The sequence below is a fragment of the Rutilus rutilus genome (assembly GCF_951802725.1).
Source record: "Rutilus rutilus genome assembly, chromosome: 13".
Lineage (NCBI taxonomy): Eukaryota > Metazoa > Chordata > Actinopteri > Cypriniformes > Leuciscidae > Rutilus > Rutilus rutilus.
The window spans coordinates 34,303,885-34,448,063 of NC_140218.1; the positions used below are offsets into that span (position 1 = coordinate 34,303,885).

The 144,179-nt window shown below is 40.2% G+C and overlaps 7 protein-coding genes across 22 annotated transcripts in view; all 7 read left to right on the plus strand.

Moving 5' to 3' along the window:
* The first annotated feature begins 4,838 nt into the window (after positions 1–4,838).
* LOC311303090 (actin, cytoplasmic 1-like) lies at positions 4,839–9,000 on the plus strand. Of its 3 annotated transcripts, none has more exons than XM_084429363.1 (6): positions 4,839–5,536; positions 6,627–6,751; positions 7,473–7,712; positions 8,006–8,444; positions 8,539–8,720; positions 8,814–9,000. In XM_084429363.1, the coding sequence occupies exons 2-6, from the start codon at positions 6,629–6,631 to the stop codon at positions 8,967–8,969; spliced, it is 1,140 nt and encodes a 379-aa protein (XP_084285489.1). In that variant the 5' UTR covers positions 4,839–5,536; positions 6,627–6,628; the 3' UTR covers positions 8,970–9,000. The 3 variants fall into 3 exon arrangements, with proteins under 3 accessions (XP_084285489.1, XP_084285490.1, XP_084285488.1); XM_084429364.1 differs by having other exon boundaries at positions 4,841–4,928; XM_084429362.1 differs by lacking the exon at positions 4,839–5,536 and having other exon boundaries at positions 6,279–6,751.
* Positions 9,001–24,390: 15,390 nt separating this feature from the next.
* On the plus strand, positions 24,391–33,246 carry tp53inp2b (tumor protein p53 inducible nuclear protein 2b). Of its 4 annotated transcripts, none has more exons than XM_084427337.1 (4): positions 24,391–24,690; positions 26,873–27,215; positions 29,924–30,353; positions 31,306–32,302. In XM_084427337.1, the coding sequence occupies exons 2-4, from the start codon at positions 27,092–27,094 to the stop codon at positions 31,568–31,570; spliced, it is 819 nt and encodes a 272-aa protein (XP_084283463.1). In that variant the 5' UTR covers positions 24,391–24,690; positions 26,873–27,091; the 3' UTR covers positions 31,571–32,302. The 4 variants fall into 4 exon arrangements, with proteins under 4 accessions (XP_084283463.1, XP_084283464.1, XP_084283462.1 ...); XM_084427338.1 differs by having other exon boundaries at positions 30,224–30,353; positions 31,303–32,302; XM_084427336.1 differs by having other exon boundaries at positions 24,396–24,690; positions 31,303–33,246.
* A 2,185-nt stretch (positions 33,247–35,431) lies between these two features.
* ggt7 (gamma-glutamyltransferase 7) lies at positions 35,432–57,360 on the plus strand. 2 transcript variants are annotated; one of them, XM_084427969.1, is made up of 16 exons: positions 35,432–35,545; positions 38,592–38,788; positions 39,425–39,651; positions 40,242–40,393; positions 41,395–41,509; positions 41,670–41,737; positions 43,288–43,361; positions 45,276–45,469; positions 45,643–45,730; positions 47,965–48,092; positions 51,670–51,758; positions 51,866–52,018; positions 52,244–52,361; positions 54,128–54,265; positions 54,344–54,443; positions 56,583–57,360. In XM_084427969.1, exons 2-16 carry the CDS (start codon positions 38,599–38,601, stop codon positions 56,750–56,752), a joined length of 2,004 nt encoding a protein of 667 aa, XP_084284095.1. In that variant the 5' UTR covers positions 35,432–35,545; positions 38,592–38,598; the 3' UTR covers positions 56,753–57,360. The 2 variants fall into 2 exon arrangements, with proteins under 2 accessions (XP_084284095.1, XP_084284096.1); XM_084427970.1 differs by lacking the exon at positions 35,432–35,545 and adding an exon at positions 36,029–36,111 and having other exon boundaries at positions 56,583–56,885.
* Positions 57,361–60,097: 2,737 nt separating this feature from the next.
* Positions 60,098–87,977, plus strand: ncoa6 (nuclear receptor coactivator 6). Of its 5 annotated transcripts, none has more exons than XM_084427960.1 (15): positions 60,098–60,215; positions 66,672–66,926; positions 68,471–68,626; positions 72,410–72,532; positions 72,696–72,824; positions 73,832–74,707; positions 75,306–75,437; positions 75,566–76,940; positions 77,032–77,147; positions 79,225–82,656; positions 82,764–82,811; positions 84,762–84,795; positions 85,139–85,180; positions 85,488–85,633; positions 87,473–87,977. In XM_084427960.1, exons 2-15 carry the CDS (start codon positions 66,719–66,721, stop codon positions 87,523–87,525), a joined length of 6,870 nt encoding a protein of 2,289 aa, XP_084284086.1. In that variant the 5' UTR covers positions 60,098–60,215; positions 66,672–66,718; the 3' UTR covers positions 87,526–87,977. The 5 variants fall into 5 exon arrangements, with proteins under 5 accessions (XP_084284086.1, XP_084284088.1, XP_084284089.1 ...); XM_084427961.1 differs by having other exon boundaries at positions 60,107–60,215; positions 66,675–66,926; XM_084427962.1 differs by lacking the exon at positions 85,139–85,180.
* A 753-nt stretch (positions 87,978–88,730) lies between these two features.
* Positions 88,731–106,618, plus strand: LOC311302352 (protein spire homolog 2). Of its 2 annotated transcripts, XM_084428166.1 has the most exons (16): positions 88,731–89,211; positions 89,825–89,856; positions 89,955–90,134; positions 90,285–90,410; positions 90,552–90,611; positions 91,732–91,893; positions 93,054–93,134; positions 97,367–97,493; positions 97,570–97,646; positions 98,015–98,060; positions 98,811–98,878; positions 99,634–99,753; positions 102,051–102,118; positions 102,193–102,220; positions 102,303–102,427; positions 106,169–106,618. In XM_084428166.1, the coding sequence occupies exons 1-16, from the start codon at positions 88,944–88,946 to the stop codon at positions 106,335–106,337; spliced, it is 1,737 nt and encodes a 578-aa protein (XP_084284292.1). In that variant the 5' UTR covers positions 88,731–88,943; the 3' UTR covers positions 106,338–106,618. The 2 variants fall into 2 exon arrangements, with proteins under 2 accessions (XP_084284292.1, XP_084284293.1); XM_084428167.1 differs by lacking the exon at positions 90,552–90,611.
* Positions 106,619–108,025: 1,407 nt separating this feature from the next.
* top1b (DNA topoisomerase Ib) lies at positions 108,026–139,650 on the plus strand. Of its 4 annotated transcripts, none has more exons than XM_084428103.1 (21): positions 108,026–108,205; positions 108,436–108,478; positions 116,507–116,582; positions 116,779–116,863; positions 116,988–117,037; positions 117,182–117,271; positions 117,347–117,443; positions 117,528–117,622; positions 117,728–117,843; positions 123,837–123,958; positions 124,146–124,268; positions 124,348–124,535; positions 131,290–131,434; positions 132,464–132,607; positions 136,515–136,700; positions 136,809–136,877; positions 137,404–137,518; positions 137,669–137,796; positions 137,901–137,995; positions 138,154–138,303; positions 138,757–139,650. In XM_084428103.1, the coding sequence occupies exons 1-21, from the start codon at positions 108,176–108,178 to the stop codon at positions 138,857–138,859; spliced, it is 2,250 nt and encodes a 749-aa protein (XP_084284229.1). In that variant the 5' UTR covers positions 108,026–108,175; the 3' UTR covers positions 138,860–139,650. The 4 variants fall into 4 exon arrangements, with proteins under 4 accessions (XP_084284229.1, XP_084284230.1, XP_084284231.1 ...); XM_084428104.1 differs by having other exon boundaries at positions 117,350–117,443; XM_084428105.1 differs by having other exon boundaries at positions 108,436–108,460.
* Positions 139,651–143,887: 4,237 nt separating this feature from the next.
* Positions 143,888–144,179, plus strand: part of plcg1 (phospholipase C, gamma 1) — a 62,439-nt gene continuing 62,147 nt past the window's right edge. Inside the window, exon 1 of one of the 2 annotated variants that reach the window (XM_084427223.1) lies at positions 143,888–144,127. The gene's annotated coding sequence lies outside the window, so the exon portion shown is untranslated. The remainder of the gene's footprint in view (positions 144,128–144,179) is intronic. The other variant, XM_084427222.1, reaches the window with a different exon arrangement.

A 144,179-nucleotide genomic window follows, 5' to 3' on the forward strand; every position in this document is an offset into this window, starting at 1 on the left:
AGTCCCCCTGTAGTCAATAATTGTATCCCTTAAAACTCCTCTTTGATCACCAAAATTACATATTTAAATGGTTTTTTTTTTTTTTTTTTTTCTTGAATAAAATGTCTTCATGCCTTAAAATAGCTTGAAAGTAACTCTACAGCATTGCCTCATTTTGTATGCGTGGTTCTATGAATATGCAAATGAGCTCCACTCACTCACTCACTCACTCAGCTCAGAGATCCACTGGTTGACGATCACACGTTGATCTGATTGGTTACAAGGTAGTTTGTGACGTCAGAAACACCAGCGATTTCAACCCGTGTTTTTGAGACTGTCTTTGGTTCACTGCAGTTTTAAGGAGAAAACACTCAGGAATGGTGTCGACTTATGAATTTGCACATGGTTTGTCTAAAAGCACATTAAAAACACCACATAGACACATAAACAACATTAAAAGCTTGATTTTCACCACAGGGCACTTTAAGTAAAAAGTGTTTTTTGTTTTTTACTATGTGAGCTCTTGTAAATCCAGCTACATTTTTGATTGTTCTCGTTTGAATGTGAGAGGTGTTGGCCTATGCAAAGCACTGGTGCGAGGGTTTCGTGGGTTTCCGCTGGGGCATTCAGGGGCCAGGTCACCATCAGGGTTGCCAGGTCTAACAAAAATAGTCCAAAAGTAGCCCAATGACCATATCCCAAATACCAAAACTCAAAATATGGCATTCCCATACCTTAAATACTTATTTTATAGTCACTGTTATTTAAATTGAAAACCACTTTTTTGTAAACCTTTAACCCGTCAGCCCGTGGCAACAGTTTAAAAGAATCCTAATCCCGTGGGAAAACTGTGGACTTGGCAACCTCGGTGACTATGTTAAGACTGAGACTTAAGAACTAATCTGACCAACTATAGCCAAGGGATGAAGTGAGGTCTTACTGTTCAGATTCATATTACTCCAATCCGCCTGTTTAAAACGTAAATGCATGAATGTTTCACCATTCATTATTACGTATTCGGGTCTTTAGTGTCCCGGAATGTGTATCTAACACAAATGGATCTCTAAACTGCCCCAGTGATATAGCTGTACAGTAAAACAATAAAGCGGAAGGGTTTGTTTTTGAATAGGTGCATCATCATCATCATCATCATCATCATCATCATCATCATCATGTCCCTGGTACATTCAGCATCAGGCTCATATTTGGGATCTTAAAGATTATGTTTACTGACAGTTTTGTCATCAGATCCACCATTAAGCGAAGCTAATTTTATTAAGTCCCTTCTCTGCAGTAAGAACCATTTCAAGATTTGCTGATGATACTTGTGTATTATTTAGTTTTATGACTGTAGTAATTATTATGAGTGATGCATGGTTTTTTTTATGAGATATTGCCACCATCAGTATTGTTGCAGTAAAAAAACAATATTATTACAATTAGGCTAATTAATTAACAATTAAAGGCTCAATACTGTTATTTTTAAGGTATATACTGTAATAGTGTGTGTGTGTGTGTGTGTGTGTGTGTGTGTGTGTGTGTGTGTGTGTGTGTGTGTGTGTGTGTGTGTGTGTGTGTGTGTGTGTGTGTGTGTGTGTGAGTGTGAGTGTGTGTGTGTGTGTGTGTGTGTGTGTGTGTGTGTGTGTGTTTTGTAAACATCACAGCCTAATGAACTGAAAGTACTAAACTAAAAATATATATGATATATTGATATATATTGATATATGGTTTATAATTTTTTGGACATAAACACTTTTTCAAAATATCTTCTTTTACTTTCCACAGAAGATCCATACGAGTTTGGAATGACATGAGGGTGAGTAATAATTTTTTTTTTTTTTTATGTTATAAATAACAGCAGAAAGCGGGTGAAGACTTGCCTCTAGATTACTGCAGCATATTATCATATCCCTGCTCTCTGACCCAGAAACACTCCATGTGAACTATAAAGATAAAGAGTGAGAGTCGAGTCAGACAGAGACAGCACGCCTCACCAATGACCTCAGTCTTATCAAGAGAGAGAGAGAGAGAGAGACCCTTTCACGCAGAGATTCCGGAAAATACACATCTTTTCACCAACAAATGGAAGTTTTATCAGAAAACTAATCAGAAAGAAATCACTGGAAACAGCGTGATCGCAAAACAAACATGATCAATTTAAATATTAAATTTAAACATGATACATTTTTGTGGTTTACTTGAATATTTAAAACCCAAGCATCGATGTTTTACCACAGGTTTACAATAAAAATTGATACATTGATCATTATGAATTAAATTATGTCAAAATTGCACATTAGTCACACAGAAATAAATTACCGTTAGGTCTGTTTCACAAAAGAAAGAGGACACACTTACTTCTTCAGTCGAGGCTGTTTCTGTTTATTTGGTAGTTACAGGACATATTTACATCACATTTAGAAAGAATGATAATTTCTACAAATATGCCACCAAAAATACGACCTGAGGAGCTTTAGCACTCTCTCCCAGTAGGCTAGGTATATTTTCAGTCAGAAAAACAGAGGAAGCTCCCGAAAAAAAAGTTGCTTTATTTTATGACTGTGCGGTGTGAAGAGTAGACTACTGACAGATCAAATAAAAACATGATTGTGATAGCCATTATGATTTGTCTGATTTCTTCAAGTGTTACATGTAATTGTTAGCGTGCATAGACTTCTGCATCGCGTATAAATATTTCTACTTTATACGGTGATCAGAATCCACATCGGATCACAAACAGAAGGTTCTGATTTTAGTCTAAGGATTGCAGTTACCTGTTTGTAACTAAAATCCTTTGGTGCAAATCAACTGAACTTCTGTGACAGTGAAATTTGTAGCTGTAGAGAATAGCCACACATGTGCATCAGTTAATTTGAAGTCACAGAGAGAAATGTTTTAAGAATTGCAAACTTGTAGACTTTTTTTCTCTTCCACAAACACAACACAACAGTTACCATCTCAAATTCTTCACTGCAGGTGGTCAAATCCTATTATACAAATCACAAATTAACCCTTGTATGGTGTTCGGGTCTGTAGGACCCGTTTTCATTTTTTATCAAAAGAAAAATGATACGATTAATTATTTTTTCAACCTCAGACTCATTTTCTGTGAAGAACATATATCAGAACACATTTTCAATGACCACACACTGTACACCCCAAATATGTGGGGGATATGTGTGTGTCCTGATAATGTCAAATGTCTGTTACCAGTAAAAAGTGGCCTACATTATTTAAAATATATCTAGTCAGTGAAAGAGTGCAAGCATATTCATCTAAAATAATTCTGCATTTTCAGCTTCAGAATCATGAATATGTCAAATCTATATCAAATATATCAAATCATGACATGAGGGGTATCGTTACGCTCTATTAGTTACTAATTAAAAATGGCAAAAAAAAAAAAAAATGAATAAAATCATGTTTTAGCACCATTGGGATTTTTTTTTTATTGTGACATTTTTGTGTAAGAAAAAAAAATCCCATTATTTGAATCCTGTCCAGACAGACAGTATTATTATTATTATTATTATTATTTTAGAAGTTAAAATCAGCATAAACAACAAATACTACTGTGTATTATACTATTTTTACAAATGAAAAAAAAAAAAAAAACTTTTTTTTTTAAAAAAAAAAATGTGACCGTGGAAATTTCTTCTTTCCTTAAGACAGTTTCTTCGTTTGGTGTGTTGATGGATACTAGGCCTGATTTGTGTTGTTCCCTCTATACTATACCAGGCTAAAAACAAGGCCACTTTTGTGTTTGTGAAGCATTGGTAAAGTGCTATGACTTGTTTTAAAGTGTGAGTTTTGGACCATCCCCGGCATTTGCCACTGTAATAGCCATAAGCGCAGCGTCTGCTGGAAGGCCCTCTGGGATAAGAGCCTGATGATGGGATATCCGCATGAGCTGAACTTCACCTTTAAGCCGCTGAATATGGATTCAGACCTACGATGTGCAGGTATGTTCTCTCACGCGATTTAAACTGCAGATTTATTGTCTCGATCGGCCCAAAGCCGGCATCCGACCAGCGCGGAAGGTCTTTACGTGTTACTGTCTTTTCTCGTAGCAAAGTATTTTTGATTAAATGCAATACATTTTCTCATATGTATTTTCTTGTTATTTCATTCTTTTTACCTCTTTAATGAAAATAATGTCAAAGTCAGTTAGAATAATCAAATGTAACAATTTATTAGGTCAGGTAAATGCATCATGCCAATTTCATAATCAATTCAAAGATAATCGATACAAAACATCAAATGCTCTGGAATAAAGAGAAGAGATGCGAACCCTACATTAGGAAATACATGAAGCTGAGAGTCTCACTCTCAGCCTCGCGGGCTAATCTGAAATACAGAAAAGGCCCCGAATCCCCTGCTGCATTCCATTATATAGACAGAACTTCTTCCACATGGAAACATGTGCTAACAATGGGAATTTGCATTCAGCGTTTACACCTTTTGGGGGTATGAGGCCATTTGTCTTCCTTTGTGTGCCAGCTAAACTCTTAAAAACCTTATTCCCTTTGTTTTACTTATTTGGGAAATGAGACACTTGTACCAGTCGCACTGAGACATTTCAAATGATACCAAACATGTGTAATACTGTATGATAATTGTTCACATTAAACCATATGAATTTTTGGTTGAATTTCATGTGATCTCAGCTTGAGAGACGGGGAGTGGGGGAAGAGGGGGAGAGATGTTCTGAGGTGAGACGTTGCGTCTCAAATGGTGATGCTAACTCCACTTAGTGAGTTCAATGTTAATTTCGTTTCTCTCAGAGAGTAGCTCTCTCTTCCAGTTCTTCCAGTTTTTCCAGTCTTACAGACCTGTGCCAGCCTAAATCTTACAAATGTGTGTGTGCTTGTGGTAGAGTATTATTAGTTTTCAGTGCGCGCTGAGAAGAGCTTCATACCCCTTGTTCACAATAACCTACTAATACACAGGTGAGAATGCATTTATAACAGTATTTTGTGGTATTTGGTATCATAATAGTGTTAGTAATGTCGTGTCGCTGGTTGGAGGTCAATTTTTTTAATTGCTTAAGTTACGCATATTCAGTTCATATTGGTATGTGATTTGAGTTTTAATTGTGAATGCAGTTTGAGTAAACCGTGTAATTTTAAAAGCACACTATGCAAGATTTGTATCTTAATATAACAGCTTTGAAATCATTTCGATGGTAAACAAACCCGTAGTAGGGTGAATCATCCCGATAGAAAAGCAGGGGGGGGCACCGCTGGCAAAACCAGCAATGCAGGTTTGAGAGGTGGCGCCTGCCAAATCATGTGAGAATCACGACTTGCTTTACGGCACGACGTCACATACATCAACAACATATGAAACAGCCTCTATGAAAGACACTAGCACACATTTCAGACGTGAATCATGGCAGAGTCGACGAAGAAAACACGATCGGAAGAGTCAAGGAAAAGAAAACGAGAAAGTGAGACACAAGAGGCCCACTCGGTCAGGCTTTCACTCGTTCGTGAGGGCTAAAAAGCAGCAAAGGATGCAACAGCGATGCTGACCTGGCGTTCTTGTTGATGGACTAGTAAGTAAATCTCTTATCTGTAAACTTGCTTGCGTTCTATGTTGTATGTTGTTGCGCTTGCTTGTTGTATGTCATTTTTTACGAAGTTGTTCATTCATCCATTGTTGATAATAAGACCAGTCCACTAATTTCCACATATGTCTAGCTAGCTATCGATTAGCAGAGCTGTCAGCAGACAAACACTCGTTTCTCTTAAGTTACATATTTTTGCGTTATTTTTTTGCCTATTTCTTGCCTAACGAGCAAGTTTACCAGCTGAACTCAGGTGTTGTGATGTGTATTTATCACGTAGTCCTTTGTCTGGTTCAGGTTTCGTATGGCATGCGTACTGTGCTTATGCAAACTTTAGCTGACATATTTGTATGAAATCGTGAAACATTACCTCGTCAGTAGACATCTTCAGAGTCTATCTGTGCCTGTTCGATGTCCGACGCTTCCATCCTACTGAACAGGTACCGGTATACAGGGAGGAGGGGATCAGGTCGTGAGTGCAGAGACTGCTCTGCGTGAGTGGTATTTACGACAGTAACGTTAAATACAAGTACTCCACAGCAACTCTAGGGGTCGCTGTTTGACAAAAAACGGAAAACTGCATAGTGTGCCTTTAATGTGGATTTTTATAGCTCTACTCTTAAGGTTACAAATATTGTGTGCTTCTCTAAATCTTTCAGTAGTATCAACCAGTCGCAATTCTAGCTTTTTTAGCTGGAAGGACTTAACCGTAAATCTTCCTTTTGTAACTAGAGGGGCTTTAAATCCAAGCTTTAGGTGTGAAATGCCTTTTAATTGATCCATATAATGCAGTTAAATGTGGATTTGGTGGCGTAGTTTCCTCCGTGGTAAAGGTAAAGCACTTATCTTGGCATTTGAAAATGGGAGTGGTCGTGTCCGTTGGTCTGAATCGGCGGCATTGAGCTGCTCGAACTTCCTGCCTGACCACTTCCTTTGTCTCAAATCGCTTCGTTTCAACCCTGCCCCTTTGCGCCATCTACTGGACAGTCATCACTGTTACTCAAGCATCATCGCCACCTATAAGAGAAACTAAAGGATTGCAGTATTTTAATGATTTCACTTTTCTTTTTTTGTACAGCTATGGATGAGGAAATCACTGCCCTGGTCATTGATAACGGCTCTGGTATATGCAAAGCCGGTTTTACTGGAGCTGATTACCCTCAAGCTGTTTTCCCTTCCATTGTTGGCCGACCCTGGCATCAGGTATATATAGTCATTTTATTTTCATTGGGGCATTAGTCTCTTATTAAAACGTTAGAAATTGTATGTGAACTGTCATATGCATAAATGTAGAATTAAAAACAAAAGCAGCATTATAATGGTAAACATTTCAAGTTAAATTTATATTGTATGGATTTTTTTTTAAAGCAGCTTCACTGTAATGACAGGAGTTTTGCATAATTCGATTATAATTTTACTTCAATTTCAGCTGTAAAGCAGCTCAACAGATGGTAGTGTCATTAAGCTCAAATTAACTCAGTGGCGTTAATATTGCAAAGTCCTTAAGTTATGACGCCTTAAAAAGCAGCTCTACTAATGATTTCTGGCGTATTTGGTCCCCTCTTTGGAACTTTCTTGAGAATGAATGTTGAATGTCTTTATTTCTTCACTCTTGTTTTTTATTTTTTTTGCTATTACGCTTCACCCGATACTTTAACTAACAGTTGATGGATGATTGTTTGTGCTGCCATGAGACACCTGTACCACGGTTTTGATATTGTAAAACTACAAAAACAATTATTTAATAAAAAAAAATACAAAAAAAGCAGCTCTACAGAGTACAAGTGTCATTATCTAACTATAACAAAGTCTTTAACAGTCTTTTGAACGCGTATGGGTCCCCCCCCCCCCCCCCCCCCTACTTAAACTACTTGATTGTCTTTGCACTTGTTGTTGCTTAATCTTAAATTTTCCTTTTCTCTAGGGAGTGAGGTTTGGCATGGGACAGAAGGACTCCTATGTGGGAGATGAGGCTCAGAGCAAGAGAAGTATCCTGAATCTTAAGTATCCTATTGAGCGCGGTATCGTGACCAACTGGGATGATATGGAGAAGATCTGGCACCACACTTTCTACAATGAGCTGCGTGTTGCCCCTGAGGAGCACCCTGTCCTGCTTACAGAGGCTCCCCTGAATCCCGAAGCCAAGAGGGAGAAGATGACACAGGTGTGTTTTTGTGACTTACTCATATGACCCCTACTGTTTGGCTTCTCCCATGAACTCTGTTACGAGGTTCAAAAGGTTCATCCATCTTTGCTTCCCCCTCCTTTTCTTTCTTGCGTGGTAGCTTTTCTAACACTTCTTACTAGCATTGTCCTCCTGAGTGTGAACCGTATCAGCATGGTGTGCCAGGGAGGTTTTCTGCCCAGAATTGCTTCCTTAACCATGTATTGGTTTGGATTTGGAAGTGTATAAAGGGGATTATTTTTATTAAACTCTAACATTGCTCTTTCCTACAGATCATGTTTGAGACCTTCAACACCCCTGCCATGTATGTGGCCATCCAGGCTGAGCTCTCCCTGTATGCTTCTGGTCGTACTACTGGTGTCATGATGGAATCTGGTGATGGTGTTACCCACATCGTGCCCATCTATGAGGGTTATGCTCTTCCCCATGCCATCCTGCGTCTGGATCTGGCTGGTCGTGACCTGACAGACTACCTGAAGGACATCCTAATTGAGCGTCGCTACAGGTTTACCTCCACGGCCGAGAGAGAAATTGTCCGGGACATCAAGGAGAAGCTGTGCTATGTGGCCCTGGACTTCGAGCAGGAGATGGGAACCGCTGCCTCATCTTCCTCCCTGGAGAAGAGCTACGAGCTGCCTGACGGGCAGGTCATCACCATTGGCAATGAGCGTTTCCGTTGCCCTGAGGCTCTCTTCCAGCCATCCTTTCTGGGTGAGTCTCACACTGTGCATTAAAATGGGTTGTGCGTTAACAATCCCTGTTTCAACTGGTTTACTATGATGACTAACTTGTTTTCTTTATGCAGATATAGAATCTTGCGGTATCCACAAGACTATCTTCAACTCCATCATGAAGTGTGACGTAGACATCCATAAGGACCTGTATGCCAACATAGTGCTGTCTGGAGGTTCCACCATGTACCCTGGCATTGCTGACCGTATGCAGAAGGAGATCACCTCCCTTGCTCCTTCCACCATTAAGATCAAGGTGATGCACCTTAAATGCATGCAAAGATGAGACTTAAAAGTTAAGTTTGCTTGCAATGGTTAAGGATGAGATAACATCTCTTTTCTCTTGTAGATCATTGCTCCCCCTGAGCGCAAATACGCCGTCTGGATCGGTGGCGCCATCTTGGCCTCCCTGACCACCTTCCAGAAGATGTGGATCAGCAAGCAGGAGTACGATGAGTTCGGCCCATCCATCATCCACAGGAGTTCTCTTTACACTGACAAGTAAACCCAAATAAAACGTGCACATGTAAAACCACACAGTGTCTACTGTCTTCAGTACTGTCTACTGCTCTGATTTAAAACCGACTGAAATGACTGGAGTTTTTTGGGGTCTGACTTCAACCTGTACAATAGCCATTGGATTTGCAGTTAAATTTCACATTTATTGATTTTAAGGTCATGATTTAGGTCATGACAAGTAACCATATCAGATTATTCTTTAAATTCAAGTCGCTTTACAGTTTTAGACTGGTTTGCAGTCTTAACCTTAACCCCTGGTTTCAGACAAGATTTATCCTAAAGGCCTAGTTCTGGACTAAAATGAATGTTTGAGCAGTTTTAACAAAGCAACTTGCACTGACATCTTAACAAGTCACTGCCATTGTTTTGTCTCAGTGCAGACCAGTAATGTCTAAGGCACATTTATAAAAAGTATTTGAATGCTCTAAATGTACTAAGGCCAAATTCTAGCTAAATCTAAGCTCTACCTGTGAAACCAGGCAAGGCCTAAATGTTTACAAAGGATTTATTCAGTTTACTGACTCTACCCAACTCAGATTGTGTGTAAATGTATACATTTGAGAAAAAAAAGGCCTTTCATACATTTCTTTTCAACCCCATAAGTGAGTTTATATTCTGCGGTCTTCAACCCTGCTCCTGGGGAGCTACTGTCCTGCGGAGTTTAGCTCCAACCCTAATAAAACACACCTTAAGCAGCTAATCAAGCTCTTCAGGATCACTTGAAAATACAAAAGCAGAATGGGAAGGGGAAAAAAACAGTGGCTTCCTTGGAGCAGAGTCGAAGACCTCTGATTTACATTATCCTCATAATTAGGGGTTTCTTTCTTTATTCGTTTATTTCAGGCAATGGCACAGAAAAGTACAAGGTAGACAAAATATAGTTAAGTCATATAGTGCACAAACAAAATATACAGTATTTAAATATGACGATCGAATTCTGCCTGAAAGGGAGTGGGAAGAAGACAACTTATTTAATCCCACCCCAGTTCCCCATTTAGTGATTAATACATTGAGCTTCATTGTTACTTTGCTCACGGATTATTTACAAATGTTATATCATGGTGGCGTTACCACAAGTAACAAGTAATTACTATAACAAGTGCTCGTATGCCTTCTGCACTGACGATGTGTCCTAGAAACCTAACTTGAGGCACTGCAAATTGACATTTTTCGTTCAGTGTCAACCCTTTCTGTTCCAGGCGGTTCAGGACCTTGATAAGTCTTGCATTATGTTCTTTGCGTGTCGCACCGAACACCAGGATGTCATCTGCATGGCTCAGTGTGCCCTCCAGGCCCTCGAGCAGTTGTGTCAAACGTTTCTGGAAGTGTTCAGGTGCTGAGGAAATGCGAAATGGAAGGCGGTTAAAACAGTATCTTCCATAAGGCGTAATGAAGATAGTGAGCGGGACCCAATCTTTATGCAAAGGAATCTGCCAGAATCCAGCAGAAGCATCCAACTTAGAGAACACTGTTGCGCCTGACAGTTTAGCCAGTGTTTCATCAACTGCAGGAAGAATATGTCTCTCTGTGCAGACATTGTTATTTAGATGTGTTAAATCAACGCAGATTCGAATCTTGCAATTTGGTTTCGGCACCATCACCATACCTGAACACCACTCAGTTGCTTCTTCAATGGGCGCGATAACTCCTATTTCTTCCATTCTTTCCAGCTCCTCGGTGACTCTGTTCATCATGGGCAAGGGCACTCAACGAGGGGCAGCCAGAGCAAATTGAGTGGTTAACTCTTTGAGTTTGATTTTGTATTCTCCTTCCAATTTTCCAAGTCCTGTGAAGACTTTTGGGAACAGCTCTTTGTAGTTCAGGTCTGATGTTTGAATTGCATCCACTGTGTGAAGTAAGTCCAGCTCTTTTATGGCAGGTAGTCCAAGGAGAGGGGACACAAGTCTTGGTATCACAAACACTGGGTGTTTTATCACTCTTCCCTGATGTCAAAGTGATGCTTTAAACTGCCCTCTCACCTGTATTGACATGTTGCTTGGTCCACACAGCTTTTTGTTCGGCGGGCTGAGAACACCGTGGCTCGTCTTTGAGTAAACGCTCTCTGGGATGGCTGTCACTGCTGCTCCTGTGTCCAGTTTGAAAATAATTTGCTCACCGTTCACTGCAATGGACTTTTGCCAGACATCAGTTGAATTCTCAGACTTTACAACTCCCAGGAACACAGTCTCTATGCTCTGTCTCATCACAATGATATATTTCCTCCAGTCTTTTCTTTGTTTTGCAGACTGCAGCGAAGTGGCCTTTTTTGTTGCACTTCCTGCACTCAGCCTCCCTCGCTGGACAGCTGTTCAGTGAGAGTGCTTGTGGCTTTCCACACCTGCCACATCCCTTGCTGGCTTCATTGTGTTTTGTACTGTCTGGTCGTCTTTGCGGTCCTTTTTGTGCAAACCTTGGTTTCACTTTGTATTTGAACATGTCCATGTTTACCTCATTTGACTCACCGCTTGCTTGTCTTAAGATCGTCTGCTGCTTTTTTATTTCTTCACTTTGTCTTATCTTTGTGATGGCTTTAAGGAGTGTGAGCTTGGGGTCAAGCTGTAATCTCTCTGACAATCTGTGATCTTGTATGCCAACTATCAGTCTGTCTCATATCATTTTCTCTTGAAGGACTCTATACTGGCAATTTTCTGCTAGTTTATGAACTGCAGTGATGAACATTTCAGCTGATTCGCCCGGTTCTTGGCACCTCTTGTTGAATTTAGCCCTCTTGTAGATCACGTTGTGTTTACATACAAAGTGTTTCTCGGACGCTTCTTTAAATTTGTCATATTTCTTTCTGTCTTCTTCAGAAAGAGCCAGCGTGCACATTATATCATCAGCTTTATCTCCCATTGTGTAGATAAGCGAATTAACTTGATATTCTTGGCTTCTTTCACTAATTCCCGCTGCTATGCGAAATCTCTCATATCGTCTAATCCAATTTGGCTAGCTGCCAAAATCATTGAAGTCGAAATGTTCAGGCGGGCTTATTGAGAACAAAGTATCCATCTTATATGTTTACCTTGGTGCTGTTTTATATTGAATTTTCTCGTTTTTTTCCTCTTCTCTTTATATCGTCTCGGAGCTCACTCACACTGTGTCCGTATCGCAGCAGCAGCGGTGCCGATCGCGTGATCTTGTTGGTTTCATCGAAACTTCACTTACAAACTCTTGTTCTCGCCACGCTGGTGCGGATGTTAGCCAAAGTTCTGAGAACGTTCCCTGCCAGATGGGAGGGTGCTACATCCACCGACTGCAGTGCCCTTGATTTCCACCATAGGGCACCTCTCGACTCGTTTACTATATCATCACAAACTTCATTTCCTGTAACCCATTGCCTAGGGTACTTCTCAATATCCCTCCTCGTCTCCTCGCTCCTCTGTCCTCCATCCTATGACCCGGAAACCGATCGAGCTCAGCCATCTTGAAGGACATCTCAATTCTCTAATTGCACCGCGAGGAGTCGAGGATAGAGGAGTGAGGAGCAGTGGCGGTTCTACATTGAATTACACCCTGGGCGAGACCCCTTTCGAGCACCCCCCAGAATATAATTTTTCTTACCCCATTGGGGGTAATACATTTTTATTTATTTCCCCAGAAAACAAGACTTAATATCTTATGTCATTTTACTACTATAGTAAAATAACGTTATGCATCTTTATTTAAGAAATGTTTGATATTTGGACAGGAAACAAGACAAAAATACTAAGTAAGAAAAGAATTGTTGCAAAGAACAATATTATGGTGAAATTAGATCTTGTGTTTGAGTTAAAACCGAATTATTGTTAAGCATAGCAAGAATCATAGCAAAAAGGCTAACAAATAAGAGTTATACCCACCAATTAATATTGCCCCTTCATTCATGACATGGATACCGTAATCATATAGAGAAAACATAGTTGCATACCTTTATCTTCCGCTCCTTTCTAAATTGGGCACCTGATGGCTTTGACCTTTCTTGTCCATCTCTTATTTGGCACTCGACATCGACAATCAACAGATCCCCTGATCCCCTCCATAATTCTCACTCACGAGCATAGCTCACGAGTCACGACCAGAAGTCAAGACTAAACCAATTCACCTTGGTGGTGGTGACCAAGTAATCGTTTTGTATTACCTATTTTTATTAGCCATTCAGACAATTCAGAAAAACAAAAATGTGCAGGAAATATAGAGGCCTGTATTTATAATATTATGAATGAAAAGTGCGTTATTTGGAAGAAAGTCGAGGTGTGACTGACTTCGATAACTATATGGATCCCCCCCTTGTCCGTTCCATTTGGGAGAGACCCAGAGGTGAACCGTCATCCGCGCCCGCGCCTCCGCGCCTCCGCGCCCCCTCCCCTTTCCCCTTCTCAAACAAACAGCTTCTGTGCACGGCCTCTTCTCAGCAAGCAGGGGCGCAAATTTGCCAATTCCCCACACAGTGAAATGATAGATAATAGAAAATGTATTATCCGCTTTGCGGCGCAGATTATTTTTTTTAATTTTTTTTCTGCTCGTGCCGGCGGTGCCGCCCCACCAAAAATGCCGCCCCGGGCGATTGCCCGGTTCGCCCGTGCCTAAAACCGCTACTGGTGAGGAGGCTTCCTGAGGAGTCATGAACGAGGATACGCGGGTGTATCCTATGCGGACGTGTACTTTTGCAGTACTTTTACCTTTGCAGTTTAAATAGACCAGACATTTCACATATTTCAACAGGGTATCTAGCTTTATTATTATTTATTATGAATTTCTTAACCAAACTTCAACAACAAGGGCAGATCCTTTGAGCGCTGCTGATGACGCTGTGAAGTGACGCTCAAGTGACCAAGTATTCCAATGTATAAAAAAGCCTTCCTTCGATTCCTCCGTCCTCCTTTTCTTCTTGCAGCCTTCCCTTGCATCCTACAGGGGTGGAGCTGAGACGCGAGGAAAGGAAATCTGTGTCTTATTATCGGTACTCATTATCCTTGTTAACTTTGCCTATATTAGCCCGATGTTTTCACTAGTGATGTAAAGTCTGATTAATTTCCTCGAACTGGTTATATCAGACAGTTCGTTTCAATGAACCGGTAAAAAAACCCCAAAAAAACGCTTAATCGGTTCCTTATGTAATCAAGTCCAGTCAAGTCACATTTATTTATATAGCGCTTTTTACAATGCAGATTGTTCCAAAGCAGCTTTAAAGAGATAACAGGAAAATGCAACAAAGTTTGTTTCTAGAAGAAAATAGCGTCACAGTCCAGCTTAAGTATGTTCAGTGATGTTTCACTTTGTTGTAAAAAAGTTATTAATTTAGTTAATTTATATACATAGCGATCTGGAGAAAACCGTGATGTCAGTGTCCAGCTCAATTCAGCTCTCATAATGGTGGCAATGCAGGCAGATCAATAGTATTGTTGAATATTAAATTAAATGTTACATTTAATGTCCCAAGTAAGCAAGCCAAAGGTATGGTGAAAAAAGGCGACAGTGGCAAAGAACCAAAACTCCATCAGGTGACAGAATGGATTAAAAAAAAAACTTGGGAGGACCCAGGCTCAGTCGGGGGGGCAGTTCTCCTCTGGCCAACGAACGAACAGTGTATGATTATGATTCAGGCAGCATTATATGTTTGAAGGAAATTGGATTGGAACAATCAGAATATTATCCAGTTCCATCTGGTTTAAGATCGAGTCATCATGGACATGAGTTGGTTGAGGATCAGTGCCGATGGCTGTCATGTAGATGAGGCCTTCGCAGGGGAGAGTCTAATTGACACAATCTCTGCTGACACAGGGATGCGTTGTGGTCGTGTCTAGGAGCAGGTCCACCATCTGATCTGGATCCGGCCCGGATCCGGCTGACTACATCATGCGTTGTGGTCGTGTCTAGGAGCAGGTCCACCATCTGATCTGGACACGGCCCGAATCCGGCTGACTACATCATGCGTTGTGGTCGTGTCTAGGAGCAGGTCCACCATCTGATCTGGACACGGCCCGAATCCGGCTGACTACATCATGCGTTGTGATAGTGTCTAGGAGCAGGTCCACCATCTGATCTGGATCCGGCCCGGATCCGGCTGACTACATCATGCGTTGTGGTCGTGTCTAGGAGCAGGTCCACCATCTGATCTGGACACGGCCCGAATCCGGCTGACTACATCATGCGTTGTGGTCGTGTCTAGGAGCAGGTCCACCATCTGATCTGGACACGGCCCGAATCCGGCTGACTACATCATGCGTTGTGGTCGTGTCTAGGAGCAGGTCCACCATCTGATCTGGATACGGCCCGGATCCGGCTGACTACATCATGCGTTGTGGTCGTGTCTAGGAGCAGGTCCACCATCTGATCTGGATACGGCCCGGATCCGGCTGACTACATCATGCGTTGTGGTCGTGTCTAGGAGCAGGTCCACCATCTGATCTGGATACGGCCCGGATCCGGCTGACTGCATCATGCGTTGTGGTCGTGTCTAGGAGCAGGTCCACCATCTGATCTGGATACGGCCCGGATCCGGCTGACTGCATCATGCGTTGTGGTCGTGTCTAGGAGCAGGTCCACCATCTGATCTGGATACGGCCCGGATCCGGCTGACTGCATCATGCGTTGTGGTCGTGTCTAGGAGCAGGTCCACCATCTGATCTGGATACGGCCCGGATCCGGCTGACTGCATCATGCGTTGTGGTCGTGTCTAGGAGCAGGTCCACCATCTGATCTGGATACGGCCCGGATCCGGCTGACTACATCATGCGTTGTGGTCGTGTCTAGGAGCAGGTCCACCATCTGATCTGGATCCGGCCCGGATCCGGCTGACTGCATCATGCGTTGTGGTCGTGTCTAGGAGCAGGTCCACCATCTGATCTGGATCCGCCCCGGATCCGGCTGACTGCATCATGCGTTGTGGTCGTGTCTAGGAGCAGGTCCACCATCTGATCTGGATACGGCCCGGATCCGGCTGACTGCATCATGCGTTGTGGTCGTGTCTAGGAGCAGGTCCACCATCTGATCTGGATACGGCCCGGATCCGGCTGACTACATCATGCGTTGTGGTCGTGTCTAGGAGCAGGTCCACCATCTGATCTGGATACGGCCCGGATCCAGCTGATTACAGTAAATCTTGTGTAACCCAGTGAGGGTTATTAGTTAGCACATTAACAGCTATTTACTGATTAAATGGGTATCTATAAGGTTTTATGATTCAGATAGTAGCCTATATTAACGGTGACTGTGTGTTCATTTGATATACATGTACTGCCCCTTTAAGAGTTACGCTAAACTATAAAGTTTGTTTGTGATGTACTTGCTCAAAACGTGTCTTTGCCCAGCATGTTTGTTCATTTATTGGTGATTGGTTATTTTTACTTATTCTCGCCTCTGTAAATATAGGGGAACTTCTGATTGGAGAGATTCTGAAGCTTCCTGCTGCGCTGGGAAGCAGGCTCAGAGGAAAATTGACCAAAAAAAAACTGGCGTTTGACTGCAAATAGTCATCTGAGTTTAGTTCATTTTGAGGACAAGACTGATTTCTGTGACTGAGTTAAAGCTCCAGGGTCCGGATCAGGCTGCACTCTTATCCCCGCTGATATAGTGGAGAGATCCGAGCCCACTGTTGGGGAGACTACCGGACGATCAGCCGCATCCATGGAGGAAAATCGTGGAGTTATCTGCCTGAAAACAGGGGTTCAGGTGATCTGTTGATTTATTTTGGCTCATTCGAGTGAAGCGAGGTCATGAAGTTCAGTTTGTTATGGATGTTCTCTGCAAACATATCTGCTCTTTAGATTTGAAGGTTATATTATTATATTATATTTCAGTAGAGATGCAGCACAATGAGATACAGATTGGCCTTTTTCCAAAACTTTAGTCAGCTGCCTACCTAGACAGCATAATTATGCATCATATCATATGGTAAAGACTGCCGAAAATTGTGTTGCCTTCTAAGACGCCTCGTTTTGGCCAAATTCACAAAGGCAATCCCAGAAGCAGTGCAACAAGCTCTGTGAACAGGCTCACAGTTTGAAAACCCCTGCCTTACACTCTCAGAACTCTTACAAATAAAGCTTCCAAATGTGGGTTTTCACAGTAGAAGAAACCATTTTGGTTCCACAAAAACCTTTCGTCGCTATTATGTTCTGTCCTGTCTGCACCTGTTCTCGTTAGTCCCCGATTAGTTCATCTTCCTCCACCTGTGCCTGGTTAGTTCCCTCATTTCACTCTCCCTGTGTCTCAGATAAAGATTTAAAGCTACAATATGTCATTTTTTTCACGCTAGGGGTCGCTAACCTCTTACAATAACAAAGGCGTAGGTTGATGACGCATAAGCATTAAGCTTCTTTATGAATGTGAATTATGGATCTTGTCATCAAGCTGATGGATCTAATAATGTTTATGGATGAGTGAATATCCACAAGTGCTTTATTAGTCACACAGGTCAGTTTATTAGACGAATTAAACTTATGAGATAACGCAGCGCTGTTTCACTTGATTAAACAGTTACACTATCACACTAAACTGCAGTGTGCTGAATATTATTCTATGTGTTAGTTTGTTGGCTGTATGAGACTAGCAGTAATCAACATTAGAATAACATACAGATCATATTCTAACATTTCATCATGTTGAACTATATAACATTGATTAGTTTTATGTACATTTGCTCACCTGGCACGTCTCTGTCAAGTCGAAGTTAGTCGCGGACGTGGAGCTCTCGGCATCTCGAAAACGCCACGCTGATATTGATCCTCGTTTTAGTTCTACTTTTGTCCCAAAGTCTGCTTGCCATGGTCCATAATGTTTGAATAAAACAACAACAGCATGAGCGTGCCGCTAGGCGTAACCTAGTTGTCCACATGTTTCACCATGGTTACTATGGCAGTACGAGCGGAAACCGAGGGTAACGCGGATATGACGCCATTGACTGGCGACTCCCTCACACCTGCTCACACATCCTGGTTCCTTGGTTAAAATCACAATTTTCTAACGATTTACAAATAGTTGGAAACTTTTGGGATATTGTAAGTAGTCAACTAAACAAAATATATAACACTGGCCTAGTGGTTTTTGGATATTTTACTGTAAAAATCTTACATAGTTCACCTTTAAGTGACTAATCTCAAAGTTTAACCTGATAAAAAATAAAATAATAATGCATCATTACGCATTAACATGAGGAGAGTCTCTGCATGAAATGCTGTTCTTCATGTGAGTCACCAGTAAACTCTATTTTTGTCGTATTCCTGTTTCCTTATCTTCCTTCGTTGGCTAAACGTTACCCCTCTCAATGATCAGTTCTTGAAAGAATTATGTTTTTCTTATAGTGTGAAGAACATTTTAAGAATCTAAAGAACCTTTCATGGAATGGAAAGGTTCCATGGATGTGAAAAGTTCTTCATGGAACCATCGATTCCAACAAAGAACCTTTATTTTAAGAGGGAGGAAGACGGCTAAATTGGGTTTGGAATTGAGCTATTTTAGAATCCCTTGACAGGAATCATTAAGCGTAAACAAAGCATTCAGTGCACCAATAAGATTGTGCAGATCCCAAAACATATGTGTCATTATCTGGATTCCTAACATAGTTAAATTAATAAGATCCTCCCCTGAATGTGCCTCAGGTGTGTTACTGTGACGGAATAAAATGAGAAAGGATTGACCTCTCCCTTACATACACTCACTGGCATTTGAGTTTGTGTTTGTTTCCATTGAGTCTGTCCTCCACCTTGTTTACTTAAGAGTTTGTACACTTTCATCAGGCTCATCCTCACTTCATCATCACACCGTTCACTTCCACAGTGTCTGTTTATAGCGAGGACGCTGGAAAGGTTAAGAGGGCCATGAAGGGAACGTCAAACCAGGCTGGAGAGCTCCAATAAAATCAGCTTGCTCTCAAAACAGCCGTCTATCTCTCTGTTATCAGACATCTGGTGTACATGCAGATTTCCAGCAGGGAAAGTCTTTCACAGTCACTTTAGGACCCCATTTGCCACTCGCTAAGCTAGTTACAGTGTATTTACTACACAGATTTAAACTAAACACTACAATTTCCACTGTTTTTTATGCCGTTTGGGCTTCTGTGATGCTCATGAAAAGAGAATAGTGTTACTCAGGGTCATGCACAGGCTGCTAAAGTACAACACAGCCGCACGGTGTACTTTCACACACTTATTCACCTTTAAGTTAAGGTGAATGCCTGCAGAAAGACGCCTGCCAAACAAGCTGACAAAACTGCGCTTTAAGAGAGGATGTGGCTGCAAAACAAGTAGGCTACATGAAGTATGCAAGGGTGGAAACACCGAGACAGAGATATTTCAAGAATCTGATGTTTCAAGGAATGTGCTTTAGCTGTGGTGTGTAACGTCAGCAGCAATAGACCTCAGGCCCTGTTTACACCTGGTGTTAAGAGTGTTTTGGTCGATCTGATCACACAGACGAGGGAGACACATTCCCGTTTACCCCTGGTGTTTCAATCGTCTCTTTTGTCCACTTTCATCCACTTCTGTCCTGATTTCTTCGAGCAGAGGGTCTATGGCGGGTAAATGTTTGTGCTTTTTCAGATCTTTTGATGGATAAAATAAGCTCATGTAATTTACATATGAACACGGCCGGAGACGACGGGAAACACACGGAGAGAATCAGCTTTAGTTTCTGTTCTGACAGACACAAGACCAGCCGAACGCTGTGAGTGTGTTAGAAATCAGGAATGGTGAGAGAACATTGTGCTTGATATGTTTTTCATCTTCAAACCAAACTTGAGTCTCCAGCCGACAGTTTAAACCCCGTCTGTCTAGAGCTCTTCTCATAATGTCACGCATTAGTTCAGTAGACGGAGAGAAGACGGTCTTTTGTGTCTGTTTGAACACATTCGACCACATGAGCGTTTACACTACTAACGCAATCCGGTCGAATGTGTTTTCAACCTCTGGAAGTGGCTGAAAGTGGACAAACTAAACATTTTACACCCCGTTTACATCTGTGTTTAGAGTCGTCCACTTGTGATCCGATCGACCGAAACGCATCTTAATACCAGCTGTAAACAGAGCCTCATTCAGGCTGTGAGGGACAGAACACAGTGCGTTTAATGGATTGTTCTGTTGTTTAACAACATAACTCTTGAACTGATGAAAGACTGATGAAGCATCTTTCAGTGGACAAAAACTCCATGAATCAGTTTTAAAACGTGAGTTGTGAAAATAACATGATCTAGGATCTTCATAGCAGTGCGGGAACATCTATCCCTCACAGCAGGGGTCACCAAACTCGGTCCTGGAGGGCCGCTGTCCTGCAGAGTTTAGCTCCAACCAGGTCCAACACACCTGCCTGAAAGTTTCTAGTATGCCTATTGAGACCTTGATTAGCTGGTTCAGGTGTGTTTAATTGGGGTTGGAGCTAAACTCTGCAGGACAGCGGCCCTCCAGGACCGAGATTGGTGACCTCTGCCTCACAGCCTCGTTTTCATCCGAGTAATTCAATATGATAATAATAATAATTCGATATGGTGTCTAACCTGAACAAGGTCTATGGCACCAGAATTGCAAAGATTGTTTCCAAACAGGTTTTCCAACCATATCCTCCACCCCACCCCACACCACCCCACAGTCACGCTATTGGTTGAGTCAGAAGCTGATGTTGCTTAAAGAAACATTGTGGGCAAAATTCTCCTTTTTAGTTCATGAGTGCAATTTGCCCTCCACCAGACACTGAATGTTTGATTTTGGGCAACATTAAAGCATTCTTGGAGAAAGTGCTCTTCTAAGTTAAAGGAAATAAAAAATAAAGATCCGGTTAAGTCTGCCATCACGCATCACTGTTTCCTGGTCCATCGCTCAGATCGATCCCAAAAGCAAACGGTGCTAATATACACATATAATTTGGTATATATAACAGGTGGCAAATGATTGATACTTCGATTTATTAATCATTATGTGTCAAGATTCAGATGGGGAGACCCAGACACAGAATGAGCGAGGTAGTGATATTTATTAACAGAAGACAGTCCAAGATAGGGTGAGGCAGGAACGGTCCAAACCGAAGGGTCAACGGGAAACTGTGACAGGACAGCTGTGGGGGACTGATGGATCCAACGCCAGAGGACAACAGGTCGAAGAACTGCAAGGACGTGACCAGGTGAAGACAGGGCAAGAACCATGAGGCAGAGATCTGATACCTGCTGCACACAGACCCTGAACCAGTCCGAGGTAGAAGGACCCGCAGCACGCGAGACAACACGAGACAACACGAGACAACACGAGACAAGAGCAAAATAAAAAGTGGCAAAACTAGAACACCAGAAAACAAAATAAGAAAAGAAAACTGGAGCTAGCAAAGGGAAAATAAATGATATTGAATAACTGGAATTAGAAAACAAAGAAATAAAACAAGGCTGCAACCTTGAAGGGAAGCTAAAAAGAAACTAAATAAAAGATTAGTTAACAAAAGCAAAAACAAGAGATCAGGAACAAAGAAAACAAATCTAATGAAACTAAATACAAAGCTAGTACTGACTGACTCTCTCTGTGTGTTTTATTGTGTGTGTGAGAGAGAGAGAGAGAGAGAGAGAGAGAGAGAGAGAGAGGGAGAGAGAGAGAGAGAGTGTGTGTGGTGTGTGTGTGAGAGAGAGAGAGAGAGAGAGAGAGAGAGAGAGAGAGAGAGAGAGAGAGAGAGTGTGTGTGTGGTGTGTGTGTGGGTGAGAGTGTGAGTCTCTGTGTGTTTTATTGTGTGTGTGTGTGAGCGAGAGAGAGAGAGAGAGAGAGTGTGTGTGTGTGTGTGTGTGTGTGTGTGTGTGTGTGTGTGTGTGTGTGTGTGTGTGTGTGTGAGAGAGAGAGAGAGAGAGAGAGAGAGTGTGTGTGTGGTGTGTGTGTGGGTGAGAGTGTGAGTCTCTGTGTGTTTTATTGTGTGTGTGTGTGAGCGAGAGAGAGAGAGAGAGAGAGAGAGAGAGAGTGTGTGTGTGTGTGTGTGTGTGTGTGTGTGTGTGTGTGTGTGTGTGTGAGAGAGAGAGAGAGAGAGAGAGAGAGAGAGAGAGGGGGGCATTCACGATTGTGAAACATCAGTTATTGACAGGACACGTAGTTTAATATGTATCATGTCCCGAACCGAACACTGGGGCATGTTGTGTCCTGCCCGTGAGCTTTCACAGATTAAAGAACCTCTGTGTTTATTATTTTTACAAAACTGTTTCAGCAGTTTTATCAAGGATCATGTCCATGTTTATTGTTATTATTTTATTAGTAATGACAACCTCGCCCAGGGTGTGTGAGTGCAGTCAGCAGGTGAACGGGGGGGAGTTCACACACACACTATAGGATCATCTCTATGACTGTGGAAATGACTACATATGGTTAATATGTGGCTGTGTGCACTTGCTTTTACTAAATGAAGAATCACTGGAACGACTGGCAACAACAACCGATGTCTGGTCTCATTAATATGAGCACATCTACAAATAGTAATTGATGTTGCAACATCTATCTCTATAACATCATTTGTAACCTTTATAGGCTATAAACGGCTACTATTGCAATTTAAATTCTACTGCTAGGATTTTTGAGCAAAATCAAAAACAGCAATCCTACAATACATATAGCTCTCTTATTTCTTATATGTACAATCAAAAATGTTGTTATTGCTAAAATCGCCTGTTTACCAGGCTGTGTAAACACCATGCAAAATTATCATATATCTGCTATAAGAGCAAATATGCAGATGAAAACAATCCGAATTACAGGGAACTACATTTGAGTTATTATCTGAAGATCCTGAAGCTTGAAAACGCCAGTCAACCATCAAGCTCTTTATATCCGTAGTCCTCCACAGGCTGCCGACGTCATGTCAGTGTTCAGACCGAGTGTTGTGATTGGTTACTGGTGACACGTGGCAGTCTAAGCCCCGCCCCCCACTGTGAGTTGGAATGGAGGAATGTGGGCAGGCAATATTTACAAACACAGTTTAAAGAGACAGAGCTCACAAAACACGACCTCTGAGTATATACCAGAGTATATGCAGCTCATCCAAACAAAGCCCAGGGACAGCATGTTTCAAACTGGTGCCAGTGGAAACCAGAAGGAACTGTGAAATCATCGCTTTATATCTTTAACCACAGATTGCTTGGCCTTTATTTCCAAATCTTCCACAGTCATGAAATTCTAACTCTTGATCATTTAATTTTCACCTTTTCTAAATAAACGACACGTATTAGCAGTGTAAACACACCTGTGAACCGTTATTCTTGTTATACATTCTTGTTATTCAAACCATTCAAATGCTGTCATCTTAACGCTGATTGTATGCGATTTCAAAAGGGTCAAGGAATGAGAGGATGTTCACTGCAGAGCCAAATGACATCCAGCTCCCCCTCTCTGGAGGTCATGGGTGGAGCATGAAGGTCCAACCACCCCCCTAACCCGACCCATAGCTTGATCCCTCCCCCCGTTAGATCCACTGAGGGGGAGCTGGACAGCATTTGGATCTGCAGTGAGCACCGCTTGCAAAGAATAGATGATAAGACCATAGAAATGTATACGTAGATGCCACATTCGAACGTTCCTGAGTGACACACTAGCGCGTCAGCCATCTTGGAACAGTCAGCGTGTCATCATTCACCATAACAATCAATGACGCCACAGCAACACTACAACACAACAACACAACAGCTTCTGGTTGTAAAACCGAAGAGATTTAAATTCCCAAAGAAATGGTTTAAACTTTCACATTTTAGAATGTGTTGGCTTGTGTTTTTATTAACATTACCTCCATATTACAGGATTTTACAATAGTACTTTATAATGTTTTTACTTTTAGAATGGTAACTTTTTAATGCCTTCATGTTGTGTTAGTTTAGCTAAATCAATTGCTGAAGATGATATTCCTGCGTCTAACTACAGTTGCAGACGCTCAGTCAACTTGCTCTCGAACGTTCACGGACCGGATTTGACCGTTCCAATATGGCGGACGGCTTGCATACAGCGGCCCATAGAAACAGACGCTGATGACCTTATTCTATTTTTAACTGGAATAAAAGTGATGCTGTGAGACATACATCTCTTCAGTGGGTTGTACTGTTATATAATGTGTTTTTGGATTGATCTGCTGACAAAACACTGCAAAAATATCTTTCTGAAAAAATTCCAGTAGACAAAAAAAAAAAAAGGACAGTATGAGCTATGGAAATGTATAAGTGATCGAGGAGCTTTATTTACAGCAAATGCCATTGAAAACACGGTAAGTCTGTCCCTCACAGCCTCGCTGTCATGGCACTGACTGAATGAGGTCTATGAGGCATCTATATATATATATTTCTATGGATAAGACTATCAGCCCAACCCCCACCGCTCGCTTACAGCTCTAGATCTGGTGTAAATCTGTGATTGGTCCAGCGCCCGGGGTGGGCGGGGTCCGGGCCGTTGCTACGAGCGCCGTGACGTCACCATCAGCTGTTTTGTACGCTCTGTATTCTGATCTGCGGATCAGCTGGGCGAAGCAATAACATCCCAAACCATATCTGCCGAAACACACACACAGCTCGCAGATACTGCGGCTCAAACGTCGTGTAAAACAGAACTTACACGTCGATTTCTTCTAAGAAGAAAGACTTATTTTCATAATTTTTTTTTCTTTTCTTTTCTTTTTTGTGTGAATTTACTACCTCATATAAAAAGAATACCTAAAGCTATGCTTTAAGATTTTTTTGTTGTTTTTTTTATTGTGTGGTCGTCGCGTTTACAACTTGAATAATTTTGCAGGTAACACAGGTAAGACGCTAAATACATACACATCTCCTTCTGTCTTTTTAAAGCGAGATCTGTTTTGCAGCAGGATTGAGTCGGTCTGTTGAAACTGCTCTAGATCTGACCTGCTTTGAACGCCAGCGATAACAACAGCTGTGCATAAACCATAGATTGCCCATAAACGGATCTGTCTGATTCTGAACAGTATTTTATTCTGTTTTCCGTTATTACGCGCGCGCTCTCGTTCCTATCATACATCATCACTGTTTTGCTCTCGTCATAGATCGCAGTCGTTGACCAAAGCCAGTTTTCTCGACGGTTTTCTGATTTCTCTTCTCACAGAATCCGTCTTAAAAAAATAACATTCATGCCAAAATTGTGTTTTCAAGTCGACGTTGAATGCCAATGGATGTAACTTTTGGCATTTTGCGTAAGGGACAAACCTGGGACAAACATTGCCCGTTTATCGACCCTCGGTTTTTGATTAAACCAGCTGTAACGTTATAACTGAATAGGATGTGATTTTTCGGTTTGATATATACAGTCTGTGGTTATTTGAGCGATTTGAGAGTGCTGGTAATACCCTTGATCCGAGCTGTCATTGCTTTGACCCTTTGCGCTCAGTCTCTCTCTCTCTCTCTCTCTGTCTCTCTTTCAAGCTGCATCTGTCAGACGTACGCTAAACCCTTTTTTATTATTAATCAACGCATTATGTTTGATGTACGCATTTCATTTGGCCTAAAAGGATTAAAAAAAACCTATTTTTATACCTTGTTGTATTCATAAACAGGTTTTTATTTTCGTGTTTCTATCAAAACGAACCTGTCCTGCTTCTCTTCTGTTGTTGCGGCCTCTGTCCGCTAGTCTGAAGAGGGCGGGGTCTGTTCCGTCTATGGCGTTTGCGTCATCAGTCATCTGAAGCCCCGCCCACTGACAGAAAGATTCACACTGCCTGCCTGTAGGGGAGCCAATGGGACTGAAATTACAGGGTGTTCAGTTCAGTTCAGTGAATTAAAAATAAGATTAGTGTTATGACATTAGAATAAACTGTTTATCTATTTTAATTATTTAACACAAGAAAATTATAAGAATGGATATAAACTCATCATCACCTCAAAGATAATTTATAATGCGCATAAATTAACTGTATGAATAGTTGATGTTATTTTAAATGTCTCTAATGGTTTTAAATTCGATTCATTTTAATTTAACTGATTAATGAGTCATATGGTATGCAAATAGATGTTGGTGAACAGACAGGCAGAGAATTGTGCAAATAATATTATGATAATATTCTGGCCTGGGTGAATCTTAAGCAAACTGTCAAGAACAGGTACTGGTCATATTTCATATTCATATTCCGGTCATAGTTAACAAGTTCTGATCATAAATTTTAATCCAAAATTGGAGAAAAAAGATCCCATGTCAATTATTTATAGATTATTTATAGATGACATTAAAAAATCTAATAAGTGCCTTAAGTCTTAATTCGCTCTTACACAAATGAAGGCCTTAAAGGTCATAAATCAGAGACCATCTTAAATTCATAAAGTCATGGCATTAAAGGTTGCATACATTGCAACAATGTCTTCCTTAGTAATGTTGTCCTGTTTTCCAATACAAATATCTAAACATCTTTAAATCTCAAAATACATTTACTTGAGATGCAAATTAACTCTTGAACAAATATATGAATCTATCAATGAATTATGTAAACTTCCCTTTGAATTAAGTTTTTTTTTTTTTTTTTATCCCATTGGCAGATAATTGTTATTCGTTTAATCATAAACTCACTAAATTTTGATCAATTTCACAGACTTTTCACTGAAAATTCACAGACTTCATATTTTATGGATCTTGATTTAAGAATCTTTAGACATTTGCACTGGAGGACAAGACAAATATACAGAGGAAGAACATCACTTTTGTGCAGTGTGTTTAGAAGATACAGTAAAATATATTTCCATATTCTAGTGGTTGGGAGCAGAGCAATTCAAGCTACTTCTTTGTAAAATGAATTAAAAAGTAATGGATATCTGAAAGTTGTATTTTCAAAATCTTGACTCTATTGATGTATTGTGTTCCCTTCAATTATTCCTTAAGTTACTTAAAAAGGTCTTTACCTTCATAAACCCTGAAAAATATTTCATGAAATGGTTTTCTTGACCATCCCTCCTGTTCTTTTTTCTGTCTTTGTCAAATGTAGATCTTTGCACCACAACAACCAAGTGAGACCTTATATTGTACTGCGCCTTCTCTGAGACTACAACAAAAAAGGCCAATACGTCTGTGATCAACCAGCCATCCGTCACATCACTGAAAAAAAAAACATTAGTCACTATAGTTAATAAAACAAAACAAAAATTTCTAAGGCAGCTATCCCTCAGGAAACAAAAAACTGTGACCTTTGACCTCCGAGGCAGCCATGTTCCAGCGGCTCAGCAGTCTGTTATTTGGGAGTGAGGAAGAAGGTACTCCAGAACTAAAGGGACCAAAGCCCTGTGTGACTGAGGCTGATGAAGAGGGATGGCTTCTGGTCAATCTGCCCGGTGAGTGTCCTACACAAACAACGAAAAACACTGTCTTTAATGGGACCTAAATTTATTAAGGTAGCTTTAGAGTATGTTGGAGTAACAAGGCAAAACTGTAGGGGATCAATCTATATGAATTCAGAAAACGTTGGCTTGGTTCCAAAACCTAGTGAACTGCCTCACTATTTACTGTCTATATAGGCAATTATCTTCTAAGACATCATTATCATAACCACCATGGAACACTTTTTCACAAAAAACGCTTAAGAATTGTCAAATGCTAACATTGTTGATTCCAATAGCGTTTGACATTAGCATGTTGCTAAGCTAAAGACGTGAACATACTTTACTTGAGTGTGTTAACATAAAAATGTCTAGCTACATGAGCTCAATTTTGTGTGTCGAGTTCTAGATTGTGCTAGACACCCCCCTCCCCACCACGGAAATCGCTTTTTATCCCCGGAATGTGATTTTTACTGGGGAGCCCCTCACCCCAAGGTACTCACTTTTTACCCCCCCAACGTGATTTTTACTGGGGAGCCCCTCACCCCAAGGAACTCACTTTTTACCCCCCGGAACGTGATTTTTACTGGGGACCCCTCACCCCAAGGAACTCACTTTTTACCCCCCGGAACGTAATTTTTAGTGGGGAGCCCCTCACCCCAAGGAACTCACTTTTTACCCCCCGGAACGTAATTTTTAGTGGGGAACCCCTCACCCCAAGGAACTCACTTTTTACCCCCCCGGAACATAATTTTTACTGGAGATCCCCTCCCCCCCTCACCCCAAGGACCTCACTTTTTACCCCCCGGAACGTGATTTTTACTGGGGATCCCCTCCCCGCCTCACTCCAAGGAACTCACTTTTTACCCCCCGGACCGTGATTTTTACTGGGGAGCCCCTCACCCTAAGGAACTCACTTTTTACCCCCCGGAACGTGATTTTTACTGGGGATCCCCTCACCCCCTCACCCCAAGGACCTCACTTTTTACCCCCCGGAACGTAATTTTTGATGGAGAGCCCCTCCCCGCCTCACCCCAAGGAACTCACTTTTTACCCCCCGGAACGTGATTTTTATTGAGGATCCCCTCACCCCAAGGAACTCACTTTTTACCCCCGGAACGTGATTTTCACTGGGGAGCCCCTCCCCGCCTCACCCCAAGGAACTCACTTTTTAGCCCATGGAATGTGATTTTTACTGGGGAGCCCCTCCCCGCCTCACCCCAAGGAACTCACTTTTTACCCCCGGAACGTGATTTTTACTGGGGAGCCCCTCCCCGCCTCACCCCAAGGAACTCACTTTTTAGCCCATGGAACGTGATTTTTACTGGGGAGCCCCTCCCCGCCTCACCCCAAGGAACTCACTTTTTACTCCCCCAACGTGATTTTTACTGGGGAGCCCCTCACCCCAAGGAACTCACTTTTTAGCCCCTGGAACGTGATTTTTACTGGGGAGCCCCTCCCCGCCTCACCCCAAGGAACTCACTTTTTACCCCCCGGAACGTGATTTTTACTGGGGATCCCCTCCCCGCCTCACCCCAAGGAACTCACTTTTTAGCCCCTGGAACGTGATTTTTACTGGGGAGGCCCTCCCCGCCTCACCCCAAGGAACTCACTTTTTCCCCTCCGGAACGTGATTTTTACTGGGGATCCCCTCCCCGCCTCACCCCAAGGAACTCACTTTTTAGCCCCTGGAACGTGATTTTTACTGGGGAGCCCCTCCCCACCTCACCCCAAGGAACTCACTTTTTCCCCTCCGGAACGTGATTTTTACTGGGGATCCCCTCCCCGCCTCACCCCAAGGAACCTCGCTTTTTAGCCCCCATAACACAATGGAGCTATTTTTGGCCGTGATGGGGCGGGTTTTGAATAGCAGTTGGGCTGAGTTTTTTACGCAAACCTGGCAACCCTGTTTGTGTTGTTTAATTGCCATTCACAAATCCTCTCCTGCTTCACAGGATAGTAAAGTGCTTATAGAATGTGCACTCTGAAATCTCGCCGAAAGAAGTAGGTGTCGCTAGAGGCGAGAAAGGTGGTGACGATTCTTCCCCCACCCCATGGAATGCAATTTCCATCGAGGGGAACACCACCCCCAAACCTGCCCCCTCCCCAGAACGTGGGGTTTTAACCGAGGGGAACAATATATGTACATAAATGCGAATAATATCACATATCTCAATGTTGAGCTACTCAAAATCACCATAAGGGAAATTCTTTCACCGCGACAGCCCTACATGTTTATAACTACCTGAATAATAATCTGGTTTAATAAACAGTCATTCAAAGATAACTTTATCACCCCCTTGAGCTCTGAGGTTTGTCACGCCCACAGAACAGAAGTAAGGTGAAGTGTGAAATTTCTTTGCCAATCTCCCCCATTAGCCATTATTCCCAATAGTCCAACAAAAGCCAAAAGTTGAGGCAGTGTTGCTACATATCACTAGGTTTTAGAACAAAGTCATTGAGACTTTACAAAGTAGTACATGGTGATTAGAGAATAGCAATATTTTAAAAGGGTTACAAGAAACTAATGACAGTATTCCTATTCTCTATGTTTTTCTGTTGTTTCTGTATCCCTTCTCATTTCTCCATATTTGAATGAATTCCTTTTACTGGTATGTGTGCTCATGGTACTGGCATCCCCCATTCGCATGGCTTCAACCAAACCTTTCACATTCTGGAAATACACCCTGTTCTGTCTTCTATCTCTTCCTACTTCACTTAAGGCAAAGATGTGCCAGAGGCAGCATCAGTAGCACGCCCCTGTCCCCGCAGTGAATGTCATGCATCTCTGATATGTGGCCCCTCTCCTCATTCCTGCAAAAACCGCAGGACTAGAGCAGGCAGGAGAGAGGCAGCACATCCTTCCTCCCCTTCCATCTGCTCTCCTCCTGATCCCGCCTCCTTCTCTCACCTTGAGTCAGTAGAAGTGAATGTGTTGTTAAGCGAGCGGGGCTCGTGCTCCTGTAGTGACTGCAGCATGGATGAGAGCTGGTTTGTCACCCCTCCCCCCTGTTTTACTGCAGAGGGAGCCACGGCGGAGGCTAGTCCCATGGAGGACCTCCTCATCGAGCACCCCAGCATGTCCGTGTACGTCTCGGCTGGCCCTCTCCCTCCGATGGAAGACAGCACCACCAGCCTGGCCGGCAGTGTTAGGTAAAAAAAAGTTTTACACATGTAACTCTGAATTACATGAAAAAACATGGAAGGACTAACACATCGTTATTTATCGCTTGATGACATTAACATTGTGTTGCACCTAATTCAGGGGTTCTCTGGTCGAGGTCCACTATTCTGCAGAGTTGAGTTCCAACCCTGATAAAAACTTGCCTGCCTTCTAGCCTTCTAATAATCCTGAAGACCTTGATCATCTGGTTCAGATGTGCTTGATTAGGGGTGGAGCTGAACTCTGCAGGGCTCCAGGATTGAAGTTTCCCATCCTTGGTTTAGCCCCACCCCTAATCAGACCTGAACCAGATAATCAAGGTCTTCAGGATTACAAAAAAAAGCTAATGACAGGTTAATTTGATCGGAGCTAAACTCTGCAGGACATACAGCCTTGCCTTGGAATTGCACAGCCTTGGCCTACTTATTCTATAAGAAATTTGCGTATTATAATTCCACCTGGTGGATGATTTTTTTTACAGATTTGGTACACCGCCTCTTAAAAATGCCCTACACTAATATTCTCACTATCATAAAGATCAGATATTTGTAATTGGAAATATTGGCTCCTGAAATATGATTGGCTGTTGATAGCCATTTTTGCTCATCTGCAAGCTAATGCATTTAACATCTGTATACGATTAATATTGTAGGATATGTTAGTCCTGGTCTCTGTCCTGCAGACTTTAGCTCCAATCCTAATTAAACACACCTGAACCAGCTAATCAAGATCTTCAGGATCACTAGAAACTTACAGGCAGGTGTGTTGGGGCGAGTTGGAGCTACAGGAGCAGGACTGGACACCCCTGACTTACATCAAATAAAAATCATGCTGAATATCAAAAACTGTCTTTAATTCTGACTTCCATCTTACTACTTTTCACATTCCAGTTTCACACCATTATTTCCATTCTCACTCAAATGTTTCCCATTCTTCCAGCAGGATGTCTGAATCAGCCGTGCCCGCTGTGACCAGGAGCAGCATGACCACACGGGTGACCCGAGGAGCGGCCGCACAGGCAGGTGCCCTAGCTAAAGTCACCCAGGTCTCCAGGGTCCAGAGGGCCAAAGCCCGCACTGAGCGTCGGCACCTGGCACGCAATCGCATACAGCGCCAAAACCGTGTGCGTGAACAGGTCCAACGGCGCACAACCCACACCCGCAACTCCTTCCTGCACCAACCGTGCCAGCGCAACGTCTGCCACTGAGGCATCAAAGTTTACATTGAGGGCATTATTACACATAGACAACCCAAGAAACCCATACCTACCAATGAATCCCCCTCCTTCTCAAATGTCCTCCTATTGCTTTCACTCGTTTTACGTCCATAATGTTATTCAGTTTCATATTAATCAGGTTTGTCCTTGAGCACAAGCTAGTTTATCTTTATCCTCTTCTCACTCTTATCTGGCAGGCAGGCCACCACAAAGCACAATTACTCTGTCTAAGATGATCCGTATATTTGCTTAAATGCCATGTACAAAACAAAACGTTTTCCAATCTGGGAATATAGCAGAAAAGGAGACACATGTAAACTCTGTATCTTTACATACAACATCCCTCTAAATGTATAACACTGACACTTCAGGTACATTAGCGCTGTTTGTTGAAATACAATGAGGTTAATTTTTCAAAAACAATTTAGTTAGCAGACAAAAAGAGCCAAACACTAAACGCATTTACCCTAAAGCCCTGGGTATACTTCACTTTCGGTGTTACCCTCTGAGCCTTTCAAAGTATACTCTTTGGTTGAGCATGGAAAGGTGCGTTCGGCGCCTGCGCACTATCTAGTGGACTTTTGTATTCAAGCGCTTAAATGACTCACACACGTGCCGTTGTACGTGCATCGTCCACCATCAGGGATCGCGTACAGCCAAAGTATACTTTGGGCTTAAGATTTCCAGAAGAGAATTGTACCTAGTAATGTAATGTAGTAAAGTCCTACAGCAACGAAAGAGTCAACTTGAAAACAACAAAAATGAAAAGTACGTAGATAAAAGTATGAACAAGAATTAAACAGATAAAAGCAGTTGAGAGTTTATAGAGCCAGACAACTATAGTGGAATATGTTTGCAAAAAGGTTATGTCAAAGTAGATGTTGCTGCCTGATTTTCAACATTATGGTGCTAACTTTCGAAAGTAATTCAACTCCCAAACAATATTATATTATAATATTATGCTATTATGACAATAGGGAACAAATTTCATAGGTGTGCTCCTGCAAAGGCAGAACCCTTCCTAGAGAAGTTAGTTCCAGGGGAAAAAAAATGGTGAAATGGTGGAGAAAGCGGGCAGCGTCAATTCTATACATACTCTGCATGGTAATGAATACCCCAGTCTATTTAAAAATAGATATTTTCACCCAATATGTATGTGTACCATGAATTTGTGTTTATTAGAGTGTTGCCTTGCATTAGCTTAGCAACCCGCTAACATCTAACTTTACTGAAATGGAGTCTCTTGAGGCAGCTTCTAAAGTAATCGAGCTCCCTAGATTTTGTAACAGAGCCTGTATAGGTTAAACTGAGGGAGGGCCCATCATGGACGGGACTGATACTATGCCAACAACACTAGATTAATTATTATTTTTCAGTGATCTTTTAGGGATATAGCTGTTTAGCGTTTCCCTAAAATGTGACGTGAAGCTGAAGTATAGCTCCCTGTCAACACCTGATCTAATAGGAAAATATCGCGGGAGTGTCGGGGCAGTGTGCAATGTCTTTACAGGCCACATGTTAAAGAATGAGTATAGATTATGACTGTTTATTTGCTTTGTGGAGGATAATTGATGGGTGACTCTTACAAAAAATGTCAAGAATCTTAAAATGACCTCAAAATGAAAAGGAAAACATTATACTTTGCTTACAAAAATACCCCCCCCCCCCCCCCCGCCCCCCATAAAAAGGCTCGAAAGTTACCCTGTCCCGCACGTGTAATACTTGTGTGAGAAATCACTGTGACCACAGAGACTTCTTAATGACCATTTCTCAATTCATCCGTTTTCAGACAATGTCATTATTTCATCACGCCTCTTAAATTGATTATATGATTGTGATTTACATCTTCAATGCACTCTGATGTTTGCCTGTCAGAGGTTGTTGGGTCAGCGTCTCTCTTGTGACGGACTCGGTGCACATGCACTCACACTAGCTATCCTAAAATGTGCTCTTCCTCGATAGTCAGCAAACACCCTCAACACATTTGGGAAATGCGTCCACCACATTGTGATCTATCTTATATGTGTATTCAGTAATGAATAGACTAACAATGGTGCTGAAAGTATATAATTATATGACTGTTTGTACATTTTTTGAGAAGTTTGCACTGTCATATGTTTTATGGAGAATCATGGTATTTAGCAGTATGTTTTCGTTTGCATTGGTGAATGAGATGCCATTCCAACATGCATGAGTTGGGGAGAAAAGCTACCTTAAGAGGTAAACAATTAGTTGCATTCAAATGTATATAATTGCAATCTATTTACAGTTCAGTGTTTGCGTTTTGAAACATCACCTCTCTGTTTTCATGGTATCGTTTAACCGTATGTTGCTTCAAAAACTTGAGTACACTTCCGTCTGCTGGGTATTTTACGAAACGAACCAACATTTGCCATGTTGTCGATACCACTGTTGTTACATTATTTGATTTTACATGCAATTTTCTTTATTTCTTCTGTCATTTAATGTTTAATCATTTTAAGAATTCGTCTTGCAGTCTTTCCTATCACCTGCCAAAATCTGTAAATCTATTATTGTAGTTAGCTATCTCTTAACAAAATAATGTAAGTATAATGTAAATCTAAATATGCTTTTATTTCTTTGTTTTCATTTGAAATGGACTGATTTTTCATCATATTGACTCTACAGAGAGAGCAGTACGAATCTCAGTGGTGCATCTAGAAAAATCCAATGCCCTGTAGCCTTACAAGGGTCCTTAACATCGTCCACTCGAAGGTCGTCTTCTCTTTGCATTGTTTCTATGTATTAGATGAAGTGGACAAGGCAATATCGCGTAATGAACATAAAATCAGTGATCTCTGCCCTCTGAAGAGATCCACCTCTGTGTTCACCGTCACAGCTGGGCACTGTATACTCTGTTATTTTTCTGTGTGTGTGTGCGTGTGTGTGTGTGTGTTCAATATGATTTATTTAATCAGTGGGACTATAGAATGATGTCCATTAGGCCTCATGAGAGGCTGGTGGAAGCGAGTATAGTTATTGTGATTTAAGGGAGGGTTGACTGAAAACATGAAATGAGACAAAAAACGACAAAAATAAACATGCTTGTATTTTTCCTCATATTGTTATTTAGAAGAGATGTTCATCTTAGTAACAAAGTAAAAAAAAAAAAATAGAGTATTATAAAGATTGGTGTCTATGATATCTATGGTGATTGTGCCTTTCACTATTCTGCATGGTTTTCATGATGTGCCGACTGTTTCATCCATACGACACCGGCATCAGAGACCTATGCAAAATACTATGATGGGTTTCCAGCATCCATTCAGAAATGCAGGTACCAGACAATAACAATAAATACTCAGGATGTAACTGCAATCTGGACTCATTATTTACATGTGTGCTTATTTCTTCATCCACTTGACTTGAAAATATAGCTATCAACAACGAATATGTTAAAAATAAATCTAACTGAAACAATAAAACAAAACAAAAAGCCTCTCTCTCTCTCTCTTTATATCTATCTATATCTATATATATATATATATATATATATATATACATATAAATCAACAAATAAGATAAAACCTCACAAAAAGTTTCTTATAGAGACATTTCAAAGAGTACTACCATGGTGTAGTACATGTAGCTAGTATTTATGTTTGTGTTGCCTGCTACCCTACATACAAATAAGGGTTAGCTACAGTGTAAACTTAATTATTACACTCACATTGTCCATTATTCTGAGAAACCTCAGTGTGTTTGACATACGTATTTAGTTACAAACACACACACACACACACACACACACACACACACACACACACACACACACACACACACACACACCTTCTCCTGAGGGTTGATTGATGGACCTGTTTTGCAGGATCAGCGTCTCCTCATGAGATGTGACGCATGCGCAGTGTTTGATTCATTTAAAGAAATGAATGCACTTGTTCACCAGGACTAATATGTGCCAAAGGAGCTGAATCGCACGTCTCACCCGTAAGTATGATAGAAAGGCTGCATTTAAGACATTATTGCTATTGTTTAATTGCTAATGTACGTCAGATGGGCGTGTTTGGCCGTTTTAAACATGCCAAGACCTTTGTGTTTTGTTTTATTTCGTTGCTCGTATTGGTATTTTGAACGCGCACACCTGCGTCTTTAACATTGCGGTGAAGATGTCAGCTGATCTTTCAGGTTTTCTGCTCCGCATCCGTGTGAAAACAGCGAGTGTGTGAATGAATCAGATTTATGTTTACAAGACACAGCTCTGACCTCCGAGTCACGAATGGAAACACAGATGGATGGAAATTAGTCGATGTCGCGTTGAACGCGCGCGCTCCGGTTTGTTTTAGTGTTGTTGTTGTGTGTGTGTGTGTGTGTGTGTGTGTGTGTTTGTGTGTGTGTGTGAGTGACGGATGACCCCGCACGCAGATGTATTTCACTCGACACTGGTTATTATGTGATCTATTCGGATGTGATCTGTAACACAACAGTGATATTGTGACGGCGAACTGATTCATCCAGAAAGCGCCGGCTCTTCATACGCGCCTCTCCTGTATCTGGTATGATGGGGTGTTTTATTAAAGCATAGCGAGTAATTTCCATGACAAATTGTTGTTTTTTCTGGATATCGCAGATAGGCAGGCGATGCTGTCGATATTAGCTAAACGAGCATCATCATCATCATCCAGGCCTTCATTACTCTCAGTGAATGGAGGCCTGTGATATCATGTCATTCTAGAAGTGTTGCATTGTAATTTTAGATCAGTTTTTCAAGATAATGCTTGGTTTTGAACACTTTGTTTAATACATTTGCATGGTAAAGTGGGGAAAATTTTAGCTATTAGAGAATGTACATTTTACAATAAGGGTGCATTCAAGACAATTATTAATTGAGATGAGAACAGGCCATGTGTGAAGAATTTGGTCAGAATTATTAAAGATTAATATCCTGAGCTGGACCGATATATTTTTTCTTGTAGTGTAAACAAGATAAAATTATTAAATTGTGGAAATTGTAACTTTTTTTTTTAATAGGAAGAAACCAAGTTGAAATGGCACCAAATAGTAAGAATGACCCATTAGAGGTTTGTGTTAAATCACTGTGAATGCAATGGCCATTATAGTTATAATAAAATGGACGGTTTACAAAATGCATTTAAAAACTTGTTTGTTTGTTTTAATCAACATCGATATAGTGAAAATTGTTAACTGGTCTTTTTTTTTTCTTCTTTTTTTAATTAGCTCTTAGTTTATTTGAAATGTTCCTGTGGTGTGACATTTAAAAAAAAAAAGTAGTCTATCTGTAAATATTGTCATATAAAATGCATATCTGATATTTATAAAAGGAGAAGCAATGTTGTAAAATAGGTTTAGGTGAAGAGTTGCGTGTCAGATACCCATAATTATGGATAAACATGCAGTCAAAGGCAAATAAAAGTAGCTAATAACTCGACACGAGGCAGAACAAATGCTGTTTATCCTGGATGATTCTCTAGAGCTTTTATTATTCTCTCCAGAGCTTTTTTTCTTTTCTTTTTTTTACATTTATTTGTGTAGTTCTAATAAACAGGAAAGTAATGCTAAAGTTTTTTTACTTCACCCAAAAATGAAAATTATCCCATAATTTATTCACCCTCAAGCCATCCTGTATATGACTTTCTTCTTTCAGCCAAACACAACCTGAGTTATAATACAAAAACGCATGGCTTCGCCTCAGAAGGCCTTTATTAACCCCCTGGAGTCGTATGGATTACTTTTATGATGGATGGATGCACTTTTTTGGGCTTCAAAACTCAGGCTCTATTCACTCCCATTATAAAGCTTGGAAGAGCCTGGGTATTTTTTATTTTTATATAAGGGGTGGTTGATTATGATTTCACTTTTCTACCTTTAGTTAGTGTGTAATGTTGCTGTTTGAGCATAAACAACATCTGCAAAGTTATGAAGCTCAAAGTTCAAAGCAAAGGGAGATATTTTCTTTTAAAGAAATCATTTTTTAAGGACTACAACAAACGGCTGGTAGAGACTACACCACATTCCTCCCGGGTTAGTGACATCACCAACCCTAGAATTTACATAAACCCCACCCCCTGAACACAATTTATAGATTAACAGGACAGAATATGTTAATCAATGATTAGAAGATAACTACACATCAGCTACATAAATTCATCAACTAACCATTCAGAAATGTCCCGTTGCATCATCTGACACCGGTTTGAACATAAAAGGCTAAAAGTTGTAGAAATTTTCAGTGCATGTGTGTGTGAGGTAAAAGGACACAAGCTGTTGAAGCTCCGCCCTCTGTGCCGGGAGCAGCAGCTCATTTGCATTTAAAGGGACAGACACAAAACGGTGTGTTTTTGCTCACCCTAAAAAAGTGTCTACTTTAACATGCTATATACAAATATCTGTGGGGTATTTTGAGCTAAAACTTCACATACACACTCTGGGGACATCAGAGACTTATTTTACATCTTGTGAATAGTGCATTATACCACCCCTTTAATATTTCTCCGATCGTGTTTGGCTGAAAGAACAATGTCATACACCTAGCATGGCTTTTTTGAAGGTGAGTAAATAATGTTATAATTTTCATTTTTGGGTGAACTAACACTTTATTGTTTCAAAATTATTTCAAACTTCTTCCATTTCAACTGTAAAGCAGCTCTAGAAAAGAGGAAACAATAATGTCATTATTTACTTCAGTTTAATAACAGGGTTAATGTTCATCAATTATGAAACAAATTCAATTCAGCTATGAAGCAGCTCTACAGAAAGCAAAAGCTTTAATAAATTACAAGTTGGTATTATTGATGTATTTGATGTTGTAGAATGAAATGTGAACGTATCTTGAGCTTGTGTTCACCACGGACCTTATTTCAGACATTAAACCCCCAAAAAAACTGTTCAAAATAATTCAATGACTTCAGGACGATGGAATCGTAAGTGCTGCCATGCTAAATCGTGTCTGGGTTATGGCCTACAAAAGTGAGTTTCCATGAATGACCATGAAGGCAGAACCGGTCTGTGATTTCAGGTGAATCATGTACGCTCCGGCAGCCGACACGGGAGTGACCGTGGTTGAGAAGGATGCGGCTCTGACCAGTGCGTATTCCCCTGTGGACTACATGAGCATCACCAGCTTCCCCAGACTCCCGGAAGATGATGCTTCCGCAGACAACGCCTTCAAATCACGCAAAGACGACGATAACTTCCTCAGTGAGCAGGACACAGGTGAATGAATGCTTCTGATCATAGTCTGATGCGGTCCGTGTCAAGCAGTCTCTCCCCTGTGAAGGCCTCCTTCCCTTTACCTCTGTACAGATCTTTTTTTAAAAATTAATTTTACAATTATAAACTGTATTATACATTTTTAAGGCCAGACATGTAGTTTGTTGAGGTCAATTTGTAGAGAAAGACTACACAGCTGCACACACATATATTCAAACGTGCATACCTATAGACTAAACGCGTAATACGCATGTGCACGCCGTCAGCATTTTCATAGATTCGCGTTTTTGTAGTTTACGCAAAGATGATAAAGTTTTAAAAAATGTCAACGCTTGCACCTTGAACCTATTTCATGGTTTGCGTTCTCGAGCCGCCAGGCACTGCTGGATGAGCGGGCCGGATCGCATTAAGGGTTTTCTGTTAGAGCGGTGTCGTGTTAGCGGCCCCTAAGTTAATAACTAATGATCTTTGCAAAAGTAACTTTATCTGGACAATAACTTTATTCTAGAGCTGCTGTAAAGCCAAAACAATCTCTGTTACTTTAATTTCCTATAATCACTGTAAAGCTGCTTTGAAACAATCTATATTGTTAAAAGCGGCTATATAAATGAAGATGACTCCTGTCCTGTCTCTCCACAGAGCCGGATCTGTTCCTGAACTCGGCCCGACTGCAGCGGCTGCCTTCCTCCGCCTCGGACCTGGCCCGGCATGACATCTCTCCCCTGAGAGAGACCACCAGAGACCCGCTGGCGCAGGAGTGCGCGTGCACACGGGACGGCCTGACCGTCATCATCACCGCCTGCCTGACCTTCGCCACCGGGGTCACCGTGGCCCTCATCATGCAGATCTACTTCGGGGACCCACAGGTGCGCTCAAACACACAGCAACAGAGAGCCTTTCTGTAAAGGGATGCCAACTCTGGAACAGGTTGCCAATCGAGATATAAAGCCTTTTACAATGAGGGTGAAGCACTGGTTTAAAACAAAGCGTATTTAAATTGTAATAAATGATTGTTTTAATCAGTTTTATCTGTATGCTGCAAGGGTTGGATGTATCCTTAAAGTAGGGGTTTAGTAAGGGTTTAGTAGGGTTGGTTTTTATGTTAATGAAGGCAAGCAGGGTTGGTAGTTTTTTTTAGCGCATTAATCAAAAGGTAAACGTTGGAGTTGGTGGGGTTTTTTAGTTTTAACCAAAGGTCTGTAGTTTTTCATAGTGTTAGCCAAAGGAAAACAGGGTTGGTAGTTTTTTCTTAGTGTTAGCCAAAGGTAAACAGGGTTAGTAGTTGGTGGGCTTGGTAGTGTTCAGTGAATGATGCCTCTTAATTGATTTGCTTGTTGGGAAAAGGTGTGCTATTACTGTTTTGTCCAATCAAACGTATAATTGTTTGGCTGGTGGAGAATAAATTCCAACTTCTATTCTAATAAAACCTTCGCTTCTGTGTAACCTCTTCCCTCAGGTGTACAGTCAAGCCGCGGTGGTGACGGATGTGGCCCGCTGCACGTCTCTGGGCTTTGACGTTCTGGGCAAACACGGGTCCAGCGTTGATGCCGCCATCGCCGCTTCCCTCTGCCTGGGCATCATCCATCCTCACGCCTCGGGCATCGGCGGGTACGAGCTCCAGCTCTGTGCTTAATACAGGCTTTCTTTATCTTGTAAGGGAGACTTTAAAGGGTTGGTTTACCCCAAAATGATCATTGGTAAACAGAAGCTCAAAACATCTAGCATGTAAAGCAATCGTGTCTCTTCAGAAGTCTTGGATTACACTGCTCCATTCATATGGATTAGTTTTACAATGCCTTTATGAACTTTTTCAAGTGTAACATTTTGGTGTAATGGACTTTCAATGGAGGCGCAGAAATCTCTCAGGTTCGTGTTTGAAGATGAACAAAAGTCTAATGGGTTTGGAACGACATGAGAGTGAGTAAATAATGACAGAATTTACATTGTTTGGGTGAACTAACCCTTTAAAGATTACGAGCTTAAGAAAAGTAGAAACCGGGTTCCCACTAAAATACATATCAGGGTATTGTGTTTTGCACCGGAAAAGTAATAGAAATGAGCAAAATCTTATTTTTTTTTGTTAACAACTGTTTGAGTTTTCTTTTTTATAGTCAAGAAACACAAAAATATTACAAAATAATATACTAATAATACAAAGCAAAAAGCAACTATACAAGTTAGGTAGACTTCAAGAAAATACAAACATAAAATGTAGACACAAAATGATAATAGAAATGAGCAAAATCTGAAGAAGTTTCTTCTGATTAATTAAGTTTTTTTGCTCTGTTGTAAAATATTTAAAATATCTGTTTATGAGTGTTTGTCTAAAGTAGATCTTGCTGAGAAATCAATGAGAAACTGAGTACTATGTCTCCTTAATTATAATTGTTTAAATATTATTTAAAAAAGTCTAGCCAGAAATCTCTGTTAAAGGATTTTTTTTTAAAGAAATCCTTCTGCAGTAAATCAGAAATAACTGTAAAGTTCATGGAAATTCCAGGAAGCCTGAAGAAAGCGTGACGAGAAGGCATGTGTGCAGGGATGGAGAAACTGATTTTGTGGGGGATTCATCAAAAACAGTGAGTGACTCTATCTGGCTTTCTTCTCAGAGGTGGCGTGATGCTCATCCATGACATCCGAAATAATGAGAGCCGGGTCATTGACTTCCGTGAGATGGCACCCTCTGGTATTCACGAGGACATGATGATAAATGTTAATCAAAGGGTAAAGCTTTATTTTGATCTGCTTTCATCTTGGCTTAATGTGCGTCATATGATGGTGTTAAACATCCGAGGCAAATCAACAAGTGCAAGTGTTTCCACAAACACAGTGTCTGCTCTGTGCTCGTTCTGCAGTCGCTGATGTGTCTGTCTCTGTCTGTTAGTCAGGTCTGTCCGTGGCTGTCCCAGGCATGATCAGTGGACTGCATCAAGCTCATCAGCTGTATGGAAGGTATAGCAATACCTCTCTTCACCTTCTGCCTGAAAGGCTCTGTAGTTCCTGTCTCTTTAAAGCCCATTCTTCCAAAAAGCCCAGTCTACTCTGCTCTGATTGGTCAGATGGCTCAGTCTGTTGTGATTGGTCTACTCTGCTCTGATTGGTCAGATGGCTCAGCCTGTTGTGATTGGTCTACTCTGCTCTGATTGGTCAGATGGCTCAGTCTGTTGTGATTAGTCTACTCTGCTCTGATTGGTCAGATGGCTCAGTCTGTTGTGATTAGTCTACTCTGCTCTAATTGGTCAGATGGCCCAGTCTGTTGTGATTGGTCTACTCTGCTCTGATTGGTCAGATGGCTCAGCCTGTTGTGATTGGTCTACTCTGCTCTGATTGGTCAGATGGCTCAGCCTGTTGTGATTGGTCTACTCTGCTCTGATTGGTCAGATGGGCCAGTCTGTTGTGATTGGTCTACTCTGCTCTGATTGGTCAGATGGCCCAGTCTGTTGTGATTGGTCTACTCTGCTCTGATTGGTCAGATTACCCAGATTGTCACGCACATTCTGTCATGTCTTCTTAAAATGAAATATGTATGTGCATTACACAGCAATATGTCTGATCATGGATGAGATAACAGGATGGATTATTTATGTAAACAGAACTTTGTTGTCATGGGTTTACAGTAAAAAAAAAAAAATTCAAAGTCCAAATTTTTTTCACCCTCTTACATTTTTAATATCCATTTGTCTGAATAATGAGTGTGTTGTAGGTCTGTGTTTTATTGGTTGTTTTCGGTTCTTTTTTGCCATGTCTGTGTAAAATCATTTGAGGCAGCAGACTGAAACTACACCGTTATCCTTCTCATTATTACAACATAGTCATTAGGCTGCTGTTTTAATGGTCATACTTTTTGATAATGAACCATAAGTCCAAAGGGGCCTGAAGGGCGGGCATTATGGAGATGTGTTACATGGTGATGAACATCACAGAAATAATGGCCGGGCATTTCAGGCTGGTGTTTTCTGTTCAAAATCCAGTCCAATGTGGATTTAGGAAATCACATGATCGGGAATGTCACGTGAGGCTGAAAGATTTCTGCACGCATATCTAGCAACAAGTTCATGTTGCTCACACAGATTCGCTGCGTTGACCAACAGAAAGCTGCTTTGTGTGCAAGTGACTTCTGTGTGAGCTGTGCCTCCTACATCGCTACACTATTGACTGTAGACAATGGACCTTTTTTGCCCATGACTGCACGTTTTAAAGTAACATAATTAAAAAAGTTATAACTATTCTTAAAGAAATAAATTAGATTGCTAACTTGTATGACTTGTCTAGGCATTTTATGCAACCGGCCACTGGAAATGAGACTTCTACTTGTAGTTTTGTGATATAATGGTCAGTTTTAAGGTTATATAGATCCTACTGTGCACCCACTTGAAGTTGCGCACAATCAAATAGTAGACATCTTACTGAGTAATAGAGATACATTTTTCATATTTTTATCGATTCTCACTTTAAATGATGGAAAAAGAGCTTGACAGTGGTGCATGTTCGCCCTCCTCTAGAATGTCGTGGAAAGACGTCATCACTACGGCTGCAGACGTGGCGAGGGACGGGTTCAACGTTACGCATGAGCTGGGTGAGCACGCGACACACACACACACACACACACACACACTGTACAAGAATTACAGTAGTCGGTACCAATACCAGTAAAAATCTGTGTGCAGATTTCGGTACCAGAGTGAAAACTGTTGAATAAAGTACTTTTTATTTTTAATTAATTTATTTGTATTCCCATTTTATCCAATCCATTGGTTATCACTGTCATTCATCGCAGTTTCTGACTCAGTCACACATTTAAATGCGGCTGCCGATCCAGAAACGTTGCAGTGTACTAAGCAGCATGAAAAACTAAAGTTGTATTCAGATTGTGAATATATATAATAACCAGCAAGCAAGAGAAGACTAAGGCTGTCAACCTCTAAAACACAAGCTCACTGAATTCTGCACTCCTGCAAAAACTCACGTTATAATAAAATAAAGCTGTCTTGATTGTAAAACGAATCTCTTATTTACATCGTGTTTACACTGTTGGTTGGCTTATAATGAAAGGATTTGCGAGCGTGCGGCGCGCGTTGAACAAAACAACAGCTTGTGCGTTTTCAGCGTTAAGTGGATTCTGACTAACTTGCTGACTATCACCTTCGATTGGCAATTGCGTTCATGAGCTCAACAGATATGATTGTGATTGTGTTTTTACAAGCGTTGAGCATTGTAGCCACTGTAAATAGAAACTTTTGTGGCTTAGAAAGCACTCAAACACGCGTTTAAAGGAACACTCCACCGTTTTTTTAAATAGGGCTTATTTCACCGTCTTTCCTACATTTAGGAAGGTGGGCAAACGCATTTTTGTCTCAGTGCATGCATCGTTTTAGTTTGGCATCGCCGCCGATAGCTTAGCTTAGCATAATGAATGGAATCCTTTGTTGCCAGCTAGCATGTCATGAGTAAAAGTGATAAAAAAAAAACAAAAAAAAAAACAATTACTTCTTGTGGCCTGCGTATTCACAACGAGTACAAATAGTGATGCAGATTAAGACTAGGCGATTTCCTAGGCAGATATTGACATGGGACTATATTAGGGGGAAGCACAGGCGAAGCACTGCTACTTGGGCGCAGAGATATCACGCAACACCTGAAATCACACGACTTCCCTCAACATACCAGCGTGAATAGTAGCCGGCTATTTTTCCTACAGTAGACATAGTGAATGGCGATGAACATGGCAGATTTTGTGAGAGACGAAGAGGGTGACTTCTCAGACAGTCGAGAGCCAGAACCATACCTCTATGAACCAGAGTTTTAAGAAGATGAGCTGCGTGCTTTGGAAATAGAACGACAGGAGGAGGAGGTTGCGATCGCTCAATAGCCTGAGGACGTGAGGATGAGAGCCAACACGAACTGGTGGTGAGTGTGATATCTCTGCGCCCAAGTAGCAGTGCTTCGCCTGTGCTTCACTCTAATATAGTCCCATGTCAGTATCTGCCTAGGAAATTGCCTAGTCTTAATCTGCATCGCTATTTGTACTCGTTGTGAATACGCAGGCCTCAAGAAGTAATTCGTTTTTTTTTTTTTTTATCACTTTTACTCATGACATGCTAGCTGGCAACAAAGGATTCCATTCATTATGCTAAGCTAAGCTAGCGGTGGCGCTTCCAAACTAAAACAATGCATGCACTGAGACAAATGCGTTTGCCCACCTGTCTAAATGTAGGAAAGACGGTGAATAAGCCCTATTATAAAAAACGGTGGAGTGTTCCTTTAAGGTATCGTCAACTGTTTTTATTCATTTTTTTTTTTTTTTGCTTGGCACTGGTAGTAGCAGTACATTTGACAACCCTAGTATGCAGGCTTTGAAAAGAAAGTGGCTTAGAGATGTCAGCCGAAAAGCAATTCGGAAGAATGTGCAGCAAGAAAAGCAAATGTGTCAGTTTAGTTTTTATGTTGAATTTGAGAGCAGTTTGGTGTGACTTCCTTCATCTTTCCACAGCTGATGCGTTGTCTAAAGTGAAGGAGGAGAATGTGTCGGAGGCGTTCAGAGATCTGTTCCTGCCTAACGGTCAGGCTCCACTCGCGGGACTTCTGGCTAAACGTCTGGATCTGGCTGCCATTCTGGACAAGATTGCAGCCAATGGAATCTCAGAGTTCTACAGTGGGAATCTGACTCAGGAAATGACATCAGTGGTACGTCTCCAGTGTTATTTTTATCATCATTATATACTATTACAGTATTTATTAATATTTTTTTCAAACACTTGCCATTTTGCAGATATTTTCTTTGTGCTTCCAGTCACTTATAGCTTAACAACAAAACATATTGTTATAATAGTAGGATTATTATGTGTGTTTGTGACCAGGTTCAAGCTAAAGGAGGTGTGCTGACAGAGGAGGATTTCAAAAACTACTCCACTATCATACAGAAGCCACTGCAAACGCTTTACCAGGGTAAATACCCATCGCTTTACACCAAGCGGCTCTAAAAGACCCTATGAGTCTTTGAAATGTCTGTCTGTTGCTGTTTATTACTTGATTTACTGCGGTAGTTTAGGTCTCGTTGACCTTCACAGCTGCGAAGCAGAAACTGCAAACAGTAGAGCAATAAAACACCCTTCTGCTTTAGCCTGTATAAATTTCATAAGTAGTGCACAATTATTGTTGTAACTTGAGTTCTCAGAACTGGGTGGATGAGAAATGCAAGTGGAAGTTCAGCAGTATTTTATAAAGTACACAATAGTCGTTCTAAGGTAAATATACAGTACTGTGCAAAAGTCTTAGGCATGTTAATATCCCCCAACCCCAAAAATTTTTTTAAGTCCGTTATTTCTATCTTTTGCTGTAGTGTGTCAGTAGGAAATATCAGTTTACATTTCCAAACATTCTTTTTGCCATTTAATTGTAATAATCCAGTGAGATTTGTGTATGCACAAGGAGTCTTACAACAGCCGGTATCTGATCTCACCATCATCGAGTCCGTCTGTGATTACATGAAGAAACTGAGACAGACTAAATCCAGAAGAACTGCGGGAACGTCTCCGAGATGCATGAAGAAACCTTTAACATGCCTAAGACTTTTGCACAGTACTGTATCTGTATGGAAATTAGCTAAGTTAAAAGTTAAGGTAGTCCATGGAAAAAATACTAATGTATTAAAGTAACTGATATTAGTTAATGTACAATGGAATCCATAAATAATGGCTCAGCTCTTTATGGCAGTGTAATGGTGTAGTTAAAGCGTAACTGCCCAGCTTGACCTGTTAGGTTTCATTGATTCATTGAAAACACTCAGCCTTTTGTTCGCACATCATCACGATCCCTGAGCCATCCGCGTGTTGTTTTCTGTGGTCTGCAATCGGGAAAAGAAACAATCGAAAAAGAAAGGTCTAGAAAGATTGTTTTTCAAAATGTAGCAAAGTCAACACAAGCATTTACTTCTGTACAGTCAGTGTTTCTGCTTCAGTTCAGTCATTTTAAGCCAAAATGGGGGTCAACCTTCAACAAATTGCAACAGAGGCAAACTCAACTGATTTTGTATCCTCAATATGTCCTGAAAAAGGTTGAAAGTCTTGGAAAAAAAAAGCCCAGAAGAATCCCATTAGGGGAAAATTTCGAAAAAGACCCAAATATTCATACGCCTATTCGTTCTTTTTCTCACGTGAATAGGGTAAAAAATTTAACCTTTAGATATCACCATGAAAATTAGTGAGTTGATTACTTACGTTAAGACAAACAAAAAATGTATTACAAGTTTTTTGAAATGGTTTGTTAACATGGACAAACGGTGCATAATCTAATTACGTATGTGCTAATTTGCATAAATACCACAACAGATCTAAACATTGGGTCTAGCCGGGTGAACATGTCTGTTGAATCTTATTGACACATAACAGTAAAATACTTAATGTTAAGGTCTGAATGGAACCCATTTAGGCTACCCATGAGCATTAATACATAGAGGCAGGAAGAAGTACTTTAGAAACCAGCCTTTATTAATTTTTAAGAGATGGGGTTTGGGGCTGGGTCCGTGGGACTGTTTCTGGGGGACGAGTCTGAGGGACGAACAGGAGACAATGCTACGGAAATGCAGAAGACAAAAGGTAGGCAAAATAAAAAGTGAAACCCCACTTTTTTTTTCCTTACTCAGGACATATTGAGGATACAAAATCAGTTGAGTTTGCTTCTGTTGCAATTTGTTCAACCTTTTTTCATAAAACGACTGGACTACTTTGTTCCTCTACGTCTCTGATATTCAGACGCATGAATTATGGTGGAGGTCTATTGTTTCCCTTTTGAAGTCTACATGTGAGAACAACGTAGATGTTAACACTATAAAATGCCAATAGTAAAATGAGCATTTCTGACTTCTGATTGGGTGATCTGTATTTTAAGGCTGTTTTCTCGTGGCTCGTTGCTTTATGAAGAACAATATAACTGCACACTCAATTAAAAGTTTCTTTTTAGCACCGGTGCGGCAACAATTTAGTTTAGGGTCCAATTCTCACTATTAACTAGTTGCTTATTAGCATGCATATTACTCATCATCATTAGTTAAAAATCTGCATGTGTTAACGATGTTATACTTCTCCTGTAGCCTGTGTTTTCCTCAAGCCTTTGATGGCTCAGTTCTCCAGTACCGCAGTGTTTTAATGAAAGGTTGACCGTGTTGTGCGTTGCTCTGACAGGCCAGCGGGTGTTTGTTCCTCCTCCGCCCCACGCCGGAGCCGCCCTCCTCTCCGCCCTCAACATCCTGGAGGGATTCAACATCACACGCCAGGAGTCCAGGGGACAGATCTACCACTGGATCGCTGAGGTACTCGCCTCTCGTTTCACGGGATTCATTGCTTTTAATAGTGATGTGTTTGTACTTGGTAATCAGATTATTGCCTGCTTGCTCTTTCCATCATGCGTTTCACACTGACTAAAGAGTTTCCTGTTCTGTTTCATGCAGGCTTTGCACAAAAATGCTTTTCTTACTCAGTATTTTTGTCTTATTTACAGTCCAAATATCTAAAAACACTTAAATCAAGATGCTTTTAAAGTAGTAAAATGCAATAAGATATTATGTCTCGTTTTCTGATGGAAAAAATCAATCAGTTTTTGCTTAAAACAAGTAAAATGATCTGGCAATGGGGTAAGAAAAATAATCTTGTTTCCGTTTGAATTAAGATTATTATTTTTTTACCCCATTGGCAGATCATTTTACTTGGTTTAAGCAAAAACTCACTTCATTTTGATTTTTTCCCCCCAGAAAACAAGACATAATATCCTATGGCATTTTACTCATCTAGTAAGTGCATCTTGATGTAAGAGTTTTTAGATATTTGGACTGGAAATAAGACAAACATACTGAGTAAGAAAAGCATTTTTTGCAGTGTATATAACTTTACAGTAGGCTTTACTCTAGGTCTGGGTTGACATCTTTTTTTTTTTAAACCCAGTTGAGCTGTAATTTCTAGAGCGCTTTATACAATACAGATTGTTTCAAAGCAGCTTTACAGTGATAAACATTACAATAATGATTCAGTGATGCAAACAGAATTGAGTTTTGCTGTAAAGCAGCTCTAAAAGACAAAGCTGAAGTCAGTTCAGTGTTTATTCAGTTTGGTTCAGTCGTCAATTATGGAATGAGTTTAGTTAATCTATAACGCAGTTCTGGATCCATTCATCATCCATCTCAGTTCAGTTCTCTTCCAGTAGTGTCAGTGCGGGCAAATCAATAATAGTGCTGAGTATTAATGGGAAAGTTCACCCAAAAATTCATATTCTGTCATTTAATTAATCGCCTTCATGTCTTTCCAAACCCGTCAGACTTTCATTCATCTTTGGATTAATATATATATTTCTGCAATGGACAGCAGATGATTTTGCTAAACTAACACAACATTAAAAGTTACCATAGTAAAAACCTGTAATATTGAGTTAATACTTATAAAAACACAAAGCAACCCCTGAAAGGTTATCCCATTTCTTTGGGTTTTTAAATCTCGGCAGTTTCACTACCAGAAGCTGCGCAGTGTTGTTGTGGCGTCATTGATTCTCACTGTGAGTGACGAGGACGTGTCTGGAGCGGTCGAATGTGGCATCCACGTATACATATCTATGGTGCCGCACAGTCCTGAAAAGTGAAGTCAGAGCATTGATCGCCCCCTGCAGTATAGGCCATAAACCCGCCCTCCTCTCCATGTAATCGAATGGGACGCGAACCAAACTAAAAAACATCCAACTACACTTCAAATTATTTTTAAAAGTTTAACTTTGGAAATTAACAAAATTCGCATGATCTTGCGTTTCTTGCATGATTCTCATGCGAATGAATGGAAGTCAATGTAATGAAAAGTGTCATGTGATCACCTGGTTCACCCTTGTAAATCAATTAAAAAAAGTTACACATAGATACATAGTGGACAAAAATGTCCGTACCAAAAAACTGTCATAAAAAAATTGAAGCTTAGGAGCACAGACTTAAGTTTGGTCTCATTTTAAAGAAGACCCTTTGCAGATTATTGCTGAAGTAAAAAAAAATTTTAAAGTAAAAATGTTTATGAAAATGATTTATGAACATTATTTTATATAAAATGTATATTTTATAAAAACATGTTGAACTCTAAAACGGCTAGAAAATGAAAGCCATAAATCTAAACAAGTTGTGTTCAAAATTTGAGGTTGATATATCAAAAAATGTGCTTTGTTTGGGCACAGGGGTTTGATTTGTTATTTGCAGTTTTTCTCTCTCAAATATATACAAACACATGCACACATACACATATTTTTTTTATTACACACATAAACCACACGCTTACATCCATACCAACACACCCACACAATTATCGTTGCATAATTTACCCAATTGGCTCTATAATATGGCGAAGCAGAAAACAGGAATAAAGCGAGTATTTGCTTTATAGGCCAAACCTGAAAAAATGGCACCATCTGATAAAAAAAATAGTACAAATAACATTTTTGAAGCCTTGCCAACAGAATGAAAGCCTCATAACAAAGATTGCATCATTTTATAGTTAAATGGCCCTGGGATTAAAAATGGCAGTTTAAATGGGTTTCAATGCAGATATTTTTGTCCAAAAGGCGCTGAGAGGAACTGTGTACCCAGTGCAAAACATATTTTTTAAAAGAAATGGGGGTGAAATAGTAAAATTCCAATAAAAATACACACCTAAGCCAAATTTTATGCAGTTAGCATAAACACAGGCAAAGTGATAAAAAATAAAAATAAAACATAAACTGAAAAAGACAAAAATGTCCATTAGGATGCACAAGGGTTAAAGGGGTGGTATAATGCACTTTTCACAAGATGTAAAATAAGTCTCTGATGTCCCCAGAGTGTGTGTGTGTGAAGTTTTAGCTCAAAATACCCCACAGATATTTGTATATAGCATGTTAAAGTCGACACTTTTTGAGGGTGAGCAAAAACGCACCATTTTGTGTGTGTCTCTTTAAATGCAAATGAGCTGCTGCTTCCGGCACAGGGGGGCGGAGCTTCAACAGCTCTTCTCCTTTTACCTCACACACACATGCACTGAAAATTTCTACAACTTTTAGCCTTTTATGTTCAAACCGAAGTCAGAAAGACGGAGAGACTCAAGAAGAAGTGACAACATGTAGACAACATTTCTGAATGGTTAGTTGATGAATTTATGCAGCTTATGTGTAGTTATCTTCTAGTCATTGATTAGCATATTCTGTTCATCTATAAATTGTGTTCAGGGGGCGGGGTTTATGTAAATTCTAGAGTTAGTGATGTCACCAACCCGGGAGGAATGTGGTGTAGTCTCTACCAGCCGTTTGTTGTAGTCCTTAAAAAGCAATTTCTTTAAAAGAAAATATCTCCCTTTGCTTTGAACTTTGAGCTTCATAACTTTGCAGATGTTGTTTATGATCAAACAGCAACATTACACACTGACTAAAGGTAGAAAAGTGAAATCATAATCAACCACCCCTTTAAGCTTTAGGGATCGCTCACCCAAAAATGAAACGGTGTTAATTTTGTATCAATTAGTGTTATTTAATATAAACTATTAGAATTTTTATTATTATTTTAAATTGGTTATTTTTTGTACTTTCTGGTTTAAATTGTAAAGTTCTAGAAAATTTCTGTTTTTGTCACTTTTATTAATTATTATTATTATTTATTTTTTTTAAATGTCCATATAGTTTTTATTCATTTCTGTTTTAGGACATCAAGTTTAAATGAAAAATATTGCTTTGGCAACTAGCTAAAATAAAATACGTTTTTTAAATTTTATTTTAGTTGACATTAAATTTGTTTCAATTGACTGAATGTTTATGTTTAATGGTTGTATGAATAACGCTGGCGCTCAGGCTCATGTAATGTTGAATATTCCTGTCCGTTTCGTTTGCTCCACGTGTAGTCGCTGAAGATCGCTCTGTCTCAAGCCAGCGGACTGGGAGACTCCATGTTTGACGACTCGGTTTCTGAGTTGGTGGCGCAGATGCTCAGGTGACACACAAAATCCTTTTTTTCAAGGCAGTGATCAGTTTATTCATAGCATTTCTCTATATTTTTCATTTCGATGTCATTGGCTTAACGTTTACTGGCTTTGACAGTAAAACCCAGGCTGCTGTTTTCCGGCAAATGATCAACGATTCGCTCGCGGCGGCCGCCGAACACTACGTCCCATCGTACGAGCTGCAGGAGGGTGCTGTGGCCAGCCAGCTCATGATCATGGGCACCGATGACCTGATCGTGTCTGTTATGAGGTGGGTTACTGTAAGAGAGTGTTTGTGTAGATGTCCAGTCCGATAAAACACACCTGAGCCAGTTCATCGAGCTCCTCAGGATCACTTCAAGCTTCAGGGCGGCGAGTGTTTTGAAGATGCAGAGGTTGGCCCTCCAGAAGCAGGACTGGACACCCCTGACCGACGCTAAACTAATGGCTGATTCACAGTCATGAATGATGTGATTTGTGCTTACTCTGCTCTTAGCTCACTCAACCGGCCGTTTGGGAGTCGTATTGTGACGCCCTCTGGGATCCTCCTCAACAGTCAGATTCTGGACTTCTCCTGGCCCAATAAAACCCACGGCTCTGCAGCGTTCAATCAGGTACGCTTGGATGGCAAAAACGTTTTTTTTTTTTTACTGGTCAATTTTTGGATATTTGTCTTCAATAACATGTCTTCTTTCAGACTTGTGGTGAAAAAAAGTCCAAAATACACATTTAGGTCTTTATTTTACACACTTTGTCTGTTTGCGTCTGTAGATTTCTCATAAATTCAGCAAAAGTTGGCGTTCTTAATCAACACGCTGCTCCGCGATCTCTGCCGGCTCCCTGTCATCACATGCACCGTTAGAAAGCTCTCTCTCTCCTGTACAATGCTGTCAGATCCAAATATGGTCATTTCCTTTTTATCAGCAACCAATCGTGAAAGTAAAAGGGCTGAATGCGCAATCTCATTGGCTGATGATAAATCTTTAAAGACTTTTCTCTCATTCTCCAAGTCCGAAGTCTCCACTTCAGTAGCACATATATACACCAAACTTTCCAGTCTTGTACCTAGTTATATTATGAAGACATTTACAGAGGGATTTGTAAATATATTATTCCTAGCCTGATTTATATAACATTTTATTCCAAAAAACATGGCGAAAATCTTTTTTTTTAAGGCTATTGACAGTATATTCTGATTTACAGGATAACAGAAGTAGATATCCATAAATCCCTCTGTAATGTTTTCCCATCTAATATGTGAACACAATGAAAAACATATTTTTAACCTGGCTTTATCCAATACCCAGATTTAATTTTTGAAAATATATGCAAATTAGCGCATAATTATTTAGATATTGCCTAATTTGCATATTTAAACATTAAATTACAGAAAACTTGTAATACATTTTTTTCTCATCTTAATGTAGGTAATCAACTGGGAAAGTTTCATGGTGATATCTGCTTTTTTACCCTCTTCACCTGTAGTGTCTCGCCTTAAAGGGTTTTTATTTTCTGCATCCATTGATTTTTCCTAATTAAAAAGTCATCCTGTAGTGCCATTTGGTTTAAAAGGTGCTTTAAATCATTTAGTTTGCTTCCGCCAGAAGACGTTCCCTTTCTGCAAAACTGCTCCCTAGAAAGTCATGTCAGCAAACCCCAACATGGCATCTGAGAGAGATTCTGATTGGCTGATTTTCTGATCGGCTGAAAAGCCAATTTTTAGAGCGTATTATTGTGTGATTTATCAAGACACACGTGTTTCAACACTGTAAAATGTTTCTGTACAAATCAATGGTTGCCACAGTTTTACTCCAAAAAAAGTATGGTATCAACATTTGAAGTTTTACCAAATTAAATTAAATTAACAATTTAAGTAATGTTAATACACCAAATTACTAAAATATGTTTATTACTTTTTATAATAAACTAACAACCGCCTTAAAAACAGAGAAATTCTCAGTAGCTTTTCCATAAACTGAGGTAAATACTATTATACATGAAGGTGCCGCTGTGTCACACACACACACAAATACATACGTTATCATAAAACACCATCATGGTTACGCTTACATAATGCAATAAACATTCACTTAACAACATAATATTTAACATAAAACCCTAATGTACATAAATGATAAGATGAATTGGTTATTTAAATTGAAAACCATCAAATGTGAAGCGTTACACACAGAATTCTGGGAATGTCTGTATGGTTACTACCAAAACTTGCACATTTATTAGTGTTTCACCATATAGAGTAAGTGATGATCTCTGTCAACCGATTAACAGTTTTTTTTACCGTAGTATTTTTACGGTTAAGACTCCAGTGACGTGTTCAGTAAGTGTCAGGCTTGTGACGTGCCTCTCGTGTGGTCCTCAGCGGAACAGCGTTGAGCCGGGCAAGCGTCCGGCCTCCTTCCTGATGCCGGTGGTGGTGAGGCCGTCGCTGGGGGTGTGCGGGACCTACATCGCCCTGGGCTCCTCCAACGCGGACCGCGCCGCCAGTGGCATCGCTCAGGTCAGGCCCGTCACATTAAAGCACTCGCCGCACTCAACACACACACACACACGCTCACTCTGCTGTGTGTTTCTGCAGGTTCTGATTAATGTCTTGTCATCACGCAAAAACATGAGTGACAGCGTGTCCTACGGGAGACTCCATCCTCTCATCCAGAACAACACCCTCCTGGTGGACTGTGAGTTAGGAAAATACTCTTATATATTATAGTACTGCCATTCAGACGCTAAGAGTTTTGATCATCTGCTCACCAAGGCTGCATTTATTTAATCAAAAATGCAGTGAAATATTATTACAATTTAAATCAGCTGTTTTCTATGTGAATATATGTTAAAGTGTAATTTATTCCTGTGATCATAGCTGAATTTTCAGCATCATTACTCCAGTCTTCAGTGTCACATGATCCTTCAGAAATTATTCTGATATGAGGGTTTGATGATCAAGAAACATTTCTGATTATAATCAATGTTGAAAACAGTCGTTCATGCGTTCGTGGAAACCGTGGAAAGTTCAAAAGAACAGCATTTATTTATTTGTAACATTATAAATATCTTTACTATCTGTTTAATACATTGAATGTGTCCTTGCTGAGTAAAAGTACCAATTTCTTTAGAAAATTTTACTAACACGAAACTTTCATAAAAAAAAATGTTTTTTAGTGTTAACAATTGAAACACTGAGACACAGGAAGTACATCATTTATACTGGAAAGACATAAAACAATTAAACAATAATGAGATGATTTATTAAGTACACAAGTTGTAATGTCATCAATCATTATAATTTATATTATATATAAATCTATATATTTTTTATATATATAACATATTTTTCTTAAATATATACAAATGAATTATACACAGTACACACACTTAAATGATGTAAACACAAACTTTTATTTTAGATGCGATTAATTGCTATTAATAATTGCCCAGGACTAATTTTAATATTATGTAATTAAATCAATAACTGTAAACCAACATTTGGCTTTTTAATATGATGAATTTTGTAGATTCAATTTTGATGCTTGAAAATAACAAACTTGAAACTGGTTTTATATATTAGTGTTGTCACGATACCAAAATTATTGTTTCGATACCGATACCAAGTTAAGAATTGCGATTTCGATACTTTTTCGATACTTTTCCCGAAAAGGGAGAAACACTCTCAAATATCATCGCTGTGCTTTATTTTAAAACCGGGACAACGTTCTAATCATAAAACACACTAATAAATGAACATATGAACCGCAGATATATTAAACATTTGAACAAAATATGAAATATCAAAATATAAAAAATAAATTAGAGCAATGACATTCAAGGTAAAAAAATGATAAATTTAGCAGCATTATCTCAGTTATCATAAGAAACATAAGAGTTACCGGTAATAACTTTATCTTGATTATGAACTTTCAATAAAAATATGAACAGCGATTATATTAAACAATGTTTAATATTGGTAACATATAATAAGCCTCATTGGTGATATATTTGACATATGGGGAGAGAGTTGTGGAAGGCCTATACTTCATGTTAAACATAAATATATAGCAGCAAAGACAACGTCGGCAGTGTTGACGGCAAAATAGGCTACAGAATATTTCGTTCTGTATTGAGAGGTGCAGTATTTGAAAATCGATAATATTTTTTTTTATTACATTTATATCTGCATTTATGTCAAAACCTAGACTTTCAAACATCAAAATGTCATTTATTAATATGCATTCGTGTCAAAATGACATAAACATCTTTTCCTATTCTATTTTGCCTGGAAATGATTCCAACACGCTTGCGTGTCGTGTGAAAAATAGGCGTCGGTTCTATTCTAGCATGAACGCGTTTTCCGCGCGGCTCAGGCGCGTGTGTCACGCAGGCAGTGTGCTAGCTCTTAACATGGGAGCTGAAATAAAAACTGACACGCCACGCAGCCAGTGTGTCGCTAGCCTTACAAATCTGGAACGCGGTCATTCTTAGAAGTATCGATACTAATAAATTTAGGTATCGTGACGTTTTTAATTTCCAAGAATCGCGATACTTTTGAAGTATCGGTGCACCGTGCAACACAATTATACATGCTGTATTTTGGTCACATTATGAAGACTGTAAACCTCATGTGAACAGAGAATATAAAATGCTAAGGCAAATCTGACGACTGAGGTCAACCATCAGTTCTTCAAAGGTTGAGCACAATCTGAAATGTAAGAGCCCTGTTTTGGACCCTTTATGTGGAAAGCACCATTTTGTGATGCGACGATGATATGAGTGTGTGATGTCCGGGGTCGGGTTGCGCTGTAACGCGTCTCTGGTGTGTGCAGCTAACTTTCTGCCGGCGGATGTGGCGTCTCTGACCCAGAAGGGCCACGCGGTGCAGAAGGTGGACATCATCTCGCTGGTGGAGGGAACCCGCAGGACCAACGACCTGATCATCGGCGTCAAGGACCCGCGCAGCAGTGACGCCTCCGCGCTGTCCATGTCCATGCCCTAGACTCACACACACTCACTCACACACACACACACACACACACGGGAGCTTGTAGATAGACACGGGATTGTACTGTCATACTGTTTGTGCATTAAATGAGGACAGTGAGTTAACACTCCTGTTGATGATGGAAATGAGCCACAAACACAGAGAAACACAGCTTGCATGCGCACACGAGCATGATAACGATGACAGCTTGTGAAAGGCAGAGAGAGATTTGCAGTGTTTATCCTCATTTACCTAAAGATTTCAAGAACTACTCTTCGTGACACTGGTGTGTCGTTCTCACTCATGACTAGATGAGTCCGCTTCAGCTCCGACACATACAGTGCCTGTCAAAACTTCTGGACATAACTGCTCATTATTTATTGATATTTTCTTCATTGTGGAGTTATAGTAAAGTCATCAAAACTGTAAAATAACACAAAAGGAGGCATGAGAATTATGACCGAGAAAATAGAGCTGCACGATTCTGGCTAAATAATTATAATTTTTTGTTTAAAACCGAGATCACGATTCTGATTAGACAACTAAACAAAATAACGTCATTTACTAGAGGTTCTGACAAAATGTTAATTGTTATTTATTTAATACAATTGAATTATTTTTTTAATGGGTTTGAATGAGCGATTCATTAGGTGTGCTGGACTTAAAGTGGCGCTGAGCAGATTGATCGGGAGACGGCTCTGTATGCTTTCCACTCGCTCTCGCGGGACTTTAATCTCATTCACCGATCGATCTGCACAGCACCACTTCATGTCCAACACACCTAATGACTCGCTCACAAAGACTTCACTTGTTTCGTTATTGGATGAATCAGCATTTTTGAAAGAATCTCTCTTGAATGATTCAATGACTCACTCATAAAGACTTAATTTGTTTCATTACTGGATGAATCAGTGTTTCTGAAAGAATCTCTTGAATTAATGATTCAATGACTCACTCATAAAGACTTAATTTGTTTCATTACTGGATGAATCAGCGTTTTTGAAAGAATCTCTTGAATGAATGATTAAATGACTCATAAAGACTTCACTTGTTTCGTTACTGGATGAATCAGCATTTTTTTGAACAAATCTCTTGAATGAATGATTCAATGACTCATAAAGACTTAATTTGTTTCATTACTGGATGAATCAGCGTTTTTGAAGAATCTCTTGAATTAATGATTCAGTGACTCACTCATAAAGACTTCACTTGTTTAGTTTTTGGATGAATCAGCGTTTTTGAGCAAATCTCTTACATTACTCTCTTACATCTCTTACAAACAAATACATTTTTAACAGTCTCTTGTCGCCATCTACTGGTGTAATGATGTAATCAATCACTACCGTAGACATCAGTGTTTATATGCAAACTATAAACTTTAATCCCAGTACTTCTGTGATCATTTGAATGATTTTAACACAGAAATAATGAGATTGTGGTTGAAAAGTTATATATATAACATGATAACTGCTCTCTCTGGATCAGCGGCAGCGCCAACTCAGATCTCAGTCGTACTTGTCAAAGGTTTAATAGTCACTGATGAATCGTTGTCATGTAGGAAAGAAATCGTGTGGGTGTTTGAATCGAGATCGCAAACTTTTAACAATTAATCGTGCAGCTCTACCTAAAAAAAGAAAGAAATTTAAATATTTAAGCGTATTTCTTTATCTAGAGTTTCACCTTAAAAAAAAGAGAAAACCTTCATGAAGTAGGCTACATCTTGGGATGCTTACAAAACAGTAAATAACCCGTGTTGAAGATGTTCCAGGCATGGCTGCTTTTCCTTCACTCTCAGCTGAAATCCATCCATCCTGGAAAACTCATTTCATAAGACTTTACATCAAAATGATTTTAATCTCACGAAACATTTTCGTTGAAGTGTGTCCAAACTTTTAACTTGTACTGTATATTTCACTGTCTTTTTATTACTATAATTACTAGCTCTTTGAGGATTGTGTGGGATTATGCCTTATTATATGCGAATGACTCCAGGGTTAGGGAAAGGAAAATGGAGGGATTTTTTTTCCCCCAAATCTGCAAGGTCTATGAAGTCTTCGTGAAGAAGTAGCTTCACAGATGTGTGTAAATGTTACATGAAAGTGAATCTGACATTCTTGCAATGACAGAGAGGGTAAATGCTGCTGTTTACAAATGAATGATGTTGTATATTATATATTGATTATATTAGAGGGTTTGGTGTAAATTTATAGTCTTATTTTATTAGCCAAGGAAATTAAACTGAATGAAGCTAAATTGTAATACGAGGCAAATAAGATGGATTTTCCTACAGTTATGTGTGTCATAACCTTTCACGTGCAATTTAATATATACCATAATTGCTTCAACAGTTTTTATTTTTAAATTGTGGTTGTCAGTTTGCTGATGTAACTTTAATGAGTCTCTTTTATGTGGAAACAGTGAAATTAATGCCTTGAATGTTTGCTGCACATATTTTCTGAGAGACAATCTGTTGACCAGCATTTATGTGTGTTGTTCTCCCAAATGAACATAATTGCACTGTAACAGCATCACTGTTGTGTTTAGTAGCTTTACAATGAGAGCGGCCAAGATGAAGAATAAATATTTATGTGTAGTTTAGTTGCATTATTTCCAAACTCATTGTTTTGTGCCTCCTATGCTATAATCAATGCTTCGAATATGCTAGCATTGCTTATTTAGGCTATCAACCACTGGAAGGACTAGTCAAGTATAGAAAAATGTGACTAAAATTCAATTGTTCTTTAATAAAAAATAAAATAAAAAGGCTCAGACACTCAAGCTGACAGTCTCACTGAACATCGTTTAAATAAACTAATGAAAGTGAATGAATTTTAGAAAACTAAAAGCAAAACAATAAAAAGATATACAATTATCATAAAATAACGTAAAAACGATTAACATTAGATTAAAACTATCGATAACCGTCGAGAAAATTCATCAAGATATTTATTTCGTGTATAATGAATTTACATGAAGCTGAAATGCAAAATTTTATTTTAACAGCAAAATGAAGATATTATATTCAGCAAAGTGGTCACTACTCCGAAAAAGAAAAAAAGGTTATAATTTAAAAGGTGCAGGGTAATGCATCAAGATATTTGTTTATTTCGTGTATAATGTGTTTACATGAAGCTGAAATGCAAAATGAAGATGTTATCATATTCAGCAAAGCGGACAATACTCAAAAAAAAGAAAAAAAAAAAGATCGTATCTTTTAATGAGTTCGTGGAGCGGAACCTGCGTCTTTCAGGCGTGCGTTCACTTCCGGTCACCCGCTCACCCGCCCCTCCGGTCACCCGTGTTTTGGGCCGGTGGTTTTTCTGTGTGTATATGTCTGTGATCGGAGCCGCTCCTGCGTTACTGAGAGCACAGCACAGCGCTCAACTTACGTGCACAGCCGCCTCGAGAGCGCGCCGCTAGCGTCTGTTAGCATTTACCTGTTTACTGCAGTAAAACCACTCCTGATGGACTGACAACGGTGAGATTTTACCTCCTCATTGCCTCATAGAAACATTAGCATGAAATTAGCACGTAAGTGTGTGCAGTGCACGGGGAAAACAGCCTTATATTAGTGTGATAGCGACTCTGTGTTTGTGTAGCTAATGCATTAGCCTGAGTGAGGTAAACTCATTATAATAATGCAGGTGTTCGCTACGGTGCTATTGTTAGGATTGCACGCACCAGATATGAGCTTTAAAGTCGTTATGATGTTGTGTTGTTTGTCTTGGGCTTAAGTGAAAGATGTGGTTTGTCTTTGTTTTGAAATTGCTAATGCTAATGCTAGAGAAATAAACCCAAATGAAGGTCTTCGAGTGAAGCCATCACTAATTGCAAGGATAATAATGTTCTTGGTGGTGTGTAATGGATGTTTAAAAGTTACAGTGTGGTCAGTTTGCAGTGAAACTCCTCTCTGTGTTTCTATAGGCACCTCAGAGCAATATTTGACATCTCATCAGAAGTGTCAGGAGTTATCATAAAGTATCAGTGCTGTTTCACTGTGCGCTCTTTGATATGTTATTATGTAGCCTAATATATGTTATTATTCGGTAAAGAAACGTTGTGTGTGTATCGAAGTATCATAGTATTACAATTTGATAATGCCTTTCCTATACCATGGTATCTCCTCAGTAGTTTTATAAGGCTGGTTATTGTTGTAGTACACATTAAACAGGGTCTCCTCATAGGCTAATATAACTAATGTTCAGTCACTGTTTCCTGTTGTCTTGCTTTATCGCGTATTATGATGAAATAGCCTACTGTATGAAGTTCTTTTAGCATTTACTGTTTAGGAGCAAATGCCGTCAACGTATCGGACGATATGTTAATTTTTTATGTTATCGTTATCGATAAGAAAATTTTGGCCGATATATTAAAGCCGATAAATAATGTATCAGATGCGCATTTTTCGACATGATGGGTTTGAATTGCTTGAAATATGATTGGAATCACTTCAAAAAGGAAAATACAGCAAGTCTGTCATATCGGCTACATAAAATAATAATGAGAACATTATTAATTTTTGGATAATTATTATTAATGGATAATAAAATTATTATTTTATAATTGTGTGTTTGGGATGTGGATTTTAATGGTGAGAGAGACTTTTGTTTTTGTTATCAGGCTCTCAAAAATTATATAAAAATTTGGATTTAGATTTATCGGCCCATATATCGGTTATCGGCATTAAAATATAAAGAGTTATCGGCCAAATCGGTGCATCCCTAATTGCCATCCATGCATACAAAATATTAAATTTTTCCACGATTGGCATGATTTCTTTATTTCACAAAACTGTTTGTGTGATACAGCTGTCCTGATATCATAATGAAGAAAAAGCCTAAAATGTAGAATCAAACGTAGTCATGCATAATCATTTATTAATCTTATTTCTTAGAAACTTAACAAAACTCCTTCATTGCTTATTAATTTTTGAAAAATATTTTTCCACCAAATAAAGGTTACTCGGCCCAGCAAATATGCGTGACGTCTTTTTATCACACTTTTGCGCATGCGGGTCAGTATTGGACCACGATCTGTTCACACTGGAATCTGACATTGGCCACATTGTCCCCCTGTGGTGAAAATACAGTTTTTAATGTTGTTTATGTGTCTATGTGGTGTTTTTAATATGCTTTAAGACAAACCATGTGTAAATTCATGAGTCGACACCATTGCTGAATATTTTCTCCTTAAAACTGCAGTGAACCAAAGACAGTCTCAAAAACACGCTTTGAAATCGCTGGTGTTTCTGACGTCACAAACGACCTTGTAACCAATCAGATCAACGTGTGATCGTCAACCAGTGGATCTCTGAGCTGAGTGAGTGAGTGGAGGCGGGGCTCATTTGCATATTCATAGAACCGCGTATACTAAATGAGGCAAGGGTGTCGAGTTACATTCAAGATATTTTAAGGCATTAAGATTTTATTTTCAAGAAAAAAAAAAAAACGTTTAAATGTGTCATTTTAGTGATCAAAGATTAAGGGATAAAATTGACTACAGGGGGACTTTAAAACAACAATGTGTCCTCTGACTTCACTACTGCTGGTTGTAATTTGCACCTCATTTGCATAAAGTAGGGGTGTGCGATCCCAGTCGACTCCCGAACTCCCACCGTAGGAGTTGATGGAATCAGCCGAATTTACTGTTGACATTACCTTGTAATGATGAACTCAACATTGTTACCTGTTGCGCTGCCTACATTTACCGAGGTAAAAGACATGAGAAACAGCCGTGGTTAAATATGTCAGAATTAAATAAATGAGAGAGACAGTATTCTTTAATTAATCTCGTTATAATGGTCGTATGATGGCGCTAAACACACACGAACAAAAAAAAAAAGCTGCTTGGACAGGAGAGTTTAAGATACTAAAAATTTAAAATACATACAATATGGTTTTACTTGATGTTTTTGTTCTTGGAGTTTTTAATGATTTATTGTTAGTGTAATAATTTTGATCAAACATTTGCCTATGTTTACATGGAAATCCTTATTTATTGCATTAATATAAAATACAAAGCTGACGTGGAGGTTTGTATAATTACAAACTTTAGTCATTATTACTATTATTTATATATTGGGGTGGTGGTGGCGCAATGGATAAGACACATGCCTTTGGTGTGAGAGACCCGGGTTGGAATCCACTGTGAGACACCAATGTGTCCCTGAGCAAGACACTTAACCCCTAGTTGCTCCAGAGGCGTGCGACCTCTGACATATATAGCAATTGTAAGTCGCTTTGGATAAAAGCGTCAGCTAAATGAATAAATGTAAATGTAAAATGTAAATGTATTTATTGTAAAGTATTGTAAAGTAAAGTATGTGGCCGTTGTTTCTGCGACACTTCCTTCTCTCTGATGCACAGTGTAATACGTCTGTGGCCGAAATTAGAGAATCAGTGTTGTGCTGCTTTATTTCTGTGTGTGTGTGTGTGTGTGTGTGGAAACGAAATTATTTCAGAAATGTTTGATGAATAGAAAGTTTAAAACAACATTTATATGGAAGATAATCTTTTGTAGCATTTATAATTGTCAATTTAATGTGTCCTTGCTAAAAAAAAAATTTATTTCAAGCGTGGCGTGCAAATGAGCGAATCCGGCCACAGCAAAGTAGTCATCAACGAGGGTCGATTCCTCGCTGGAAGTGTGAACGGGACTTTATGCTCACCAAGACTGCATTTATTTTATCCAAAATACAGTAAAAACAGTAATATTGTTAAGTATTGTTACGTAAGGGAGTGGGATAATGCACACCCAGCCGGTTGTTATCTCAGAATAAGTGATTACTTATCACATAAGTAAATAATTAGACATGAAATATTGATCGCGGAGAGAGCAGTTGCTAGCGCGGCAAGCTCAAACTAGACGGACATTATACGGTGTACCGTCACACACACCACTTGTTACACGGCATTTCGCCACATAAATAATTAAGGAGATAAGAGAGATTGATTTGAGATTAAACTGTTTTAAAATCGTACCTGTTTGTTGTCCAACAGTGTACAAAACAAAAGAGCGTGTTCACAATGCTGAATGGCATAATTAAATAACTGTACACAAAATAATTTTTAAAAAAACAATTTTTTTTATTTTATTAGCTCACCAAATGCAAAACTTCCACAAAGAAAAACCGTTCCTAGCGAGCGTATAGCGCTCCTGACTTCAGTGACCCGGATGAGCCTGTGTTTCTGTTTTCAGCCGTTGTTATCTGGGAAAAACACAGCGCTGGATGCCGCGATTGACCAATCAGAATCAAGTATTCCACAGAGCCGTGTAATAAGAACAATTTAAAATAACTTCTATTTGAATATTGTAAAATGTAATTTTGCCTGTGATCAAAGCTGAATTTCCAGCATCATTACTCCAGTCTTCAGTGTCACATGATCCTTCAGAAATCATTCTAATATGATGATTCTCAAACGACTCGATGGATGAATCCGTCTCTCTAAATCCCTCCTTTCCGAGAGCCTGCCCTGCTCTGATTGGTCAGACGGCCCAGTCTGTTTTGATTGGTCACACTAGGCTTTGCTACGATAGTCGGTGTTGACGGTGTTCTGTTCAGAAGCTACACCGGTTACATCACTTTTTATTGATTTATTTTTAAATAAAATAATTTAGTTCAGTTAGAGAACAGACACTACAATTCTAAAACTGAACGTGTCTGCTTAATAAATCGTGAGCTGAGCGAGAGTCGCGTCAGATTTCATGACAAAATGATGCCGGAATATTTGGTGTCAAAGCGAAATGTAAAAGCGCCTATTTAAGCGAGTTTGTCATTGTACTGTTTTGTTGTTGTGCTTTTCAATAAGAATAATAGGCTCATGAACTCACCATTCAAGCAATCCGCCCCCGAATTGGCGCTAATTTGAAAGCGAAAGTAAAATGCGCAAAAAATATACATCATTAATAAATCATACTTACAGGATGTGATTCTGAGGATCAAGTTGGTCTAAATAAACTGGGTACTGACCCATGGAGCAAGCGTTGGGCGAACTCAGAGATTTGAGCAGCAGTCGTCAGTGAAATGTTGTGTTGAGCTCTGGGGCCAGTTTCACAAAGATAGACTTTGACTATGGCTTAGATATAGTAGATAGTCAGACTTCAGATAGACATCTAAATCAGACCGTTGCACAAAGCACTTAAGACTCTGACTATCTTAAGTAGGACTACACTGCAATGCATTCTGGGTAAAATAAGACACAAAACAAAAAACATGGCGGATCGAGTAAGCGCATTCAATCGCTCAGTGCAGTTTACCCCAGCGGGAAATATGTGTTTGTTGGAGGAGTATAACAGTTACAAGGACATTTTACTTGGGAAATTTAGCGGAGAATGTAGTAACAAGAAGAAATGTTTAGATTATGAGCCATTTTCCCTTTTCTTTTGGCAGTTTGTAATGTAACTGATTGTTACTGCTGGTTGCCAAGGTAACAGAGTCTTAGCCCTAAGTTAACCTGGGGCAGAGCCATATAGAGAGAGAGTTGCGACAACGGAAGTTCAAAATGCTTAGTTGTCACGTGATTCGCGTAGACCTCAGATAGTTCCAGGAAGTGCTTCGGAATCAACTAGCATGCTTTAAAACACAAGTTTATTTGATTCAGATAATCTGATAATATACAATCTTATTCTTTAAACGTCTTATCTTTTAAAACTGCATCACAAACGGTCTGTTCTACCGCGCTGCTGTTACTTCCGGGAACTATTGAAAGGCTCTACGAGCCGCCATTGCTGTAAAAAAAGCGTTCCATTGTAGTCAATGGAGTTGTCGCAACTCTCTCTCTATATGGCTCTGGCCTGGGGGTAAGAGGTGTCTAATGTTTTTGGTCTAAATTAAGTCAGTCTTTATTTTTGTGAAACAGTCTAACTTGCATTAGACTAGTCTATGAGCAAATTTTAGACTTGTCTAACACTATAGACCGGACTAGAATAGCTTGGTGAAACCGGCCCCTGGTCAAGTTGTTCGCGGGCGAATCTAGTGACGTGGAACCGTAACGCAGTGGGATTCGAATTCCGGATGACTTCAGCTCGGTTCTTTCTTTTGGGAGACAATAACTTTATTTATCATGCACTTTTGACTTTACAACTTTGCAGAACGTTTACGTTCACAGACAGCTATATTACACACTGCATCAAAGGGAATATTCGAAAAACCATAATAGGGGCACTTTAAATATTTTCATATATTTTTTGTAGCCTGGAAATCCAGACCTAAATCTAAAAGATTAATGGTCTGGCGTCGACTAATGAAACTCGGCCAGCTCGAGGGGCGGCACCAAGCGTGCATTTGAAAATCTCACTGCACGCAATTGGATAACACTACGACCAATCACAACAATAAACCCCATATGCTTAGCTACCAGCGGAGCTAACTGGTAGATTACTCTTGCCGTATCCGGTCGGCAAAACAGCAAAAATGTCCTTCTTGCAAAGGAAGGATTCGAGCGGCGTCTTCTGTTCCTGTTTTAGATAAAAAGCCAAGTCTAACTCGATCATTGTAGCGGCCAAAGCCATTTCAAACAACTGGTGTTCATCCACAGCCATCTTGCAATGTTTACTAATGACTTCGACATCACAGCGCTGTCGTCATCTCGCCTCTGGCCCGCCTATATCAGATAACCCGATGTGATTGGTGCAGCTCAGATCGAGGGGCATATTTAATGAGCATCATTACTAGACACCAGAGTAACTTGCTGAGCAAATTCAACTTGTGCTCTCGCAAGAACTCTGGGTTACCAGGGTATCCTATATTTTTTGTGGGAACAGTGATAATTCTTTTTTGGTTGTTTTGATGAACAGGAAGATCAAAACAACAGCATTTACACATGATAGATAACCTTAGAACTGTAGAGTATTCAAGCTCTAAGGAAAGTATATTATTTCTCTTATTTGATGGTTTCCTCATGGATGGTGACAAACCTTGTTGTTTCTCTCTCAGCAGTGTCTCAGTCTCCAGAGGCCACACAGCTCTTTTGGTGAAGGGCTATGGCGCATCAGCACGGCTCGTCTGAGCTCTCCCGAGGCGTCTCGCTCGCGGATCACGACTCCGGAGTGGAAGATGGAGACGACGGCTCCCGCAGCCCCACCACAAACTCCACTATCTATGTTGCTTTCACAGGGAACATGAATGATGAGGACTTTCAGCAGAAGCTGGACACCATCTTAAACGGGATGCCTGATATGCTCTTACTAGGTCAAGATTTGGCTTGAAACTTTGATTAATATTCATGTTCATGAGAACGATGCATTTCTACAGGAAAATTGGTAACACTTTACAATAAGGTTCATTAGTTAACATTAGTCAACTACCTTAGTTAACATGAACTAAGAATGAACTGCACTTCTACAGCATTTATTCATCTTAGTTAATGTTAATTTCAAACATTTACTAACACAATATTTAAATCAAAGGTTGTATTTGTTAACATTAGTTAATGCACTGTGAACTAACATGAAAAAACAATGAACAGTTGGATTTTTTATTAACGAACATTAACAAAGATTAATAAATACTGTAACAAATGTATTGCTCATTGTTAGGTCATGTTAGTTAATACATTTACTAATGTTAAAGGATTAGTTCACTTTCAAAAATTTTTTTGCTGATAATTTACTCACCCCGATGTCATCCAAGATATCCATGTCTTTCTTTCTTCAGTCGAAAAGAAATTAAGATTTTTGAGGAAAACGTTCCAGGATTTTTCTACACAGAATGGACTTCAATGGCAATAAACTATACCACTGTTCAAAGAAGGTTCAAAAGTCCGCCTTAATGCAGCTTCAAAGTCTCGACACGATCCCAGTTGAGAAATAAGAGTCTTATCTAGCGAAACGATCAGTCATTTAAAAAAATATATATATATACTTTTTAACCACAAATGCCTGTATTGTACCATCTCTGAGATGCGCCAGCATTGCGTCATCGCGTTGGAAAGGTCACGCGTCACGTCATCTATCTAAGTTATTTGTCTGTGTTCTCCGGTTCAAAAAGCTAGGGAAGGGCGAAAAATGTCATCTCATTTTCTCCTCCAACTTCAAAATTGTCCGACATCTTTGTTTTAATTTATTATTTAAAAAAAAATCGTGACCTTTCCAACGTGATGACGTAATACGTGGTAATACTTGTACGATGGTACAAGACGGACATTTGTGGTTAAAAAGTATATATATACATATCTTTTTTTTTTTTTTTTTTTTTTTTGAAAATGACCGATCGTTTCGCTAGATAAGACCCTTATTTCTCGACTGGGATCGTGTCGAGACTTTGAAGCTGCATTGAGACGGACATTTGAACCTTCTTTGAACATTGGAATCGTTGGTTGCCATTGAAGTCCATTCTGTGTAGAAAAATCGAAAAAGAAAGACATGGATATCTTGGATGACATCGGGGTTGAGTAAATTATCAGCAAAAATTCCATTGAAAGTGAACTAATCCTTTAACTAATGAACCTTATTGTAAAGTGTTACCAGAAAATTATATTTTTTAGAGTTTATACATGTGATTTAAATGCTGTTTGTTTAAAAAATATAAAGTTTCATGCTGTCTTTGCTCAGTGTTTAGTGTGTGCAGTTTAGGACTCTTTTGGTTCCTTTTCATGAAATGACTTGACAAGTGCAGTTTTATTTCTTGTATTGTTGTATTACAAAGCTAACAGACATAGACATGGGGTCTTTAAGCTTTTTTCCCATCTCCATTGGCTTATATTTCTCCTGTCCTCCACTCTGTGTCTCATGAAGGTACGAAGAAGCTGGAGCCCGAGCGCGTGGAGCCGTGGAACAGTGTGCGTGTCACGTTCAACATCCCCAGAGAGGCGGCCGAGCGACTGCGACTCCTGGCTCAAAACAACCAGCAGCAGCTGCGCGACCTGGGCATCCTCTCTGTGCAGATTGAAGGTACATTTGGCTCATCCAAACCACTTGCAATACATCTTTGGCTTTATTAGTGCTTTGTATTTTTGTAATAGAGGGTATGCACTGGCGTCACTTTCCCGGCGGATCACGCCCCCCTCAGGCGGACTGAGTGGCAAAAGAGCTGTTGCGTGACTGGATTTAATAGGGGAGAACGCGAGTAAAACAAACGATTATCGGTTTAAACTAAAGCTTGGACTTCGATATAGTGCTCCTTACAACTTACCACAGATACAGTGATCCATGGATATTGACATGTGGCCAGGAATCGTGTTTCCTGACATTTATATGTGCCTGATTTCGACGCCGGGGAAATGCATAAAGCAAATTTTCCTGTGAACGCTTTATATAAATACACTATAGGAAGGTCTAAATCCATGTGACCACTCATATCAATGTTATATACAGGGTTCGTACGGTCATGAAAAACCTGGAAAAGTCATGGAATTTTAAAATGGCAATTTCCAGGCCTGGAAAAGTTTTGGAAAATGAATAAACTCAGAAAGTTTTGGAAAAGTCATGGAAATTTGTTTTTCAAAACATCCGTGTTCTTGAATTTGTTTAATTAATATTATTGGTGAAACAAATTGCAATACTTTTTTCTTTAGGGTGATCAGTCGAATCACGTGACTCACTTGCGGCGGATTTTGATTGTAGGTGGGCCTCCAGAAAACTAGATGGGCCAAAAGAAATGGGTTCCCCTTCATGTCCGTTTCAGCGCTTTTCTGCGGCACTGAGGACAGCGACTAAGTAGCCATACCTGTGTGGCTCTTGTGTCGCTGTCCTCAGCTCAGTGCTTCAAATGAAGATAAGCTGCTTTGCGTTTTCATATTAGCTTTAGCTACCGTCTGTATGCGCCTTTCCATAACAGATTTGAGCAAAACTTTTTTTTCCTTCTAAATATCGATAAATAACTATTGCAAAATGACGGCGTTTACATTAACCGATGTTAAGCGACTAAAACTTTATTTTTTCCTCTCGCGATCAGTCATTCCAAAAAGCATGGCAACGGAGGACTTTAGTAGGTTTATATCTCAGCCACCGGCCTACAAATTATTATTATTAATGGAAGGAGACGTGTCTTATCCAAGCATTAATGTCAGGGAAAGACCCTTTTATGCGAACGGCACATATAGTATATAGTAGCCTATATATATAGTTTATTTTATGAATTTAATAAAGAACCCTGGCTGTCATGTATTCTTTCTGTCCAAAAGGTCCGTGTTCTTTTGTGTCCACTCGTTTTTCCTTTAACCCCCAAATGAAAAACGAAAAATGAAAAGTTGTTGTAAGTAGGCTATTTTTAAAACGCAAAGTTGAACACCAACATTTGAATTTGAACTATAGGCTACACCAAATACTGCGCGAAAAAAAATATATATATATCGACGAATTTTCAGATTTTTGTTTATGACTTTTTGCCTCTTTGTTAAACATTTTTAATACATACAAATTAATATGGATGATTTTTTTTCTTTAAAAAAAATGTCTTTTGTCTTTTATTTTCCGTGTTCACATTTATGAGGAAAAAACAATGTTACATGACCGTTCTCCATTACGGTAATGAGTGCTCTGAAAGCGGCACTAAAAGACTTTAAAACTTACACAGAGACCTCAAACAGAAAGCACAAAGCCTTTCTAAAGAATTTCGTTTTGTATTAATTGTATCTTGATTTTAAAATATGTTTCATTAACCAATTGCTTAATAAATAAAAAGTAAATTGCAGAAAATAGATAGGCTAATCACGACACAGAGGCGCCGGAGTGAACTGGAGCTTAAGCTATCTATCATCCATGAACCGAAACTCAGCGTAAAAGGTAGACTACTCGCCTCACAGACCTAAACAAAACTGAAATATGCCTATATCTATTATCTACAGAAATCTTTACTTTTAAACAGAACCATTCAAAACAAAATAAAACGATGCAGCCTAATCCGTATGAAATGTGCATTTCTCTCTGGCGTGTTCACTACTAAGAAGATCGCTAGTCAGTCAACTTCGTCTTTGCAGTCGACATAGAAAACACTTGTTTATTAATAAACAATTAAAATTGAGAGAGAGAGAGAGAATATAAGATTAGTTTGACTCATTTTGAGGACTGTTAAGATAGCGAACGTTCACCGAATTCTGATTAGTCGAGAGGATTTATCCGTTTAGGCTAAAAGGTTCGGCGCTTCGCGGTTTGGAAAGAAACTGCATCTTGCAGTGGCCTACATTTTAAACAAGGAAATATAGCGATTTGGCATGAAACGTTGATGGAGCAGTGAATAGGGAAAATCTCTTTTTTTTTTTTTTTTTTTTTTAATGGCGTTTATCGCGTTTTGGAAAAGAGCTCTTCAAGCACATTTTTCATCCGCTACTAACGTTACCCGCCCGCAAGGAGTTCATTATCCACCCGCATCCCCGCCCGTGAATTTTAGGAATGTCACAATCCAAATTTGTATTCTTATTTTACATGTATACACAGACGTTTTATGGAACATTATGTCATGAATATTTACCTTTAAGTCATGGAAAAGTCATGGAAATTTAATGGTAAAAATGTGTACGAACCCTGTATATAGTCCAGCCCTAAAACTTGTATAGTTTTTTTTTGTCAGTGTTTATTTAAAAACATCCAATTATGCGGAATATACGATGGTAAATATTTAATTGATGAGTTGTCAATACAATATATAACAATACAATATATAGGGTGTGATTTTTACCCCTAAATCCAGCTGTTTCTATGAATTGCTGCAATTTATTTGCTTCTCTGTTCTGTAGCTTTTGGCAGTCTGTAAAAATATACCTCAGATTTCTTGTCAGATCTAGTTGTATAGTCAAACTCAAAGCTCTTTCCCGTTTTAGATGTGTTTTAGATGTGTTTTGTGTGTTTTTCGCGGCATTCGCGCTTAAAGGATAATTCCGGTATTTAGCACTTTGAGTCTCTTTTCTGGTTTGTTTTGGATGAACTAGAGTGGTGGACACAGAAGTTTTGACGATGGGTCCTGTCTCGACCTTTTGACTCGTTTAGAGTCGCCTTTGACCGCTTCAGAGTGGCTGGCTACGGGCATGCACGAACATGTCCTTAAAACAGCCCTTAACGTTCGTTTTCAAAACAGTGCAACTCACCGAGTGGTTAGTGGGATTCGTTGATGATTAAAAACAAATATATCGGCGCAATGTGTGATTTCAATCCGTGTTATTTGCTATAGTGGAACTATTTTTTCAGATACCTCACAACCGCGTATAAACTTCCGCTCGATATTTGAGTCTGAAGCGCAGTAATATCAACCAGCAATGAGTCCTCCAACAGAAATCAATGGGATTTTACAAAATGCCAAATAAAACACGGCAGAAACGTTCGCTATGCTACTTGTTTTGGAACATCAACGAACACCACTAACCACTCGGTGAGTTGCACAGTTTTGAAAACGAACGTTAAGGGTTGTTTTAAGGACGTTCGTGCATGCCCGTAGACAGCCACTCTGAAGCGGTCAAAGGCGATACTAAACGAGTCAAAAAGTCGAGACAGGACCCATCGTCAAAACTTCTGTGTCCACCACTCTAGTTCATCCAAAACAAACCAGAAAAGAGACTCAAAGTGCTAAATACCGGAATTATCCTTTAAAACAAATGTCTTTTTGCCACTTACCGCAGTCACTCCGGCTGACAGTGACGTCACACGCGTTATTACGTTATGATGACGTATAGATATAAGTGTGATTTCAGCCTTTGTTCTACAATCAGCAAATGTGTTGATTCGTCTGACGGGTTCGTACAGGTGAAGGTGCTATCAACGTTGCGGTTGGGCAGATCCGAAATCAAGAAGTAAGGGTTAACGGACCCCTCGGTGCACCTGGTCAGATGAGAATGGATGTTGGCTTCCCCATGCAGCAGGGCCAGGGTAATTATGCACAAGTGCTTATCTTAAAACAGTGTATTTCAGTCCTGCTCCCAGAGTTTAGCTCAAGCCCTAATCAAACACGCCTGAACAAACTAATCAAGGTCTTCAGGATGACTTAAATTTCATTAGGCACATGTATGCTGAAGAAATGCTTGTTTTTCAGCTGGAATGCGAATGAATAACCCTTCGGTGTCCATGATGCCCCCTGGGGCTAATATGGCACCACAGGGAATGGTACCCAATAGTGGTGGACAGATGCAACCAAGAGCACCAAGACCACCTTTACAGACAGGTAATGCTTTAAACGTCCACAAGACATTTGTTAATTCAGTGATATGACTCCTGTTTTTAAGCTCCACACGGGACTGACCTGATCAGGCCTGGTTCTGCTAAAGTGTGCACCCTCAACTAAAACTAGTAATAGCATATTATTAGTGGGTCACAAACAACCCAGTGCATATATGGGTTTGTTTTTTGGAGAGCGTCAACGGTTTCTATTTACAACGAGTTTTGCAGTGTTGAGCAATGTAGCCAATCACAGACATATCTGTTGTTTCTTGAGACACAATGGCCAATCCCAAGGTGTTTTAGGTAGTCAGAATACAGCAAAATTAGCATAAATGGCACCAAAATTCGAGATATGGGCGCAAAAAAAAAGCGCCTTTACTAGTTATTGTTTTGAATATTTATAATGCATGATATAGTTAAGCAATATCACACGAGCAAGACGGCTGATTTTGCTAAATATCAGCACGATGTTGATTTTACAAACAATTGTTTCAAACTAAGTCAGAGCTGTGGCTCAGAGTCAATGTTTTAATGACCCATTCAAATATCGCACTGTAATGGGAAGGGTAGTTCCTGAATTTGCTCCTAACAAGAAATGCAAGCATATTTGTAATTTAATTTGTAATGTAATTTTTCAAGCTGAATTTAAGTTTTAGTACATGCACCAAATTAACTTTGGAGGTTTGTGCTTCACATGATCTTCGTCACTCACTTTATATTGAAATCAGGCAAATGGAAGAAATTGAAGCAACTGTGAAGTTTTATTTTTATGTCTCCTAATTTAATGATGATGATAATTTAAACCACACTTCAACTGTTGGTTTACAGGAGAGTAGGCACTCCTCCTCTGTTGCCAGATCACCTAAGACCGATATTAATCAAATTTAAAAGTAAAAGTTGAGGTGATTTGTGGGTTAAAGATTGCTATGCAAAGCAACAAAAGAAAAAGGGTTATTAACAGGGATGTAGTTCTCATTTTACCCTTCAAAATCTGTCACCTTTCTTTTCCAGACACAATGGATCCCATGCTGTCAGGGCTGGCCTTACAGCAACAGCAACAACAACTCCAGCATCCTCAAGTGGGACATGTTCCACTCGGCAACTTAGGCCCACAGGGACATCACATACAAGCCATGCAAGCAAATCGACAGTTAAATCCAGCAGCCCTACAGCAACTTCAACAACAACAACAACAACAACAACAACAGCAGCAGCAGCACCAACAGCAGCAGGTTCAGCTGGCTCAACTAAGTGGTGCACGTGGTCCTTTCAACCCCTCTAACCAGATGCCTGTACCTCCTGGCTGGAACCAGTTGCCCTCTGGTGTTCTCCAACCACCACCTGTCCAGGGTCCCATGGGGCCAGGTTGGAGGAAAGCCCCCCCACAGCCACAAATGGGGCAGCGTCCACCCTCTTTGGCATCAGTTCAGACGCCCAATCATCCACCACCACCATATCCATTTGGAAGCCAGCAGGCTGGACAGGTTTTCAATTCAATGACACCACTTCAGCTGCAGCAACAGCAGCAGCAGCAGCAGACAGGGGTAAACCAGTTTGCCACCCCTCAGCCCAAAGGCCCTCAGGGAGCACCAGGTGTAGTCGTCTCAAGAGCACCTCCTCCTCTGCCTCCTTCCTCTGCCGCGCAAGGCAATCTTGCAGCTAAGTCCCCTGGGTCGTCGTCATCTCCTTTCCAACAGGGCTCACCTGGAACTCCTCCAATGATGGGACAGGGACAGGGGCAACTTGGTCCACGTCCCACAACCCCCCAGGGGTTCCCACAAGGTGTTGGGTCTCCAGGGAGAGCTGTGATGGGACAGCCAGGAAACATTCAGCCAGGCTTTATGGGCATTCCTCAACATGGACAGGTTTCTCAAGGTGGTATGGGAGGTATGTCTTTAGCTGTTTCATGCAAAAGTGATATTATATTCAGGGTTTGTACGAGGTGGTTTGAATTTGACTTTTTGAAATGTGAAGTCCTGAAAACAGCCATATTTACGAAGAGGTACTTAAAGTGCTTGACTTATTTAAATACAATATATATATTTAAATACTATGCAATGTCATTTTTTTTTTTTTTCGAAAAAACAAAAATGCAATCTTTTCACCCAAAATGAACACTGCAGCCCGTCTGTTAAACCCCCATCAGACCTTTCCTCGATACGAAGTACGCCAACATTATAATATAAAATATTCTTTATTGAACAATAATAGCCATTATAAACTTTGTATTTAATATATATTATTAAATGCGTTGTAAGTTGTATTTTGGATACCTTTTATATCTGTAATTTCACTTTAAAAAATCCTTAAAACATACTAAAGATATTGTTTGATAAGTGCGATCTCTGATTGTAGTCCTTGAAAACCGAAAAAGTAGTGCTTGAAAAGTCCTTGAAAGTCCCGCAGTTTCATTTTACAGTATCTTTATGAACCCTGTAAATTATGTATTTGGCTGCTTGTAATCGATTTTATATAACTTTTGCAGGTATGCCCAAACGAATGCCAATGGGGTTCCCAAATGCTCCTGTTAATCATAACTTTGCACAAGGACAGGTTACTACCACTGGAGCAGGTAGTACACCCCAATTACAAAATAATCAGAGCGTGGCAAACACTGGTAAGATGTGCACATGTAAAGTGTATTGTTTTAATTTAGCTTTTGTTCTATTGAAGTTTGAAGTTATGCCCCCTTTCTATCTATACAACTTTAATTAGTTTTCAACACCTCTGAAAATCTTTCCATAGGTGTCCAGTCTTCAGCCTCAGGGCCAAACCACATGCAGTCAAATCCCCTTCAAGGTGCGGTAATGACCCACCACACTGGCATGCCAGCACAACCCCCAGGCACCCCCTCAGGAGGAAGTATGGGGCAACCTCAGCAAGGGCTTCAGACTCAAATGATGGGTGTACCGCAGACCCAACATCAAACACAGGCAGTGGTTTCCTCACAAAGTCAACTTGTACAAAGCCAAACAGGGGGCCAGACTGTCCTGTCCAGGCCAGTGAATACCGGGCAACGAGGAATGACTCCTCCCAAGCAAATGATGCCACCACAGGGTCAAGGGATCATGCAAAACCAAAACCAACACAGTGGAGGACCGGGACACCAGGCATTAATGCTTCAGCAGCAGCAGCAGCAACAACAACAACAGCAGCAACAACAGCAGCAGCAAAATGCTATGATGGAGCACATTGTAGCTAGTCAGATACAGAGGCCTAAAGGTCAGCCTGGGGTAATGCCAGGCCAGATGATGAGAGGTCCTTCACCCAATATTCAAGGTAATCTGCCACAGTTTCAATCTCAGATGGGTCAGCAACAGATGACTCCGCAACAGCATCAGCAACAACAACAACAACTGGCTCATTTGCAACAACAGCAGCAACAATTACAGCAACAGCAGCTACAGCAACAACAGTTACAACAGCAGCAACTACAACTGCAACATCAACAGCCACAACAGTCACAAATGCAACAACAACAGCAGCTACAGCAACAACAACAACAGCTACAGCAGCAACCCCATCAGCAAATGGTACAACAACAGTCTCAACAAATTCCAATTAATGGCAACCCCAACCAAGCATTAGGAATTCATGGGCCTCAAATGCGACTTCCAGGAAATCACCATTTAGTACAGCAACAGCTTCAGCAAAAGCAACAGCAACAGCAGGTGATGCTGCAGCAGCAACAGGCTGGTCAGCAACATCAACATCAGCTTGGAGATACTAGTGGAAATCCTGATATCGGCCAACAGATGGTTCCAGACCTGCAGAATCAGCAACAACAGCAGGGCATGTTGGGTTCTCAACATTTACAGGTTGGCAATGGCCATTTTCCTGGTCATGGCATGCCCTTCAATCCTCAGTTTGCTGGTCAGCTGCAAATTGGAGGCCCGTGTGGGCAAGCAGGTGGATTTCCAGTAAACAAGGATGTGACATTAACCAGTCCCTTGTTAGTAAATCTTCTCCAAAGTGATATTTCTGCCAGCCAGTTTGGTCCTGGTGGGAAGCAAGGAGCAGGTGGGGTTGCTGCTAACCAGGCTAAGCCTAAGAAGAAAAAACCTCCTCGTAAGAAAAAACCAAAAGTAGGAGAAGGACAACAGTCTGCTGATGGTCTGTGGTAAGGGCTTTTTATTCTTTGATTTTTACACGGGAGAAGAGTAAATGACACTGTTGCAAATAACTACAAAGTTTATCTATCTCTGTCTTAGTGGTCTGGATTCAGTGCCTCATGGAATGGAGGAAGTAGAGATGCAAGGGCTGGGTAGTGATCAAGGGGCCGGCCTTGACTCTAACTCCAAACTCTCTGAATTCGCAAATCGGCCAGGTAAATAATCAGATCTCTCTTGTTCGATGATTGATTGTTTTTAATCAATTGTTGTGCAACTAGGGATGCACCGATATCAGTATTGGTATCGGGCCCGATACTGTGCTCTCGTACTCGATACTGTGCTCTCGTACTCAAAAAAGCAAAAAAGAATTCCGATACCAGGCAGCGTGTGCACAGTGTTTATGTCCAGACAAAGAAACACTGACAACAGAGAGTATAATGGGGATAAAATAAAAGGATGTCTGTGGAGTAAATGTATCTAATTAGTGGAATATTAAACAAAATATCGGTGCACTAGCTGATAAGCGAAAAACGTGCTGTGGATTGAGTGTGCAACGACACAGTTGGCAAACTTGAGCATGCCAAGCGCATCCCTTTTTCACAGACATCAGTGGAAAGTTTGCAGTTCAGTCGGATGTCAATGGCAAAGAAAGTAAAATGAGGCATGTAGCTTATTATTTACGAGAGAGAGAGAGAGAGAGAAACTTCTTTGAATGCTCTTGATTGCCGACCGTTCACCCAGCACACGTGTCATTTGGATTAAAAATAGGGCTGCACGATTAATCGCAATTTCCATGTAATCGCACTTAAATCGAGATCGCTTATCGCGATTTTAAAATCGCAAAGGCTGCGATTATTTTTTATGCGCAGTTTGTCATTGATGTACGGCTCTGTAAACGCTGCTCCATCTGAAAGCACTGTGAGTTTGAGTCACTTATAACGTGCATTTGAAAAAAACAACACGAGTCAAATATCTTTCCAAACACGAGAATCATTTATGAACCTCGTTTTAATAACATGCAACATTTAATAACATGCATTTACTCCAAACTCACTTCATAAGGACAGTTGAGCTCATCCTTCTGTGAGATGATGAGCTTCTGACACAGAATAAGGCAGTTGTGCATTTATAAGTCATGTTTAATCAAAGCGTTTCAATCTTCTGACTATTCAGCTACAGCGACAGGGATTTCCTGGAATGATGCGCAGTTATTGTACTTCTGCGGCGGGGCATATTTAGCGTGTTTGCGTGTGAGCGCCCTCTGGTGTTCAAATGGGGCAGTGTTTACTACCGATCAGCCGCACTCCACTGACAAGCTGCGCTTAAAATAATCGCAGCCTTTGCCAAATCGCGTGCGGTTTTATTGCGATTAATCGTGCAGCCCTAATTAAAAATAATCATATATGCAAGTAAAGCATGAACCTCTTTGAGATTTATGTATAACCAGTGGTTCCCTATGTCATTACAGGACATTTGCAAGTCAAGAAGTTTCATGAACTCAAACATCCGAAGTACATACCAAGAAACCCCGCGTCTTAGTGTTTGCTGCTGTTACAGACAACGCGTGAATACTGAATTGAATTCTCTTTCACGTCTTGCACTTGTACGGACAAATTCACACAAAATTATGTAAAAACACCAGTCTTGGCGAGTATCCCAGTAAACATAGTCGGTTATATCTCAAGTGAACGTAGACAGTATATTCACGTGAAGGGAGAGCAGCCTAATAAACCTGCTGCTGTGTTTTAATGTTAATCCAACAAAGGACAAAGAAATCACTTGGGCTGTAATCAACCAAAGAAAATCTTGGTCTACTGAAGTCCTAAAATTATCGACTAAAAATTATGTAAAAAAAAAAAAACGTTAAATGAATTAGCTGCGCACTGTGTGCAGTACTTGGTAGCCTTGTTGTCCGCCTAAATGAATTATAAATAAACATAAAAAACTAGTAGGCTATTTGCAGTATATTAAATCGTTTTTGACCTAATTATTTTGCATTGAAATGAGTCTGACACACGAGTCTGTCGGCTCTGACAGCGTTGCATCACGTCCACCTGCGCAATATCATAGCCTATAATTTCCGAAAATAGTACTGTTGTCAACTAGTGATATCATCACAAGAACTTTTGAGGAAAATGCAACATAATTTAGACAACTGTTTTTGTCATATGTATTATAACAACTGACAGACACTATCATTTCAGCCGCTCTGTGCAGCTGCTCTGTGGAGCTCAAATTCGCGGCTGTATCCCTATACATAACACTTTTTATTTACTTGCATTTTATTTTTAGGTCAGCCTGGTCAGTCTGGAGATCAAAGGGTATTACAGCAAATGCCAATGCAGTTCATGCCCCCACAACAGCAGCAACAGATGCAGCAAATGCAACAGCAGCAGCAAATGCAACAGCAGCAGCAGTTACAACAGCAGCAGCAACAAATGCAGCAGCAACAGATGCAACAGCAACAGATGCAACAACAGCATCAACAAATTCAACAGCAGCAAATGCAACAGCAGCAAATGCAAATGCAGAGTATGCAGGGTCCTCAAGGCCAAGCTGGAACATCACAAGGACCCCATCATGTCCAGACCCAGATTCATTCTTCACAACAGTCAATGCAGATGCAACAACAACAACAACAACAACAGCCGCCTCAACATCTCCAACAACAACTGCAGTCACAGCCACAACAACAACAACAGACACAGCAACAACATCAGCAGCAGCAGCAACAACAAATGATGCTGCTGCTTAAAATGCAACAAGAAGCTAAGAATCGAATGCCACTACAGCAAGGTGGACACATGCCAAAGGGTTTAGTCAATCCCAATGATCCATCTCAGAGAATGCCGGTATCGCAGCCGGGCAGCATTCCTGTAATGATTGATCTTCAAGGGCATGGAGGCGTTCCACCTTCTCCTGATAAAGCCAGAGGCATGCCACTCATGGTGAATCCATCTCTCACTGGAGCAGCGAGAAGGACACCCCTTTCAGAGGTTGGACAACCAACACCACCAGAGGAAACTCCTGGAAACCATAGCTTGCAGGACCGGGGACCTCTTGAAATTGGTCAACAGTCAGGAAATGGAAATCAACCAATGATTCCCAGCCAAGGCCCTAATACTCATTTAATGAAATCTGTGCCTTTATCAGTGCCCCACCAGCCAGGAGCAAGTCCCCAACAGCAGTCTCAGCAAGTGGCAGCAATGGCTAGCTCACATAATATTCACTTTCCTAATGCTCCTCCAACTTCCCAAAGTTCCCGCCCTAAAACCCCTAACCGAGCCAGTCCCCGACCATATCACCACCCTTTAACTCCAACCAACCGTCCACCTAGTACTGAACCCTCTGAAATAAATCTGTCCCCCGAGAGACTGAATGCCTCTATTGCTGGTCTTTTCCCTCCAAAAATTAACATTCCTCTGCCACCGCGGCAGCCAAACCTTAATCGAGGCTTTGATCAGCAAGGTCTTAACCCAACCACCCTTAAAGCAATTGGTCAGGCTCCACCAAGCTTAGCAACTATTCCTGTCAACAATAATACCAGTGGCAACAACAATGGCCCACAGTCTTATCCGTCAGGTGGTGGCATAGTAAGCTCTGGAGGAAAACAAGACAAACAGACTGGTGTGGGGCAAGCTAAAAGGGCTAGTCCCAGTAATAGTCGACGATCCAGCCCTGCTTCAAATAAAAAAGCTGCCACTCCAAGCCCAGGAAGACAGAAGGGTGCCAAAACTTCCCTGACAGCACCTCCACATCAGCAGCAAATCATGGTTAGTCCACAGAACATGATGGTTAGTCCCAACTCAGTGCTCCCAACTACCTCTGCCTCTTTACCATCAGCAGGACCTGGAGAATCAACACAGAGTTTAAATTCTGTGCAAACCCAACCTGGCAGTGCTGATTCAGTCAGAGATGGCCATCCAGAGCAGCATCAGCCAGTTCAGCTAAGAGAGCAGTCTGCACCTAAAATGGCAAGCCCTCGGGTGCCGTCTCAGGAACCCAGACGGCAAGAGCCTAACAATTTGGTTGAACAGCGTGCTGAAGATAAACAACCACCTCGGGCTACACCACAACATGACCCCTCTGCTGTATCACCAGCATTTAGAGATGCTCCAACGTCTCTAAATCAACTATTGGACAATGCAGGTTCCCAATCTTTGTCAATGAAATCTCAAAATATTCCTCAAGTGGGTGGAGACCCCGTGCAGAAATTGAGCCCTCATGCTCCCCTAGCTCAGGAGAACCAAACCAATCCTGTTGTTTCACAGAGCACAAATATTGGCACAAGTGAAACGGATCAAAAACCTAAATCTGCTGCAGTATCAAGTCCAAATTTTGTTCCCAGTAGCAGTGCAAACCTGCAGTCTGTCAGTGCTGTATCAAGCGTTAGTTCAAACCAAGCTGTGCTGTTAAGCCTCACTTCAATTCCCAACCCTTCAGTAAGTTCGAGTCACAATCTTATACCCATCTCAAATCCATCTCAAACAGTCTTGCAAAGGCCCATCTCATCAGCACCAACTCAACAAAACCAGATCACAGTCTATGTAACCTCCAATCCCATTAGCTCTGCTACCAACACTGCTTCTGTAGTTCCTTCAGCTATTGTTTCCAAGGTACTGGCAGTTCCCAATAAAAACATAAGACCTCCAGATATTCGTCATCAAAATCCTGCACAAACGCGTCCACAGTTCATCACAACAGGACCTGTGTATTCCATATTTCAAGCTACGTCTGTACCGTCAAGCACTAACGTCATGTCTCAGCCTGTCACAATGGTTGGTCCCATAGTTTCTGCCAATATCCATCTTACTCCTACCTCTGTGTCAACTACATCCCCCTCTGCACCAGCATCAACACCTATGCAGACAAGCTCACCCGCCGTCAGCATAGCTGCTACTCAGCAGGGCCGCACTGTCATTGGGCAGCTTCAAGTTCAAGTACCTTTAAGCCAGGCTTCCTCTGTTAGTGTCGTACCACCAACTCAACAGCCAAGTCCCGGTGTCTCTGATGCCAGTGGCTCGAAACCTAGTCCTGTTGGGCAGTCATCCTTACATTCTGGCATGTCCTCACCCTTTCAACAGCGTTTAGCCTCTCCACCTGCTTGCTCTAGCCCAGGGGCTACAGCTGTTTCCCGCAGAAGTCCCCTCTCACCAACAACAGTCTTAGCCAAAAGCAGTTCAGTCCAGACTGTTGTAAGCAAAAATACTGCTCTCACCGTCTCTTCAAGCAGTGAAAATGATAAAAAAGTGCGAACCCCTGCCACTCAGTTAGGAAAACCTGTGGATGTTGCCACAACACATGCGTCTTGTGCGGTTACATCTGAAACGGTTTCTGCACTCCAGCCTTCTGCTCCAGTGGCTGTTCCAGCTGCTCAAATATCTCAGCAATCTGCACTTCCTCCAAAAGTGTCTTCTCCTGAACCGGTGCCCTCTCCTTCTCCAGTCCTTACTTCGACACCAACGTCTAATATGCCACCGCCAGCCTCTACCTCTGGAGTGCTTCACCTGTCCAGTCCTGTTGCTAATTCTTCGCCACCCTCTAGTTTGCCTACAGTTTCAGTTGCTGCATCTGCTCCAGGACCTTCCACTACATCTTCTGGCTCCTCCACAGCAACATCCCCTCAACTCTCTGTGGAACAGCAGCCTTCTTCACTGGTGGAGACTAGTGTACCCGACTCCGCTGAAACCAAAGAAGCAATTGTTGATGCTTCTAACGTCTCAGGTAACTGCTTGACGATAATACAGGTAATTTCATTAGTTGTCTAGTCAAACATGAATGATTTTTTAATTCTTAGTTATTCTTTATTTTATTTAACGTAAACTATACAGCTCACCCTGAGGCTGCACAAGAAGACCAAGCTTCATGTGACCAAGCTGGTAAAGACTTTATTTTTTATATAAAATAAATTTTTACCCATGCAAATGAAAGTCAGGCAAATGGCAACTACCTTGAGCCCAAAGTATACTTCGGGTTTTAAGCATACGATTAGCGTATGCATACGGCTGAACGCATAGCCTTTCAAAGTACACTCCATCTGATAGTGTGTGCGAACACCATAACACTGTAAAAAAAAAAGATGGACGACGCACCTTCACTGTCTTCCATTGTAGAAAAGTGAAGCCGCCAATGTCCCAATATGGCGCTGACATCTTGTGCTGATTTGGGACCTGATTCTGCACAGTAGTGAGCGGGAAGTAAAGCCGTGATATCAAGGTCCCGCCCACAATCCCGCAGAAACGGTTTGGACAGTTTACTGCAGAGCAACTCATTAAGTAGGTGTGAAATAAACAGTTTTGGAAGTTGAAGCTACAATCTCCTCCCGAAAATTCCCCAAAAAGTAATTTGGTGCTTCAGTGACTACTTTGCTCAGATAAGCTGTCAGTCACACAGCTGTCAATCATGACGTCACATTCCCGTTTTAATAACATCAAATAACTAACTAAAACCAAACTTATTTAAAAAAAAAAACGAACACCTAAACTTACATCAGCGTGATAAAACGACAGAAAATGACAAAACATTTTTGGGAAAATATTATTTGAAGTGTAATTTGATTGTTTAGTTTGCCTCAGGTCCCATTAGACTATGGAGCGGGTGGGGTTTATGACCTATACTGGAACCAACCACCTGGGGGCAATCGAGACATTTTGTGCGGTACGCTTGTTGATCACATGCACACTAGGGGTTGAACAGAGTACCGGTAGTCGACTTTAATGCTCTTTCATACATGCTTTAAGCTTGATGACTAATTGCTGATCATGGCCTATAGAGGACAAAGCAGTATAAGAAATCTTTTGAAGTTAAATCGGTTTAAAATGACAAATAAATGCATACGCTGAGAGCTTTACATAATAATATATGTTTGATTATTCCATCTTGATGCTCAAAATTGAGTGTGTGAATGCACGTATTACACAGCCTATTGTACAGGTAAGTTAACCGTCGTTCTAAACTGCTGTCGCATAACGCACACACACAGACAGTAGTGCGCATATCTCAGTCAGATCGCGCGCACACAGAATCATTCAGTAGCGCAGAAATGTATTGTAAACTCTGTTCTTTGATTTATCAGTAAAATACTTAGAAACTGAAAGGTTCTAGCATATATTTCTTAGTAACCAAAACCCACAGCTTCACTATTAGTAGAGAGACACTGCCGGGTAGAATTAATTCACACGCAGTCGCTCTCTCACTAATGCATAGATATAAATGTAATGTTTACTGAGCTGCTTTATCTATTTAGAACGAGCAGAAAACTGTGAGAAATATATCAACCCAAAGACAAAAGAACTGATACAATAAGCTGTTATGTAGGAGCTGTGCACAAGGCAACCTGCGTTCAAGTCTCAGCTCGAGGTTCAGGCTAATTTGGTCATCAGTGATGCATCAGCGACTAGTCGACTCGACTTTCATCATATAAATGTCGACTTTAAAAAATCTGAAGTTGTTCAACCCCTAATGCCCACTAGACAGTTTCTCCTTTGTCCAGTGTCTGCGCTATTTCTCTCCGGAAGTGCATGTGTGAGTACTGATGAGGAAATTTCCATCATGTGCACTGTATACATGCTCTAGTTAGCTCATACAAAAACTGAAGTATACTTTAGGCTTTAGCGTATGCTAATCTAATTAAAGATTATGTAATCAAGACTGGATCCAGTCCTCGACCAAAATCATTTCTTGTATTCCGAACTCATGCTTTTTGCTCCACTTTCTAACAGCTTGACTCAGACAAACTCCCAGGGATGTAGCCTGAAGTTGACATGTAGAAAATACAATTCACAATCAGTGTTTAACACAAAACTAATTTCAGTTCTCTCTATTTACAGGTCAAGGGGTTACTACCACTGCAGCAGAACAAGGGTAAGGCAATGTGTAATTCTCGTTCGTCATCAATACGCTATAAACTTGTTCAGCATCATGTGTGAAGTCTGTCTTGCAATGTCTTTTTTCACCTTTATTTTCATTATTCTTTACCTGAATTTTAACATGAATATGTTTTTATACTTTTGTTGATTCAGTGTTTCAATCAAAGAGTAATTTTATTGGTTAATCTGAATAAGCTCACCTCATGACACTAATAATCATGGAATGATTCATGAAATCATTCTTTTATTTGATCTGTACTCAAAATATGGGCAAGGAGAAAAAAAAATGTTGTTCAGCATCAAAGCAGTTTACCGCTGTTTTTCCACTTCTATAACAGATGGGCAAAGAAAAGAAAGACGCCCGTCAACTTAGCCCCAAGGTATGTATATACCAGACCTGTAGATTCAGATTCCCTGCACGGGGCAGCGTGGCCATTTCAGTAAATATGGTCATGAACAGGACGGACGTTATCTGTGGTAGATGAGGAAAAACAGCAAGTATGAATTCCTCAGTTGTACAGGGGACAGATGTGGTAACTTTCTTCATTGAGAAACAGTTGATTTCCAAACGCAAAGAAAATTAGAGTGCATATTAGCATACAAGTTGACTGTACGACTGCAAACTGACCGTGCTCTGTGAACGTTTCGGTTGATTTCTTAACCCCACTGCCCTCCTTCCTTCTCCAGGGATACAAGAGCCACCACTGAGAAAGCAAAAGGTCCTAGTCGACGAAGCTCACGAACAGACAAGGAACCTGAGGAGGAAGCATCCGACAACGGACAGAGGAAAAGAGCTGCTAGGCCGGGGTCAGCCTCATCTAACATAGGAAAAGGTACAGGTTAGCACTCTAGTCAACTAAATGGAAAAATCAGCCATAAATTAGGGGTTGCCACGACTACTGATTTCTCCTAGTCGGTTACTTGAGTGCTCATGGTTTGTATATAGCATACAAGTTGCATACAATATATAAACTTTTTATTTTTTTTTTTATTAAAAAGTTCGTCGAGACAAACTTTAAGTTGGCTTGAGAAAGCCGGAGCCATAGAAGTTTCTTATGAATTTACACATGGTTTGTCTTAAAGCACATTAAAAACACCACATAGACACATAAACTACATTAAAAGCTTGATTTTCAACTTTAAACGGTTTTATTGCACACCTTCCAGCCAATTAGAATCGATTATTCAGACGGACTATGGTATAAGCAGCATTAGCCTCTTTGTACAACATTTCAACAGTGTAAACAATAACAGATCTGTACTCACACCACTTAGATCTTTAATCAACCCCTTCAGAATAGTTTATTATAGTATGAGACACAATTCATGTGGTGTGTTCACGGTCACATACTCTCTTTGGTCGCGGTCATGGCTCATGTTAAGATAAACAGGCGTGTTGTGAAGAATGCATGCGCTCCAGTACTCGATGGCTTCCTACAGCGCCGACTAGTGGTGAAGTAGTGCATGATTCTTTTATATAAAAGAGTTGCAAAATATACAGTACAGGTCAAAAGTTTGGAAACATTACGGGTTTTTTTTTATGTTTTTTAAAGAAGTCTCTAATGCTTATCAAGGCTGCGTTTATCTGATCAAAAATACAGAAAAAAAAACAGTAATATTGTGAAATTTTATTACAACTTAAAATAATAGTTTTCTATTTGAATATACTTTAAAAAATAATTTATTCCTGTGATGCAAAGCTGAATTTTCAGCATCATTACTCCAGTCTTCAGTGTCACATGTGACATCCAGTCTATCACATGATCCTTTAGAAATCATTCTAATATTCTGATTTATTATGAGTGTTGGAAACAGTTCTGCTGCCTAATATATTTAATGAATAAAAGGTTAAAAAGAGCTGCATTTATTCAAAATCAAAAAATATTTTCTAATAATCTAAATCTTCTTTACTATCACTTCTTATCAATTTAACACATCCTTGCTGAATAAAAGTATTGATTTATTTCCAAAAAAGTAAGAAAAATAATTACTGACCCCAAATTACTGACCAGTAGTGTATATTGTTGTTACAAAAGATTTCTATTTTTTTTTATTTGCTTTTTTTTTTTTTTATTCATGAAAGTATCCTAAAAAAGTATCACAGGTTATGAAAAAATATTAAGCAGCAGAACTGTTTCCAGCACTCATAATGAATCATCATATTAGAATGATTTCTAAAGGATCATGTGATAGACTGGATGTCACATGTGACACTGAAGACTGGAGTAATGATCCTGAAAATTCAGCTTTGCATCACAGAAATAAATGATAATTTAAAGTATAATAAAATGAAAACCAATTATTTTAAATTGTAATAATATATCACAATATAAAAAAAAAAATCTGTTTTTTTGATCAAATAAATGCAGGCTTGATGAGCAGAAGAAACTTCTTTCAAAAAACATAAAAAATAGTAATGTTTCCAAACTTTTGACCTGTACTGTAAATGTATATAGAAACTGTATGTGTAAAAAATAATAATTTGATAATACTAGAATAAATTGCTCCCGTAACGGATGTTCCTCTCTGTAATGTTTTGACGGTATGTCCAGCATAAGATGTTTCGGCTAGGAGAAAGCATCCGCTGTGCATCACATGACCTGTTAGCACCAATGCTGGATTGCCTGACTGAGATGTGTCTAATCTACCTTTTCTTTCCACCCTCTTTCAAGAATCAAACACTGGAGCCAGTCCCACCCAGGCAAAACGAAGGAAGTCAAAGTAATCATGAATAAACCTGTGAATTGTACATTATTTTTTTGTTCTCTGAACTTGTTTTATCTGCTGTTTTTCCCTTTTGGTCTTGAGCAAGATAACCATGTACAGAAGTTTTCTCTTTCTTTCATTTTTTTTTTAATCATGATACTGTATTTTGTCCCTGGCTACTAGATGAGATGATGTTTAGAATTTGTGTATGATGTGTTTGTATGTCTTTGTTTTGGTGTGACTTTTTTATTATTATTATTATTATTATTAATATTGATAAATTCTAGATTAATCGTGTGATGCAGACTAAGAATAGAATAATGTCTGTAGAATCACAATATAATAATGTGACAGAATCAGAATTTGTACTTCCCCCACCATGACTTATATGATGAATTAACTGTATTTCAATACCAATGTTCACCCATTTAGCCCCTGGATCACATGCATTAAACTATTTTTACAAGTGTACATCTGACTTGTTTTTGTCTCTAGATGAGCATGCTGCTAATAGAAGCTCCCTCTCAAATTGTGATGTTTTTAATACAAAAGTACCATAAGTTTCATTTAATTTATTAGAAATGTCAGCAAACTTAAATTAGAACAGGTTTAGAGATAAGACAGGGAAAGTTCAAAATTGAATGCTAGCATGCGTACTGATTAATTGTGTCACATACCCTCATTATGTGCTTCAGTCTGTGACTACCAAAAAGCAGCTAATTTATGTGATTTATATGCTGAAGTCTAATCAAATAATAGTCAGAAATAGATTGTGGATAATGGTTCTGATTCGTTCGTCACACAGGAAAAGGAAGTTAATATGCAATGAATTTCTTGAATGTATTTCACCACAAAAATGAAACCTCAAGGCTTGGCTGGGTAGCAGCCTCATTTAGTGGATGTCAAAACCACAAAACACTTCTGCAAACACTTCTGTTTCTGTATTAAGTAACAATATGTATGGTGTCAGAAATTCACTAAAATATAGGGTAATGTCCACTTCAGAGGACAAAAGTCTATTCCTGGGTCCCAGGAGTATATGAAAAATTATGTCAAATTACAGACCTCTGATATACACATAAGTACACTAGTATATATACAATAATAACACCAGAGAGATTTCAAGTGGACACAGACTATCACAGTATTTTGATGTTGTGATTCATCTCTGTGGAAACAATTCTGCAACTGCATCTGAACGAACCGATTCACTCCAGATGAATCGCAGTTCTCAACACTAGACAGCGAGATCAAAGTGACTCGGTTCTCAGGTGCAGTTAATTACGGTCATTACCATTATATAGGAGAATAGTGAAGCACGCGTACACGAAGGAAAGAATAATAGCCTTTATCATTGTGGAAGTATAATATTTTTATTCAAGCAGCGTTTTAAACACTTGTTGAAGTTGACATTAGCAGGTTTTGTAAGAGGTGGAGATGATGGAGTTGTCTTTATATGACACGAGCACGGGTCAGATGTGTTCATATGATCAGATGTCTCTGGGTGAGATGCTCCAGATCCAGGATCATGCAGTGAGTGAAGAGCAGGCCTGGGCCCTGTGCTTCCAGCTGAGCTCCGTCCTCTCTCAGGAGCCCCGGCAGCAGGGCTCGATGAGGCGGACTCTGGTGCCAGCCGAGGCCGCAGGAGGAGTGCTGTTCTCCCGCGACGGCAGCGTCTGTCTGCGGCCCAGCGCTGGTGGTGCTGGTGAGAATACCCTTACTGTATAGTAACTGTCAGTTAGATTTAACATTTCAGTAACTTGTGTTTTGACATTTATAGGCCTATTTATAGAAATGTAATTTCTACTAAAAGTAATCAGAATACAATATCTAAAATGAGTAAGAGATAGATTTAGTAAGTAATGTAATTTGTAATCCATAACAGACTACGTTAGAGTCTGCCTAATCTGCCCAGCATTGATATCTTTGTAAAAGCAATTACATTAATTGTTTCATGGATGGGTCTTTCTTTATATTCTTTACAGTGATCTAATTCAAAAGTTACAAGATATACATGGAATTACAAGAAATTGAAATTAAAATAATTTGGGGATTTATGGGTGGTTTTCATTTTCGAAATCAATTAATAATCCCATCTTGAAACACTTTGTCTTGTCTTTAAAGCACTGTTTAAATAATGTTCATTCCGGTGCAGTTTCTTGCCCCATAGAATTTCAGTTTATGAGTTAAAAAGATTTTAATAGCATATTTGTAAATGCTTAATTCTTTTTTTTTTAGAAATAAACTGCACTGTTGTAAGTGAAGCAGGCAAAACTGTCAATGCAGTAAAACACCCTTTTTAACATCTCTGTCTGTAGGTAATTCATTTGTGATCGAGACAGAGGAACAGGTAGGCGAAGAGTTTATCTTCAGCTTGGTGCATAATAATAAATAAATAAAGTCATTAATTCAAGCATGTGCCATTAAGATTTGTCACTGTCTTTATAGGCCGTTGAGTTTGTGGGCCGTCTTGTGTACTTGAGTCTGGACTGGGGTCTGGAGACACAGGTGGAGCGGGAATTGAGTGAGACCTTGGAGATCCTGTTGTGTCAGATGACCAAAGTGAACCTCAGCATCAGCGCCGATCGCTCCTGCCGACCCGTCCGCACCATCTCTGATGTCATCCAGGTGCTGACGTCCTCAGAATCTTCCGTCTACTGCGCTCACTGGATGGGGACCAGTCACAGAAGCCGAATATGCTGTTGGTCTGAATGTGTGAAAGCGTGAGGATGTGGCCTGATCTTCCTGGCTTCTGTGTGCCGGTTGTGTTTCTGACAGGTTTGTAAGGAGCGCCTGTACGATCCCAGCCAGGCCGTCAAGCATTACAAGAGCGTGTGTTCCAGTCTGTTCTCGCACACCGTTGAGCTGTGCCAGTATCTGCAGATCGTCCAACAGTCCCGCGAGGTGAGAGTGTGATCAATATAGTTAGCCTACAGCTCTCTGTGCAGTGTTATGGTAGTAAAATGGATCATGAACTCTGGAGGGTTTTTGCGTTTTTAGAAGTGACTCATTTCTTGACCCAATTTTATATGGAAAAACACTCAGAGTCTGCAGAAACTGTTTGAATCGGAGACCCAGCTGGTTGCACGAGTGACCACTCACTGGGTAAGTAATGGGCTTTCAGAAAAAAAAAAAAAATCAACTTCACATTTACTATATTTTACTTGTATTCCTGGGTGAGCCCAGGACATGAACCATTTGTTCCCAAGAATTAAGTATTTGTTCCCTCGTTTTAGTAAATCGTCGTGAATTTATCAAGTCATTTGTGAAAATGAAGCTTTTCTTTTATTGTTTATATGTCTATGTGGTGTTTGTAAATTCATAAGTCAACAGCATTGCTGAGTATTTTCTCTTTAAAGGAACACGCCGACTTTTTTGGGCTTTTAGCTTATTCACTGGGCGAGTTACTGCACGCACGGAGATGAAAAGGGTATGTGTGGACTTGTCTAACTGGGGGATACGGTGAATAAACTAAAGTCCCAAAAGTCAGCGTGTTCCTTTAAAACTGCAGTGAACCAAAGACAGTCTCAAAAACACGGTTTGAAATCGCTGGTGTTTCTGACGTCACAAACTGCCTTGTAACCAATCAGATCAACGTGTGATCGTCAACGAGTGGATCTCTGAGCTGAGTGAGTGAGTGGAGGTGGGGCTCATTTGCATATTCATAGAACCGCATATACTAAATGAGGCAAGGGTGTCGAGTTACATTCAAGATATTTTAAGGCATGAAGAAAAAGTAATTTTGGTGATCAAAGGTGAGTTTTAAGGGATAAAATTTACTACAGGGGGACTTTAAAACAAAGGAATGAAAAGAGACTTATGACAACAGGGCCGTGATTTAATGAAACAAGGGACAGAATTTTAGTGAAACGAGGGAACAAAGTAGTAAAATCTGCGGATGGATCAGTAATTCATGGCCACGATATACATATCCCCCCTCCCCCCCATGTCATCTGATGCATGTATTGTTCTTGTTCATGTATTAATGTATTGCTCTAACTTTATCCTGTCCAAATACAAGTAGTTTTTATTAAAATCAGCATGAATTACTGCAACAAACACTCACAACTGTGCTGTCTTTATTTTTATTTATTGCAATGCAAAAAAATCTTAATTGCCTTTTTCTACACAGACATATACGTGTGTGTGTGTGTATGTACTAAGTTTCTTGTCAGCTTTCATGTTCTAAGTCTCAGTTTCAGTGTTTCTTGTTTCCACACTGCAGATGTGCACATGGAAGGATCTAGTGGATGAGTTGAGCAGAGGTGTAGTGTTGCGGCCGTTAGCGGAGACTTTAACTAAATGCCCACAGCCTGCTGAGACCCCTCCATTCAACCAGCTTCTGCGGGACATCCAGTGCAGACGATACACACTACGGAAAGTTCAGGTTTGTGTTCAGTCTGTCTTTGTTCATTTTCGAATGTTTCTTTTGTGCACTTTTGTCAATATTCTGCTTTAATGACTTGAAATAATAACCTAGTTCTGGCATGAAACTCTAGATGGTGCAGGCTGATTAGTCTTTGACTCATTTGGTAGCGATCACATCATCATCTACATGGCACAGCTGATTGGTTGCTGTTGCATCGGCGTCCAATGAGCTGCGGCTCAACATTCAAATAAATACCGGGGTGTTGCTGGTAGCAGCATGTCTTAAGCCCTATTCGAACGGGACTAGTTTAACATGGAGAGGTTGGGTAAAGTAATAATTACCAGAGCTTCTCTGTGGTTTTAGTCCCGTCCGAATGTGTATCTCAGTGATCATCACGGACAATGTCAGTAAAGATTACGGCGACTTTTACCTTCAGTAAAAAGGTCTGGAAAGATTACCTCCGGTAATACTAATCCCGTGCGAATAGACCCGCTGTAAATATGTACGTAAATATTTCCTGTTTAAAAGTAGTTTTCTGCGTTTTTTCAAGTATGGAGGCGCTTGAAAAAGCATGCGTTCTAGACGCTGGGACGAGTCTGTGGCAAAACTCAAGTGTTTCACACACACCATTCAGATCAGAAAGAAGATTGAAAGCTCTTGTTAGAGGCACGGAACATCTTTTAGTGTTAGTGTAAGTGCCTATTACCAGCACAATCCAATCTGAAGTTAAAACATCGTTCGACTGGACATAACTGTTTTATATATATATAAATATAGATTGTGTTTGAGCACGTGATAATCAGGAAGCAACGTAATACGCACGATGACAGGAGGGTTACGATGATGCGCAAATCGAGTTACTCTCCCACTTCTGCTAGTTTTACTGAGATATCTTATCCCGTGCGAATTGGCCATTAATATTACAGACGTCCTGTGGTAAAATTACATTACTACTTTACATGCTCACAGCAATGTCTGTGAATGTATTGGCAGTAGCAAGTCTCGGTTCTTGCTCTGCAGCCGTAGTAGATCTATTCCGCCAAGACCAAATACATTAAGATTGCCACATCCATTACCATTACCATGCCAATCTCTATTACCATACCAATCTCCCGAGAGTTGTCATGACAGAACTTTTGTTGGATGTCTTGCCTAAATGTGCATCCTTGCATTCATAGGATGTGGGAGAAGGCCAGAGAAAGCCAGACACTCACCAGACTCTTCTAGAATTCATCCGCTTGCGGCCAAAATTACGACCGGTGAGAAGAATTAATTTCATAACCGATGTTCATTGCATATGCAGATTTAGATCTAAAAGTTTATTTTTCTTCTCTGTAACATTTAGATATTAAAATCGAATAAAGCAGCCACAATAAAAGGAACCAGCTAGGTTAGCTGATTACCTTAAGTCTATGTCACTCTCAGATCGTACAGCCGTTAACACTTTCTGTGATGAGACATGTTTTCCTGTTTGTTCATGCAACATTTGGCATGAAGCCTATTAGCATCAAGCCAAGTTCTAACAAAACTTAAAGGGGACCGATTATGCCCCTTTTTCACAAGATGTAACATCTGTCTCTGGTGTCCCCAGAATGTGTTTGTGAAGTTACAGCTCAAAATACCCCACAGATAATTTCTAGTAGCTTGTCAAATTTGCCACTATTTGGGTATGAGCAAAATCACGCCGTTATCGTTTGTGTCCCTTTAAATGCAAGTGAGCTAATGCTAAGATAATGCTGGACCCTGCGCCTCCGACGCAATCTTGATCCGCCCGGAAGGAAGAGGGCAGGTTTAAGTCTCACTGCGGCTGGACCACCCTTCATAAAGTGTTGAGTGTTCCTCAGGGTGTTCCCCTGTTCAGTTCCGGCTGTTGGCCTAAATGTTTCAATTGCAAACTATGGGCCCATTCAAGTTCACGCACCCATGCATTTGGTGAAATGGTGAAAAAAATAAAACACAAATTCTTGCAAAAAGAAGACCTTTTCCTCCTCCAAACTCTATGGGCGTCAGCTCCCTGCCCAGATGCAGCGAACTGTCTCCTGAAATGATTCAGCCCCTAGCCACCCGTGCTGAGGCGTGGAAAGCCATCACCGGTGTGTCAAAATGAGTACTGGACTACTCACTCCAATTCGCTCACAGACTGCCCTGCTTCGCGGGCATAGTCAATTATTCTGTAAGGAGCAATGTGGCTTACGTCCTCCGCGCCAAAGTAATGAGCTTACTAGCAAGGGAGCTGTGGAAACAGTTCCCCCGCCCCACAGCGAGTCAGGCTTCTTCAGCCGCTACTTCCTTGTTCCCAAGAAGGATGGTGGCCTCAGGCCCATCCTAGACCTCAGACATCTGAACCGTGCCCTCACGAGATGGCCGGTCAAGATGCTAACTTTGAAACAAATCCTCTCAAGTACACCCAGGGGATTGGATTTTCTCAGTGCATCTGAAAGATGCACATTTTAATATCCAGATACCCGCCCCCCCATCACAGACCATTCTTGAGGTTCGCGTTTGAAGGGGTGGCCTACCAGTATACGGTCCTTCCGTTCGGACTATCCCTGGCTCCACGCACTTTTACGAAATGCATGGATGCAGCACTTTCCCCCCTGAGACAAAAGGGATGCGCATCCTGAATTACCTTGACGACTCGGCCAAGATGAGCCAGTCGGGGGAAGAATTAATTTCTCACAGATCTGTGCTCCTCAGCCATTTGAACTGCCTAGGACTCAGACTCAATTAATCCAAGAGCTCACAGTCTCCCAGCCAGAAAATCTCTTTCCTGGGAGCGGTTCTAGACGTCTAATCCCACGAGCGCACTCATACGGCTCATTGGCTCGCCATTTCATTCAGAGCAGGGGCCCTTTCCCCTCTCAGAACTTTAGCGAGGAAGGACCCCTGGCCCCTTGGAAGGACCCCAATCGTTATCAGACTGGAGTAAGCATTGGGTTGGTCTCGAAGGAAGGTGGTCACCATGGATGCTTCCAACATAGGTTGGGGAGCTCTGTGCGAGGATAGAATGACTTTTGGCTCCTGGTCGAGCACAGAAAAGGGGCTGCAAAAATTGTCAGTTCTGGCCCTCAAAACCTTCCTACCAGACCTAATAGGACACCACGTCTTAGTCCGGTCGTACAACATAGCGGTAGTGTCCTATATAAACCACCAAGGTGGACTCAGGTCGCAGCCTCTGTACAGACTAGCCTGACGCCTTCTATTATGGGCACAACACAGCCTCTGAGAGCGCTGCATGTGCCAGGCAGACTGAACCAGGGAGCAGACTTGCTGTCCTGGGACAATGTGTTCAAACAATCTGGAGCATCTTCGGCAAGGCAGAGGTCGACCTCTTCGCCTCCAAAGGCAACTCTCACTGCCCAATATTCTTTACAAAGAACATGGATGTGCTGGCCCACGAATGGCCCAGCCTCCCCCTTTATGCCTTTCCCCCAGTCACGCTGCTCTCTCAGGTCATCAAATGAATCGGGGAAGACAGGCATGCCACCCTTCTGGTGGTCCCTCTCTGGCAGCAGCCCCATGGCCAATTCCCCTGAGGAAAGACCTCCTTTCCCAGGCGAACGGGACAATCTGGCATCCCCGACCCAAGATGTGGGCACTCCACGTGTGGGCCCTCAACGGGAACTTAAGGACCTCCCAGTGAGAGTCCTGAATACTATCTCAGAGGCTAGAGCTTTGTCCACGAGATGTCTCTATGCTCTTAAGTGGTCTGTTTTCTCTGAATGGTTCAGTCCGGAACCAGGACCCTTTTTCATGCGAAATACCTCTGGTACTTTTCTTCTTACAAGAGCTAATGGTCGTGGGTCGGACCCCCTCCACTCTCAAAGTCTATGTGGCGGCCATAGCAGCACAGCACTTTCCCGTGGCCGGCTAATCTCTGGGTAGAAGTGAACTGGTCGTCCGCTTCCTAAAAGGGGCAAGGAGGCTCAACCCGCCTCGTCCTCTTACATACCCTCTTGGGATCTATCTACGGCCCTTAGGGCCTCAAAGGCCCCACATTCGAGCCGCTACAGTCAGCCGAGCTCCGGCCACTTTCACTTAAGACCTCTCAATGGCTAGCATTAGCATTGGTCAAGTGAGTGGGTGACCTGCAAGCGCTCCCCGTCAGTGCTTCCTGCCTCGAGTTTCGGGCCTAACTGCCCCAAAGTTGTTCTCAAGCCAAGTTATCACTATGTGCCCAAAGTGCTATCTAGTCCGTTCAGAGCACAAGTTATTATGCTGTCCACTCTTCCTGATTCGGAAGACGGGTGTCAACTTCACTTACTCTGCCCTGTCCGGGCCTTGAAAGTATATATACAGCAATTTGTCCATTTCAGACAGTCAGAGCTCTTTGTATGCTTCGTTGGCTACACCAAAGGGCTTCCGGTCACGAAGCAGAAACGATCCCGCTGGATAGTGGACGTTATCGCGTTGGCTTATGCTTCGGTGGGCCTTCAATGCCCCATCGGCATCAGAGCACACTCCACGAGAGGTGTGGCCTCTTCCTGGGCGTGGTCCAGTGGTGTCTATTGGCGACATCCTCGCTGTCCACCTTCACCAGATATTACAACTTAGAGGTCCCTGCGCTGCAGGCACAAATATTCTGTATAGTTGGAGTTGACCTCAGAGGGAGCTCAACCCACTATTACTTCTCCGGAGGCTCCGACCACAGTCCAAGCCCCTCTTTTGTTGGGCATAACTTGCCCTTCCCTAGCCCTACCACCTAGGGACCCTTACTCAAGCATCCCAGGCTAGGACCACATAACATGTTGTTCTGCTTGCATAGCACGGCGTGATTGGATTGGTACCCCTTAGCTTATAGCAAAGACACAATGAGTAAACGTTTCGAAAGGGAACGTCTCGGTTATTTGCGTAACCTCTGTTCCCTGAGATAACGGGAATGAGTATTTCTTAGACGGCCGTGCTATGTCACTACACAACTGCCGTTCGTCTTTTCAATCGAATTAAATTTGATTCCTATGGCAAATATGAGCTGCTTTTATAGGCAGATACCCAGCCCCTTTCGGCAGGCTCTTTGCTCTCTCGGCAGGATGCACTGCGATTGGCTTGCGCAGACACGCTGCTTCGGCATAGGTTCATGCAGTTCCCACTGACCAGCCAATGGGCAAGCTCAGATCACTGTACTGTTATGGCGGTGCAGTGGCACTGCTTTTTTTATTTTTTTTATTAAAGGCTTCAAAATTCTGAGAAAATTAGTTTCCCCATAGTGTCTAGCAAAGATGCAATACTTGTTCCCGTTATCTCAGTTAACCGAGGATGCGCAAGTTAAAGTCCTAAAGTTTCATCAACCTATAAAAATTTGCATCTCCAAAACAGTTTTGGCCGTTTTAATCCCTTCCCATCCAACCATCTGTCATACAAATAGACTTTTCACCTATCTAATCCATTCCTTGTTAATTGCAGTTTGAATTTATGATTGGAAGTTTACTTTTGCAACATCAGATTTCTCAGCTGACAGGTTTTGCTTTCCTATTGATTTCTTCTTCCTCAGGCCTCAGAGCGTAAGATGGGGCTGAAGCCCAAAGAGCAGAGCAGTCTACATGAGCTACTTATGGAGGAGATTCGCTCTATGAACCACTGGAAACGCCTGGCACACAACAGGGAGACAACCTACCAATGTACACAACTCTGGGCTTTCAGTTTTTTGTAACTCCTGAATTTGTGAACCACTGACAGTTTTGATTCCTTAAGCAGCAGATTGCTCAACCATTAATAAAGAGCCTGAAGATGCCTCTTTTCTGAAGTCAACTTCACACGGGATACCTTTGTATGTAAGTTTTTGCACGTTCTGAGTCCTCGCATGGAATTTTGTAACTATTACGTTTTGATGACTTGGTTAATTTGTATAATTTTGTACAATCTCATTTGAACTTTCATACGATCTGCTCATGCACCAGTGATGGGTATGGTTAGGGGTGGGGTTAGAGGAGGATCTTTGTGTTTTTTTTTGTTTTTGTTTTTGTTTTACGATTCAAATTGTATGAATTCATAGGAAATTGCCACCTCGTAATGTATTTGTTTTCCTGTGAGATCAGGTTGGTCCTCTTCATATTTCAAGCAGCACTTACACAAATGCAAACTTGCAACAGATATCTTTGCAGTTTTATAGTTTTGTAAAATGTATTCCCTAACTGTGCAGGAAACTCTTGGTTCAGGAAATCTTGTGCAAGACAGCAGTGTTACAGGTGAGATCTTGATTTTTGCAGCAATAGGTGAAACCAGAGATTTTATTTGATCAAATAAATGTAAATGACTTATGGCGCTTTTCCACTACACAGTACCAGCTCGGCTCGGCTCGACTCGACTCGGCTCTGTTTGGTTTTCCACTGTGTAAAAGTTGTACCTGTACCTGCTTCCAGGTACTTTTTTTCGTACCACCTCCGGCGAGGTTCTAAGCGGGCTGAGGCGAGCTGAGGCGATACTAAAATGTGACGTGAAATCATGGCAGACTGCTGATTGGTCAGAGAGAATCGTCACTATTCACCGCGTCATCATTGCACACGCCAGACACAGTATCCTGAATAAAAAACAGCAAAAACAAAAACAAAAACATCCAAAAACAGCATGCACTCGATTTCCTCCATTGTCCTGTGTGTGTAGGTAGCGGGTGTTTCTCGCGCGTCTCGCGTAAAAGATTAAGTCACGGCAGTTTCCTGCGGCGTCGCTATGACGACCAAGTACTATTGTGGAGGTACTATCTGCAATGGAAAACGGAGCGAAAAGCGAGCCGAGCCGAGCTGAGTCGAGGCGAGCCGAGTCGAGTCGAGCTGGTACTGGTAATGGAAAAGCGCCATTTTATATATATATATATTGTTTTTTTTGTTGTTGTTTTTTTAGATGAAATATGATCTGGACATAAATGTTTTCATAAGATTTACCAAAATTAAAATTTGATTTTTCTTAAATGTGGTTAACATGTCATCCAATCCCCCTAGACATCGGAATCTGCACAGGAAAACGCCGGACCAGATCTTTTGCTTGCAACAGGGATCTCTTCAAAGGGGTGCGTCACCTTATGATCAAGGAAACAACACTTGAAACATTTACTCTGTGGACATTAAGTTACATGAAATGAAGACTGCAGGTCTTGTCTGTCTTTTTGCACTTTTTATATCAACAAAATCTCTCTAAGTATAACTTTTTTCCAGGTTCTCATTGTAATTCTTATACTGTTGCTGGGGTGTAAAGTACTGAGAAATTGTACTTTAGTTTAAGTACAGATAATATGGCAAAACTTTTATGAAATTAAAAGCACCTACCCAAAAAGTACTTGAAAGTAAAAAAGTATCCACGTTTAATTTTACTAAGGTATTTGCAAGTTCAAAAATGAACTTTTCTAAGGTTTCTTAAATTTACTTTAAAAACAAGAGGCATTAGCAATTTTCATTTTAGTGTTTTTGATGCAAAAGGCTTTTTCTCATTGTTCTGACAGTGTAAAACTTTAAGACACAGATTCTAAGTTCTACTTTTATTGTTCTGTGTCTGAAAGGGATTGTTAAACCAAAAATGAAAATTGTCACAAGATAAAAAATAAAATAAAAATATTGTATTTCTTTTAAATAATCGAGGGATTTAATTCAAATGACATATGTACTTTGTACTTCTAAGTTTACATGAAATTGTAATGAGTAAAAAAAACATTTACACCTTTTTTTTTTTTAATGTTGATGAGTACAAGTATTTGTTTTTAACAGAACTCGGGTACAGATTCCCCCCCAAAATACTGAGTACTTTACTTTCTATACATTTCCCCCCAAGGTTAAGAGCAGTAACAAGGGGTCTGTTCTCACAACGATCGTTGATGTCATGAAAATGCATAGTTCTGAAGAAAAAGGAGATCTGGATGATATGTTGTGTGAGAGATACCGGGACTGGCGGGTGAGAATTCCTGATTCAGGATCTAAAAATGTTGTTCAGACTGCAGGCAAATCAGAATTTTTTTATTTTTTTTTCTCAAATCAGATCTTTTCAGGCAGACTGTCTGCACTATTCAAATGATATTTGTGCGTCCACTGTCCAGACATAACCACAGGTTGGGTTGGTTTGGTAACGGCGTAGACGTGACCATGTTTGTGACGACGAGGCTTTCAAAACGGATGTGGGAAAAATGGAGGTGCATCATCTTGCTCTCCAAATTAGCGCCCTGTCGAGTCGTGACGCAGAACTCTTCCATCACACAGGAAAACTCAGTGAAGGAGACTGGTATACAGTTGCAATCGAAATTATTCAACCCCCAATGCAAATTAGGTTTATTGGCAAAATTTACAGACTTTCAGCTGTTTGCAATGAACAAATCAAACAAAAGTTATTGAAATAGCTCAACACAACAAATGTGTCAAGTGGTTTCCCCAAATTCAACAGAAAATGCAACTTTTAATGACTTCTGCAGTCTCAAAATTATTCAACCCCTTCATGGCAAGCATCTTTAGTACTTATGACACCCTTTTGCTGTTCAGACCTGCTGAAAACGAGATGTATAACCAGACACCAGCTTCTGGCAGCGTTTCTGAGGTATCTTAGCCCATTCCTCATGAGCAATGGCCTCCAGTTAAGCTATATTCTTGGGTTTGTATGCTGCAACCGCTGCCTTGAACCCCATATAAAATCTCTGGTGGGATTTGAAGTCAGGGGACTGTGATGGCCACTGTAGACTCTTCCAGGACGACTTCTGCAACCAAACCTTGGTGGAATTTGAGGTATGCTTGGGATCATTGTCCTGTTGGAAGGTCCAAGCTTCAGATTCCTCACTGACGGCATGACGTTTTCTCCTAGGATTCCCTGATACATCAATAAAACCACCTTGCCTTACACACACTGCAGGTTTCCAGTGCCAGAGGATGTAAAGCAGCCGCAGAGCATCACTGAGCCCCACCATGCCTAACTGTAGACAGTGTTCTTACCAGCACATGCTTCAAATCTTCTTCCTCCGGACATACCGCTGATCCACAGGGCCGAAAAGTTAAAGTTTTGTTTCATCGCTCCACAGAACAGAATCCCAAAACTTCTGTGTCTTATTTATATGATTTTGAGCAAATTGGAGCTGACTTTTCTTGTGCTTTTGGGTCAGTAGTGGTGTTTGTCTTGGAGAACGTGCCTTACTGTGCAGCTGAAACCTCAGAGCCTGTTGCCACCAAGTCTTGCTGCAGGTCTTTTGCAGTCACTCGAGGGTTTTTCTGAACCTGCCTTCTCAGAAATCTGGTTGTAGCCGTTGATGGCTTCCTTTTTCTGCCCCATCGAGGTAGTGTAACCACTGTTCCTTTACCTTGAACTTGCAAACTATGCTTCCAACGGTGTCTCTAGGAACATTTAGTGCCTTCGCTATCTTTTTGTGTCCTGTTCCTTGTTTGTGAAGGGCGATGATATATTCTCTTAACTTTCTGGACCATTCTTTTGACTCAGCCATATTTCTAGCTGGCAGTCAAACATTACATGACAAACCTAGCCAGTTCAGATATTTCATGTGTTCTAGCTCAAGCACACCTGGTGCAACTAATGAAGCCCTTGATTAGTTGCATCAGGTGTGCTTGAGACAACACCTTTTTTTGTGAGGGATTCTATTCAGGGGGTTGAATACTTTTGAAACAGCAGAAGTCATTTGGACCCGAGCACCAGTGGTGTGAGGACCCAATTGGAATTGTTCCGTTTATTAAAAGTTGCATTTTCAGTTAAATTTGGGGAAACCACTTGAAACCTTTTGTTGTTGAGCTATTTCAATTACTTTTGTTTGATTTGTTCATTGCAAACAGCTGAACGTCTGTAAATTTTGCCAATAAACCTGATTTGCAATGGAGGTTGAATAATTTCGATTACAACTGTATATTGTGATGTTCTGTGCTGTTAGTCACGGCCGAAATCTTCTGACATACCGTTGAATACAGTATGAATACTTCCGGCATTTCCGTCACCGGTTTTGACGTTATTGTTGCGCGTCGCATTAAGAGTCATGATTTAAGCAGCCAGACTGAGGTGCATCTGTAAAAATCGGATTGGAATCAGACCTCCAAATGTGGTTTGAATCAATTTAGAAAAAAATGTATTTAAAAAATTGTTGTGTTTTGCTGCCCAGACTTTCAAAAACCCACCTGGATAAAATCTGGATATGTGAAAAATATATATTTTGTCAATCAAGATTTTTGCTGGCAGTCTGAACATGGCCTAAAATCTGTTTTTCTTAGGTTTGCTCATGCTGTGCAATGAGAAGTCTTTATTTCACGTGGCATAATATTTGTTCTCTGTGTCAGAGGTAAGATCATTAATTTCTCTGAATCTGCTCACGATGAAACTGGCTGTCTTGTGACTTCTGCTGTGTGTTCACAGGGTTGTGTGTCCTGGGTGTTGTATTGAGGTAAGCTGGGCTCTGATGTTTTGAATATTTGGATGCCATTAATGATGTCTGGCTGTTCATTTGCATGTGTTCTCTGTAACAGATGCGTCTGCCCTCCAAGCACTGTGTGAACCTTCCGCTGAGCTTCTTCAAGCAAATCGTAATGAAAGATGGTGAGCAAAGCCAGAGAAATTTCTGGAATGAGCGCTGGTCCTGGAATTCAGCCTGGTAAGTAGACAATATCTGTTGCACTAAGTACACAAAGTTTTTGCAAGATATCGTGAAAAAATTTGGTGTAGAAACAATTTACACTCAGAAATTGCTAGTAAATTTCACAAATGATTACAAAGAAACGGCAAGTGACCCATTCAATTAAACATTAGATTTTGAAGTAGAATGTTTTTTTGTTTGTTTTGGTCAAACTTACTCCAATAATCTTTTTGTTTAATTTTGTAGGGCTGTAAAGTCCGACATATATAATGCACATGCTACAAAAAATCTGTGATGAATAAATTACCACATTAGCACGCGTCTGACAGTTTTGTGCACGTGTGTGTGTGTGTGTGAGACAGCCATTTTGTATTGCAGTGCTCTGCTTCCACTACCTGCAGACAAAAAAAGTCCCACTTCTATTCAGTCTATAAAACCACACAAAGGTATGTGGCGGAGCCCAACTTGCCGGTGCATAGATATCCTTTACAGAACCTCCCTAAGTAGGCTGTAGCCATGCCCCTAGTGGAGTGAGCCCTTAAGCCCTCAGGTGGTCGAGAACCTCTGCATTTATATGCTAGAGAAATGGCATCTACAATCCAGTGGGACAGCCGCTGTCGTGAACAACAGCTTCCCTTTGTGAGGAGTAGCCCAAGACACAAACATCTGGTCATTCTTTCTGAAATCTGCTGTCTTCTCCACATGTACAGTACACACACCAAGCGCCCATACTCGACATAACACATTTAATCCCTGATCCCCCGGAGAAGAGAACTGAGGAGGGCGTAAAGCTGTAAGTTCTATAGTTGGACATCTATAAGCCGAGTCTACCACTTTAGGTACGAAAGCATGGTTGGGGTGAAAAGAAAGAAGACTGGCTGACAAACAGGGCTTTTAATTCACTCACACGCTTCGCTGTCACCAGAGCTACAAGTAGTGCCATCTAAAGAGAGAAACTTCAACCTTATGCCTTCCAACGGCTCATAAGGGTGTTGAGAAAGGGCCTCTAAAACCATAGACGTATCCCAAAAAGGGATATTTGCATATTTGTGGCTCCAAAAGAGACCTTTGAGCGCATTTCAGGCCCATGCACATTGGCCGAGGGTCCCTGTCCAAAATGGTTGCTCCACATGACGATGGATACGGGCTGGATGCAACCTACCTACACTTTGACTCATTCCCTTTGGTGGGGGTAATGACTCGACATAATGTGTGAATTGTAGCCTCAGTTTCCTGTTCTTATCTGACAGGAGTGGCACCGGTGTATCTTCTGCAGCTGTAGCCCGTCTGCCTCAAGGTTGGATGTGTTGAGCGTTTAGAGATGCTCTTCTGCTTCAAGGTTGGACGTGTTGAGCGTTCAGAAATGCTCTTCTGCCTCAAGGTTGGACATGTTGTTGGTTCAGAGATGCTCTTCTGCTTCAAGGTTGATCCTGTTGAGCGTTCAGAGATGCTCTTCTGCTTCAAGGTTGGGTGTGTTGAGCGTTCAGAGATGCTCTTCTGCTTCAAGGTTGGAAGTGTTGTGGGTTCAGAGATGCTCTTCTGCTTCAAGGTTGGAAGTGTTGTGGGTTCAGAGATGCTCTTCTGCTTCAAGGTTGGAAGTGTTGTGGGTTCAGAGATGCTCTTCTGCTTCAAGGTTGGGTGTGTTTAGCGTTCAGAGATGCTCTTCTGCTTCAAGGTTGGAAGTGTTGTGAGTTCAGAGATGCTCTTCTGCTTCAAGGTTGGGTGTGTTTAGCGTTCAGAGATGCTCTTCTGCTTCAAGGTTGGAAGTGTTGAACGTTCAGCAGAAATTCTGAAATGCTCAGACCAGCCCATCTGGCACCAACCATGCCCCGTTCAAAGTAATTTAAATCACCTTTCTTCATTCTGATGCTCAGTTTAAACTTCAGCAGATTGTCTTGACCATGTCTGTAGCATGCCTAAATGCATTGAGTTGCTGTGATTGGCTGAGTAGATATTTGCGTTAATGAGTAATTGAACAGGTGTAGCTGAAGTGGCCAGGTGAGTGTGTAAAAAAAAAAATTGTTCACACCGCCCACGCCTAAACATATTTAGCATAGGCTACAAACGTATGCATGTTGAACTCATAGACTGTAAAAAAAAAATAATAAAAAAAGGACTTTGTGACATCACCAGTAGGTTTCTGAAGAGCATTTAAGCCAAAAGTGGGCGGAGCCGGCCTTTGCCATCTTGGCAGTGCGTCACCGCACGTCATTCCTGTTTTTGCCCTTCGAAATATTATAATAGTTAAAAGACATAGCTAAAAGTGAGACTGTATCGTGATGCTGTATTCTGCTAGTTTAATTTATGCAGTAACTTATATATATATATGATTTTGGCCACCTCTCAAATGGGTCATTTGTGTATGCCTCTATATCTATAGACGTATCTATAGACATACCTGTATTTACATCCTGTTTTCGGTCGAAGTCCACAGTAGTCGATTGTCGAGTTCACGCGCATAGGTTTAGTACGTACGATCATGCGCCCGAACTCAACAATCGACTACTGTGGACTTCGACCGAAAACAGGAAGAAAATATAGATATGTGCGCTGGCTGAAATAACATCATTTTTATTCATATCTTTCACATCTACTGCAGTCAGTCAACACGCGGTGAATCTGAAGGAATCACTCACATGACCTGTGCACTTGTAATGACACATCAAGGATGTTAAGAGGCTAAAAGCAGTTTTGTCGTTGTTCTCTGTACTGACAGCACTCCAAATGTACAAAAAAATTTGCTCAATGTTAAAATTGACCGGAGTTCTCCTTTAATTATGCAGAAATTTAACGCTTAATATAATTTAAACGGATCAGTTATAAAAATATTCACCCCCTCAGTTTTCATGAAGGGCAAAATTAGCTATATAGACCAAAACCAATTTTTGTACCAGGCTGTAAACGTATTTTGTTCTGCTGTAAAGTTGGGCATTTTAACATGAGGGATATATGGAATTGACTCCCTTTTGCAGCCTCTCTCTAGAGGCCAGTCGCTGAATTGCAGTTTAAGTCACTTCCGTATTAGCTTCAAGAGAGAGACTGGAAGGTTTCTGCTTGGTTGAACTGCACTATTTATGGTTATTTTCAGAAATAACGTGTTTTTTTTTTTTTTTTTTTAAACTGGCCTGTGGAAAATACTGAATAAGATATGCATGTTCCTAAGATGTAAAACATATGAAAACAGTCTGATTCAAACGTTTATGAGCAGGTTTACACCCACCCCTTCCAATCCCCTTGAAATTTCATTCGGATCGATTGAGGTGTTTACATGAAGGCTTTTCAGTCTGATTGTTACATGTAAACATGGCTATTTTGGTCTTGTTCACAGCCAGAGGGGAAAAATCCTTTTCATCATTTGAGACTTGACATCTTATTTAAATGAAGATTTATTTCACATCAAGATACATTTCTTTTTTCCCCCTCAAAAACTTTTTTTATTTTTTTATTGAAGAACATAGATTTTAAGTCTTGAATAGAAAAATGAATGGTTAATTTGATATCAATGTTCTCAGTTTCTGTTAATAACGTTTAAAAACAAGAAGCTTTGTTATGATTCCAGTTTCGTTCTTTATTAATATGGCCATCGATATAGAAAGACTGGACATTTGACTACAATCTCTCAAATATATCCGATTTCATCACTTGCTTGATTATGCACAGATTGGTCCGACCTGGGTGTTTTCATTAATGCGTTTATCAGTTGTATGTGATCGATACTCTACTGTACTCTGTGTAATGTTTGTCTGCTCTCTGCCACAGGATTCCTCTGGTTCTCGTGTCGTGCGGGAAGGACTCGACATCTGTTCACGCTCGGGCTATGCGCGACTGGTACAGTCAGGACATCTGCGTGAGCTGCCAGAAGGATTTATCGAAGGCCTGTGACTCTGTTCTGTCCAGCTGTCCCATCAAAGACTCTCAGGAGATATGACCAACCCTCCCTTTTCATCACTTTAATCTGTTCCTTTATTTGTATATCAGCGGTGTTTGTTTTTTTGTTGTTGTTGGGTTGTTCATAGTGCGGCACCATGTTGGTTCGAAACGTTTTTTTTTGCACCATTTTGCTTTTTTTTTTTTTTGGTTTTACATTGTGAACAAAATTAAATAAATGTGCTGAATATTTTTACTAAAAAGTTTGTATGCATGTGGAGCGCAGTAGTGGTATAAAAGAAATTCAAACTAAATTAAATTTCATACTTTTTATTCCAGTGACCTTTTCTTTGTGTATAGTGTCTATAAGTTTGTCAAATTTTCCTCTAAGAAACACACTGATCAGCCACAACATTAAAACCACTGACAGGTGAAATGAATAACATTGACTATATCATTACGATGGCACCTGACAAGTGAACAGTCAGTTGTTGAATTTCAAGTGTTGGAAGCAGGTGAAAAGATGCCTTAACGAGAGCGACTTAAGGGCCGAATAGGGATGGGAGCTCGGGGAGCGAAGGCTAGCCGGTCTGGTCTGATCACACAGAAGAGCTGCTGTAGCTCAGATTTCTGAAAACCGTAATGATGCCCATGATAGGTGTCAGAACACAGAGTGCATCCCAGTTTGCGGTGTAGATGCAGACCAGTCAGGGTGCCCATGGTGACCTCTGCCCACCACCAAAAGAGTCTCCAATGGTCATGTGAGCATCAGAACTGGACCACGGTGCAATGGAAGAAGGTCGCCTGGTCTGATGGATCACGTTTTCTTTTTGATCATATGGATGCTTACCTGGGGAAGTGATGGCAGCAGGTGCACTATGGGAAGAAGGCAGGCTGGTGGAGGGAGTGTGAAACTCTGGTCAATGTTCTGCTGGGAATCCCTGGGTCCGGCCACTCATGTGGATGTAAATGCACTTACCTAGTGGCCTCTTTCAGCAGGATAATGCTAGGTAGCCTACAGATGCCTATATTACTAAAGGATAAACTAAATGACCATTTCCTGATTAATTAATGTCTGTTATTGTACTCATACAGCCATAAACTCCTAATTCAGCAATATATTATTCATAAATCTTAAAATGTCATTGACTACCTGTCTTTTATAAACGAAAAATGTGTTGTTTACATGAGGAAGTAGGCTAAGTATCATTAGTAATTAGCCTATAACCAGCATTTTTTTTTATATTTTTTTTATACAAAAACAGTTATATGAGTTATTTTAGTGGTCATTAACTTTATGATAATGGTTTTTGGAATCACACAAGAGCACAAAAACAAAGAAATATTGTAAATAAGCTCCAGCAACTTAAAGCATTGTTTTGTTTGCCTGCATAGAAAATACTGAGGCAGCATGAAATTAAAATTAATCTTTTCCTCCACCTTCAATGCTTGGACCCGTATAATAGTGCATTTTTAGTAAGGGGGTTTTGAGATAGCTGTTTGGAAAAAAAAAAGAAAGAAAAAAAATCACTTCTGGAGAAAACAAGATTTTGTGTAATTGGACTTTTGACTCAGTCTAGCACCATTCTACCCTAAATGCATATTTCGGTTTCATAAGACTTAAATTCGACGTAATACACGATAAACGACCTTGTTAAACCTGGCTTTAGATCTTAACTTGAGATGTAAGTTTGCATAATGTTGTGGTCTCGTCTAGTAGTTGAAGAGTCTTTAGGATCCTGTGAACTCGACGCATGCAGCGCATGCGCAGTAGCGGTACAGTCAGACTTAACTCGACGACAGTCGTCATTTTTTTGTCAAAGCTATTAAAATACCGGCATCTTTGTCATTTCTAGATAATACCTACATCATCTTATTATTCATCTTCAGAGTCTCAACATGAGTGGAGATGCATATAAACGCTATCAGGTACCAAATTTCGAACATGTTATCTATATTAAACTATTCGCGCAGGTCATATTTATTTGCAGTGAAATTGTACGTAAACTTTACAAACGAAAAGTTAAGATTGTGCATACATGGAAAATATTTTAATAGCACAGCGCCAACTTTATGCGCAAATATCTTCTAATTGCATGTGTTTTTGTTATTGAAATGCGACATGGTATGTTTAAATGCTGTATACATGTGTGTTTCAGATGGAGTGCGGGTCTGTGGACTACAGTAAGTGTGTGTTTACAGGTGATGAAGCAGCGCTCGTGACAGTCACAGTGAGATGGAGCAGAAATGGCGTCAGAGACTAAGTCCCGTCAGCCGCTCTCTCTGCTGTCTATTGTTCAGAAAAAGCGCTGCAAAACAACACTTGACACCTGAAATGCTTCACACTGAGATCCCATTCACATAGAGTAGTAGATCGACTGTCGGGAAATGACTGTCATCGTGTGGATTTTGAAGGATAACGGGCTGAATTTGGCTGCTGAAAGTGGGGAAAGGGTGCGTGAGGACTTAGTCTCTGCGCCATTTTCTCTTCTCTGACTGAATATGAGCAGCAATAACTCATGTGACAGGCAACTCGCTCACCATTACAACCACAAAAATGCCACAGTTGTCACTGTAGAATCATAATAGGAAAGGTTTTGCTATCTTTTTTTGCCTTGAAATTTATTTTTACGTGACGGTGATAACATTATTTTATTGTAGCATTAACTATGGTATTTGGCTTAAACTATGTTTAGTAGTAACATTAACAAAAAAGTACTGACATTTTAGCACCTTGGGAGTACCATATTGTCTTGGAATGTTGCATGGCAATACTGGCATGGGTTCTCAAACTTTTTGTGGCCAGGGACCCCCAGCCTATAGGGTAACATTTGTTTTCCAAGGACTCCTCATAATTATAACCGTGATTAAAGTTAATGTGGATGGGAGTAATAAATGAACACACTTGTTTTATTGGCTCAAATGGCCCCCATCTGTTGGCCTATATGGACTTCTTAATAATACAACAGCACGTTCAAAGTTGTTGACAAAAAGAAAAAGAAATTTGGTGTGTCAGTCGCATTGTATTATTATATTTAAAATTAATGTAAAATACTAGATAAAACGAAATATTTACAAAAACATAATGAACATGTATTTAGTTGCCCTTATTTTTATTTAATAGTAGCCTATCAAACCAATTTATTTAAAGCGAAACAGAAAATATCTTTGGCCTCCTCTCTCATTTGGCACGTATCTAAATGGTTCCATAGTCACATGTATTTGGATGCTAAACTATTATTTATTTTGTACACAAGACTTCACTTGTGTCCCAAATATCCACATAAAACATCATAAATTCATATCTGTTTTGAATAGAAAGTGAATTGCTTTCTGGAGTGATGTCACAAAAATGTACAGAAACTTGCCTCACAGACATGAGAACTACGTGTATAAAACCTTTAAGTGCGCTTTTAAGTTTCTACGTTTTGCTTATTTGACATTAAATGCATTATATAAGTCACTTTGGAATGTAAGTCACAGCACGTTTCAGATGATAAAATAACGCAACTTATAGTCCGTAAAATATGGTTTAACTAATAACTTCACGACCCCCCTGGCTATTGGTCAAGGACCCCCAAGGGACCCCACTTTGAGAACCCCATATGTATATATGGAAAGAGAGAGAGAGAATGACAGTAGATAAAAAATGCAATAGTAAATAATTGCTTGTAGTTCTGAAGCAGTAGAGAATGTTGAATTCCAGCATTAGTGAAGGTTTGCTCTGACTGCAGTCGTTGTGGCTTCTTCTTATCTCACTTTACAGTTGTTGTTGAACCTCATGTACACTGATATTACTCCCTAAACACCCCTTCAAACTGCCTAGACCTTACAGACACATAATTGTGAAGGTACAGTGATGCCATCAGATCAGTTTGAGGGCACTCATAAGCTTACATACTCTGCCTATTTTCAACTTTGAAGCAATAAAAAGCACCAATTTTCTTTGATCTGTTTGTCTCTTTGAGTTCCAGTTTACTCCAGTTAGATAAAATGAAGTGAGGACTCCTTTAAACACGGAGTCCCCAGTGACATCATAACTTGTGTGTAGGGTAGAGCTGTTGAAAAACAGAGTTACGACACTCCCATAAACTTTCATGGGAATTAAGGAACGTTTGTTGTGGAGCAACCAATAGTTCCAAACAACCAATAGTTCAATACAACCAATAGTTCCAAACAACCAATAGTTCCAAACAACCAATAGTTCCAAGCAACCAATAGTTCCAAACAACCAATAGTTCCAATACAACCAATAGTTCCAAACAACCAATAGTTCCAAACAACCAATAGTTCAATACAACTAATAGTTCAAAACAACCAATAGTTCAATACAACCAATAGTTCAAAACAACCAATAGTTCAATACAACCAATAGTTCAATACAACCAATAGTTCAATACAACCAATAGTTCAATACAACTAATAGTTCAAAACAACCAATAGTTCAATACAACCAATAGTTCAAAACAACCAATAGTTCAATACAACCAATAGTTCCAAACAACCAATAGTTCCAATACAACCAATAGTTCCAATACAACCAATAGTTCCAAACAACCAATAGTTCCAAACAACCAATAGTTCAATACAACCAATAGTTCAAAACAACCAATAGTTCCAAACAACCAATAGTTCCAAACAACCAATAGTTCAATACAATCAATAGTTCAATACAACCAATAGTTTCAAACAACCAATAGTTCCAAACAACCAATAGTTCAAAACAACCAATAGTTCAATACAACCAATAGTTCAAAACAACCAATAGTTCAATACAACCAAAAGTTCCAAACAACCAATAGTTCCAAACAACCAATAGTTCCAAACAACCAATTGTTCAAAGCAACCAACTGTTCCAATACAACCAATAGTTCCAAACAACCAATAGTTCCAAACAACCAATAGTTCCAATACAACCAATAGTTCCAATACAACCAATAGTTCCAAACAACCAATAGTTCCAAACAACCAATAGTTCAATACAACCAATAGTTCAAAACAACCAATAGTTCCAAACAACCAATAGTTCCAAACAACCAATAGTTCAATACAATCAATAGTTCAATACAACCAATAGTTTCAAACAACCAATAGTTCCAAACAACCAATAGTTCAAAACAACCAATAGTTCAATACAACCAATAGTTCAAAACAACCAATAGTTCAATACAACCAAAAGTTCCAAACAACCAATAGTTCCAAACAACCAATAGTTCCAAGCAACCAATTGTTCAAAACAACCAATAGTTAAATACAACTAATAGTTCAATACAACCAATAGTTCAAAACAACCAATAGTTCCAAACAACCAATAGTTCCAAACAACCAATTGTTCAAAACAACCAATAGTTAAATACAACTAATAGTTCAATACAACCAATAGTTCAAAACAACCAATAGTTCAAAACAACCAATAGTTCCAAACAATCAATAGTTCAATACAACCAATAGTTCCAAGCAACCAATTGTTCAAAACAACCAATAGTTAAATACAACCAATAGTTCCAAACAACCAATAGTTCAAAACAACTAAGTTCAAAACAACCAATAGTTCAAAACAACCAATAGTTCCAAGCAACCAATAGTTAAATACAACTAATAGTTCAATACAACCAATAGTTCAATACAACCAATAGTTCCAAACAACCAATAGTTCCAAACAACCAATAGTTCCAAGCAACCAATAGTTAAATACAACCAATAGTTCAATACAACCAATAGTTCAATACAACCAATAGTTCCAAACAACCAATAGTTCAAAACAACCAATAGTTCCAAGCAACCAATAGTTAAATACAACTAATAGTTCAATACAACCAATAGTTCAATACAACCAATAGTTCCAAACAACCAATAGTTCAAAACAACCAATAGTTCCAAGCAACCAATAGTTAAATACAACTAATAGTTCAATACAACCAATAGTTCAATACAACCAATAGTTCCAAACAATCAATAGTTCCAAACAACCAATTGTTCAAAACAACCAATAGTTAAATACAGCCAATAGTTCAATACAATCAATAGTTCAATACAACCAATAGTTCAAAACAACCAATAGTTCCAAACAACCAATAGTTCCAAGCAACCAATAGTTCAATACAGCCAATAGTTCAATACAATCAATAGTTCAATACAACCAATAGTTCAAAACAACCAATAGTTAAATACAGCCAATAGTTCAAAACAACCAATAGTTCAAAACAACCAATAGTTCCAAACAATCAATAGTTCCAAACAACCAATTGTTCAAAACAACCAATAGTTAAATACAGCCAATAGTTCAATACAACCAATAGTTAAATACAGCCAATAGTTCAATACAACCAATAGTTCAAAACAACCAATAGTTCCAAACAATCAATAGTTCCAAACAACCAATTGTTCAAAACAACCAATAGTTAAATACAGCCAATAGTTCAATACAATCAATAGTTCAATACAACCAATAGTTTCAAACAACCAATAGTTCCAAGCAACCAATAGTTCAATACAGCCAATAGTTCCAATACAACCAATAGTTCCAATACAACCAATAGTTCCAAACAACCAATAGTTCCAAACAACCAATAGTTCAATACAACCAATAGTTCAAAACAACCAATAGTTCCAAACAACCAATAGTTCCAAACAACCAATAGTTCAATACAATCAATAGTTCAATACAACCAATAGTTTCAAACAACCAATAGTTCCAAACAACCAATAGTTCAAAACAACCAATAGTTCAATACAACCAATAGTTCAAAACAACCAATAGTTCAATACAACCAAAAGTTCCAAACAACCAATAGTTTCAAACAACCAATAGTTCCAAACAACCAATAGTTCAATACAACCAATAGTTCAAAACAACCAATAGTTCAATACAACCAAAAGTTCCAAACAACCAATAGTTCCAAACAACCAATAGTTCCAAACAACCAATTGTTCAAAGCAACCAATTGTTCCAATACAACCAATAGTTCCAAACAACCAATAGTTCCAAACAACCAATAGTTCCAATACAACCAATAGTTCCAAACAACCAATAGTTCCAAACAACCAATAGTTCAATACAACCAATAGTTCAAAACAACCAATAGTTCCAAACAACCAATAGTTCCAAACAACCAATAGTTCAATACAATCAATAGTTCAATACAACCAATAGTTTCAAACAACCAATAGTTCCAAACAACCAATAGTTCAAAACAACCAATAGTTCAATACAACCAATAGTTCAAAACAACCAATAGTTCAATACAACCAAAAGTTCCAAACAACCAATAGTTCCAAACAACCAATAGTTCCAAACAACCAATTGTTCAAAGCAACCAATTGTTCCAATACAACCAATAGTTCCAAACAACCAATAGTTCCAAACAACCAATAGTTCCAAGCAACCAATTGTTCAAAACAACCAATAGTTAAATACAACTAATAGTTCAATACAACCAATAGTTCAAAACAACCAATAGTTCAAAACAACCAATAGTTCCAAACAACCAATTGTTCAAAACAACCAATAGTTAAATACAACTAATAGTTCAATACAACCAATAGTTCAAAACAACCAATAGTTCAAAACAACCAATAGTTCCAAACAATCAATAGTTCAATACAACCAATAGTTCCAAGCAACCAATTGTTCAAAACAACCAATAGTTAAATACAACCAATAGTTCCAAACAACCAATAGTTCAAAACAACTAATAGTTCAAAACAACCAATAGTTCAAAACAACCAATAGTTCCAAGCAACCAATAGTTAAATACAACTAATAGTTCAATACAACCAATAGTTCAATACAACCAATAGTTCCAAACAATCAATAGTTCCAAACAACCAATTGTTCAAAACAACCAATAGTTAAATACAGCCAATAGTTCAATACAACCAATAGTTCAAAACAACCAATAGTTCCAAACAACCAATAGTTCCAAGCAACCAATAGTTCAATACAATACAATCAATAGTTCAATACAACCAATTGTTCAAAGCAACTAATAGTTCCAATACAACAAATAGTTCAAAACAACCAATAGTTCCAAATAACCCATAAGTCAAGCATTAAACCCCATTAATTTCAGTGTTTCTCAAGCACACTCACTAAGTTGATGAAATTACTGCATATTTTTGACATGTTAACGCATTAGTTGACCTCTCAGGAATTTAGCCAGTAGTGGTATTTTATGAAGCGCATTGTAGTTAATATCTATCGTTAGATAATAAATAGTTGCAGGTAATTGCAGTTAGAGAATGTGAGCAACATTTCCAAATGCTAGTTGTCATATTTGTAACCGTTTTTAGTCTTTCTGCAATCTTTCTCTCCCTGTAGGAGGTCGAATGAGTTTCTATGAAGACTGCCCATTCAAGGAATAACTTATCTAGCACCTCACTGGATATATTATATAATAAAGAGTTTCGTTGAATGCAATTGGTTGCCTTGTTTTGTTTTTTGGGTAACACTATTTTTAACTTCTTTCTTGGGTTAAATTCAGTATTTGCTTGCATTCATTAATATTCACTTCTTGAGTATCATACAATAACATTAGGTTGTGAGAAATTAACCTTTTTTAAATGTAACATAAAAAAAAATCTAAACCTACAAAAATCTAGTGTTTGAAAATATATAAAATATATATTTAAATGCAAAACCGGAAAAAAATAAGTAAGCATTTTGACCGGCAATACTCTTGAGAAACTAGACTAAGGGGCCGTTTACACGACAGTTTTCAACTAAGAACTTTTTATGTGTTTTGGCCGGTCATTAACATAACAACAGGGTTTTTTGGGGCCTAAAAAACGCAAACTTTTGAAAACAGGATTCAAAGTGCAAGTATTTCAAAACAATACTGTTATCGTCGACGTGTAAACTACAAAAATGCAAATTTGAGAATACGTAGATGTCATGCGTTATATATGAATATTATTTTTCCGGCCACCAGAAACCTCTAATTTCCCTCTTTGCACTGAAATTGAATTAAAAAAAAAAAAAATTCTCTGTTTTAACCCCGCATTTTAACCTACACTAATTGTAATCTATATATATATATAATAAACATATTTGCAAAAAAATATTTAGACTAATAAATTTGACTTAAGGTGTTCAGTCAAGGAGTATGAGTGTGACCCAAGTAAAGAACACCTAAACTCAAGAAATCATATTAAAGTTGTCTCTTTATCTCTCTCCAGAATAAAATGCTACTGTAAAGCGTAGTCAGCATAGTAATCGAGGCACATTATGCCTTAATATTTACCAGAAATTGCTGCAAATATTTTGAAACAGTTGTCCATCCAGAGTTGTTTGGCGCTATTGAGAGCTCCATAAACCACATGACCTGGAGATCAAAGCATGTCGCAACTGTTTTTCAATGGCTCTGGTGTAGGAGAGCTTCGGAAAAACCCACACTTTCATTTTGCTCATATTTGTCAATTATTTATTTGGGAAGTATGCTAATTTTAAAGTAAATTTAAGAGATTAATATGTTGATCTATGCTTATGAGCTGGTAAACAAACCCTCTTCACAGTCATTGGATTGGCTTCATAATGTAGTGTACTGCCGAGGCATCATGTTTTACTTATTTAATAAAAGAAAGCTGGTTAGATGGTCTTTAATGGTTCAGTAGCACAAAAGCAGGCTGCACAGGAGTCGTCGAATGAGAACAGCACAATGCTTTTATACACGACAAGTACATTTATGTGACATTTTGCTCCTATAAGTGTATTTGAACTCTGTGAGTAATGTGTTTTATGCCAATCACTGTTGTATGTTTTTAAAGGTTTAAAACAGGCACATACAATTTAAAAATGAAATTCTAAAGTGTATAATAGCTTAATAAGCATAATGCGGACATATGTATAATATTTATAATTATTATTTGATTTTATTTCCTAAATACAGTATACCGACATAATCTATGATTACCATATTCATATGCTATGGTTTTTACATGGTACAACAAGGTACGGTGTGGTTTTCTTCTGTTACTTTATTGTTAGTAAAATAGCATAATAACACAATATGCTGGTTATTGTTATGATATAGTATCATGCAGTGTGATATTTTATTTATGCCATTTACATGATATTACATCAAGTAATTGTATATCACATACCTCTGAGGAGTCTTAGAATGTATCACAGTCCTTATTTTAATTTAATTTTAAATGAATTTTTATTTCATTCAGATGTATGACACCTCTAAATCTGGGAAGTCTTATAAAAAACTATTATTTTTGACTCAGATTCACACAAACACAAGGACAAACATAAAGACAGAGAACACAAGAGAGAGCGGGACAACTCAAAGAACGGCAACAGGTGATTTTTTTTTTTTATTACTTCCTTTATTTTCACATTGTTTTCAAGGCAGAAATAATTCTAACACTGTGTACAACTCATTCCCTGTACTTTCAGGTCTAGCAGATGTTTATATATTATTTTTTTATTATTCATTGGAGATTCTTTTATCTATTGTCCTAAAGGAGAATCTCATCTTTTTCCATTTGTTTTACAGCGAACACAGAAGCTCTTCAGAGAAGAAGCATCGAGAGAAAGAAAAAGAGCAACTTAAGGAGAAAGAAAAGCGAAAAGAAGAAAAGGTCGATTCAATTGTGCCATAAGAGTTACAAATAATATAATTAATTAAATATGCGCCTAAGTATTTGAACATGCTTTATGTGTTTATACATCTTATTTTGGGTGCGTTTTTGTTTTCTTGTGAAGTTCCATAGTTCTGATGGGAAATATCGAGATAAAGAGAATGGCTTTGTAAGGTGAGACAGTGATGTGCCGCAATGTTTACATTTCCACATTGTAAAATATAAAAGATGTATAATTTTATTTATAAACCAAGCCAAACTGCTGAACTTGTAATCGAACCTAAAAATGTTGTAAAAATAGTACGTCTCTTGTTTCAGCCCACCGTCAATTAAAGTGGAAGAGGATAATGGCTATCATCACTCCATCAAACATGAGAAGTCACTCAAGAGGGAGCGGGATGAAGACGAGTATGTGCAATAAGATCTGTTCCCATGATCCTTAGCATATGGCATGTAAAAACAAAGTGATTTATATTTGTAAAGCAGGTATAAACACAAGCACAAAAAGGTTAAAGTGGAGAATGAGAAGAAAGTGAAAAAACGTAAACAGGAAGATGACAGTGATTATGAGGAGAGGGAGGTAAACATTCCTCTTTGTCTTGAACTATGTACACCTTCTCTTTTGGCTTTGGACTGTTATTGAAGTCATATCTCACTGACCCAGGAAAGGAAACCAAAGAAGAGGACCAAAGTGGAAAAGAAAGACACCACTGGTGGGAAAAAGAAAGCCAAAAATGAGCCGGAGGAGAAGTGGAAATGGTGAGACAAGAAAATTGGAATTTGAGACAAATCTGTACTCATCTTGAAATGTCGCTCCCTTCATCTGTTATGCAATATCTGTCTTTTTCTTCCTCTGTTACTCAGGTGGGAAGAGGAGAGACACACAGATGGCTCCAAATGGAAGTTTCTGGAACATAAAGGTCCTGTGTTCCCCCCGCCATATGAACCCCTGCCAGGCCATATCAGGTTTTATTATGATGGTGAGTAGCATTGGCCTTTGACCCCACCAGCTGTCTGCTATCATGTTCTAGTCAAATACTATGCAATACTATCCTAAAATAATTAAAGATTTAATTACAATTTGATACATGTTTTTAAAAAGTGCCCCAGTTATACTATTTTAAAGGTTCCTATTTATTTTAGGTCTCCTACAGTAAGTTTACATGCATCTAAGGTAAAAAATAAACACTTACTAAACATAATATACAGTGAGGAAAATAAGTATTTGAACACCCTGCTATTTTGCAAGTTCTCCCACTTGGAAATCATGGAGGGGTCTGAAATTGTCATCGTAGGTGCATGTCCACTGTGAGAGACATAATCAAAAAAAAAAAAATCCAGAAATCACAATATATGATTTTTTAACTATTTATTTGTATGATACAGCTGCAAATGAGTATTTGAACACCTGTCTATCAGCTAGAATTCTGACCCTCAAAGACCTGTTAGTCTGCCTTTAAAATGTCCACCTCCACTCCATTTATTATCCTAAATTAGATGCAACTGTTTGAGGTCGTTAGCTGCATAAAGACACCTGTCCACCCCATACAATCAGTAAGAATCCAACTACTAACATGGCCAAGACCAAAGAGCTGTCCAAAGACACTAGAGACAAAATTGTACACCTCCACAAGGCTGGAAAGGGCTACGGGGAAATTGCCAAGCAGCTTGGTGAAAAAAGGTCCACTGTTGGAGCAATCATTAGAAAATGGAAGAAGCTAAACATGACTGTCAATCTCCCTCGGACTGGGGCTCCATGCAAGATCTCACCTCGTGGGGTCTCAATGATCCTAAGAAAGGTGAGAAATCAGCCCAGAACTACACGGGAGGAGCTGGTCAATGACCTGAAAAGAGCTGGGACCACCGTTTCCAAGGTTACTGTTGGTAATACACTAAGACGTCATGGTTTGAAATCATGCATGGCACGGCAGGTTCCCCTGCTTAAACCAGCACATGTCAAGGCCCGTCTTAAGTTTGCCAATGACCATTTGGATGATCCAGAGGAGTCATGGGAGAAAGTCATGTGGTCAGATGAGACCAAAATAGAACTTTTTGGTCATAATTCCACTAAACGTGTTTGGAGGAAGAAGAATGATGAGTACCATCCCAAGAACACCATCCCTACTGTGAAGCATGGGGGTGGTAGCATCATGCTTTGGGGGTGTTTTTCTGCACATGGGACAGGGCGACTGCACTGTATTAAGGAGAGGATGACCGGGGCCATGTATTGCGAGATTTTGGGGAACAACCTCCTTCCCTCAGTTAGAGCATTGAAGATGGGTCGAGGCTGGGTCTTCCAACATGACAATGACCCGAAGCACACAGCCAGGATAACCAAGGAGTGGCTCTGTAAGAAGCATATCAAGGTTCTGGCGTGGCCTAGCCAGTCTCCAGACCTAAACCCAATAGAGAATCTTTGGAGGGAGCTCAAACTCCGTGTTTCTCAGCGACAGCCCAGAAACCTGACTGATCTAGAGAAGATCTGTGTGGAGGAGTGGGCCAAAATCCCTCCTGCAGCAAACCTGGTGAAAAACTACAGGAAACGTTTGACCTCTGTAATTGCAAACAAAGGCTACTGTACCAAATATTAACATTGATTTTCTCAGGTGTTCAAATACTTATTTGCAGCTGTATCGTACAAATAAATACTGTAGTTAAAAAATCATACATTGTGATTTCTGGATTTTTTTTTTTAGATTATGTCTCTCACAGTGGACATGCACCTACGATGGCAATTTCAGACCCCTCCATGATTTCTAAGTGGGAGAACTTGCAAAATAGCAGGGTGTTCAAATACTTATTTTCCTCACTGTATAATATTACTAACACATAATATACAAGGCAGATGCACCTCTTTTCTTACAGTGTCAAAGCGGTTTGATAAAGGATTCAGTCTCTCTAAACCCCTCCTTTCTGAGAGCCTACTTTGCTCTGATTGGTCAGATGGATCAGTATGTTGTGATTTGTCAACTCTGCTCTGATTGGCCAGATGACCCAGTTTGTTGTGATTGGTCTACTCTGCTCTGATTGGTCAGATGGATCAGTATGTTGTGATTGGTCTACTGCTTACAGCATGTTTCAGAAACAAAATGGTTATTAGTATATCTGATTTTCAGCTCCAGATCTTCCTCAGCACTTGATACACAGTGATATGAACAGTAACGATGGCTTTGGTTTTACCGTATCACAGTAAATTATCTCCATCCATTCCTCCCAAACTTCATCTCTCTGAATTCAACTACCATCAAAAGCCCGAATGTTTCCTCCATGCTGTGTTTCCCAGAGGAGTATGGGGAGTTCCAGGATGTTTTCAGCAAGCAGCTGACCACTAAACTTCCACCTCATCGGCCATGGGACTGCGCGATTGAGCTGGTACATGGAGCCACCATGCCCAAAGGGAAAGTCTATCCTCTGTTGATCCCGGAGCAGAAGGCCATGGATGAATACATCAAAGAAGCCCTGAAACAAGGGTTTATTCAACCATCTACCTCCCCTTCCGCTTTGAGCTTCTTTATGGCCAAGAAGGATGGAGGCTTCCGGCTGTGCATTGACTATAGGGCTCTCAACGATCAAACAACAGTATCGCTGTCCTCTTCCCTTTGTCCCATTAGCCCTGGAACTGGAAAAGAATAGAAGACCGCCTTTGTAACACCTTCAGGCCACTATGAGTACCGGGTTATGCACTACGGACTGACTAACTCCCCGTCTGTGTTCCAGGCTTTCATGGATGAGGTGTTCCGAGACATGCTCCAGCAATTCATTATCATCCAGCAATTCGTTATCAATGACATTCTCATCTATTCTCAGAATCTGGTTGAACACCGCAGGCACGTTGTGCAGGTCCTTCAATGACTCAGGGAGTACCACCTTTACTTGAAATTGGAAAAGTGCGAATTCCATCGTCCCTCCATCCAATTCCTCGGTTACATCATTGATGGATCTGGCATTCAGATGTACCAGGGGAAGGTCACCGCCATTAAAGACAGGTCACAACCCACTTCCGTCAAAGCATTTCAACGCTTCTCGGGATTTGCCAATTTCTATCGAAAGTTCAAATCGCTGCACCATTGACCACACTCCTCCTGAACCGACCCAAGTCTCTGTCCTGGAATCCAGTGGCCACCAATGGTTTCCAACAGCTGAAGAATGCATTTTGTACCGCTCCCATCCTAAAACATCTTGATCCTGACTTCCCCTTTGTCATAGAAGTGGCCGCATTCACCACCGGAGTCGGAGCAGTACTCTCTCAGCGGCAGGGTGAGTCAGCATGTGCTTCATCCATGTGCCTTCTTTTCAAAGAAACTGAACCTGGCTGAGCAAAATTACGAAGCTCCTCGAAATCAAACTCGCCCTAGAAGAATGGAGACATTGGCTGGAGGGAGCAAACTAGGGCTGAACGATTAATTGCATTTGCGATAATATCGCGATATGATGAAATGCGATTTTTTTAACCGCAAAGCTGCGATTACAGTCTGGTCACGTGACACGCGAGAGTAAACCAGTCTGTAGGCTATTGCAGATGAAGCACCAACTTGGCACGCTACGCATATAGGCCTGGCTACAGGAAATAACAGTTTATGTTTAATTTATGTGATATTGTGTTATAGATTCTCTCCAACGATTCTGTATCGATTAAGATAATTTCAGATTTATGTCTGAGCTTAGTTTTAAACACAGATATGTGATGATGCGTGTGCTTTATAAACAACCATATTCTGCTTGCTTCTAATTCCTGTCTCACACACACACACACACACACACACGACACCACTCGAACCTTACGAGAAATAATCTTTAATAAAGTTCGGAAAAGTTGAAGCGAATTACAAGGACATTCGCGGGCTTCATTGCACAAGATATGATAGCCTACGTGCGGTCTGCGTGATGGTACTTTTGTAGTGCGCGGTCTCGCCCGCCGGTATTTTACTTACAAATGTTCTACGAAGGCATCATGTCTTGGAATGCAGTTGGCTTATATATAAAAAATATGAAAATCACGACAGAAGTTGCTTTCAATTTCAAATACTCAAGCGTGCTTTGCGAAGAGCGTTTGAGCATGCGGCTGTGAGCGACTCTGTCTACGTGGTTAAATGTACTTGCATCTCAAAATGCTTTTATGACGCGAAATTAATGTGACACAGTCAGTTATATCTTAAGTTATTAAACAGACAGGACAAACCACATCTTATAATTTCAAAAGAGATGAAAACGTTCAGACAGCCTACTCTTAAATACTGAAAGCACTCTTTGTTTATTGCTTGTAATATTTTTTCCCCCTCTTTGTTATTTGTTTTGAAGCTATATTTGTTAAAATTATTAACATGTAATTGTATTATTTTGGTTTTTTAATGTGTAATTATTATAAGTAGGCCTACTTATAATTATGTAATTAAATATTTTAAGTTGTATTAATCAGATCAATTAAAGAAAAAAATGTATCGGCTCATGAGGTGCCTAAAGATTCCCTTCCCTAATTTACAATGATTTATTGCTGGGTTTTGTTGAATAATAGAAAAGATAAAGAGCTTAAAAAATAATCGCATATTAAATCGCAATCGCAATATTGGTAAAACTAAATCGCAATTAGATTATTTTCCAAAATCGTTCAGCCCTAGAGCAAACCACTCGTTTCAGGTGATTACAGACCCCCGCAATTTAGAAGATCTCAAGAATGCTCGCTATGGGCCTTATTCCTCACCCAATTCAATTTCAAAGTCACTTATCGTCCTGGACACAAGAACACCAAAGCTGACGCTCTCTCCCATCTTCATTCTCCCTGCAGCCCTCTTCACTTGTCCTATTCAGTAGATGATGGACGAACAGATTGCCATAGCCACCAGAGAGGAGCCAGCTCCGCCGGGAGGTCCTGACGGGTGCACGTATGTAACATCAACTCTACGCGTAACCCTCATGAACTCAGCGCACTCGTCTCCAGGATCAGGGCATCCAGGTTACCAGCAAACCCTCTCGCTCCTCCGTGAACGTTATTGGTGGCCCAGTATGACCCAGGACGTACAACATTTGGTTTGAGGCTGTTCCACATGCGCTATTTCAAGACACCTTCCAGAAGGCAAACTTTTACCATTACCCATTCCCAATAGACCCTGGTCTCACCTTGGCATCGACTTCGTCACAGACTTACCACCCTCTGACACAAACACCTGCATCCTGGTTGTAGTTGACTGTTTCTCTAAGGCTCTAAGTTTACTTCATGTGTGCGGAAAGCCTTCTTCCATCTGCTCAGTGTGTCGGTAAGCTTGTCTTCAGAATACCACCCTCAGACAAACGGCCAAACAGAACGCAAGATCCAGGAAATCAGACGTTACCTGTGGTCATACTGCCACAACCATTAACACAGCTGGAACCGTTTCCTACCATGGGCCAAGTATGCACAGAACTCCCTTTGTCAGACCACCACCTGGCTTACACCCTTCCAGTGCATACTCGGCTACCAATCGCCCATGTTTCCCTGGTCAGGTGAGCCATCAGACGTTCCAGCTGTGAACTACTGGTTCTAGGAGAGCGAGAGGGTGTGGGACTCAGCTCATATCCACCTTCAGAGGGCAGTAAGGAGACACAAGATCCAGGCTGACGCAAGAAGAGCAGCGACACTCATTTACTATCCAGGGCAGAAGATCTGGCTCTCTACCAGGGACATCCGTCTCCGGCTGCCTTCCCGCAAGCTAAGTATATATACAATATAACTACATTTTGTGCGTATGGAACGTTTATACATCAGGCCCCTGGCCAGACTCGATGGGCTCTGGGACGAAATTGGCCTCTGGCATTTGCTCTGTCTCTCGCTTCTTGGCAGGCTTGACCTCTGAAAATCAGTCAACAGAGCAAGGAACAAGTGTGAGAATAATTAGAAACTACTGTGACAACTATGCATGACATGATTGTGACACTTGTATGGTGTGGTGTATAATGAGGATATATTTAAATGTTGAGATAATTATCTTGTGTTTCACAGGAAAGGCCATGAAATTGAGCCCTGGTGCAGAGGAAGTGGCTACGTTTTATGCAAAAATGCTTGACCACGAGTACACAACTAAAGACATATTTAAAAAGAACTTCTTTAAAGATTGGAGGAAGGTAACACACTTTTCAAAACATTACTTCTCTAATATTATTGCTCTCATACTATTCACAATTGCCAGTTTTAAGGAAATAGTTTTATCAGCCAATGGAAATGTGCAAAAGTTTGAAAATGTCATTATTCTTATAGAAACATTGTCACAGTGTCTTATAGAAACATTGTCCCACAAATGTTTCTTGTAAGGAAATGACATCAGAGGAGAAGTCAAAGATCGCTGAGCTGAAGAAATGTGACTTCACTGAGATGCACAAATACTTTAAAGCACAATCTGAGGCCAGAAAACAGATGTCAAAAGAGGAGAAACAGGTTAGAATGCCACCAACACATACATGCTGCTGAAATACAAACTGACTATTAAACTGAAAAATTAATATTTTTTTCAAAGAAAACCAAAGAAGAGAATGAACGCATTCTGCAGGAGTATGGATTCTGCGTTATGGATAACCACAGGGAGCGGATCGGCAACTTCCGGATCGAGCCTCCAGGTCTGTTCAGAGGACGCGGGGACCATCCTAAGATGGGCAAACTGAAACGCCGCATCCGACCCGAGGACATCATCATCAACTGCAGCAAGTGAGTCCCTAATCATGATGTATTATTACTATTTTCATGGTGTAGAATAATAGTAGAATTATATAAAAATAAAAAAACGAATTGAATAACACAAATAGATGAGTCTCTCTTTGCGGAGAGCGGAGACATTGCAACGACAGTAACCCTACAGCAATGACAGCAAGAAACTAGAGCTGTGCGATTTTAGTGCATTTCTTTCCTTCACAGCTGTTATGATTCCTGTCTTGTGTTCCCCTTGACTTTTGTCATTTCCTGTCCTGTGCCATGTTTTGTAGTCCTTTGTAGTTTTTCTTGTTTATTAGTCTCCCCAGGTGTTTCTAATTAGCCACGCCCCCTTGTTATCTTGTTTAGCTTGTTTTGCCTGTGTATTTAAGCCCTGTGTCTAGTTTCAGTCTTTGTGAGTTCTTGATGTTGTATGTTGGTTGTTCTGTTCCCGAGTCCTGTTCCCTAGTCTGAGTTTGTCTTTGTCAAGTTTTGAGTTTGTTTAAATAAAGTGTGCTGCACGTGGATCCTGCTTCCTCCTATGTTTCAACCACAACGTTGCAACAGCGGTGCGCTTTCTTTCCTCCCTAAAAGACCAACCTGAAAAGGGTCATGAACTGGATTTTTTAAATTATTTTATAATGTTTCCTGAGGTGCACTTATAATGTTAATATGATTTTTACTAGCCTAGAAATCTAGACGCACCCTAGCGGCAGCAAAATGTATTTTGCAGCCAGTGTGGTCTAGCAACTCTCCGTTGACTTTCGAGCTGGAAAAACCAAACTCAGGTCAGGCCAATCACATCGTGTATAGAGTAGGCGGGGCGGGCTTAACATAATGCCGACAGAGTTGCGACGGTTCCCTGCTACTTGAAAACAAAGAATGGCTGCTGCTGCTGGCGAACAGCTGTCTTTCGAATCGGCTTTGGCCGTGATTCTGGAGGACTTGGAGTTAAGCTTTTCTTTGAGAAAAGAGCAAAGAACGGCACTTAAGTCATTTAAAAAAAAGGAAGATGTGTTCGGAGTTTTGCCGACTGGATACGGCAAAAGTTTAATATACCAACTAGCCTTCTTCGTTTCTCTGATTGGTTGTAGCGCTATCCTATTGCGTGCAGAGGGATTTTGAGAGACAACCGTTTATCCCGCCCCTCGGATTAAGCCGTGCCAATGGTGAGTTACCAGACCTAACATCTTGATGTAGGTCTGGCTTGCCAGGCTAGATTTTTACATGAAAAATAGTACAATTTTACAAATAAAAATTTACAAATAAATGGCTATTTTTTATCCTGATTTTATCCTCTGATTTGAATGCTATGTTTGAAGGGGTGTGTCTGATGTGAGGCTTCAGTGTAAATACCCACTGCTGTGATTGGCTGACATCTTTGCATATGAAATAAGTACTACATGTGGAACCCTCTCGAATACTTTTACGACTTTTTTACTGTTACAGCTGTTGCGAATAACAAATCGTGAAAAGTATCTATTCCCATCACATGAAAGGTTGCAGTGATGAGCATTGAGCAGATGACAGCTCTGAGAATGCAGAAATCGCGTTGCAATGATGAGATCACTGCATTCACGTGATCAACAGACTGATCATGTGAATGCAGTGATCTCATCATTGCAATGCGATTTCTGCATTCTCACGAATGCTTTCACCATAAATAACAAAGCAAACACTGTGTTTTGAAACGTGGTAGATTTTTATATTTTAACAACCTCTTAACTGTCAAAAGATCAAGGAAAATTTTAATTCTCAGTTCATGACCCCTTTAACGTCCAAATCAGCAATATTGTCTACTGTTGCTAAACTGCAGGATGTGTTTGATGATAATAAGAGTTAAACTGCATTAAGCTGTGAAAGAGATACTGTTCTCCAAGCGGCTTTCTGTGCGTGTGCAACTGTAGTAGACGCTTCGGGTTCGTGCCTAAACAGTTAAAAACACTCAGAAATATTTCAAAATGCCCAGCTTGATGTGTCACGGTGTGATGTAGGTTGAAGAAGTCGAAGAGGCAAAAAGGCTCCAATATAAACTTTTACTCACAATGACACCCACAAGGTACAGATGGGCAGAAGGGTAACACACACCAGCAAACGACGTGAACTGACAAAGACTGACTGAACTCAAGGAACTAAATACTAACACTGATGAACTGAAAACAGGTGATGATAATTAACTGAACACAGGTGGAAGATGGTAAACTAATTAAGGATAATGGGAACAGGTGCAAACATGACAGAACAGCAAACATGACAGAACAGGTGAAAACATGACAGAACAGAATGTGACATTACGCCCCCCTCGCGCCGTGATGAAGACAAAAATAAAGAAATAAAAACAGAATAAGGCGGAGGTTTAGGCGGAGGACGTGGAGCTGGTGACGGAAGGAGTAGAGGAGTCGGTGGACTTGTAGACCATGGTGGAGCTGACGGTGGGAGGAACCAGGGTGGAGTCCAGACAGAGGGGGCGGATGGAACACTGGGGCCGATTGGCGGCGGCGGAGCCATGGCGAGGGGTAGAAGAACTGGTGAAACCGAGCGGCTGATGGACAATGGCGGAACTGTTGACCCGGAAGATGGAAACTGAACCGATGACCAGCAGGACTGAGGCGTTGACGTGAGGATAGATGACCGGGTGACGATGTGGTGGGGGAGGTCAGAGGAAGGGAGGAGTCCAGGGATGCCGAAGGGGTGCAGGGTGAGGGTGCAGCCCGAATCCCGGAAGTCCGTGGCTGAAGCTGGGCGTCGACCGCTGAAGGCCGACCTGGAGTGGCGATCGAGCCCAGCGGAGCTTCCGGGCAGATGGACCGCGGAGGTGGTGAAGGAGTGGTGGGTTGAGGTGAAGGTGACTCAGACAACGTAACTATGACTATACTCAGACGAGAACGGACAAAGACTGACTGAACAGAGGGAACTAAATACAGACTGATGAACACTGATTAGGTGAGCACAGGTGACACGGATGATGAAGACGATGAATAGGTGGGTAATTGAGGGAGTGAGTTCAGGTGAGAAGACACGAGGGATTCTGGGAAGTGTAATGCAGACGAAGACAGAGTGGTGCAGACGATGACTGTGACAGTACGCCCCCCTTCAAAAAGGTGTGCAGGTGGCCAGGGCGGAGCAGGTGACCATGGCGGAGAGGACCCTTCGGGCGGCCATGGCGGAGACGACCCTTCGGCGGAGACTTATTGCCCCCCCAAAATTTCCTTAGGGGCGGGATTATGGGCAGGAACAGACACCGGCTCTGGAACAGACACCGGCTCAGGTGACGTGGTCTTTGGTGAGGGCTCAGGTTCAGGCATAGCGGCGCCCATCTCTGCTGAGGGCTCTGGCGACGTGGCGGCGGCCATCTTTGCTGAGGGCTCAGGTTCAGGCGTGGCGGCTGCCATCTCTGCTGAGGGCTCAGGCGACGTGGCGGCCATCTTTGCTGAGGGCTCAGGTTCAGGCGTGTCGGTGGCCATCTCTGCTGAGGGCTCAGGTTCTGGGATGGCGACAGGCTCAGGGCTGGACAGAACCAGCGGCGAAATAGTCTCTGTGCTGGACGGGACCAGCGGCGAAGAAAGCTCTGGGCTGGATGGAACCAGCGACGAAGGAAGCTCCGGGCTGGACGGGACCAGCGGCGAAGGGAGCTCTGGGCTGGACGGGACCAGCGGCGAAGGAAGCTCTGGGCTGGACGGGACCAGCAGGTGAGAAGCTTCTGGCTCGGTGGGTATGACGTGAACAGTCTCTGGCTTGGTGGGCATTACATGATGCGCAAGCTCGGCAGGACTGACGTGAAGTGCAGGCTCGGCATGAAAATCAATCAAATTCACCTCGTCCGGGCTCTGGACGAGGACCAGCGGTGATGGTGGTTGAGTGGCTGCTTCATTATCCAGAGACACTGGCTCGGTGGCGGTCACAGTGAGGTACAATGTCCTTATTCATTGTGTGTGTGTGTGTGTGTGTGTGTGTGTGTGTGTAGAGAGAGAGAGAGAGAGAGAAGGCCTACATTAAATCTTGTTGAATCATTTAAGCTTGAATTTAAGCTTGAAGCATGGAAAATGAATTTATTTAATGAACAAATCAAACACAAACATGTAAGGCTTTTATTTGTACACATAACATTGAAAATATGGAGTGTGTTGTGGTTGCTTCATCTGCCAGAGCTTCTAAAACGCTTCTGGCTGCTTTATTTTAAATAAGCACCAGATGGCGCTGTTCTCGACACTCTCGAAGCTTTGAATCTTTCCCCGGAACAGTCAGGGGAAAGCTTCAGTGATTCATGAGGCTTCATTTCCCCATCCCTAGTAGATCGTCCATCCCACTCCAGAACTGCTGTTTCAGTGAATCCTCATCCCAGCTTGCGTCTTGATGAAGGTTGAGGTAGACTTCCACATTCTCCTCCAGTGAACGACCGTCTTGATATAGACAGTCCTCCATTTTAAATATTATTGGTCTGTTCTTCTGTCAGGGTGTGATGTAGGTTGAAGAAGGCGAAGAGGCAAAAAGGCTCCAATATAAACTTTTACTCACAATGTCACACAAAAGGTACAGACGGGCAGAAGGGTAACACACACCAGCAAACGACGTGAACTGACAAAGACTGACTGAACTCAAGGAACTAAATAAATACTAACACTGATGAACTGAAAACAGGTGATGATAATTAACTGAACACAGGTGGAAGATGGTAAACTAATTAAGGATAATGAGAACAGGTGCAAACATGACAGAACAGCAAACATGACAGAACAGGTGAAAACATGACAGAACAGAATGTGACATGATGAGTATTCACTTAAACACCGTCGGTTATGTCTTAAAGGCAGGGTAGGCAGGTTTTTTCTAAAAAACTTTTTCCCAAATTTGTTTAAACTGCCTTTATATACCAATACATAATTAAAATGTAAGTACTCTGAAAAAGAGAGTATAAAAATCGAGTGTCTGTAGTCCTCTCAGGGCTGCAATAAACACAGCTACTTATTTCCATTCGGAACGAATGAAATGATTGGCTGGGCGACTGTCACGCTCCCTCGCTACCATGGCTACCAGCCCTGCCGCTACAGGAGCTGCCCACATGCGCGCACCCGTTTGACTCGAGGAGGGGAAGAGGCACGGAAGCTAGGAAGAATCACAATTATGGCAGAGAAAGAGCAGTCAAAATTCCCAGTACCTGCATATACAGTCAGCGAAGGCAAACAAGGCAAAAAAAAGGAAGACAGTATTCGAAAAGGCTATGACCAAAAAGTCTTTGGATAAAGCAGCGGTACTTGTCTCCGGAGTGTAGTCCTCATCAGAGCCAACAGTGCTTTCATCGTGGAAGCTCTTACATGCAAAGCACCATATATGTTATGAATCTTACACGAAATTCACCTTCATCACAGTGTAACTGATGGTAATGGGAAAGCGTGTATCAATGCAACCTGTTTTTAGCTTTGCCTTATGTTACTAGCTCGTTACCGAATCAAACTCAATATATTTTAAACTTTACCAGTATCGATATGCTAGCTTGATAGTGAGTACTAACAGCCATGTTAGTTGTTTATATTCATAATGATGAAGTTAGGTATTTTATTACATTTCACTGCGCTCCTCTCCGCTCGGCGCTGGCAGACGCGTCCTCCAGCTGAGCGGTCGGCGTCGCGCGTTCATGTGTTTTGGGGGCGTGGCTTTGGAAGGAGCCCAGAAGGGAGGGGGGGGGAGTGAATGGAAATAAGTAGCTGTGTTTATTGCAGCCCTGAGAGGACTACAGACACTCGATTTTTATACTCTCTTTTTCAGAGTACTTACATTTTAATTATGTATTGGTATATAAAGACAGTTTAAACAAATTTTGGAAAAAGTTTTTTAGAAAAAACCTGCCTACCCTGCCTTTAACATCAAATGTAATATCAAAAAACACTAAAGTTCGAATTAAAAAGTACTCAACACATCAAAATAAGTGTACTTCTTTAAAGCATGACAAAATATTATTAAAACATAGTGATTTAAAATGTACTTTACAGTAACATTTTTTATTTGACATTAATACAAAGTGCATATTTTAAAAGCGTACTTAAGTGTGTTAAGAAAACAGTCAGAAGTGTACTCTCTTTAAGTGCACTTAAGTGGGCTTTTATTTCATTCATACATTTTCTTATTTAAAAAAAACATACTTTAAGATTTGAAGTATTTCAGTACAATAAGGCACACTTCACAAGGGTTAGCTAAGTGGTTAATGTAACCTAAAGGCTTCTGGTTGAAACACCAGGTAGAGGAATTGACGGAGAGTTTCTGAGATGATAATCACTGATCAAAGCGCTTGAGCTCCGGTTCCTCCAGGATTATTCTTTCTCTAGTAAATGTAATTCTTGGTAGAGAAGTGTTTGGCAGAGTTTTAAGTACTGGCCCACAGCCCGTATATTTAGCTGGCTATTGTTGTAGTTGCAGAGCGGTCAGTGTGATGTTGTTGTGGCCCTCGTGAAGGAGTTGTTTATCCTGTAAGTGTGTCAGAGGGCCGCTTCCTGTGTGTGTGTGTGTGTGTGTGTGTGTGTGTGTGTGTGTGTGTGTGTGTGTGTGTGTTGTGTTGCCGGCCTGATCCTGTTTTTCTTGAGCAGATGTGTCATGTTCAAACTCTGATAACATCTTTCATACAGATCTCCAACAGAAGGAATGTCATTTCCCAATAACTCATTTCAGAGTTTCCACATTAGATTCCAGATCTTCAAGTAAAACCTGTTTTCAACAAGCAGAAAAACTTGAAAGTGTTTTAAGGCGAGTGTGACTGTCTCCCATTGTCTGTTGTCCTCAGAGATTCGGTTTACCCCAGACCCCCCCCAGGCTCCAGGTGGAAGGAAGTTCGTCATGACAACAAAGTCACATGGCTGGTGTCGTGGACGGAGAACATTCAGGGCTCCATCAAATACATCATGCTCAACCCCAGCTCCAGAATCAAGGTCAGAAACGGCTCTTTACTTCAGACAGGGGTTTGATTTTTCAAACAACACTTAAGGCGGGACACTACAGGTGAATAGTGTAAACTAGCAGATATCACCATGAAACTTTCCCAGTTGATTACCTACATTAAGATGAGAAAAAAAATGTATTACAAGTTTTCTGTAATTTAATGTTTAAATATGCAAATTAGGCAATATCTAATTAAATATGCGCTGATTTGCATATATTTTACAAAACGAAATCTGAGTATTTGATAAAGCCAGGTTAAAAATTATTTTTTCATTGTGTTCACATATTAGATGGGAAAAAAAATTACAGAGGGATTTATGGATATCTACTTCTGTTATCCTGTAAATCAGAATATACTGTCAATAGCCTTAAAAAAAAAAATTTCGCCATGTTTTTTGGAATAAAATGTTAGATAAATCAGGCTAGGAATAATATATTTACAAATCCCTCTGTAAATGTCTTCATAATATAACTAGGTACAAGACTGGAAAGTTTGGTGTATATAGGTGCTACTGAAGTAGAGATTTCGGACTTGGAGAATGAGAGAAAAGTCATTTTGAGAAAACGGGCTTTAAAGATTTATCATCAGCCAATGAGATTGCGCATTCAGCCCTTTTACTTTCACGATTGGTTGCTGATAAAAAGGAAATGACCATATTTGGATCTGACAGCATTCTACAGGAGAGAGAGAGCTTTCCAGCGGTGTGTGTGATGACAGGGAGCCGACAGCGAACGCCAACTTTTGTTGAATTTATGAGAAATCTACAGACTTTAAAAAATCTTCTTTAAACTTCTTTCAAAAATCTTAACAACCCCTAATTTTTTTAATGGTACTGCGAAAAATATATATTTATTAAAAACGTATGAAATTCCAATGAGGAACTTCTGACACTTTTGAGTGACTCAAATGATTTGTGGAGTCAGTGCAATGAAATGAAGAGTTTCATTTTTACTGGAGCGAACTGGTTCAATTCTAGTTAAGGTTTGTGTGTGTGTTTTTTTGTGTGTGTGTGTCTCAGGGAGAGAAGGACTGGCAGAAGTACGAGACGGCGCGCCGGCTGAAGAAGTGTGTGGAGCGGATCCGAGCGCAGTACCGGGAGGACTGGAGGAGTAAAGAGATGAGGATCAGACAGAGAGCCGTCGCACTTTACTTCATTGACAAGGTCTCCCTTCATTACACACATTCTGCTGTTTAAATCACCACTTTTAAAAAGTACCTCTTCATCTGTTAAGGAAAGTTTCTGCAAACAAAACTGCAATGGTGAATCCTCGTTATAGTAAGATATAGTGGACATATCCTATAATTTCTTTCTTACATTATATAGCAGTGGTCCTCAGGTGTTTTTTCTTCAGGACCCCCTTGGTAGCCCAACACAAAACCAGTTATTAGTAAACAAGAATGCCCTTAATCAAATGTTAATTTCACATTGACATATTCATTAATATTGTTAAAGTAGGCTAATGTTTATCCAAATAATGTTTATTTTTATTATAAAAATATGACTAATTATGATAATAATAAATTAAACATTGATATCTGCTGACAATATTTTGTCAAAACATATTTATGAGTCATATGTTTTTGTTGACACCTGTCTAATCACTTCTAGTGCATTTATTACATTTATTACAGTGATAGATCCTGTATCCTTGGTAAAAGTGGGATAACCCTAATTATGGTGAGTTGCACTAAACCCATGTGCAGTTTATTCATCCAAAATCAAAAGTGAACCAAAACAAAACGATAACTTGAAACATGACTTGAAACATGAACATGAGCATAACCGTGAATTTGAGTTGAAAACATAAACCTCACCAAACAGCAGTTACAGGGAACAACATTAACACACAACAAAGAACAAGGTAAACATGAGGGATATATACACAATGAATAATGATTAACAAGTAACTCCTGTGAACAAAAAGACAATGAACCAATGAGAAAACAACTGATTAAACAAGAACCAATGAGAATATAACAGATGAACCAAGGGAAGCACATGACGGGAGAAGGGAATCGCATGACAAACAGGAACCATGAAGATGAAAACTACAAAATAAAAGACATGAAAACAAATAAAACGCAAACCAACGTGACAATTATTTACATTTAGCATGGTTATTTTTTTGCAACTCATCAGAACAGACAGAACTAATGATATAACCAGGGGTGCACATCACTTGTTTTGGTCTAGTTCTCAACAGAGCACCTGGAGATTGTTACTCACATTTTACGCGGCACACTTATCTTACAAGCATCGTCATCGCTTTCCTCTTGACTGCTCTCCTCACTATCTTCTTTTCTCTCGAACATGGTAGATGATGATGATGATGAAGAAGTTTATTTTATTTTATTTTATTAACATTAATGACACAGACAACAGCAGGAATATTACTGTGCGTTCACACCAAACGCGAATAGCGCGTCAAATTCGCGTCTACCGCGTCTGGTTGGACGCTTGAACATTTTGAATCCATTCGCGTGTCCAGAGCGAAATTGACGCGCGTAAAAAGCAAAAGTTTGAAGCGAATTTGACGTGCATCTGAGGCGAAATCTGCTTGTCTGTTTGCAAGATGGCTGATGTTGATTGAGCATTCATCGAGAGAGTTACCGCATCGGAGCGAGGATCACCCTTCAGGACACCAACTACAGGCGCTCTTTGCCAGCTGCAGAGCGCCTGTCCATCTGTCTTCGGTTAGAAAATGTAAATGAAATTTTAAATACAGTATATTAAATATTGAAAAACGATCAATGTTTTTCAAACTGTGGTACGGATACCACTGTTGGTGCTCTTTCTAGTGATACTCACTAGTAGGCTATATACTCACTTTCTAGTGATACTCAGTTACCTGCTATATTGAATATTATATTGTGCTATATTGCTCTACTCCATTTTGAATGAGTGACTCCGGGCGAGAGTTTATCCCGTCACTTCACCACGTGACAGCAGCAACCAGCCTCCTGATTGGTTAACGCGGCGCGAACAGACGCCAAAGTTCAGATTTTTCAACTCGGGCATCAGACGCGAATTCGCGTCAAACGCATGAATGCACAAAAAGCACCAAATATGAATGAGGCGAATTCGCGTCCGCCGCGCTAAATGCCTCATTCGCGGCGCAGGACCTCCAGACGCGCGTAAACGCGTCTTTACATTGACTTGACATTGAAATCACTCACGCCAGACGCTGTATTCACATTTGGTGTGAACGCAGCATTAGGCTGCTGTCACTTTAAGACCAAATATACTGATACACATCCGGTTTCTTTCTCAACTTTTCACTTGAAAAGTCTATGACATAACCAAGAGAATACTTGTCGAGACCGTATTTTGACATCATTTTGTGTGTATGTGTCCGTTCAAGCGCAAGTAAATGCGAAAGAGGAATCAATTCAGTGTTGCTGTCTGAAACTCGTCTCTCTCTCTCTCTCTCTCTCTCTCTGCGTGCGCACAGATAAAAGCGCGAGTCCTGATATTCGCCTCTTCTTAAGCGTTTAAAATCGCTTGAATGTGTAAATTGGCAAGACAAAACACGTCCAAATGCTAAACTTTCACTCTGTGATGGTTAAACTTAGCAGTTAATCCGCGAATCACATGCGTGCCGAACCGTGGGGCAGCTGGTCCGTACGGATCACAGATCGACTGCGATCGATGTACTCCTAATAATTAATGAACACACTTAACATCATGATTGCTATCTTACCAGAGAGGGAGAAAAATCCCACTCCAGCAAGCAAACGTGTCCCTGTCCCCAAAAATGTTGGTACTCAAAAGTGCTTCCCTCCACGTTTTCTGGTGCGCATCGTTTATTTGTACCACGCATGCGCACCAGTTATATGCACCCCTTGATATAACATTTTGGGCCCTATTTTAATGATCTGAAACGCAAGTATCAAGCGTGAAACGCAAGTATCTTTGTGGGCGGATCTCGGGCGCTGTTGCTATTATACCGGCGGGATAAATGACTCTTGCGCCCGACGCAAATCTAAAATGGGTTGGTCTGAAGTAGCTGCATTACTCATAGGTGTGGTTTGGGCGTAACGTTAAATAAACCAATCAGAGCATCATCTCACATTCCCTTTAAGAGCAGGTGTGCTTGTTCCATGGCGGATTACTATTATAACGGCGGATTTGCCAGGCGCACGCCAGGAGCGGTTCACAGCCGAGGAGACCGACGTTCTCGTCAGGGCCGTAAAACACAGAGAAGTGACATTGGGGATGGAGAAACCCACCCAAATTAGCTTCGGTTAAACAGGCGTATAATAATTTGGGTAAATGTGTAAGCTAGATTTATGCCTGTTTTTCCACATCTTCATGGACACCACAATGATTTCCCTCGTGTGTTAATATTTTTCCTTGTAATAATTTATGGTTTTCTAAAAATGTGAACTGCTGCGTCTGTGTGTAGATGAGATAAGCAAAGTGTATGCGCGTTGTGCACACGCTACATTGATTATGGCCAAGCATGCGCCCTTAAAATAGCATCTGAATAACATGCGCAACGTGCCACTGACTTTACACTAGGATTTTCCTGGTCAGTGGTGGAATTGTTTTCTGAAACTGCAAAATAGCACCAGGGAACGTTTGCGCTGGAACACGCCTCCTCTTTTCGCTGAACCGCCCCCGGGAGCGCAAGTTCATTCCCTAATTTACCGGCGTGCGTCTGTGGAGGGAAAAGTCCGCTGTGCGCGGGTGCAAAATAGGAATGATACATGCGTCGGTGTACAAAGTCAATTGCGCTGGGTGCAAGATAGGGCCCTAATGTTTGAAGTTGTTCCTATTGTGACATATAACCGAGTGAAACAGCTTCTCAAACAAGAATAAATGTAGGGCGGGACTTGATATTTGTAGATTAGGAAATGATTGGATGGTTGTGGTTTGCTATTGGTGGATCAGATGTGAGTGACAAGTTGCCCCGCCCTCGTCATCAGAGAAGAGAAGAGATGCAAGGAAGTGAACGATGATGTTCACAGATAAATCAGTTTGGATAAACACTGCAATATTTCATTATAAAAAATAAGAATTGTCCATTGTGTGTGTGTGTGTGTGTGTGTGTGTGTGTGTTGTGCAGCTGGCTCTGAGGGCTGGTAATGAGAAGGACGAGGGGGAGACGGCTGATACGGTGGGCTGCTGCTCTCTGCGCGTCGAGCACATCAAGCTCTACCCTCAGCTCGACCGACAGGACTTCGTGGTGGAGTTCGACTTCCTGGGGAAAGACTCCATCCGTTACTACAACAAAATCCCAGTGGAGAAAAGAGTAAGAGAGAGAGAGACATTGTTGATATGTAAATCTGGATCATGGGGAGGGAGGGAATGTTTTTCAATGTTTATAACTAACAAATAAATATCATTTTTGTTGTGTTAGGTCTTTAAAAACCTGCAGTTATTTCTTGAAAACAAGCAGCCGGAAGACGATCTGTTTGACCGGCTCAACGTAAGACATTTCACCATGAACATCATCATTCCTGGTGTGCATCTTTAGAGCCTGACGTATTAAATAATGTTTTTGGTTTTTTAAATGTACATTTATTGAACCTTTAGGCAAAATCATAGAGTATCATATTTGAGACATCAGGCTTTTATGGCTCATACAGTGAGAAGTAGTTATTTTATTTAGTAAAATAATTTGTGGCAGCTGCTGATATTTATATTGTGAAAATGTAAGATGAAATTCTGAAAGGTTGTAATGTAAATCAGTGAGATTTTCATAATAGTATAGCAGATACATAAAATGCATATAAATATCAGTCGTCACTCTATATCTCTAAATTGTCTTAGTTGATATCTAAAAGCTTAGTTTTATGATTAAAGTTCTGTAGTTTTAAAACATATAATGCAATACAATGATTGAGAGATTAACAAATTAAAGTTTTGGTCATGTTGAGGCCATAGAAATTCATGTATTAAATATGATACAGTAGGTTTTATAGGGTCAATGTGACATGTCTGCTGTTCCTCAGACATCAATTCTGAATAAACACCTCCAGGAGTTGATGGATGGGTTGACGGCGAAAGTGTTTCGCACTTACAATGCGTCCATTACCCTCCAACAGCAACTCAAAGAACTGACCAGCCGTGAGTCTCTCCTCTCCTCTCCTCTTTTCCATATCTGTGTACATGGCAAATTATTTGAGAATATCTCAACAATTTAGCAGTCTTGCTGTTTAAATATTGTATTTAAATGAATTAAATGACTTCAAGCGCCCTTCATGCTGATTGTTACAGCTGATGAGAACATCACTGAGAAGATCCTCTCATATAACAGAGCGAACCGAGCCGTGGCTCTTCTCTGTAACCACCAGAGGGCGCCACCCAAAACCTTTGAGAAATCCATGCAGAATTTGCAGATCAAGGTGAGAGTGATTCAAAATCATGAGTAATATAAATTCGGGACAGTTTTGTCTGTCATCAGTAAAGGGGGAAACCTTTTGTGTAACGGTATCATATTGTTCTGTAGATAGACGAGAAAAAGAAACAGCTCTCTGCTGCCAGGAAGGAGCATAAAGCAGCCAAAGCCGACGCCAAGACGCTTCGCGATGAGAAAAGTAAAAAGTAAGCAAGCTTCGACTGGCAGTCAGTTTTTAATTCTTTTGTTTGCATTTAATTGAATTGAACTGGAAACTGATCTAATAAGTGTTAACGGCGCGGGGTAATAAAAAGTGTGTGATGTTATATCAGAGCCATGATAAACGTGTGTGTTTTTCTTCGAGGGCGGTGGACATGAAGAAGAGAGCAGTGGAGAGGATCTCTGAACAGCTCATGAAGCTGGAGGTTCAGGCCACAGACCGCGAGGAGAATAAACAGATCGCATTAGGCACGTCTAAACTCAACTACCTGGACCCACGGATCTCAGTCGCCTGGTAAGAGTCTCTGTGTGCATTCGTAGTGACTTCGCCAAGTTGGACTTGATTCTAGTAGTCTAACTTTTCCTTTAGTGTTGGTAGTGTAGATATACTGTAGGTTGCTTGTGTCTCTTCTAAGTCCTTTCGAAGGGGAAAAACATGCAGGCAGGAACAATAGGCTCTGGCAGTTTTCCTCTTGTTTGTAATGTCCGTGGATGGGAAACAGTGGCGGTTTGGGCCCGAGAAGGGTCTGTGCCTGAACCAAACCTCTGCCTCTGTGTGTACTGTCATCAGCCCACCTCTTGGCTTGTTTTTGGGAAAAACTCCCTACTGTGACACAATGTTCACCCGTTTTGTTTTTGGAAAAGCGTGGGAAACAATCCTTTGACCTTTACCCATGCTAAATGTGCGTTTGTGAAAGAGATTTTCTTCAGCCATGATCTCTTGTTTACCACTTTCGTCCGTCCACAGGTGCAAAAAATGGAGAGTCTCCATTGAGAAGATCTACAACAAAACACAGCGAGAGAAGTTTGCCTGGGCTATCGACATGGCAGATGAGGACTTTGAGTTTTAGAGTTTATTTTACATTGTTGCTGTGCTATAAAAGGTGTTTATCAACGATTGAATCATATTTTTGCTTGATCAGTTAAGGATAGCTGAATTTAAAGTAAAACACAAGCCGATAGTTTCTCTCGAAATAAGGCCGCACATTAGTTCAGTGGTTGTTTGTTTAACTTAAGCTATTTGAAAAGAAAACGGGCCTATTACTGAGCCTTGCTGAACACCATGTCTTTTCACAAGAAAAGCTGCCAATGTTTCATACCATGCCTTCAGTTTTAGCATCCTTTGGTTTTAGCCTTTAGATATATTGATGAATTGTATATTTTAATATCATTTTTAATATGCGTAATGAAAAATCATGTAAATAGATGTTTTAGCTGGCAAATATAAAGAAAAACAATCAGAGGCACGAATGTCATGATGAGGCAATGTGACCATATGTGAATGTCTTTCTTTGTTATTTTAATATTTCTATCAGGGATGTACATTTTGTTTTTAATGTGTGTAAAGAGCTGTATTTTAACAAAAGAATGTGTCGCTTTTCATTATAGTGATTATCCCTCTGTTTAGCACTGTCCGTCCTTTTAATTGTGTTTCATTTCTGTGCAGTTTATGTGGTATAACAGTTTCTCGTGAAAGCACAATTATTTATATGTTGCACAGCCCTATTTAGATTAAGCTTATATAAAATATATATATATAAAAAGAAAAATCGAATTAAATTATGAATCCATAAATTGTCAACTGTCTGGCCACTTTGATGTGTTTATAGAAATCTGTAATTAAAAGTCTTGTAAAGTCCTGCTTACAGTTTTTAAGAAGATCATACTGTAAATATGAGACATAGTTGGACTTTTTAACATTAAGGTTTCAACCATTTTTTATTTTAAACTGCTAAGAAAAGAAAAAAAAAAAACCATACAAATCCTAGCTTATTATTTACACCAACTGAGAAAAGGCCCACTTGTATAGGACTGTTTTTCTTTCTCTTTTAATGACTATAAATGACACTGAAGTCATATGGCACATGGTTAGAGGTCAGGCTTTTTTGTAGACGTTATATGCAATATAAATCACGCCATGAAACATCCTCATTTTTTATAATTTATTGGGCAATATTACCATGTAAGCTTGTGGTTTTGCTTCGCAATAGTGTAGTAAGACGTCAACAGTTTGCAGTCCTTTTGTGAAGGTCATATAATCCCACATTAACCCTTAAGATAAACCAAGTTGAGTTCAAGATTGCTTTTTAAGTCCGTTGGTGCATATAGAAATTGTTTACAGTATCGTCCACATTTATGACACAGCGAAATGTAAATGTAAAGCAGAATGGAACTGAAATGATATTGGGTCTTGAATGCAAAACACTCAAATAGGAGTGGAATTGGTTAGTTTTTTTGCTGACAATATTAGAGAAAAATGAAGCATAAAGGACAGATTTATACAGAATAGCTTTAGCTAAAGAGGGTTTTTCTTGTTGCAACTTTCTTTTATTTAGCCTTGTAAACCTATAATGAAGGTTTTCAGGTCACATCCTCCGTGCCTTGTGCTCTGAATGTGTCGTGAAGGCAGCGATCTGCATCTGTGGCTTTGGTTTTATAACCTCTTCCTATGTGGGCATTATGCAATTGCATGCAACTATACTGTGACATTATGCTGCGCACCAGTTTTGATTTGCAGAACATGGTGTTCTGTGAGAAAACTACAAAAAAATAAGGTTATGATTGAGTTTTAGAATCAGAAATCTATTGACCAAGTGAAACTAATAACCAATTTCACTTGGGTTTAAAATTTACATTTTCACCTGCCAGCCCATTTGCGACTAAATGTTCAAGTTCCCGGCCATTCTCAAACTCTACTAGCCAAAACATAAATATCAGAAATAAACCAGATTATCAAAATTGCTTCTTAGATTTAAATATATTTAGTTTGGTGGGTTTTATGTCCCCATTAAAAAAATACTGCATATTTGACATGAAATGTAAATTAAAAAAAATTCCCAATAATATTTTCCGACCTTCACTTTGAAATAAAATTTAGTTATATATTTCTAGATTAGTAGTTAAATTAGTGAATTGACTTATTCTCTTTGACAAAAAAAAAAAAAAAAAACTATTTATTTTGTGTAAAAACATTAAATTTGTTTGTCCCACAAACTCCAGTCCACCCATGCATATGCCCTATCACATGACTTGCTAGATGTGACATAATTTCCTTCGAGGGAAAGCAGCTAGTCATTATTAGTGACTAGAATTAGTCATACATCTTCTTTATTTTTCTGGAAGACATGCCACTCTGTTGTGTCAATTTACATTGGACATATGTATATATATATATATATATATATATTATTTTTTTTTACTTAAAATGTTAATCTTTTGCTACAATGTTGTTCTTTCCTACCTAGTAATGGGCTTCATTAGCTTAAAAGGTCCATCCTGTTATACTTTGCATTGTAAAAATGTCATGTTACAGGGTGAGTAAATGTTTTATGTTATATGTTCCCATGGAATATTTGATCAGAATTATTACTTGAGCTTAAGGCCTGGTATAACCTCATTTTTCTTATCGACAGACATTTTCTCCTTCCATTAAGTAAAAAAACATGTTCAGTCCAAAATCCACCAAACAGTAGGAATGACACATTTATTATTACATTTTAAATAAAATATCAATAAAACTTAATTCCCAATGAAGTTTCGTAACTTCCAAACACAGCTCCCTCAAATGTTTAATGGTAAATACATTGAAGTTTAGTGGATAAGATGTCAATTCGTAAAGTCATCAGCTGTTTCCTCACAAAAGTCAGCGCATTAAAGCCTCTCCTCCGTTGACATCCATCAAAAACGCCAACAGTTTCAGTTCAAACCCTGGTTTAATATGGAAATAAGTAGAGATGGCTGCGACTCTTGTTTTTTGGCTCATTAGTCTTGATCAGACAATAAAAATGCTAAACAATATGTCTTAATTAGTCAATATGTAATGAGCTTGTGTGACAACAATGTAGTATATTACTATTTAAAACATTTCTCGTTCAATAATGCATGTTTCATTTAATATTTTTAACGGTGTTCTTGTACAGTAGCCTTGTATCCCTCTCTGTACGAAGCCATAGTTTCATGTTGGCTGTTAGTTTCATAGTTTCTACATAGTTTCCTGTCATTAAAAAGAAGGCAGTACACAGTGCATACTGAACAGGGCAACTTGTGTTCCATTCTGAACATATACTGCATACTATTTCACATGCTTTATACACAAAATAGTTGGCATTACACAGTGCATACTGTGCAGTATATAGTAATCAGTATGCTAATATTGTATTCCAAACACTAGGTCACCTGTCCATGCAATTCAAACAGACAATTAAAATACTGAGCATAGTTCACACACACTATATATTGTAGCAATGGTAAGTGTGGTATTCTAGTACAGTAGTATGCTATTCCAAACAGTCATAATGCATACTATTTCACACATTTAAAACAAATATTATGCAGAACAAAGTACATACTGAACATTAAGCAACTAGTATTCCATACTTTCACATATGTTTTACACAAAATAGTAGGCATATAGTGCATACTGTGCAGTATAGAGTGAACAGTATGCTTGTTTTGCATGCCGAAAACATCCGAAATCGCATACTTCCCTACTAGTAGGTGAAAAACAGTATGTGACAAAAGAAGTATGCCTGAATTCACAGTGCTCATAGAAGAGTAGGTAAAAAGTACCTGGATGACCTACTTCTTCTGGTGAGATGCTGAAGTGTGCATACGACGGACACTTTACTGTCCCATCAGGCCACGGGAGAGGATTTTGTGAATGGTAGTGAAGTAACGCTGGTAGGTCACATGATAATGACAACATGGCGGATGTAGTACGTCCAGATTATATTCATACTACACACATTCATACTATATATAACATACCCTTTTAGCGGTTGTGAAGTAATTACTTACTCAAAATAAACACCTACTCAAGAGAGTATGCGATTTCGGACGCAGCCTTTGTCGCCTGAGTATCCAGTTCATACTGAAAATTCAGATGCTTAGTAGCTATACACACAGAAAGCGTATATGCAGTACAGTAGCCTAGTATGCTATTCTAAACTGCCACAATGCATACTGTCTGTTTATTTGATTCAGGACATAGCCATTCTGAATGCTCTGTCACATATATATATATTTTACACAAAATAGTAGGCAGTACACACTGCAGTTTATGCTAGTATTGTATTTCCGAACATTGTCTAAGTCAACGGGGTATCCGGTTCATACTGAAAATACTTTGCTTAGCTTAGTATACTCACAGAAAGCGTAAGTGCGGTATTGTAGTACAGTATACTATAGTGTACTGTACTACAATTGATGTTGAAAAGACATCAAATTGATGTCAAAATCAACGTAAAAAAAAAAAGGTCAAATATGCAAATCAAATTGACGTCAAAACCAATCCATGACATTGATTTGATGTAAACTGAATGTCAAACTTATTGACCTGCATATACATAAACCAATTTCAGTGTGGGTATTAACTTTCTCTTTTCACCTAATTACCACAGGAAGACATTGCCTTTCAAACTGACCTTAAAATGATATGCAGTATCTTGATCAAGTCTTGACTAACTTTTGACGTCAAATTGATATCAAGCTGGCACTATAATATGCTATTCTCAACATCCACAATGCATACTATCTGTTTTACACACTTTAAGATAAGGACATAGCCATACTGAATGCTCTCTCTGCTGTCATATTTTACACTTAATAGTATTGTTAAAAGCGCTATATAAATGAAGGTGACTTGATTTGTACTCTGTGCAGTTTATGCTAGTATTGTATTTCTAAACATTGTCTAGGTCATCTGGTTCATACTGAAAATACTGTGCTCAGTAGCTAATACACACAGAAAGCGTAAGTGCGGTATTGTAGTATGCTATTAAACACACACTCTGAGAGAAGTATGCAGTACGCAGTGCGCAGTGCGCTATCGGTGGGGAAAGTGCGCGCTGTGTCTTTAAGAGGCCGTGCTCTCTCTCGGTGTGCTGCTGCTGTAGGGATCGGCTGATGGGGGAAGGGTTCTCAGTCTCTCACACACACCGATCTCTCATGGCGGAGAACACACACTCGCGAGGCTCGATCACACACACCGCGAGGATCCGCCAAACCCGCGTCTGATCGCGAGCCCGGACGACATGCGCGTCGCTGAGATTGCACACACACTCGCTGTTGTGATTCTGCTTTTCTTGAGCGCCAGAGAGAGCCAGCTGCATTCACACACGGTGAGACAAAACAAACCTGTGTTATTATTATTATTACCACTATCATCATCAT

Excerpts from the sequence above, each read along its gene's own strand:
- top1b (XM_084428103.1), top strand. The coding sequence starts at position 108,176 with ATGAGTGGAGATGCATATAAACGCTATCAG. Across the intron at positions 108,206-108,435 it reads ATGCATATAAACGCTATCAG|ATGGAGTGCGGGTCTGTGGA; the intron begins GTACCAAATTTC and ends TGTGTGTTTCAG. Across the intron at positions 136,701-136,808 it reads AAATCCCAGTGGAGAAAAGA|GTCTTTAAAAACCTGCAGTT; the intron begins GTAAGAGAGAGA and ends TTGTTGTGTTAG.
- ggt7 (XM_084427969.1), top strand. The coding sequence starts at position 38,599 with ATGTACGCTCCGGCAGCCGACACGGGAGTGACCGTGGTTGAGAAGGAT. Across the intron at positions 51,759-51,865 it reads TTGGTGGCGCAGATGCTCAG|TAAAACCCAGGCTGCTGTTT; the intron begins GTGACACACAAA and ends TGGCTTTGACAG. Across the intron at positions 52,362-54,127 it reads GCTCTGCAGCGTTCAATCAG|CGGAACAGCGTTGAGCCGGG; the intron begins GTACGCTTGGAT and ends TGTGGTCCTCAG.
- tp53inp2b (XM_084427336.1), top strand. The coding sequence starts at position 27,092 with ATGTTCCAGCGGCTCAGCAGTCTGTTATTTGGGAGTGAGGAAGAAGGT. Across the intron at positions 27,216-29,923 it reads GCTTCTGGTCAATCTGCCCG|GCAAAGATGTGCCAGAGGCA; the intron begins GTGAGTGTCCTA and ends ACTTCACTTAAG. Across the intron at positions 30,354-31,302 it reads AGCCTGGCCGGCAGTGTTAG|CAGGATGTCTGAATCAGCCG; the intron begins GTAAAAAAAAGT and ends CCATTCTTCCAG.
- ncoa6 (XM_084427960.1), top strand. The coding sequence starts at position 66,719 with ATGGCGCATCAGCACGGCTCGTCTGAGCTCTCCCGAGGCGTCTCGCTC. Across the intron at positions 66,927-68,470 it reads GCCTGATATGCTCTTACTAG|GTACGAAGAAGCTGGAGCCC; the intron begins GTCAAGATTTGG and ends TGTCTCATGAAG. Across the intron at positions 85,181-85,487 it reads CCCGTCAACTTAGCCCCAAG|GGATACAAGAGCCACCACTG; the intron begins GTATGTATATAC and ends TTCCTTCTCCAG.
- LOC311303090 (XM_084429362.1), top strand. The coding sequence starts at position 6,599 with ATGATTTCACTTTTCTTTTTTTGTACAGCTATGGATGAGGAAATCACT. Across the intron at positions 7,713-8,005 it reads AGAGGGAGAAGATGACACAG|ATCATGTTTGAGACCTTCAA; the intron begins GTGTGTTTTTGT and ends TCTTTCCTACAG. Across the intron at positions 8,721-8,813 it reads CTTCCACCATTAAGATCAAG|ATCATTGCTCCCCCTGAGCG; the intron begins GTGATGCACCTT and ends TTTCTCTTGTAG.
- LOC311302352 (XM_084428166.1), top strand. The coding sequence starts at position 88,944 with ATGATGGAGTTGTCTTTATATGACACGAGCACGGGTCAGATGTGTTCA. Across the intron at positions 90,135-90,284 it reads CCATCTCTGATGTCATCCAG|GTTTGTAAGGAGCGCCTGTA; the intron begins GTGCTGACGTCC and ends TGTTTCTGACAG. Across the intron at positions 99,754-102,050 it reads AGAGATACCGGGACTGGCGG|GTTTGCTCATGCTGTGCAAT; the intron begins GTGAGAATTCCT and ends TGTTTTTCTTAG.